The 144179-nt window shown below is 44.5% G+C and overlaps 2 long non-coding RNA genes across 5 annotated transcripts; one reads left to right on the forward strand and one right to left on the reverse strand.

Moving 5' to 3' along the window:
* The first annotated feature begins 7415 nt into the window (after positions 1-7415).
* On the forward strand, positions 7416-114723 carry LOC121290926. Of its 4 annotated transcripts, none has more exons than XR_005945900.1 (5): positions 7416-7535; positions 43051-43112; positions 99223-99414; positions 102022-102175; positions 113854-114723. It is a non-coding gene; the product is annotated as an uncharacterized LOC121290926 (long non-coding RNA). The 4 variants fall into 4 exon arrangements; XR_005945901.1 differs by lacking the exon at positions 7416-7535 and adding an exon at positions 9482-9612; XR_005945902.1 differs by lacking the exon at positions 7416-7535 and adding an exon at positions 39726-39854.
* LOC121290927 lies at positions 43640-76009 on the reverse strand. The gene is made up of 3 exons (XR_005945903.1): positions 75848-76009; positions 59185-59255; positions 43640-43891 (listed from the first exon to the last, which is right to left on the reverse strand). It is a non-coding gene; the product is annotated as an uncharacterized LOC121290927 (long non-coding RNA).
* Positions 114724-144179: the final 29456 nt, after the last annotated feature.

The following is a 144179-nucleotide window of genomic DNA, read 5'->3' on the forward strand; positions in this document are numbered from 1 at the left end:
CTGCTTGCAGAGTCTTTGTTGTGGTAAGCATCCAGCCTGTAATTGGAATATCAGCTCTCACTTTTATTGCTTTCCCCTGGGGAACAGGTCATTAAAAAAGCAATGCAAATGTCAGCACCAATAAGCCTGGGGCTGTATCTTTCTCTGGTGTTTGGTTAGTGTGCATGGTAATTCAGTTAATGGACACAGACTGACCCTGTCTAGCATGCCTTTTTAAAAAGGTCAAATGAGAGGATTGGTGTAAATCTAATAATGAGTTATTAAGATATCGACAGGAAAGTTATAGAAACATTTTCTTTGGTCATGAAATTTAACATTATACTCCCACACTCATAAAACCACCGAAGCTCACAGCTGATGTGTCGTAGCATCAGTCGTTATGAAGGTGCTTGAATGACCAAATGGATACATTATATATCATCAATAGTGCAATATTTCTATGAGTATACTTTATGTACTGGTAATCTGTTCCAGAAAACAACTTTTGAATACTTCAATAACAGTCATAAGATACCACATACCATTAATGCCTACATGCTTGTCACCTCCATTACTCTTTTTTTTGCATTCTGATACCTCCTACCTTATAGTAATACATGAAACGCAAATCCATAAAGCATTTGATATAAAGTAAACCAAGTTGAAAGTGCATTCATGGCAATATGCCAATCTCTGCAAAAATTGATAAAATACTTGCTTGACTTAATGGGTAAGAACTTGGGATCATTTGTGTTTGCATTTTACATCTTGCGGTTAGAGCTGCAAGATACCACCAGGAGCACGTGCATAGCCTGTTGGGACAAACTGAGCCAGGCACCATGAAGGCATTAGTGCATGCTCATTACTGATCACCAGAAGTATGCAGAGCATGATTTGCACACTGATTTGATGTCAGTGCTGCCATTTTGGAGCTCACTGCTCCAGCTAACACCCTCCCTGAACCTTGCACAGCCGAATGTCTGCTCAGCAGCCAGCAAGATCTTCCCAGCGGTGCTAGTTAAAGGGGTTATCAATTATAGTTCATTGCTGATTAATTTCTTCTGAATGGTTTTTCAAAGTTGCAAATATTAACAGCCCGTGGTATGGTAGGTGCTGCAGGACGTTTTGCTGATTGCAAGGCTTCTGAACAAACCTCCCTTGGATCACAGCATGATTTGGAAAATGAACAGAGGTCACACAGAGTAGGACAAGCTGCTGGAAGAGGAAGGGAGAGAAGCAGAAGGACCCTTAGTAGGAAGCCATATCCATCCAGGGTGACTAGGGAGCAATTCTCTTACCTGAATAAATGCCCACTTTAGGGCCTAACCCCCCAGCTGCTGGTATTCACCCAGCAGTGGGCAGCGGGAAACCCGAAAAGCAAACTGTCAGGGTTGCTCATGGGCTTCCGAAGGCGTGGCCCCTCGATGAAAGGCATTCAGTTCCTGATCGAGGGGCCCGACATTGGGAAGAGGGCGCTCTCTGAGAGTCACCCCCAGGCCCTTTCTGCAGAACCCCTCCTCCGCGACCTCTCAAACCATCACTCACCTGTGGCCAGTGTCCCTCAGAGATCCTGCACCATGGGTGGGTGCATTACTGGCAGCAACCACAGCCTCCCTGGTAGGCAGGCAATGAAGAGCTGCCAGCCTCTGATTAGCTAGCAGCTCTCAGCGGGCATGACTCCCCCCCGCCTCCCCGGGACCTTGACCTTGGTGAAGGCCCACCACAACCCAGTCAAGTGCCTGATTGGTACTTAATGCAGTGGCCCTTCCTGAAAAGAGGTGACGCGATGCTCTCACCAGCTCATGAGACCCTGGCCTCTCATGCTAAATTCCGCCCAGTATTGGCATTGTCTGCACTTCAGAAAGGATGTCTTTATTGAAATCCATCACCTGCAGCAGCCACAGCTCCAACCTCAGAGCAGAAGAAGAACGGCATTGCCAGTGGCTATGAGGATGACTGTGGTGATGAACGTTTATATACACCTGGCACCTTCGAGGATGGAGCTGGAGATACTAGCAACATCCCACAGTTTACCATCCACTGTTGTATAAGTGAGGTCTCTGAGTTTCTTAAAAAGCAAAATATTGAGAGTGCTGGAAATCTGCAAAAAAACCCAGAAAATGCTGGAAAAGCTCAGCAGCTCTGGCAGTGTCTGTGGAGAGAAAATCAGGGTTAACATTTTGAGTCGATATGACTCTCCTTCACAGCTCTTAAGAAGAGTCATAAGAGATCATAATATAATATATATATTATATATAATATAGATATCTTAAAAATAATATTATACATATATATAAGCACATATATATATACATACACATATACACACACACATATATATATATATATATATATATATATAAAGTCATATAAAAGCCATAAGGCTTTGCTAGGGTTGCAGCCTTCCCCATGGTACATGATGCCATTGACTCCATGCATATCAGTTTCTGGGCACTGCGTATCACTCCGCCCTATACTGGAACCGAAAGGGATTCCACTCCACTAGTGCCAGTTGGTGTGTGAATCATGCAGTTCAATGCCTAATATCCTGGCAGCAGTCATGATGCCTCCATTCTGTAGCATTCCGCTGGGCCAGCTGCATTTGAACCAATCATAGAGTTAACATTGGACAATTAGGGCTATTTATTGATGGCATGGCTGATAATTCCAGTGTGCAACCCACGTGCAAGCACACAACATGCATACAATGAAAGCCTTGTTGCCCACAAAATATAATTGAAACCCCTCCTGCATCACTTGAGGAGTCCTGCAGTACTTGGCAGAGCGGGTTTCGAGATTCATGGTGGTCTGCTGCATGCTGCACAATCTCACCATCATGAGGAGACAACCCTTGCCACTAGCGATACTGTGAGCAGCTCAGCAGTATCAAGATTAGGGAGAGGGGCATGAGGAGGAAGAAGATGAATAGGAAGGAAAGCAGCAATGTAAGCAGCTCTTTTCTGACAAGATCATCAGTGAAGAACTCATCTGACCACAATACCAGTAACCACAACCCCAATTCCCCAATCACCAACTGTGCTATATCTTATCCAGCCCCATGTTGTTGGCCATCACAGTGTCCATGAGGCCACAGTCCAAAAATAAAAGCCACCACAGAATAGATATTCCATACCAAATTTATAAATGAAATCATGCCTCATGCACACAAAAGTTAATAATCACCCTTGTGCATTCCCTTGTTGCCTCTCTTGCGAGTGCCTTTGCCTGACCCAGTGCTCTTACATAGTGTAACCCCAATGGCTGCAGCATGGCTGGTGGAAGGCTGCCAACTTTCAGTGGAGGAGATTGCAGATGGCCTTGAAGAACGACCTCGAGCAGCTCCAGGCCTAGAACACTTGGCTTCAGACTGCGCCACCTTACCACAGGTGGCAGTAGTCTGGGCTGGCTGGCTGACAGGCAACAAAAGGCCGAGTGGCTGAGGGAGGATGGCAGGTTCTCACTCCCTGGAGCCACTGCCTGGGGCAATCCCCTCAGCAATCCCAATGATCTGTTGGAGAACAGCTTGCTGGACTGCTGTAACAGCCTGCAAGCCCTTTTGCACACTGCAATCCACAGCCATGATGGCAGAAGTCTAAACTGGCATGACAGTGGCCTGAAATTACAGACTGCCTTAGGTGTCTGCTGCTTGTGCTGCAATAGAAGCTGCGACATCAGATACTACATCATATTTGGGTCCACATACCAATGGAGTTGGCCACAAGCTTTCCGCCTTAGAATGGATGGACTCCAAGCTCTGCACAAGGTCTGTGCCAAGCTGATACTGGGCTCCTTCGTGCTCCTTGATGTTGACTGAAGGCTTCCCAATGCACTAAGCATTTCCGGGTGCATATCGATCAGCACCCTTCAGTCGGCTGCCCCATCAAAGTCATCATCTGAAATCACTGCAGCAGATCTCATGCTGATGTTCTGGTGAAATTTCTGATGAAAGGCCATGGACCTGAAACGCTGACTCTGTTTCTCTCCGCTGACGCTGCCTGATCCGCTGAGTGTTTCCAGCATTTTCTGTTCTTATTTCAGGTTTCTGGCCTTCGCAGCATTTTGCTTTTGGACAAGTAAACATCATGTGGACATCACAACCCAGAACGTAACATGGGCAGAATTTTTCACTCAGCTTGCGGGCGTGTGCTCGACACGCTCGAGCATAAACCAGCCTGGGGTGGCATTGGGCGAGCGTCCCGATGTCGTTGCGTACTTGCGCGATATTTCAGTTGGTAGGCACACGCTAAACTCGGAAGTGCACCCGCTGACAATTAAGAGAGCTATTAATCCCACGAGCAGCGGAATTAACTGGGATTTTTCACTGCCCGTCTAACGTTACAGCCGGCGGGCAGGGCAAATCGGATAGGCAGTCTTTGCGTTTTTCAGGAAACCTCACCCAAGGACGTGATGATATTTCCCATATTAATTTTAAAGAAAAATGTTTGGACAGAATTTTCATTCTCCATTTGTTCCAGTGACTGATTCTGATGCGTGGGCACTTTTCCCCCCAGTTTTTAGTATCTTTATTTTTTGTATTTAAATTCTTTAGCCCCATGAGGCAGCTCTCTGCCTTCAGGGAGCTTTCATTCCACGCACCCCCCAACCCCTGTGCACCCGCATTAACTTCAGCGCTCGCCCTCCTCCCACTCCCAACCCAGGCAGCGCTGATCGTATCAGCAATTGCTTCATGTTGGCTGGCCGTTAATTGGCTAGTCAGCATGAAATCGCGGTTAGGGGCTGATCGCGATCGGTGGTCCGTCTCCCGATTACCCCCGGGCACCTGCCTGCCAAGCTGAGAATTCGGGCCATGTTACCCTGCTGATCCTTGGAGCCACAAAAAGCCTGACAGTGACTGCAGATTATATCTTGATGCCCCCACTGAACAAACAACTATCAGGATCTTGTGTCCACTAAGTTAACTGAGTTAACAGCTCCATTAAAATTGCAAAAAGAGGAATTAAATTATAAATACTTCTTACCATAGCTCTTTCATTAGCATTTTGGCCTGTTTAAATTTGTGATTCACTATGAGGACTACACTGGGCTGCACCTTATTTCTGCTGATGGTAAGTGCAGATTAAAATGGGCACTTGATATTATCCTATTTCATTTCCCCTGAAGGCAAGATTGGATTAATATCCAGAAACTTTGTTTGTGCTTGCAGATTTCTGGCCATATGACCGGCAAGCAATGCCTCAGTGCTGCATGGATTTTCTGACTGCTGCAGGTCTTTTATAAGTTGGTATATGCCACTTGGAGAATTTCTGTGTGACCTTTAGCTGGTGTCACAGCAATCCAGATAGGTTCCTTTTTATTTTTACTGTCTTTGCTCATTAAGATGAGGGATGTTTAAGCCAGCAACACAATGCCTTTGCTCTTTTTGTTTGCTGTCCTATTTCAGCATTACTAGCCCCATGTCAATAGATAGACACAGTGTAAATTCCCATTCAACAAAAGGTCTCACTGTTCCCTGAGAATAACACCTTTCACTACACCAGTGTATCTTTTTGCTTTTCAAACTTCCTTGTAGTCTGAGACTAACAATTTGACGCTTGTTATGACCATGCAGTTGGTACGGCTGAGTTATTTAAAAATCCCAGAGGAAACTTTAGACAACAGTCATAACCTATAATTTTAAGGGTCATGTTTGAGATGCAACTCTAAATTCAGGAATCAGATCACCAGTTCTCGAGAACATTTTATTAAGTTACAACACATTAAACACATACACATGGCTACAAATTTCTACTATCATAACTGTTAACAAATTCCCAAACTAATCTCCATTAAGGCAACAGCAACCCATAGGCCTGAATTTTTCCCTTGTTGGGTGGGCTTGGTGGGAGTGGTCAGGAGCCGACTGCTGCCCGCAATTGGCTCCACACTGCGATTTCACGCAGGCGGGCCAATTAAGGCCTTCCCTGCGTGGATTGCGAGTGGTAGCACTGAGCGCTACTGTGCGGGCGGGGGGGAGGAGGGACAGTGGGCCTAGTATGAAAGAGTGCTTCAATCTCCTGAGGCACAGAGTTGTGTCACATGAGATGTGACATGTTTTTATCTTCAAAGTAAAGTTTTTATTTAATTTGTATTAGCTTTAGGGGACCTCATTCCACATGTGGGTGAGGTTTCCTAAGAAAGGTAAAGGCCGCTTGGCCTTTTCGCCTGCCTGCTAACCGTTAGGTTGGATGGGCAATGTAAATTTCAGCTAATTAGTTCGTTAATGGCCTTAATAGGCCTTTCAATTATTGGCGGGTGTGCAACCAACTCTGGCGCGCGCCCGCCGAACAAAATGTCGTGCGAGTGCGTGATGACATCAGGACGCACGCCCGACATCATCGCGCATCATATTATCATATTACATTCAGGCGTGTTGGGCGCGTGCCCGCACACCGAAGGTAAAATCCTGGCCATAGCTTCAACCAGACACCAGGCAAAGCATTTTCACCTTACAAATTCAAAATGAAGTTCTTTTCACTTTGGTTCCTGTGGATACAGTTGGAGGCCTGCAGCTGCTTCTGATGTCACGTTGCCTCTGCTCTACACACACAAAACTGCTGAAGGTATACCTACCACAGCCCATTGAATGTAAATTCTTATTGTGTCACCAGCCTCTTTGAACTCCATCTTTTAACAATGAAACCCCTTTCATAGTACCAATTTTATTAGTAATATAAACATATGGCTTAGTATCTGCTAGCTAGGTGGTAGTTTTCACCCTACTTCTTGAATGCTTTATTCAAAATATGCAAATGTATGCTATCTGTCCAACATATCAAAACTGGTACACATCAAAGCACCCAGACTAGCTGGCTTTAATCCAATTAAGACACACCCACTAGACTAAACCTCTATTTTAAAAGAAAAATATTTTCCAATAATATTACATGAATAGCTTCATGACAATGCCTATTGAAATGAAAGCGAAGAAGAGATAGGATAATTCCATCAGATAAATTTCGAACTGATTACAAGCCATGGATTAACACACAGAATTTTAATCCACCATTGCGTAAATAACAAGGGAACTGAGTGAAGATAAAACTACTGAAACTCTAAGCAAACAGGCAAATATCTCAAACTCTTCAAACATTGCAATGCTTTGTTTGGATCTTTGCTAATTTTTAAACATTTCCTCCTGGCTATTCTGTTCTATAACAAAAGTAATAGCTCATTGCATAGTGTCTATAGGAATGGTGCATTTATTTTTTTTAAAAAAGCACAACACATTTGCTTCTCCTTTTCCATTTTACACAAGAAAGCATTCATACATAAGGTACTGAAAATACTGGTGACAAAATTAAACTTTGTGTCTCTTTTGCATGTAAGATGCACAATAATCTGCTGAAGAAAATTTATCTCAGTTAACACAAGTGACACGGCCATTCTTTATACACTTGGTTTGGCCACATGGAGGATCTGGTACAGTTGATAAGGACCAACTTGATGTCACACCGAAGTCACACACACCAAGGAATACAAGGGTTCAGTCAAGTTATTTTACCAGGCTGTTTTCAAACCAGTTAACAGTCGACATATTTGGTAAATAGCTGTCGAAGGTTAGATGTCTCTGCCATTCCTATTTTGAATTTCAGAAATTTCATGTATTGATTGAAATTTAAAAGTTACATTTTGAAGTTCAAACTTAGAATTTAACTGTTTATTTCATAGCAAGTTAAGGAATGTTACATCCTTATAGGCAGAGGTTTTATATAATATTCCACAATTTATGATTTAGATTATTAGTTAACTTTAGCACTTTTGCTCTGCTTTCTTTAATGAGCATTGTTTTTCAGGAGATTTGTGTAAATAAGTCCTTTCAGTGTTATATGTGATGTGAATTTGCTAATGTTAATGAAGGAAAATTCTTAAGATTGGCTTCCAAAGCACAGTTAGATATTGGTCAGCAGTGCATGACATCAAGAGGTGCTGAATAAGTGTTTAACGCACAGTACCATTGTATTTACAGTACCGAATCAGGCCATTCACTCCAACAGTCCTGTGCTGGTATTTCTATGCTCCATACAAGATTTCTTTCACCTTACTTCATCTTAGCACATCAATTATCCTACTATTCCTTTCACCCTCACGTACTTATCTAGTTTTACATTAATGCATCTATGCTATTTGTATCACACAGCTATGCTGTGTGGTAGTGAGTTCCAGATTCTCACCGGTCTGTAGGTAAAGGAGTTTTTCTTCTGAATTCTTTATTGGATATATATGTGACTATCCTATATTTATAATGTGACTTAGAAGAACATGTGGCATTCGAAGGCTATGCACCTATTATGTGCTAGGCTCATTTCAGGATCAAATTTATCACAAATTAGGGGATGGAACTAGTTGTCAGTTTTGGCTCATTGGTCGTGCTTTTGCCTTGAAGGCTGTGAGTTTGAATCCTGCTCTGGAAACTTAAGCACATAATCTCATTCAACAGAGTGTTCTGTATTGTGAGAGGTGCTGTATTATGGATGAATATTAAAGCAAGTTTCTGTCTTTTGGACAGCAAAGATCCCATGGCTCTAAATGAAGGAGAGCAGTGGAGTTCTAGCCAAAAGTTATCTCTCAACCAACCTAACTAAAACAACTTAAGTGGCTGTATAAATGCAAACTCTTCTTTTATTATAATGTGTTTACAGTACCTAAATCACCCTTCTGGTGCTCAGCACCTGCCTACGATATGGGATACTGAGCTTTCTGAAGAGGGGCCTCAATGTAATATGATGCATCCTGCTCTCGTCGTCGCGCACTTGCATGACATTTTGTTCCGCGGGCGCAGGCCAGAGTTGGCTGCATGCCCACCAATAATTGAAAGGCCTGTTAAGGCCATTAACGAACTAATTAGCTGAAATTTACATTGCCCATCCAACCTAACAGTTAGGAGGCAGGCAAAAAGGCCAATTCTGAAAGAATAAATTGCTGGAAGCAGCTGCTGAATTGTTTGCATTTGCTTCAGTGTTATTTTTGCTGTTTAGTTCCTTGCCTGACAACTTGCTTTATAGCAAAGGAATTGACTGAAAACATTTGAAGGGAGATGTCCGTCAGTTATCTGTGCCTGTCCTCCCAGGGATATTTCACACTATGATTTCTTTAGTAACTATACGTAATTTTCTGGCCATCTCTTTGTAGTTGTACGTTAGGAGGACAGGGGGATGAATGTTTGTAGCTTAAGCAATCATTCAAGATCTGCCATTGTCACTTGTGTTAATGGGCCATAGTAAGTGAGCACCTCTGAAACTTGCATCTAGAGATTTTGATTTCCAGGAGACTACCATAGAATTGTGTACAATTTTGCAGAACTTTTCAAAGACAGAGTTTTGTCGATTATGAAATTAGCTATTTATCAGGAATGTGAGCACAAGCACATACAACCTCAGTCAGTAGATCACCAGCTGCAGCTTTGGGTAACTCTGCCTTCCTTGGGAATGCTTGGCTTCTTGTCTGGAGATAGCTGTGGCATGTGGTCATCAATGATCATTGTCTTCTCTCTTTAGCCATCTGACTCTCAGCCTGGTGACAGTAATTTGCAGTTATGGTACCTCGCTACATCAGGCTTGTCCAGGCCTTTCTCCTGTGGGGCCACATTTCAATTTTCCTCACACTAATGGGGGCTGATGTGCAAATTTCAGAAAGGTAAGGTTTGGCGCAACATTAAAAGTGAGTTTTTTAATAAAGCCAATGTATGATAAGAAACAACTTGTTGAGCAAAAAGATCACAATAAGTTGATAATTAAAATATGAGTAATAAATAAAGTTGACCATTCGAGTGTGAAAGGGTGAGAGCGTGTGTGTTGGGCTCACTCCCAGCTTCAGGATGCTCACTCACTCACCCTCACCCACTGTGAGAGTGCCTGTTGGTGAATGGGGTGAGGGTGAATGAAAACCCTGAGACTGGGAGTGAGACATACGCATACTCTCCCCTCCCTCTCAGCTCCATCTCACACACACACGCACACACACACACACACCATTCACAGATGTGGACTTGCACGCATATGCACACCCTCTCCCCCTCGCATGTGAGTGCACACACACTCGCCGTCATCCACCCTCACACTCACTCACTCACCCTCACACTCAATTCCTCAGATTCATACTCACTCACCCACAGACACTCACTCACCCTCACACTCACTCACCCACTCTCACACTCACTTACTCACCCACCTTCACACTCACTCACCCTCACACTCACTCACCCACTCTCACACTCACTCACTCACCCACCCACCCTCACACTCATTCACCCACCCTCACACTCATTCACTTACCCTCACACTCATTCACTTACCCTCACCACTCACTCTCCCACTCACTTACTCATCCACCCTTACACTCATTCACTCACCCTCGTATTCACTCACCCAATCTCACACTCTCACCCACCCACCCTCACACTCATTCACTCACGCTCACACTCACTCACCCACTCTCACACTCACTCACCCACCCACCCCCACACTCATTCACCCACCCTCACACTCACTCACTCATTCTCACACTCACTTACTCACCCACCCTCACACTCACTCACTCACCCTCACACTCATTCACTCACCCTCACTACTCACTCACCCATTCTCACACTCACTTACTCACCCACCCTCACACTCATTCACTCACTCTCACACTCACTCACCCACCCACCCTCACACTCATTCACTCATCCTCACCACTCACTCACCCACTCTCACCCTCACACTCATTCACCCACACTCACACTCACTTACCCACCCACCCTCACACACACTCACCCACCCACCCTCACACTCATTCACTCACCCTCACACTCACTCACCCACCCTCACACTCATTCAGCCACCGTCACACTCAGTTACTCACCATTATTCACAAAATCAAATTGGGGGTGGGGTGCAATAAGAGCTGGAGTGAGGCCTGAGGCCTAGCGGCGCCCGAACATGGGTGTCCGTCAAGGGGATGGCCCAGAGACAGGTGAATGTGGGGGAGAGCCAGGGGAATGCAGCCAAGCACCGGCCGGGCAGGGGAGAATGGCCACCAGCGGTCCTGAGCACCAGCAGCCAAGGGAAAGTGGCCTCAGCCAGGCCAGAGCACCAGTAGCAGAGGGAAAGCATAGTTAATGTGCACTCCAGAGTCTCTCTATCTTCAATTACTCGCATTTGCCAGTGTTTGTTTCTCCACCAATCACAGCCTGTTTCTCTCCCATGTTTGATGCTTGTAGGCTCAAGAATGAGCCAATCAGCAGCAAACACAGGAAAATAACAGGCTGTGATTGGAGGAGCAGGCCCCTGAAGGAATCTTTAAGACTCAAGGAGCTGTCTTACTGGCATTTTCAACAATCGTTCTGGGGCCCACATGGAGGGGCAGCCCATGGGCTGCGGGTTGGACAAGTCTTCTCTACATGTTATACTGTTTCTTTACCCTGAGTCCAAGGACTTAGGCTATTAACTAACATTTGTGATCTAACTTACAATTTTTCCTTCTGTTTAATTAAACAGTTAAGGATAGTTATCATCTTAAATTGACTGTTTGTGTAATTCTTAGCACACTTGGGATGGTTCAGCAATTGCTATCCAATCATAAAATCGCATCTAATGTTAGATATTGTATTCTGAGTTTTGTAAGCACAGGTTGCCTGAGTATAGTCAATATTCTGACTATTGTGAACAGCTGAAGGAATGTGCTGTTTGATATGATCCGGCAGTCTTTGGGATGAATGTCCTTCATACCTGACATCACACGGGCACTGAAATTCGTATACTACATTACTCATTCAGGCTCACAATGTGGCTCACTTTTGCTTGCTAGATGCTACATACATTCATACATAGGGACCTGTCTTCTCCCAGCAAAAGGCACACATCCAGAAATTGTGCCTTTTTGAATTAAACAAACAGACATTGCTTGCCAACCAATCAGCCCCCTTTTCTCATGCAGTATCAATTGTTGCTCGCTTTAAAAATTGGCATTCTTGCATCTGTCCTGATGAATGCAAGAACAGAAGCTTTGCAAGCATGTCTCTTTTTTCTGAATCCATCGCTTAATGGATGATCCTCCTCACTCTTATTTCTATTGCAGATAGTGAGAAATGTTCGGTTTCAGTGAAGTAACTAATGAAGAGTAATGGGGAGTTAGCCTTTCCAGGTCAAAACTATGCAGCTCTGCATAAGAACGTGACTTATAGACAGGCGTTGCAGAGTTCTAACCCCTTCTCTCTGTCCGTTGTTCATGTCAAACAAGGCTCTGCACTGGGATCAAAGACGCCGCAATTTTACCCTTTATATTCAGTACCACACAATGGGAATCCTCAAAGAGTTGAATATTTCAAAATATTAAAAATTTTGTATTGATAAACAGGAATTGCATTTGCCAAGGAAGTGGGTTTTGTCAAAGCCAGGGGGCAGAATATTGCACTCATAGAGTGAGAGGGCGCCCTACCCGAATGAGTGTAAAATGATGCGTGATGATGTCTGGCAAGCGTCCTGATGTCATCATGCACTTGCGCGATATTTCAGGCAGCGTGGAGGAGTGTGGGAGTCAGCAGCGCACCCGTCGACAATCAACAGGCCTATTAAGGCCATTAAAGATCTAATTAAATGAAATGGCCAAGCGGCCATTTGGATTTCTTTGTGAAACCTCATCCACGGGTGGGATGAGGTTTCGAGCAGTCATCAAAAAAAAAATTAAACATTTTCCAAACTAATTTCTAACATGTCCCTGCTCATGTGACAGATTCACATGAGAGGACATGTTTTTAACATTTTTTAAAATCTTCCTTTCTTATTTCCAAAAATCTTAACACAGAGCTGCCTCAGGGAGCTTTTCCTGCACTCACTCAAGTGCATGTGCGAACTTCCACTCTCGCCCTCCTCTGCCCCTGCCATAGACAACGCTTGAGTACGAGTTTCACACTGGGCGGGACTTACTTGGCCCACAGCGTGAAATCGCAGTCAGGCCCCGATCACGGGCGACAGTCACTGTCATGGGTGCTCCCAGACCTGCCCAACAAGGACAAGATTCTGCCCATAGTAAAGGAAGAGGTTACCTGGTTATAGCACGAGATAAAAAATGAACTGGAAGCATTAGAAAGATTGTATTTTCAGCATTTTCTGTTTTTATTATTTTATTTGACTGCTTTTGGCTGAGGTGATTGTGTCAAGGCCTCTTAAAATTTGATTTAAAAAACTAACACTACCGGCTAAAATAAAAACCATTTGGCTGAAAGTTGCAATTTATTTGTGTTGATTTCTTGAAACGAGTTCTAACCCTGAATCCAATACATCGAAGCATCTTGTATACATGATCACAATTCAGTAGTTGAATTGTACATTCAGTGAATATCTTGAAAGCTTAATTTTAAAAGCTGTAGGAAGTTGCATGCAGATCATTATTGTACTGCAGCTAATTATATGGTGTTCTGATTGTGCCATTATGGTAAATTGAAGGCATTCAGGGCTGAATGCTTTTGCGAAGAGCAGAATACTGCAGATGCTGGAAATCTGGAATAAAAATCAGAAAATGCTGGAAATGCTCAGCTGGTCAGGGAGCATCTGAGGAGAGAAAGAAACAGAATTTACCTTTCAGGTCCATGAGCTTTCATCATAACTGGGGCAAGTTAGAGATGTAATAGGTCTTAAGGAAGGGGTGGGCGGGACACCTGTGATAGGGTGGAAGACAGGAGAGGTTGAAGGACTGAAGAGTTAATCTCACAGGGCCAAAGGAGTTGGTTATCGAGCATGAAAATAAACAAAAGATGTGCCTAGAGCAAGTGTGTTGCTGTCTGAAAGTGAAAATAAGAGCAAAACCAAAACATACAAAGAAAAGGAAACAAAATGGGGGCACCTTGCCTTCTGGACTCAACATTGAGTTCATCAATTTCAGACAGCAAAGTCTGCCCTCATACTTTGTTCCCTTTCCTTTACTAACAAGAAATGCCTGTTTGAGTGAATGGATTTAACACTCAATTTTCTGGAGCATTTATGATTATCATGACCTAAAGGTGCCTGCAGGAACTGAGGCTGACAGCTGCAGGCTTCATATTCAAGGGATGATTGGGTGCAATTTTCCTCGAGCTATATCGGAGGCCTGCACTTGCCCACTTCCATTGAAGGTTTGGAGTGGGCTGGCTGGGAGAGAAGCCAACATGGAAGGATGGGTCTGGCACGGACTGAAAGAATGCAAAATATTGGATAAGACACTGGAGACCCTAGTGAGGGAGGTCCAGAGGAGGAGGGGTGGTCTGTAAGCTAAGGGTCTTGCCCTCTTGTCCCTCTGTCCTGCAGCTGCTCAACATGGCCTCATGTCTTCCCCCTATTCCTCCCTGTGACTCCTATCAGGTGTCCGCTAAGGTGGGATAGCACAGCGCTAACTCTTATCCGATGCTGTTCTCAGAGAATTTTCAGAACAAATGTTGCTAGAGTGTTGGTGAAATCTTGCTAAATTGTTCCCGTGTGTTTCAAATGTTCTTCAATCCTCCAGCAGCCTGTGAACAGTGAAAAGTGAGCAAAGCTCTTAAATTTTGCTTGAAATGCTTTGCAACCTCGAGCTTATTCTCACTTCGTTGGTCACTGTTAGAGGGTGTCAAGTCAAGTCTAGACACTAAAATCCTGTGTAGCCTTCATAATGAGCATGAGCCAGGCAATTTAAGTAGCAATCGAATGTTTAATGATTCTCCAGGTGGCTGTTCCTAGTGCAAGCTTTAAGTCCATTTCCAAGATAATGTCCTGCATTAATTATGAGCTAAACCAGCGTTTCAGCTTTAGATAAAAGCAAAATACCATGGATGCTGGAAATCTGAAATAAAAACAGAAAAGGCAGGAAAAACTCAGCAGGCCTGACAACATCAGTGGAGAGAGAAACAGAGCTAACACCTAGAGAAGGATCATACGGACTCGAAACATTAACTCTGTTTCTCTCTGCACGGAGGCTGTTAGACCTGCTGAGTTTTTCCAGTATTTTCTGTTATTGTTTCAGCTTTAGATCCCCTTGTGGCCTCTTTGAAGACTCTTTAGCGCCTACAGTCATATCACCCCCATAGTCATTTACAGAGAACCACAGCCCATCCATGAGTCGTTTGAAAATAAACTTTATAAAACTGTGATAAGGCTAGGGACTATCTGCAATAGATGAGGATTGTTTTTTTTGGTTCCCATCATACATATTAAAGAACTAGATCATCTCCGCAAGTTTGGCTGTCATTTCTTCCTCAGTTTACAATTTGTTTCTGTTTAATGAACAATGCACCCTGAAAACAATGGGCTAGAAATTCTTGTGCCCCAGTTTTTGGACGGGTGAGGGCAGGGGCGGAATGCAGTTCACGGCCTGTACACGCCTGTTCTGATTGAGGTGGGCGACACATAAATTTGGTGCACCCGCCTCATCTGTTTAATTGCAGTGAGTGGCTGAGCGGGACTCACACTGTTTCCTCTTTCTTTGCACGGTGGGCAGGTTCTGCACTCAGAAATGGGCCAGACCGGGTTTCCATCATGTGGTGCAGCCAATGTGCTCTTCTTAAAGGCAAGCGGTCCCCCTTAAAGGGGAGCTGCACCGAATAATATTGGTGGATGTTGAATGTTGGAAAATTGAACACCAGGGCATAGAGACTGCTCCATGGTGACGGATGTGGTTCTGAAGGCCTTAGTAGTGAAGCTTGGCCAGAGGAAAGATGCTGCAATTCTGCAGGGGGCCAGAAGGCCCTTAAGCACAACCCTTAGAAGGGATTGGGCAGCTGGCTGTGGTGTGAGGGGTTAATTAAACTGGGTGATATGCTAATGAGATACAGTATACATCGTCACAGGACGTGATGTAATGGCCGGGATTTTCCGTGCCCAGCGCATCGGGTGTGCTTGATGGCGTGAGCGGACAATATGGCGCGATTGGTTTTCCGACGGTGTGAAACCAGTCCGCGTTTGCCCGCTCAGCCTGCCAAAGGCTTCCGCGCTTTGCATCATTGAATGTCGGGAACCTCATTGAAAGCGCGCCGATGTGGTTCACACAGCATATGGAAGGCGTGCACTTGGCGGCCTGCACTTTGAGGGGAACCCGGAGGTGATTACGCAGTAAAGTTGTACGGGACTCACCAGGGTTGCCTGTTGGAGTTCAAGGGGCGTTGGCGGTGAGGGGGGCTAAGGTCAGCCCTGCCATTGAGGTGACTTGTGGGGGGTGGGTGTGCAAGGGCTGCCCTGCCTTTCAATATAACGAACAAGCATTTGGGTTGGTTCGAAGGGTGGGGCGAGGGAAGTGGCCACGCATTCGGGAAACCTGTAAGAAGTGACCATTCCTCTGCAACAGAGACAGTTCATGCTCAGCCACATTGATACGGATGGAGTCGGGCTTCTAGCTTACCTGCCCATTCAAACAATGCAGAGGCATCAAAGTACCACCCAGTGCTCCATAGCTTTTCACATCCTCCCTGGCACAGACTGCAAAGTCATAAGTGTTTTAGTGAGCTGTAGAACAGTTGGCCGACTGTACACATTGTACTATCTCCTCACTAAATCTGGCCATGGAGCAGTCACTGGTGGAGGTGCTCACAGCCCCTTGCAATATCATCATCCCAGTTTGGTATAGTCTCCCCCATGGTTCAAGCTAACAGTGCAGCTTTGCAGTGCGGGTTAGGAGAATGCCTGTGCCTGAGCTGAGAGCACAGCATGCAGTCCAATAGGCAAAGCTGCTGCCCATCAGTCAGGTGGAGTGGGGCAGAGGTGGGTGGAGATTCAGGCAGCCATGCAGTGCACTAAACTCTAGCCATCCAAGTGGTGGCCAACACTCTCCACAATGCATTAAGGGGCCTTCAGACTTAACCACTTTCATCCTGCAGGAGGAATACATCAGAATCATGGAGCTTGGTGAACTAACTGGTGGCCTACGGAGAGCGAAGAAGATAGAGGAGAGACAGGAGCAGCACCCTCAGGAAGAAGGGGCGGCTGGGGTTCCCACACACACCGCCCAGGAGCCACAGTGAGCCATCGCCCATCAACACCCAGTGTCTATAGATTCTGCCTTTCATTCCTGCAGATGACCAAGAACCAGTGTTGCTGAAGACTGAGTGTGTCTAGGGAACTGGTCGGTTACATCTGCCAGCTACTGCAGAATTTGACTCCACGGGGACATGGAGGGCATGAACTGCCAGTGGCCGTGAAAGTGACCATGGTGCTCAATTTTTATGCCAGTGGCTCCTTTCAGGGCTCCACAGGTGACCTCTGTGGGATTTCACGAGCCCCCAACCCACAAACGCATCCATGAGGTCACGGATGCCATCTTCACGAGGGCACACAAATTTGTGCATTTCACCCAGGGCCAGGAGAGCCACGATGCAAGAGCGATTGGATTCACCCAGACTTCGGGCTGCCCACAGGTGCAGGGTGTGATCGACTGCACTCATGTAGCACTCCGATCTCCATCCCAACACAGTGAACTACATCAACAGCAAGGGGTTCACTTGCTGAATGTGCAGCTGGTGTGCGACCACCAGAAACACATCCTGCAGGTATGCGCACAGTTTCCAGGGACCGTGCACGATGCCTACATCCTGAGTCACTCACAGATCCCTGCAGTCTTCCAGGGTCCACAGAGGCTGCAGTGTTGGCTCCTTGGGGACAAGGGTTACCCACAGAGGCCGTAGCTGATGACACCCGTGTGTCAGCGTCAGACTGCAGCAGAGCGACGCTATAATGAGGCTCCTGCAGCAGCTCACAACCTGGTGGAGCAGACCATCGGGATGGTGAAGATGTGGTTCCAGTGCCTGGACCGGTCTGGTGGAGCCCTGCAATATAGTCCACAGAGGGTGTCACACATCATCATCATCTGCTACACCCTTTACAACCTGGCGCTGCAATGGGGAGAGGAGCTGGCTGAGGGGGAGATGGAGGAGCTGCATGTCTCCTCTGATGAGGAGGATACCAATGGGGATGAGGGTAAGTAGGTCCTCGAAGGCGACGATGACGAGCTAGAGTGTGTCCTCTCTCTCTCGTTGTGTGCCAATTTGTCCTGCATGGATAGACATGGGGAGAGTGAGTTTATTAGTTACTAAATGTGAGGAAAAATAATAAAAACGCAACACACATACACATAGATTAGGAATGAGAAATTGAGTCTGAAAATAAAAGTTAAAAACGATATACGAATCCGTCCTTGGCTGGTCCGTGCAGAGTAGATGATGAAACGTTGTGTCTGTTAAGTTGGATGATTATGGTGGAGCTGATGTTGAGCAGTTGGTTTGGAGATTCCTGGTTCTGCAGATTAGCTGAAAGGAATTGTCCTGTTTCTTTTCAACTGTGGCTATGCTGATTTATGACTTTCTTCCAGCGACCAGAGAGAGTTTTTTTTAACCTGTAAGTGCAAGGATGCCCAGTTGGTGTTCTTCAGCTGTGACATTCACAGCACACACACCAGAACAGAACACCAGACTAGCACATAGAACTAGGGTTGCAGCTGACTTTTTTAAAACCCTTTTCCCTGTGTATTGACAGAAGGGAAAAAACAAACATATCTGTTTTCCTTTCAAACCTAGTTCATATTCACAGTCTGGGGTATAACTCAACAGGAGGTTGAGATAGTAATCATTTTCCATTATCTCCACAACCGCAAGAGATTACATTTCGATTTGCATTTCTTTTTTGCATTTCATATCTTTTCATTTGAAGTGCCTTGATCTGATGTAGTCTGGTGTCTCACACCCTTAAGGTTCTCTGTGAACTAGTTGGTCAAGTAATCCACATAGAAATTTCCAAGCAATTGGTTACCTTACAATCTCGGCCAGCTTTTGCTTGTATGTCCTTTTTAAAAAAAAACACGTCTTACTTAAAAGTTCAATATGTCTGTAAATAATTCAGGGCTAGGATCAGAGGTCATGATACTTCGCCACATGATGAAGGAAACGAGATTCATTCTCATTTCATTACAAAAGGAGAAGAAAATTAAATATAAAACAACAAAGAAACACACACACATACACACATTCATTCTTCTGGCCTGAGTCAATATTATCTCTTCAGTTCTAATCAGGTCACTTTAAGTTCTGGACAGGGCGTCTGCAATCACATTTCATTTCCTGGCAGTGTGGGTAATTTTTGGGTGGTACAGTTGGAGAAGCAAACTCCAACAGAATAACCTGGCATTCTGTATCTTAAATATTTCCACAAGGGTTAACCTTCATTTACAGATTAGCTTGGTGTCAAGGTTTCAAAGTTGCTTGATCTTATAATCATCTCTGGCAGTAGCCCTGTGTTCATCGCTTGCTGGGAGGCTGGGTTAAGTGTCATCATTGGGGTTTGCGTGTTTTACTGACTGTTAGCACCATAGCTGAGCTGCTCATACTGTGCTTTTCCCTTGCCCCAGGCCATCTTCTACACAGGCTGCTGTGCTGAGCTGTTCTTATCAGGTTTAACTCTTTGCCTACCTCTGTAACTTTTATGTCTTGGGTAAATGAGTTCATTGGCCAACCGAAGTCTAACTGCACACCTTCCTATGTACTCATCAATTGCTGCTTGCCATCAGTAACAGGGACCGACTGATGTAAGAATAAACAATGATGGTTTGAGACATAGGGCAGAACACCAGATCATATGTGCTCACTCAGAAACCTCCAGAACTAGACTTACAGTTCCCAGTTGCCCGTGCTGTATGGTGATTTGTCAGTGCTGTCACATGATCAGTTCGCTTGCATTCTCTTAAGGGTACAGGGTACCTCACTTTACCATGAATTTACTGCCACTTTTACCGGTCTAATTGTCAGGAGGTTAGGGCGCTGTGCTGTGACTTCCAACCCCTGGAGGGATTCTGGTTCCAGTACCTTACGTTTAGTGAATTTTTCATCAAGACCCTTCTGGCTGAGGTCTAAAGCTTGTTTGGTTTTGTCTGCTTTACCAGGGCTAACCCCTGCATGGGTTTCCCTATCCTCCTTGCGATCTTCACAAGTTTAGGGTAGACTCTCTTCCTTTTTTGCTTTAGGAAGGGGTCTTCCCTAACCTGTCCCACACACTCGGGGACACTACTGTCCTCAGGTGAAGGTTCAGCTCTTGCTGCACTGTCCTGCAGCTTGTCGGCAAGGAGGGGCATCCCTCCCACCATCTGCATGTCTACTTGGGGCCTTCCCTGTTCTCTCTTTCAAGTTGTAAAAACAAAGTGGGCTCACCAGACTTCCTGTCATCCCACAGGGGTGCAGGCTTTTTTTTATTTAATAACACTCTGCCTGGTTTGGGACCTTTTTGTGTCCCTGTTGGTATATTTGGGAATAACTTTGTTCACAGGGGTTGGGCTAGCTTAGGCTGCTACACCCTGCAGCTCTTCAGCTAAGTGGGGCATCACCTTCACTCTCCCCTGGCCTATTTGGGAATTTGGTGCTCCCTATTTACATTTGCCACAAAGCTGTCATCAAGCTGAACATTGGTTCAATCGCACCCTCAGTGGTCTTGGGGATTTGCGTCCCTTAACCTGTTCCACATCTCCTGGAACTTTACTGCCTCCAAGTGGATGTTCGGCTCCTGCCGTTCTCTCTTGTGGCTTTTCAACCAGGTGAGGCATCTTCCTCACTATCAGCCTTTGTGTTCAGGAACTCCCCTCATCCCCGTTTGAATCTGCCATGAAGCTGTTTGCCAAACAGACTCAAGAAAGACATTTTTGCTGTTGTTAAAATTGGTTTCAAAGGCACAATTTGCTTTCTCCACTCTAATTTGTTTGTCTCATCTGTGGGAACAATTTCAGCCCCAAGCTCCCAATTTGTCAAAATCCCGGACAAGATCCCCAATTTGTTAGGACTGGCCCTCGGGCGAGGTCCTCCAATTTGTTATGATCCCAGTTGAGGTCCCCAAATTTGTTATGATCCCGGCTGAGGAGGGATGAACTGGCTCCCTTTCTTTATTCAAACCCCTCAGTTGGTCACAACAGTTTAAAAGGGATGTCTTCCCTTGTGAATACCCTTCCCCAGATTAGTTTCAATTTCAAAGAGATAGTAGGATATTACACCTTACCAGAGAAGCTAGGCCAAGCAGTGTGTTTATTTTTCCCAAAGGTTACTGATAATTTTAGCACCATGAAAAGGTTTATATTATGAGAAAGGTAAAGTTCCAAAGACATATGGGAACAATGGACTTTACATTAAAAGGGAGACACATGTATAATGGAGAATGAGGCTATGGGTTAGGGAAGGCATTATAAGATCTAACAGAAGTGTGAGAAGCCTCCAGTATTTGTGCATTAAAGCTGCTGTCTACAGAAATCGAAGCTGGGAAAAGCCACTTTGAATTCTACTGTCCAGGATAATGTGTTGACTTGCTTGGATGATCTTCGGTAAGAGTTGCAATATCTGGTGCATTGGCAGTTTGACTCTCAACACTTGGTTCTCCCAAATGTATCATGGAAGGTTCCCTTTGAGGAATGAGGAAAAGATTTCTCTGATCCTTTTTATCATGCCCCCTGGGGTACGTATTACCATTGTTGATTGTTGTCCCATAGGACGATGATGCCTTCTCTGCCTTGATCTCTTATCCAAACCTTGTCTCCTTTGTTCATCCTGGCAGGTTTCTGGTATGGTACCTCCTATTATAAGTGGAGGCTTGTTGTTTTCTCTAGGACTGCTAACCCAGGGATTCATTTCTTGGGTAGGAGGGAAAATTAAGTACGAACCTTTCTGCCCATCAGTAACTCAGATGGTGCCAATCCACATTCCAGTGCAGTAGACCTGTATGCTAAAAGTGCCACTGGAAAATCATCCTTCTACTTCACGAGGGTTTTGATTGTGTGGACGCCCCTTTCTGCCTCGCTGTTGGATTGGGGGTGCCCCAGGGAACTGGTGAGGTGTAAGAATCCAAGGCTCTCAGCGAAATGGGTGAAGTAGTCACTATGAATTGCAGGTCATTGTTGGACACTGCCTGGCCCAGGATGTCATGTGTTAAAAAAACTTCTTTCAGTGACCTAATGACTGACTCTGCGGTCATAGTGTGTAAATACTTTACCTTGATTTACCTGGAGAAGTAGTCGACAATGATAAGGAAGGATTTCCCATTGTACATGAGTAGATTTACTCCCAAATATTGCCACAGTCTGTGGAGGTAAGGGGCTCCCTTTGGTCTGATTTGTGCACTGCACATGCCTGGCAACGTGAAATCATCTCTCCTATTGCTCCTGATATTGCCAGTTGTCATACAGCAGATCGGGCTCGTGGTCCACAATCTGTGATGCCGACTTGGCCCTGGTGGGTTCATTGTCGAATCTCTGGTTGGAGTGAGACAGGAATTACCAACTGCTCATCGTACACCAGCGGGTCATCAATTACGGTGGTGCTTCTGTCGTTCAAAGTATATTTTCATGACTGTTCCACCGGGATGCTGCTGTGGCCAATCTTGCGTGCAGCATTGATGGATGCAGATGTGGTCCTCATCCTGCAGCGGCTCTTGACGTATTTGTCATAGCTCCTTGGAGATCACTAGCAATGGGCTTTATTTTGCTGATGGACCTCTGATTGTCTGACTAACTGAATTGCCTTATCCAAAGTTAAGAATTTTTTGGGCCCTCACACATACTGGGAGATTGAATTGCTTTGCACAATTAAGGGGCTATGGAAGGGCAGGTAGCCCTCCTCTAGGAAAATCTCCTAGAGGCAGGAACACATCAGGGCTCGGACCCAATGTACCTCACTTACAGCCTCAACCCCTGCCCAAAGCCACCTCCCTGTTGGTGGGGGTGGGGGTGGGGGACGGGTTTGCAGCCATAGGCTGGAATTTTCTGGCTGCGTTGGCATCGGGCGTCATGGTGGGCAGGAGGGCAACACAGCGAGAAGGCTAAATATAGTTTTCACGCTGGCACGAAAGCACAGAGGCATCATTTGATGGTGCCCGCCATGGCAGAACACCAGCCCCGCTGGAGGCCAGCATGAACCCGCTTTGCATCCTGCTAATGGGATGCAAAGTAAGGCCTGACCAGAATCGCGCCCCCCTCCCCTCCCATGCCAGGTTTACCATTACGCCAGCAGGAAAGCACACTGGCCCAGAACACGTTCGGGCAAGTGGGACCTGCAGATTTCGGGACTTACGGCCAGGGCCTTGCTTAGATCGTGGACGTCCGAGGAGCAGAAGATGCTGGAGCCCTATAGCTACCGGACCCTGGAGGAACGTCCATGACATGCTGGGTGGATTCTCATGGACATGGCTCCAATGCGAAGCAGCTCACGGAAGGTGGGAGGTCTCTGTTGATGTTTCGGATTTGCTTCGGAACATGGTAGTCTTGGCCATGGGCTGCTATGGATGATTGGCGAAGGGCAGGGAGAACAAGATCCCACTGTGAATGGGAGATGAAGGTCTAAATTTGACTGGGAGAGCAAGGTGTACTGGCAGGTTGGGGGGGATGTGGGGGGCGTGGGGGTGAGGTTGGAGGGGCAGGATGAAGGTGTGTTGAGGGGAGTAAGGTTGTGGGGTGGCATGAAGGTCTCAGGGGGTGAGAGGTTGGGAGGGGCAGGAGGAGAGAGTACAGAGGGAGGAGGGTGTAATGGGAGAGAATGCGACAAGTGGGGTGATAGATGAAAGGGGGGAGGAAGGTGTAAGGGAGGGTGTTTGGAGGGGAAAGGAGTTCAGAGGGGGAAGGAGTCCAGGGCAGGAAGGAGTTTAGAGTGGGGTAGGAGTCCAAGGGGAGGAAAGAGTCTGGGGGTAAGGAGTAAGTGTGGAGGAGGGAGTAAGTGTGGAGGAAGGAGTAAGTGGGGGATGGTGGTGAATGCCCAGTTGAACATGCAAGGGAGGGGTCTGGGGAGTCAATGACTGTCTCTTGGGGAGTGAACTGGAGGTGGGTGTGGTAGGAGGGTATGGTGAGTATGAGAGGGGACAGAATGAGCCAGAAGGGTGGGAGGGTGAGGGTGTGTCAGTAGCGGTGGAAGAGACAGCGAGGGTGGCTGGTGGGGACTTGGAGGCAGACACGGACCCTGGGGGTGTGAAGGAAGAGGTCAGGGAGGTTAATGTGGATGGGGATAGGATTCTCAGGAAGGCAGGGAATGTGCACGTTCACCTGGAAATCCTGGAACGACAAGGGTTCTAGGTGATGGTGGAAAGGTGGAAGGTGAAGCTGGGGGTGGGAGAATGTGTACACAAGGATCCAAAAGGCCCTACCACACGCACACTTCTGCCTCCAGAGTCACTCGTGGTCCAGCTGTGTGCAGCTGAACTGCTAGTGGTCGGGGATGGAGGGGGAGGACCCACAAAGCCTGTAAATGAAGCTGAAAGACACCATTACACATTATTCAGTGAAAGTGGATATATTTTCAGGTTATAAAGTGACTAAATGTATTCACCTGTGCAACCACTTGTGATCAGAATTTCTTAACTTTTCGAGTCCTAGGTGCTACCCTGACATCTGCAGCAGGGGTGGAGTCAGCCTGTGCAATGGTTGGCCCTGTTGCCTCTGATGACTTCAGCATGTGCCCTCTCAAGGCCGAGGCCTTGAGGGCCCTGCTTTGCTTTGGCTGTCCTCCAGTGGGCCAGCTGCTCCCTCTGTGGTGACAGAGGATGAGGTTGAAGGGGTCACAGGCAAAGAGGACTTGAGGGAGAGGACAGCCTCTGAAATACCTAAGTGGATGACCCTGGGGTGTCCAGCTGCCGCTCCTCCTCCCTTTCGGTGCCCGAGGGCCCCGGCCTGAATCCTTGATGAGAAGGAGCACCTGGAGGGAGGTCGAGGTGTTCCATTTCCCTCTGGTGTTGCCATTGCAGGAACTCACCCATGGTGCTGCGATGCAGTGTAAGTCTGCTTGCATCTCCTCATTCTGCTGGACCAGGGTCTCCTTGGCGTCCTCCATCCTTCCCATGGGGACTTCCATACGCGCACATGTGGGCACCACTTCATCAGAGAGCAGCTGGTCTCACTCCTCCGACTCTCATGCCACTCTGTTGAGGGCTTCCAACAGCTCTGTGTGTTCTTCCCTCCCCTTCTGCTGACTCTCCATGATGAGCTAGAAGGCTGAATTCAGAGGCCCTTCATCTGACTTTAACTTCCCAGATGCCTCTTCCCGAGCAGCCCCCCATGTGCCAGGGAGCTCGGCTGAACCTGCCTCCTCCTGCTGCAGACACATGTCCATATGGTGACTACCAGACTGTGACCCCGAGCCTGCTTGAAATCTAGGTCCCATTGGGGTGTGTGTTTCTGCACTGGTGGAGGGTGTGGATAAGCGCTGTGACAGGTCTCCCAGGCTGCTTATTTCCAGCTCTTCAATGGAGGAGGTGTCCTCTTGGCTGGAGGTGAAGACCTGGATGGAGCTGAGGGACCGGCTGAGGGTGTCGGTTGCTTGGCAGAGCTCCCTGTGAACCAAAGCAGAGATAATTAGTGCATGGCAGCAGAGTCAAAAGCAGGAGAGAGAGAGCTCACAGTTGTGCTGAGAGAGAGATGATGTGGTGCAGGATCCTCACGTGGGTGTTTGACCCTGGCCTCACTGTCACCACAGTCACAATCCACATCCTCACCAGTCAGCACAATGGCACTCTCCTCAAAGTGAGTGAGGGGCCAAATGTGAGCCACTCCACCCTCGGTCTGGGACCCTGTCCTGCTGTTGTGAACTAGTTTCTCCTGCATGAAAACAGATGGAGAGCGTGTGAGCAGGATGCATAGCACTGCGGGGAATGTTCGTGTGGTGAGCAGAGGCACGGACATGATAAAGACACAGGCTCCAGATGATAAGAGCCTGATGGAGATATGAAGATGTGCCTGAGAGCTAGTGGTGTTAGAAGTGTGAGGTCCCTGTGGTTGTGTGATAGGTTTGTGAGTGTGTGAGTTGAGAGTGATGAGGTGGTTGACTTACCCTGCACTGGATGGCTGACCTTATCTATGCTCCGGTGGTGCTGACCATCACTGCCACCACCTCTCAGGCCGGATTGGTGATTCTGTTGGACCTCCTGCAGCCAGAGCGGGGGTAGAGGACTTCGGGACGGCCTTCCACTGTGTCCAGCAGGCACCCCAGAGAAGCCTCACTAAACTCGGGAAATGCCGTCTTCTTTGGTTTTGAGGCCTTCTGTTGCCTGGAGCTCTCCTGAACTGAGGACATGAAGTAGGCACGCGCTATGGCGCAATTTAAATATCATGCCCAGAGCGGGGAAGCGCTGAGGTCACGGCCTGCGGGCAAATCCAAGCCTGCCCGCCAGTGATCCGGCGTGTTTCCCATGAATGCGTTAGTAATGAGGTGGGACGCGCCGGGAATGGGACAACCCAATGCAAAAAAGCCGCTATTGCGGCCAACGGATGAAACATCCTTCTTTCCGCCCGCTATTGCATTTTGTGCAACTCTGGCACGATTCTGCCCATAATCTCTATTGTCTGACAAGAGTCGCTGCTTAAGGAAAAAATAACTATCAGGACTATTTGTGCTTTGAGGATCACATCATTCATTGGAAGTGGTTTGTGAAAACTTGGGCATGTGAATCCTTTCACAAGTCAACGGTTGTGTGCCTGGAAATGGAATGGCCCTGAGGTAAGCTTGGATTTTCTCCATCTTTGTTGTGACTTCTTTCATAAATATTGTTTGACCCCTGATGTCCAGCTGCCCCCCTTCTACCCAGTGTTTGACCTCTGATGCCTGCCTCCCCTCCCCAACCCCCTCCACCCCATCTCTGATTCACCTCTACTCCCTGGCTACCTCCTGCCCAACAGACAGACAGCCTCTCAATCTGGCTGGCTGTGGCCAGGAAACTGATTGGAAGAATTTAAATCGAGGCCTACTGTTAAGTTTCTCAGGGCCTTCAGGAATCCTAAAATTCTAGGCTTCCCACGAAGCCTAACCTGTCAAACTCCCTTCCCACATCACAATTATTATTGGGGCCAAACTGTCCCCTGTTTGGCATTAAATTGGAATCATGGCTACGTGGGCAATGGAAACATGTCATATTGTGTACTGTACTCATAGGGCTGGATTAGTGAAGTTTCCCACCATCGTATCTGTGAAATGCTACTGTTGCATCTTTATTGGCTAACATTTCTTTCCCCCCCACCAAGTAGCAAAATCACATTTCCAGGAAGCACACCAAAATGAAGCAGGACACGCTTTTTTCCTATTATCTTTCAAAACAGAAGAAAATGTACTCCAACAGAGGTCCCAGCGCTGACTGGTTAAACTTAGAGTAAGGCTTTCCCCCGCTGCACCAATATGACATGTTTTCTGGAAGATACACTTGTTCCATCCAGCGATTCTGGCCTCCCTTCAGCTGTTGGTTTCTCTGTAAAACTGTGCTGGAGTCATAAACATGTTAATTGATGCTATAAGTACCCGCCCTCCTGTATTGCTAAAGGTCCTCACTGCAGCCTGTAGATTACTTGTAAACACCCAACTGTACCTTCATTCAACCTACTGGAGCCAGGTTGTGATCCAAAAATCAATTGTTTTAAAGACATTTCAATCCACAAACTTCCTGTTCACAAGGAGTTGAAATCTGTCCCCTGCACCTACCGCCCCCACCCCCCAGACTTAGCCATCACACAAAGGAGACTTCTGTCCAATCAAATTTAACTGGGCTTCAATGCAGAGTTGACATGCTTATGTTTATAATAGAGGATTTTAACTATTGGGAAACAAACCAATTGAATGGGTGGACAGACTGATGCTTGGAGGAATAAACAGCCAGTTTGCCTGTTCAATTGGCTTGTTTCCCAATAGTTAACATGCTCCCTTCTAACCACAGGCATATAGCAGTACAGAATTAAAGCGCAGTATGCATAATAAATATTCTCAATCACTGGTTCAGCCTTAGCTGGAGTATTATGGATAGTTCTGGGCGCTGCACTTCAGGAAAGATGTAAAGGCATTAGAAAAGTTGCAGAGGGGATTTACCAGGATCTTCCCAAGGATGAGGACGTTGAGTTATGAGATGTCGGAAAAATTTGGATTGTTCTTCCTTGGAACAGAGAAGGTTAAGAGGTGACTTCATGGAGATTTTCAAGGTGCAATGTTTTGTTAGAGGAAATAGAGATAAATTATTCCCTCAGAAAAGCGAGTCAATAATTAAAGGTGATAGATTTAAAATCAAGGTGGCCCAGCGGTTTGTGCTGCTCCCTCACAGCTCCAGGGACTGATCCCGACCTCGGGTATCTGTCTGTGTGCAGTTTGCACGTTCTCCCCGTGTCGGCGTGGGTTTCCGGTGGGTGCTCTGGTTTCCTCCCACTGTCCAAGGATGTGCTGGTTAGCTGGATAGGCTACGGTAAATTATTCCTCAGTGTGTGTGTGTGTGTGTGTGTGTGTGAGCGTGTGCCCTGTGATGGGCTGGCGTCCTATTCTGGGTGCACCCTGCCTAGTTCCCATTGCCTGTTGGGATAGGCGCTGACTCCCTGCGACCCTGAATTGGATGATGTGGTTCTGGAAAAGTGACTGAGGTTAAAAATCATAGGGAAATGTTTTCACTCAGAGAATTGTCAGGATTTGGAAACATGAAAACATAGTGGCAGAATAAATGATTTTAAAAGGGAGCATGTACTTGAGCATGATGAGTTATGAGTAAAATATTGGATATGTGGGACTAAGCACAACTGTTCTTTCATCCATTGCTGGCACAGACACAATGGGCCAAAAGGCCTCCTTCTGTACCTTAGGTTTCTAGCATTTGATGTACCAGGAAAAGCACTGCTCACCCTTTCTTTAAAAACTTCATCTGTTGTGAAGTAACAGGGCATTTTGCTTTTGCCAAACAAATCTTGTAGGGTTGATCAACAATTTCCATTCAAATGGCCCTCCTCAAGTTCTGTCGAAGGGTCATGAGGACTCGAAACGTCAACTCTTTTCTTCTCCGCTGATGCTGCCAGACCTGCTGAGTTTTTCCAGGTAATTCTGTTTTTGTTTTTGTTTTGGATTTCCAGCATCCACAGTTTTTTTGTTTTTATCTCCTCAACCCTGAATGGCTCACCAGGAGGGCACCCTTACACAATGCATTTCTAATTCATATGGAAGTTTCTGAATCTTTCCTTTTCCGATCTTTTGCTATTTCCAAGTTTTGTTCAATTGGCTCAGTTACTCACCATATCAATGGGTTAGCAATTTGGTTAAAGTGGCCACATTAGTGTTTGCTTTCTAGTACATGAAAATAGTGTCTGCTGGAATTTTCTTATGTACAAATTTCAGTAAGGTCCCTTCTTTAGATTTGGATCAGGTCTAAAGCTAGGAGAGAGTTAGGGGAGCTCCACAAAGCAATGCCTGAGCTGGATATAAAGAAATCATTCTCCAGCACTTCTAATCATGAAGAACGCCAAATCTCCAAAGAAGAAAAACACATCAAATGAGGTTCTTAAGTCGATTGCTTTATGTATAAGTAAAGAGCTTTATGCTCATAAATGTGATGGATGTTAATGTTGGGCAATGAGGGTTTCTCCAATCCCCGGTACCAGCGCTCAACATCGAGCACTCCCAGGTCTGGTGTCACTCAAATACAGAGTAAAGCTCTCCCGACATTGCAATAATGATATGTGTCAGTCCCGACATATGAAAAACTCGTCAGTTTTACATCTTCTATCTGCTACAATGCTTCTCCAAGTGATAATGCCAATCTTGTGGCAGTGTCCAATTCTTGTGAAGTTTCTTTCTGTTGTAGACACACCCACACTCAGAACTGGTTAAGAAACCTAAAACACAATGGCTGTCGGATTTACAGCCAGAAGATGGGGAGTTTCTGCAGGCTATCTCTCACTCATTCAGCCACACTGACGAAACCCCGAAAAATGGCAAAATGGCCATTTGTATCATTTTTCCCAGGGTTTCCGGGGATCTTTGGCTGAAGTTACAGATGACTAGTGGAGCATAACCCCCACGGAAATCCACCTCATCCCTTCAGCCTGAGTGGAATTTGGAGAATTTTTAGTATTTAGACCTGCAAAGCTGCGCTAAATTGTATTAATTTAAATTAACATGCAGAACTACAAAACCTACTTTAAAACTTTTAGCACTCATTTTGTTGTTATTAGATGGTGTAAAGGGCATTTCAATTCTTTCAGCCTCCAGACATTACCGCTAATTTCCTCCACACTTGAAATAACAATTAGTGGTGGTAATAAAAGGATAAACTGATTTGGAATAGCCTCAGGCCCTTCCCAATGATGGAACTAGTATACGTTGCCTCTGATGGAGTTGAAATCACACTTTAATATTAGTGGTGAGGATGTTAAATGTTCAAATGAAATCCTTTTGAAGAGCATTTAAATAGCAATCGTAGGAAGATGGCCAATATCAATTCAACTGATTAGAAATCTTATTCATCAGCAGCTTTTTATTTAAAATGTGCTTATCAGTGCTATCTCAGCACTCTGAAGTGTACAGATTGATGCTTTAGATCCATTGCAGAGAAATTAACACTTTTAAATCCTTATATTCTTATGAATAAATAATTCAACCAGCAGTTCTCCTCAGCATACTATTTGAAAGTCACACAGATCGCAAAAGTTATATTAATTCGTCAGGAGAGCAAAGGAGTCGTGAGTCATTCTTTGCTCATGATCTCTCAGTCAGTATTTGTCACTTCCAAACAAATCAAAGTTTCCTTTCCTTGTGAAGCTAACCACTAAAACATTCTGAGGATGAGATTTTAACCCATTCAAAACCTCTCCACCTACACAGAGGAAAAACTCAGCAGGTCTGGCAGCATCGGTGGAGAAGAGCACAGTTGATGTTTCGAGTCCTCATGACCCTTCAACAGAACTAAGTAAAAATAGGAAAGGGGTGAAATATAAGCTGGTTTAAGGGGAGGTGGTTGTTGGGACAAGTAGCCAGTAATAGGAGATAACCAAAAGAAGTCACAGACAAAAGGACAAAGAGGTGTTGAAGTTGGTGATATTATTTAAAGGAATGTGCTAATTAACAGTGGAAAGCAGGACAGATAAGGTACAGATAGCTCTATTGGGGTTGGAGGAATACTAAAAGTGCTAAAAGGTAGAGATAAACAATGAGTGGAAATACATTTAAAAATAATGGAAATAGGTGGGAAAAGAAAAACAGTTCCTCTGACATGTCCTCCTTCTTCCTTAACCGAGGTTTTCCACCCACGGTCGTTGACAGGGCCCTCAACCGTGTCTGGCCCATCTCCCACGCATCCACCCTCACGCATTCTCCTCCCTCCCAGAAACATGATAGGGTCCCCCTTGTCCTCACTTATCACCCCACCAGCCTCCGCATTCAAAGGATCATCCTCCGCCATTTCCGCCAACTCCAGCATGATGCCACCACCAAACACATCTTCCCTTCACCCCCTGTGGCGGCATTCCATAGGCATTGTTCCCTCCGTGACACCCTGGTCCACTCCTCCGTCACCCCCTACTCCTCAACCCCCTCCCACGGCACCTTCCCATGCAACCGCAGAAGATGCAACACTTACCATTTCACTTCCTCTCTCCTCACTGTCCAAGGGTCCAAACACTTATTTCAAGTGAAGCAGCATTTCACTTGCATCTCCCTCAATTTAGTCTACTGCATTTGTTGCTCCCAATGCGGTTTCCTCTACATTGGTGAGACCAAATGCAGACTGGGTGACCGCTTTGCAGAACACCTTCCATCTGTCGGCAAGCATTACCCAGACCTCCCTGTCGCTTGCCATTTCAACAGTCCACCCTGCTCTCTTGCCCACATGTCCATCCTTGACCTGCTGCATTGTTCCAGTGAAGCTCAACGCAAACTGGAGGAACAGCACCTCATCTTCCAACTAGGCACTTTACAGCCTTCCGGACTGAATATTGAATTCAACAATATTAGATCGTGAACTCTCTCCTCCATCCCTACCCCCTTTCCATTTCTTCTCCCTCCTTTTTGTTTTTTCCAATAATTTATATAGATTTTTCTTTTCCCACCTATTTCCATTATTTTTAAATGTACTTCCACCCATTGTTTATCTCTACCTTTTAGCACTTTTATTATCCCCCCCACCCCCACTAGAGCTACCTGTACCTTATCTGTCCTGCTTTCCACTGTTAATTAGCACATTCCTTTAGATAATATCACCACCTTCAACACCTCTTTGTCCTTTTGTCTGTGACATCTTTTGGTTATCTCCACCTATTATTGGCTCATTGTCCCAACAAACCCCGCCCCCCCACCACTCTTAAACCAGCTTATATTTCACCCCTTTCCTATTTTTACTTAGTTCTGTTGAAGGGTCATGAGGACTCAAAACGTCAACTGTGCTCTTCTCCACCGATGCTGCCAGACCTGCTGAGTTTTTCCATGTATTTCTGTTTCTGTTTTTGTTTTGGATTTCCAGCATCCGCAGTTTTTTTGCTTTTAAAATCAGGCCTCATTGGCTCGAAGGTATGATTGGCTCATTATCATTGGTGTCAAGTCAATCTCTGACTGTTCCAAATTGTTCTGCTGATGTTATGTCTTGGAAAGAAATTTGCAAGAAAAAAAGTGAAATCGCCAGAGGCTCTGGCTCTTCAAATTCAATCATTGTAGCTCATGCAAGTAACCAACTGAACCAGCATAGTGCAGTGTTTGGTTATGCAGGAGATGGCTTACAGCAATATCAAACTCAGGCATTAAGGGCAACATTGGATTCTATAAAGTCCAATTTTTGGACTTTGAGGCCTCTTAATCATCAAAAATGGCACCTGTGCTGCATGCGCACACTTACTGACATGAAGTATGCTGGATGCCATCTTCATAAAGGTGCTTGCACACGGAGCTGACAAGTGCCAACAGCACGTAGAGCAGGCAGGGCATAACGTCAATAAATTTGACATCAATGCTGCCATGCTCCAGACTATGCCCTCCAGATGCAAGGCTCCTTAGACAGCACCTTCCAAACCCATGACCACTACCATCTAGAAGGACAAGGGCAGCAGATAGGTGGGAACACCATCACCTGGAAGATCCCCTCCAAGCCACTCACCATCCTGACTTAGAAATATACTGCCATTCCTTCACTGTTGCTGGGTCAAAATCCTGGAACTCCCTTCCTAATAGCACTGTGGGTGCACCAACAGCAGGGGTTCAAGGAGGCAGCTCACCACCACCTTCTGAAGGGTAAATGAGGGATGGGCAATAAATGCTGGCCCAGTCAGTGGAGCCCACATCCTGTGAATGAATAAAAAAAATCTCAACCTCTCAGAGATTGTTATGAAGAAGCCTCATTAGCATTATTTAATGGAATCATGAACTACATACAGATTAGAAGTTGGTTTATTCCATCTGGCTGTTGTTGCAATTCTGCATGGCTTAATTGCGTTCTATAATTGGGTTAAAGTTTCAAAATCCTGCAGGGAACGTGTGGGAAATGCCAAAGTACTTCTTATTTGCTGATTTAAGCCTTCTGTACAAACTAATGCTTCCACACATGGGTGGACTAGTAGGACTTCCATTTAGCATTGGGCATGGCTGGGAGAGTGTGCAGAGGGCATGAAGAGCAGGATAAGCTGCTGGTAGAGGGAGGAGGAGGAAAGGAAGAGAGGTATCAGCAGAAGGCCATCTCCAGAGGGCTGATTAAGGAGAAAATCTCATGCTTGAAATTCAGATCCAAAAAATGCTTGAGATGTCAGAGCTTCACTATCGAGGCTGTCACTGAACTCTGCCAATTGCTGCTACCACAACTCTAACCTCAGAGCAGGACAAGCCTTGCACTGAATGTGGCTGTCAAGGTGACTCTGGCTTTGAACTTCTATGTGCCTGGCTCTTTCCAAGCTAATTTTGGAGATAGAAGCAATGTCTCTCAGTTGGCAGTGCACAGAAACACTCCATGCAAAGAGAGATAACTTCGCCTCATTCATTTTTGCCAGAGAGAAGCAGGTGGAGTGAGAATGAGTGTTTACAAGGGTTACAAGGATTGCAGCATGCATAGTGCCAGGGTACTCACATATTGCCTTGCAGGCTCCTCTTGTCAGCTTTGCTATGTACCTGGACTGAAAGGGGTTTCACTCCCTCAATGTGCAGCTGGTGTGTGACCACAGTCAGCAGATCATCAACTCAGTGTCTGATATTCTGGCAGCAATCACACTGTGTTCATTCTGCCACACTCCTCTGTGCCAGTTGTATTTTAACTACCATGGTAAACCAAAGGATGACAAGGGTCATCCAGCGTCAACATGTTTGATAACTCCAGCTCACAGGCTATGCGCACATAACGAGAGCCATGCTGCCTTGGAAATCTAATAAAGCAGACCATTGGCATGCTGAAGCAATGATTTCACTGAGATAAAAACAAAAAAACTGCGGATGCTGGAAATCCAAAACAAAAACAGAATTACCTGGAAAAACTCAGCAGGTCTGGCAGCATTGGCGGAGAAGAAAAGAGTTGACGTTTCGAGTCCTCATGACCCTTCGACAGAACAGTTCTGTCGAAGGGTCATGAGGACTCGAAACGTCAACTCTTTTCTTCTCCGCCGATGCTGCCAGACCTGCTGAGTTTTTCCAGGTAATTCTGTTTTTGTTTTCAATGATTTCACTGCCTGGTCCACTCTGGAGGAATCCTACAGCACTGATCAAACTATGATTTTCTAAGTGCATTGTTAACGCTTTCTTAATAATAGATTCCAACATTTTATCAATGACTGACGTCAGACTAACTGGACTAACATAGGAACATAAGAATTAGGAGCAGAAGTAGGCCATTTGGCCCCTCGAGCCTGCTCTGCCATGCAATAAGATCATAGCTGATCACATTGTGGCCTCAATGCCACTTACGTGCCTATTAGTGCCCTATTTTCTCTCTCCCTCCTTTCTTGAATAGAGGTGTTACATTTGCTAGCTTCCAATCCACTGGGACTGTTTTAGAATCTAGGGAATTTTAGAAAATCATAATCACTGCATCTGCTATCTCTGCAGCTGCCACTTTAAAAACACTAGGATGTAGGCAGATCCTGCGGATTTATTGGCTTTTAGCCCCTTAAGTTTTTCTGATACTTTTTCTCTGCTGGTATCATTTACTTTAAGTTCCATTACCATAATGATTACCATTTACTTCTAGTGTGTAATTTGTATCCTTTACTGTGAAGACAGATGCAGAACATTTCTTCAATGTCTGCCATTCCCCAGGATATTTTCTCCTGTCTCTGCCTCTAAGGAGCCAATGTAGCTACTTCAGATGCTCTTTTTATATACTTGTAAAAGCTCTCATAATCTGTTTTTTTATATTGCTGGCTAGTTTACTCATTCTATTTTTCTCCTTTTGATCAACTTTTTAGACGCCCTTTGCTGGCTTCCAAAATTCTCCCAATCCTCAGGCTAACTATCTTTTCAGCATCATAAACCTATCCTTTTAATCTAATACTATCCTCACTTCCTTCGTAAGCCATGGATGGATCTTTCTCGCTGAGCTTTTGTGTTGTAATGGAATGCATCTCTACTGAACATTTTGAATTGTTTCTTTAAATGTTTCCTGCTGTTTCTTTGCTGCCAGACCTTTGAGTCAATTTATGCAACCCACTTTAGCCAGCTCTCTCCCCTCATATCTATGTAATAGAATTTGTTTAAGATTTTTGTTTCAGATTCAAGTATATCGCTCTCAAACTTAATTTAGAATTCAAATGTATTATGGCCACTTTTCCCAGAAGTACTATAACTCTGCCTCATTATACAATGTTGGATCTAAAATAGCTTTGCCCCTAGTTGATTCCACAGTGCATTATTTGAGGGAACTATCACCAAAGCATCCTACATACTCATTTTCCACGGGCTGAGTTTTATACTAATCGGGCGCCTGACCCAATCGGGCGTGAAATCGCACGAGATGATGTTGGGTGAGCATCCCGATGTCATCCTGCGCTTGTGCGATATTTCGATCAGCCGAGCGTGCGCAAAATCCGGAAGAGCGCCCGCCGACATTTAAGAGGGAATTAAGCCCATTAACAGCGCAATTGCCTGACATTTTACATAGCCCATCCAACCTTACAGTTGGCAGACCGGGGAATCGGCCAGGCGGACTTTGCATTTTCCATGAAACCTCATCCAAGGGTGGGATGGGGGTTTCCATTATTAAATAAAAATAAAAATCTGTGGACGGCATTTTTGCCATCTATATGTTCAGGTGCCTGATTATGATGGTTGGACATGTTTTTCCTCATGGTTTTTGGGTCTGTAGCTCTCTGAGGCGGCTCTCTGTCTTCAGGGAGCTTTCTCTCAGTGCTCCCCCGCGCCCGTGCCTGTGTTATCGCCCGCCCTCCTCCTGTCCCCACCCCAGCAGCACTGAGCCTTTCAGCACATGTTTCATGCTGGTGGCTCTGCTAATTGGCCAGCCCAGCGTGAAATCGCGGTCAGAGGCTGATTGCAGTCAGCGGTCCGTTTCCTGACTGCTCCCAGCCCCACAAATAGCACCCACCTGCCGAGCTGAAAACTCTGGGCCATGTTACCTTTGCCAATTTTGTTTGTCCAGTCTATATGAAGATTAAAGACCCCACAATTGTGACATTGCATTTGTTACAAACTCCAGTTATTTCTTGCTCAGTGCTCTGTCCAATGGTATAACCACTGTAGGGGGTCTATAAACTATTCCCCCCAGCCTTTCTCGAAAAGAAGATGATGTGGTGGTCAGTGACAGAGGAAAGGCAAAGATTGTATGATGAATGAGGCTGAGGTTACCTATCTTGCTAATTAATTATTTTATGTAGAGCTTTGGCAGAAAGGACCAGTCTTGTTAGCAGTCCCCTTTCCCCTTCATCCTCTGCTGCCTCCTCTTCTCCCTCTGCCTCCTTTTCCTCTGCTTCCTCCTTCTCATGGCCCTGCTCATCTGCTCTCTCATCTGATAAGTGCTGGCAAGAGTACAAGAGGGAGATTGCCTGAGTGTGAGTGCTGACTGCTCAGACAGGGAGGTGAGGTATCTGCAGGGAGAGGAATGAGCTGAGTTGCAATGTGTGTTGACCTGAGTCATGCCTTTCAGGAGAATACTGGGCATGTCAGAGTGTGAGGCTCTGCACCTGGAAGTTTTGCACCACTCACCTGTCATGTCCTCTTAAAGTCCTTGATGCTCTTGGTGCACCGTCTCCAGGTCAGAGTGACCACACTTCTGCTCATGACTTGCTCGGACACCTTAACCCAGAGCTGTCTGGCTGGAGGGTTTGTCCATCCTCTTCCTCTCGTCCTTTGTAGAGCTCACCTTATTTCAGCCTCCCAGATCTTTCAACAGGCCCTCCAGGTAAGAGTGAGAGACCCGGAGAGCAGCCTTCTCAGCTCTCCTCTCCAATCCTGTGGTTACTGCAGCCTCACAATTCCAGGTACTGGTGAGTTTTTCTTTCTCTAGCCATGCTCCTTTCAATTAGAAATGTTTCTTTCAACAGAATGGATGCATCATCCCTCCTGCCCTCCCTGATTGGTTGCAAAGGCTAAAGGTGGGATGACAATTGGTCAAGAGCGGCTGCCAGGCACACCAATCAGAGGTTTAGGTTGCAGACTTGAAAATAGCCCCGCTGTTCTGCAGGCACTAAGGTGGTAAGATTTAACGCATAGGGCAGAATTTTGCCCTTGTCGGGTGGGCTTGGTGGGAGTGGGCGGGGGTGGTCAAGAAGCCGACCGTCATCCGCGATCGGCATGGCACCGCGATTTCACGCTGATGGGCCAATTAAGGTCCTCCCAGAGTGAAAGGTGGCTGGGGAAGGTCTGAGAAGGGGCGGGGGGCATGATGTCCACCAGGTCCAATGGCAACCCAGTGGCCGATTCAGAAGCGGCCCAGGCAGCCTCTGGAAGGCTGCTATGGAAGGACACTGAAGTGAAGATGGGTTCCAGTCTGATTCAACATGGCAGGTGGGAGGGCAGGTCAGTGGGTCCATTGGCTCCGCGTTTCCCTGATGAGTGCCTCGCTACCCTCCTGGAGGAGGTGGCAACCAGGACGGAAACCCTTGTCCTCAGAGCCAGGAGGAGGAGGCCCCCGCTCCTCACCAAAAAGGCCTGGGAGGAGGTGGCACCCAGGGTGCGCAGCCACGATGCGGTGAGGTGCCCACGGGTGCAGTGCCGGAAGCACTTCAATGATTTCCTGCGATGGGGCAGAGTGAGTACCGTGTTGGCATGGGTCAGTGTGCAGAACAGTTAACAACCGGCCACCCCCTCCCCTCCACCGTGGACCTGAGGGGTGTCAGGGTGTGAGTGGCAACTGTCAATGACGCTGGAGCTGGCCAAGAAGGTGAGCCCTGGCTGCTTGGACTGGGTCCTTTGTGGCTCAAGGGCCACGGATTGGCTGAGCCCTGCCAGGTGCTCCTCAGCTGGGGTTGGCCAGGCTACAATGGCCGTGCAGTTATAGAGTGGACTAATCAATGCTCCCCTATCCTTTCAGGGAAGACATCCTATAACAACATTGAGAGGTCACAGACTGGCGGGAGACTCCCACAGCTCCCAATCTTGACGCGCTATGAACAGGAGGCACTGGAGCTCGAGAGGCGCCATGCACCTCGGTCACCCAGTCACGCTGAGGCTGGGGTGCCAGAAGAAGGTAAGAGTGCAACGCACTGAGGTGAGAATGTTGGCTGTTTAAACCATTGTAGTTTTATCTCTATATTAATGTGAGCCTTGAAACTGGAGTCACCATTGATAGTGGAAAGACAAGGGCACTATAATGCAGACATTTATTGTCTCACCAGAGTGCCTGACATGCACAATGACAGTGTCACGACTTAAGCTAATGACATGTCCTTCTTCTTCCTTTTAGGCTCACCAGCAGGCGCTCACCATGAGGACCCTGAGACCCACCCCTGACCCCGGAGGACCACCATGCTCAACACGCACCTGCGGCACACCCTCTCTGTCAAGCAGGCGCAGATACTAGCACCTCGGTAGGCATAAGATCGTCGTCTAGTATCTCGATGCACATTGGTGAGGGCATTTCACACTCGCTTAAGGTCCAGGCAGAGGCAGAGAGTTCCCAGGGCACCGGCAGTCTGAGGACTGCTGGAGACCAGGACGATGCTCAGTCAAAGGCTGATGATGAGCCTCTGGAGTCGTCCATTAGGCAGCAGATGCTGGAAGTCCAGCAGGGTGTGCGGGAGGATCTGATGGAGATACCTGAGGGAATGTGTGCCATGGTTCCAGTGATGGAGGAGTCCCTGTGGAGCATGACCACTGTGTTGACCCTTATGGTCGAGCACAATGCCTCCTCCATGGAGAGAGTGGTGACTCTCATGGGGAGGCTACTCCAGGGACACAATCAGGGGTCTCTGGGGATGCACTGGGACCTGCAAGCCCTCACAGGCAATGGCCTCAGCTGGTCAGTTTCTGCTTGGGAGATGGATTGGGCACCCAGTAACCTGGTTAGTTGCCCATCCATCAGTTGTGAGCAGGGAGGTCCAGAGCAACCTCATGTTGGCGCATGAGCTGCCTGTCATCTCTGTGGGCTCCACTCAGCCCACAGCTCCGGATGACACCAGTAGCTCCTCTGCCCCTCTGCCAGTGACTGTTGCATCTGTTGAGGCTGCGATGAATGGGGAGGTGCCAGCTGTGGTGCTGGCCACTCCCTCCCAGGCGGGGTCAGCACAGGCTCCATGGGCCAGAGGATGACCACCAAGGTCATCAAAGACAACGAGACAGCGGAGTGAGCAGCTGTCTCCAATGTCGGTGCCAGTGAGGCAGGAGCACCCGTGAATGTAAATGTAAAGCACCTTAAGCACAAAACGGCCTTATCACGGATGATATTTTGTTCCCCCGCTTGGTTTTATCTCATTTAATGGTGTGATTAAGGACACCAGTTTATGTTCATTTCAGCTCTGCTTCATATGCACAATTAAATGAGATTTTATTTTGTGCTATTGGCCTCTGTTTGCTTCATTTGTTCTGTAGGTGCAGGGTTAGCCATTATGTAATGATGAACGTGTGTCTCCTGAACCTTTATTGCACAGGCACAGGGTGTATGTTGGTGTCCAAGGAAATGGTCCTCTCTGGGATCGAGTATGGAGCCTGCAGCTCTCTCATGTGGTGGTGGTTCTTATTTGGCAGCCTAGCTGAAGGAGCATTGGATCAAAGCGTCCCGTATGTCCCTGTCTTCCTGGAGGTTACACAGGTCAGTGTCCATGCCCCCAGCGTTCTCCTCACCGTGCTTATCCTCGGACTCACTACTGGACTCATCGTCTGTTACCTGCACAGCTGCATCAACATCCTCTTCCTCCACTGCGTCACCCCTTGCCCAGATTGTGGAGAGTGCAGCATGCAACCACCATCAGTGACACGCGCTCTGGGGGGTGTTGCAGTGCACCTCCTGAATGGGCCAGGCATTAAAAGCGCATCTTGAGAAGATCTATGGTTCTCTCCAACACAGCCCTTGTGGAGACGTGGTTCCTATTGTACTGCTGCTCAGCTTCTGTTCTTGGATGGCGGAGAAGGGTCATGAGCCACCTTCTGAGGGGATAGCCCTTGTCACCCAGCAGCCAACCATCCAGCCGGGCTGGAGCACTGAAGAGCCCCGGCACCTGGGAGTGTCTTAGGATGTAGGAGCCGTAGGAGCTGCCTGGGTACCTTGCACAGACTTGTAGAATCAGCATCCTGTGGTCACACACTATCTGCACGTTCATGGAGTGGAAGCCCTTCCTGTTGATGAAGGCACCGGGCTCACCTGCTGGCGCCTTGATGGCCACATGTGTACAGTCTATAGCACCCTGGACACGGGGGAAGCCAGCAATCACTGCAAAGCCTCTGGCTCACTCTGCCTGGCTCTACTCGTCTGTACAGTAATGAATGAAAGTCAATGCACACCTGAACAGAACTTCTGTCACCAGCTTGACACAAGTGTGGACAGCTGGTTGGGACACCCCACACTCCCACTGAGCCCTGGAAAGAGCCAGGGGCATAGAGGTTGAGGGTCACTGTGACCTTCGGACCCACTGGCATGGGGTGTCCACCCACCCTGATCTCAGGGCCCATCCACTGACAAATGGAGGTCACTGTCTCCCGTGAGAGGCGGAGCCTCCTTTGGGATTGCACCTTGGATGTATTGAGGTAGCTGCATCGCCACCTGTAAACCCTGGCAGCAGGATAGTACCATCTTGTGTGGCCCCTTCCACCTTGGACTGCCAGCTGGCCCTGCCCCCCCACTTTGTGCCTGTGCCTCTCTTCCCACAGGTCACTCCCCAGGAAGCTGCACAGGGACGCATGGCCTCCTCTCCCTTCTGCCCCTCTCCTCCTCCTCAGAGGAGAAGGTGCCACCAGCGGAGACCACAATCCCCATTCCCAGGGTAAGGGAAGGCTGTCAGATACCTGAAAGGGCCCACATCACTGAATCCTTCAGGGGCCTGGAAGACACCAATGAGACCTGAAATAAAGCCTTGAAATGCTCAGAATGCAGCTCTGAAGCAAGATGAAGCTGTCCAGTTCAAATAAACAACAAGCAGCCCACAATCTCCAAAACTCCTCATTACTCACACTGACAATGCTGCTGACCTTTCTTATCCAGCTCATGGACGAGCTTTTGCAAATTGTGGCCTGCCCGTCTGCCTGTTTTGTTCGTGCAATGGCCGAAAATTCGCACAGACTATGTAAACACGGAGACAATTGGTGCGTCCAGGACCTTAACTGGCCTCTTAGTTAATGGCAGGCGCGCCTCTGTCTCCCTTGCACACCTGCCTAGCGAAATATCACAAGAGTGTGCGTTGACATTGACGCGCTCGGCTGATGTCAACACGTGTCATTTCACATTCGGGCGGGTCAGGGGTGTGCCCGCCTACTGAACGAAAAATCCTGCCCATACTGTCAGCATGTGAGATGGTGGCTGCAATTGTGAAATTGAGTGACGGTGTTCCTACATCTTTATTGTCTTTTTGCACTGCCTAGGCAGGTTGCACATTTTTGCTACCTGAATGGAAACAGGGACAATGGGAGAATTGTTGTAAGGGGAGGGAAGAAAGTAAGAAATGTAATTTCATACCAACAGAAACTTCTCAGTCAGAAGAGATTGTGGGATGGAGGAGAGAAGGATTAGGTATGTGGGAACCTCCATCCTTCATTTCTTCAGCCCACGAGGTACCCTCAGCAATGGCTGTCTCTTCCATGCTGTCTCCTTCATGGGGGTTCAAATGTGCAGGTTGGTCTCTCCCCCTCTGCTTAGCTCTTGCTGCCTCCAGTTGAGCACCACCTTGCCCTGCAAGAGAGAGAGAAGGGTGTGAGTGAGTGTGGGTGTTGTGGCTCTCATGGTTGAGTAGTTGCCTTTATGTGTAAGCTGTGAAATGTGGGTGTGAGGCTTGCAGCAGTGCTAAGTGTTTGAGGACCGGGTGAAGCAATGAATATTAGGTTACATCCTGAATAATAGAGTTCGTTGGTCGGTGAGTAATGTGGATGTGGTGCATTGACCAGTGGCTGTGGCTGGTGGTGCAGATGGTGGGATATCCCATTTAAAGATGCATTCATGGGCCTTGACCACTTGTGTGAGGTCATTAAGCTTGTCTGTACACTGCATCAATGTTCTTGGAGCTAGACCCCTGGCACTGTCCTCCACCACTGTCTCTTGCCATTGACATCTGAGCAAATGCCTGGAGTTCCTCCTTCGCCTTGAGGGTACAGGACACTGTCCTCCATTCCACCTCTTCAACGAAGATCTCCAGTGCATGGCCAGCCATTGTTGATCACTGGACAGTATACTCTTCCCAAAGTTCTCAACACCCCCGGCATCCAAAATGCAACTCCCCTTTAACAGGTGCAGGCTCGCATTAAATAGTGCTAGGCGCTCATGATATTGGGCCCCATGGTGATGTGTCCAGCCAAAGAACAGTGAGGGGTGCACCGACTGCACACAGAAATCATGATAACATGCAGCCAATATAAAATTGGCATCCTGCCTGCATTTCAATTAACTGGTGTGGGTTAATTGTGCATTATGACCCTGGCATCCATTTTTAAGGGTTATATTATTTAACCCCCATTTTCTAATCAAACAGTAATACAAAGTAAATAACTATAAACAACAGAGCAAAGCAAATAATTCATTTTCCAAATTTCAAAGACGACCTGTCTTGCAGCAACTGAAGTATAATAAATATTGCCTGCAGGGTAAATCTCTGTTTGCTGCATATGGTGAGATTGTGACCACATTCTCTGCAGCTGTCTTCGCATTATTTACTACACTTCATTAACAGCTAGGCAGGATATATTTGTTTTTAGGAAAATTAATCATTTTATTTTACACTGCTGTATACAACTGTTTACAAAGTGTCATGTTATACATTCCAGAAGCTGTCTGGAGGTAACTTGCTTATTTTTTTTTACCAAAGAGCTTCACAAAATTGCAGAAGTCCTGAAGTTCATCAATCTGTCGATGACACACTTGCTGAAGGTGAGACAAAAGTGTTATGTGCCAGGAAAACAATGGTTTTGTGTGTGTGTTTGTATATGTATGTAACAGCTGAAAGAATGACATGTCAAGTTTTCATATTTTAAATGTTTACAGTTGTTGTGTGATGTTGCATGTGCCTGCATGCCATTGTGATGTAAAGGTACTCGGCAGAGCAAGGGTTAACTTGTGACTGCCCACTGTATGATGTATAGAGTTACATGGTATTAGGCTCAGAAAGAACATTTTAGAAGCAGCTGGTGACAGTTGGTAGGAGCACCATGCATGCCATTAACTGGGATCTGTACATAGTTAAAGCTTAACAATAGGTGGTTCATGTTAAAACATGCAAGTCTCAAGATCTCATCATTGAGACATCAAACAAACCCATAATACAACAACTGTTGCAAGAGACTAAAAAAACACTATTGACTAAACACTGTTTTCTTTTTGAAGACAACTTATAATTTAAAGTATGGAAAAGAAATTCCCCAATTAACTTTTAGCATGACTGAAAATCTCCTGCTATGTTAATATGTTACACCGTCCCTTAAGTGGACACTTCATCCTCCAGGAAACAGTCTAAAATTACTCTCAGCTCCCGATGGCTTGCTTCCCTTTTACTTTCCAGAACAGATAAATAATAATCCAAGAACTGCCTCTCCCTGTGAGGGTCACACTGTAGATCCATTCTTCTAGCTCCAAGCTAGGTGAATCTTCCAGCTTCCTTTAAATCCTCATGAACTCAGTCTTCAGTCTGAGCGTGAGCTCCCATTCATATTCTGTGTGGTGAAGGATAGAGTCAACATTTTCTCTGCTTAAGTTGCAGTTCTAGCTGTTTCTACCTCTTGCTCTATACCTCTCAGATAACTGCAGAAAACACTAAACAAAGCTGCTTTCCATCTGTGATATTCATGGATATATAGGGAAGCCTGTAACCTAATCTCAAAGTGGCTTTCTCTACCCTTTTCCCCATGGCAATGGGAAACACATTAACCTTCTATACATGTAAAAATACTAATTGTTATCGTTGATCCAACTTCCTTTCATCTTTGAAGCAAATTGATAGTTTACAGCATAAGTGTTTACAACTTGATACCTGTAGCACATTCCTTGGACTCTGGGAGACACAGGGTCAACTCATGGTATACTCAGGGACTGCAGCCATTGTCTCCAACTGTAAGTATCATGTACCTTCTTCTCAGTGAAACAATCTGAGCTTCCTTTGATCTCTAACAAGCAAACCACAAAGGCTTACTGTCAGGCAGACTCCAGAACAGGTAATATGCCCCCGCTCCTTCATTTACCCTAAATCTAAAACCATGGTCCCAAAGTATAACAATGTTATAAACCTCAGATTTGTAGCAAAAGTAATACAAAAAAATAGAAAATTGAAAATCTGACATTTTTTAAAAACTCTAACAACAATTCACAACCTAAAGAAATGAAGGTACTTCTTTTTAATTCTTCACTTTCTAGACAATAGAGGTTAGTTGGCAGTCACTAACAATTGTTATTTCATTAAAAGAGTACTTACGCTGTTAATTGCTCGACAACTTTCTGTGGTGAGTTGAACAGGCAATTTATATTCAAATGCAGCAAATTCTTGATAATCTGGAGGACGAGGCTCCACAAATATCCCCATTCTCAATGATGGAGGAGCCCAGCATGTCAGTGCAAAAGATAAGGCTAAAGCATTTGCAACAATCTTCAGCCAGAAGTGCCGAGTGGATGATCCATTTCGGTCTCCTCCAGAGGTTCCCATATTCACGGATGCCAGTCTTCAGCCAATTGGATTTACTCCTCGTGGTATCAAGAAACGGCTGAATGCCTGGATACTGTAAAGACTATGGGCCTTGACAGTATTCCGGCAATAGTACTGAAGATTTGTGCTCCAGAACTTACTGTACCCCTAACAAAGCTGTTCCAGTAGAGCTACAACACTGGCATCTACCCGGCTATGTGGAAAATTGTCCAGATACATCCTGCACACAAAAAGCAGGACAAATCCAACCCAGCCATTTACCGTCCCATCAGACAACTCTCGATCATCAGTGAAGTAATGGAAGGGGTCATCAATAGGAGTTCCTCAGGGTAGTGTCCTCGGCCCAACCATCTTCAGCTGTTTCATCAATGGCCTTCCTTCCATCACAAGGTCAGAAGTGGGGATGTTTGCTGATGATTGCACAATGTTCAGCACCATTCGCGACCCCTCAGATACTGAAGCAGTCCATGTCCAAATGCAACAAGACCTAGACACTATCCAGGCTTGGGCTGACAAGTGGCAAGTAACATTCACATCACACAAGTGCCAGGCAATGACCATCTCCAACAAGAGAGAATCTAACCATCTCCCCTTGACATTCAATGGCATTACCATTGCTGAATCCCCCACTATCATTATCCTGGGGGTTACCAATGACCAGAAACTGAACCAGATTAGCTACATAAATACTGTGGCTACAAGAGCAGGTCGGGTGCTAGGAATCCTGTGGCGAGTAACTCACCTCCAGACTCCCCAAAGCCTGTTCACCATCTACAAGGCAGAAGTCAGGAGTGTGATGGAATACTCTCCACTTGCCTGGATGAGTACCACTCCAACAACACTCAATAAGCTTCACACCATGCAGGACAAAACAGCCCACTTGATTGGCACCCCATCCACAAACATTAACTCCCTCCACCACTGACACACAGTGGCAGCAGTGTGTACCATCTACAAAATGCACTGCAGGTACTCACCAATCCTCCTTAGATAATACCTTCCAAACCCACAACTGCTATCATCTCGCAGGTCAAGGGCAGCAGACACATGGGAACACCACCACCTGGATGTTCCCCTTCATGCCACTTACCATCCTGATTTGGTAATATATTGGTGTTCTTTCACTGTTGCTAGGTGAAAATCCTGAAACTCCCTCCCTTACAGCACTGTGGGTGTACCTACACCACATGGCTGCAGTGGTTCAAGAAGGCAGCTCACCACCACCTTCTCAAGGGCAACTTAGGATGGGCAATAAATGATGGCCTAGCTACTGATGCCTGCATCCCATGAATGAATAAAAACAAAAATCACTGTGAAATTTAAGGGAGAGATGCCATTTTCATGAAGCACAAATTGGCCAATAACTTCTACCAAGAGCAGAGGAGTGAGACTAATTGGATAGCTTTCCCACAGAGTTTGTAGAAGCATGATGAGCCAAATGGCCTCCTTCTGTGCTGGATGATTCTATGATTCTATCTGCTAATGACAGGAAACAACTGCTTCAGCATGCAGCTAGACAGGAAATATTTCTATTCACAGGGATAGCTGCAGCCAACTTATAAAATAAAAGGAACCGCCAATGGTTGCCAAGGTCATCACTGAAGTGTTATATCTCTGGTTCATCGCCAGCTACCACTACAATATTGGTAAATAAGCTCCTTACCTAAATATCAAATAACTGGTGCATTTGTCAGCATGCCCAACACCTTCTTACCCTTTTGCTCTGAGTAGCATGACATGGTGTCTTAATGTAACTGCAGTGGTAGATTTCCCAAAGTACAGATGCTACTTATCCAAGCTGAAGCTCACTCTAGGTGTTATTAAATGGCTAGGTTTGTGTTATGGTGGTTTGATGTATAAAGCTGCAGGAAATGTGACTGTGGCAAGGCTTTTAAATGTCAGCTGCAGATTGCATTTGTACTCTTTTGAAATATGGATTTGTATGAGGTACAAGAAAAGGCAGTAAGGCTGTTTTAATGTATTAGGTTAATAGCACATGTTGAATGGGTTTACTGGCAATATGTTGTGGCATATAATTTTGTGCCAGCTACTTGATAGTCTTTACCTTGCCAGGTTTTAATAGCCTGCCGCCTGCTCAGGTTCGGAAAGCACTGTCAACAACATCAAGCCGGGCTGCAATTTCTGCCAGGCTTAACTCACTGCTATCTTCCAGGAAGGGTGGTCTGGGATACCAAACAGGGAAAACCCTCCTCTCACCCACATCGTACAGGAGCACATGCATTTCTAAAGCCATCAAGCAGCGGGTTTGGTGCCACTCTGCCCCATGGCCATGCATTCCATTTAACTTCATTACAATGGATTTGCTTTCTATTATGTGCAGCCTTTCCAAAGGTTAGAAGAGTTCTTGCCCCTCTTGTAGCTATTTACATTTAAATGGCTGGTTCCCTATAAATCTAAGATTGTACGTAATTGATTCTCAAAGGAAATGGAATAAGGTCGTTCAGGGCATTGGGCTTAGTAGTGCCAAACTTCCAGGGAATCTCACATACTTGGTGGGACTGGAGTGGAATCATTGGCTTCAGGAAAATCTAACTTTGCGTACTCATAAGACGGAATAAATGTGAATGTCTAAGTTTATCCCTCTCTCTCCTACACATTGTTGACTATTTAATGATCCATTTAGTTAAACTGCATCTCTTGTTTATTTTCCAGGGATTTAAGGTGACACACAATAACAAGTGAATTTTCTGGGCAGAATTTTGCCCCTGTCGGGCCGGCAGGGCAGGGGGCAGGCGGGGGTGGTCGGGAAGCCGATCGCCTCCCGTGATCGGGGCCAGAAGGCAATTCATGCTGGCGGGCCGATTAAGGCATGAAGCGTGCGCAGCAGCGCTCAGTGGGTTGGGGGGGGGGGGGGGGGGGGGGGGGGGGGGGAGGAGGGCGAGAGGGGTAAGCACAGACTTCATGCGAGTCTGTCCTTCATAAACTCCCTGAGGTGCAGAGCCTGCCTTTGGGAGATGAAGAGTTACATTAAAAAGAATAGTTTTTATTTTATTTTTATTTGCTTTGGAAACCTCATCGCGCCCGTGGGTGAGGTTTCCAAGTGCAAAGGCCGTTTGACCTTTCCGCCTCTCCGCCAGCCGTAAGGTTGGACAAGCAGCGAAAAATTCAACTTAATTGCTAATTTAATGGCCTTAACAGGCCGTTTTACTGTTGGTGGGCGCATTACCATCTCTGCCACGCGCTCGCTGAACGAAATATTGCCTGACTGCGCGTTGACATTGAAATGCTCCCCCGATGTCAATGCACGTTATTTTAGACCCAAGAGGGTGGGGCGCACTCCCACCTGCTGAGCTAAATACTTAGCCCTATGTATCTTCCCCAAGTTTACTCTTCGCTCCTTTTATCCAATCAGTTTTCTTGCTTAAAATAGAAACTGAGTGGCACCTCAAAATCAGGTTTGCAAAGCAGCAATCAAAACTGATTTACAAATCACTAATAATGGTGAATTACTGTATCAGTATGACCAACAGTTAGTCTATAATGGGGCACATGTACGAATGTGAACAGTTATACCCAAAATATTCATATCACATATCAGAGAACTGAAATCCTGTGTGGGAGAGGCCACAGAGCTTCTGTGGAGGCTCTATACTGTTGCCATGGGGGATAGCAAGTCTGGTGGGACAGAATAGGTGGCAGGTTCATAGGGTCACAACCAGAGGCTGTCTACTTAATCCCAACAGTGTTATGCTCATCCATTTGTAGTTTATGTTCTCCTTACCTACTGGGACAGAAACTGAGGGAAGAAAATATTTTCTGGTGAATTATGATAACGATGACAATGAGGATGATGATTTTGAGAAGGATTTTTTAAGGATAAGGTCATAGAGCAGCCCCTACAGTTTGGCAAAACTAGAATGTGGTAAACAGTTGAGAATGATTAATTAATTAATTAATTAATGGGATTAATTAATGATCTCATAGTAAAGGATCCTCTAGGGAAGAGTGATCATAGCATGATAGAATTTCAAGTTCAGCTTGAGAGCAAGAAACTTGAATCCCACACTAGTGTTCTGAAGTTAAACAAAGGTAACTACATAGGCATGAGGGCAGATTTGGCCCTAGTGGACTGGGCAGGAAGACTACAAGGTAGGACAGTTGATGAACAGTGGCAGATATTTAAGGAGATATTCAATTCCTCCCAAGTAAAATATATTCCAAAGAGAAAGAAAGATGATAAGAGGGGGGAAAAGCATCCTTGCCTAAGCAAGGAAGTTAAAAATAACATAAAGGCAAAAACTAAGGCATACCAAATTGCATAGGTCAGTGGCAGGCTTGAAGATTGGGAAACTTTTAAAGATCAACAAAGGGTTACTAAAAAAAAATAAAAACAGCAAAGGTAAATTATGAAAGAAAACTAGCGCAAAACATAAAAACTAATAGCAAAAACTTCTACAAGTATAGAAAAGGAAAGAGAGTAGCTAAAATGAATGTTTCATCCCTTGAAGAATGAGACTGGGGAGTTAATAGTGGGGAATGCAGAAATGGCAGAGACGCTTAATCAATATTTTGCCTCAGTTTTCACGGTGGATGACACTAGTACTACCCCAATATTAACAGGTAGTGCAGAGGGTATAGAGAAGGAGGAACTTAGAACAATCACCATCACTAGAGAAAAAGTACTGAGCAAAATATTGGGGTTAAAGGGTGACAAGTCCCCAGGACCTGATGGCCTACGTCCCAGGGTCTTAAAGGAAGTGGCAGTGGAGATAGTGGATGCATTGGCCATAATATTCCAAAATTCCCTGGATTCTGGAAAGGTTCCAATGGATTGGAAAAATGCTAATATAACGTCCTTATTCAAAAAAGGGGGGAGGCAGAAAGTAGGAAACTATAGACCAGTTAGTTTAACGTCTGTCATTGGGAAATTGTTGGAATCCATTATTAAGGAAGTAGTAATGGGGCATTTGGAAAGTCAAAATGCAATCCATCAGAGTCAGCATGATTTTATGAAGAGTAAATCGTGTTTGACTAATTTGCTAAAGTTCTTTGAAGATGTGACAAACAAAGTGGATAATGGGGATCCTGTAGATGTAGTATATCTGGACTTCCAGAAGGCCTTTGATAAGGTGCCACATAAAAGATTAATACGCAAGATAAGATCACACGGAGTTAGGGATAATATGTTAACTTGGATAGAGGATTGGCTAACCAACAGAAAGCAGAGAATCGAGATAAATGGGTCTTTTTCTGGATGGCAAGCTGTAACTAGTGGGGTGCCACAGGGTTCGGTCCTTGGGCCCCAACTGTTTACAATCTATATCAATGACTTGGATTCAGGGATAGAGGGTGCTATAGCTAAATCTGCAGATGACACCAAAATAGGTGGGAAAGTAAGTTGCAATGAAGAAATAAGAAATTTACAAGTGGATATGGACAGGTTAGGTGTATGGGCCAAAATTTGGCAGATGGATTTTAACATGGATAAGTGTGAGGTTATCCATTTTGGTCAGAAGAATAAAAAGGCGACTTATTATTTAAATGAGAGAAACTTCAGAATGCTTCAGTGCAGTGGGATCTGGGTGTCCTTGTGCATGAATCGCTGAAAGCTAGTATACAGTTACAACAGGGAATAAGGAAGGCAAATGGAATTTTGGCATTTATTGCTAAAGGAATAGAGTATAAACATAGGGAAGTGTTGTTGCAACTGTACAAGGCATTGGTGAGACTGCACCTGGAGTACTGTGCACAGTTTTGGTTCCCTTTCTTGAGGAAGGATGTAGTTGCATTGGAGACGGTTCAGAGGAGGTTCACTAGATTAATTCCAGAGATGCGGGGCTTGTCTTATGAGGAGAGATTGAACAGTTTAGGCCTATACTTGCTGTAGTTTAGAAGGATGAGAGGAGATCTAATTGAGATATATAAGATGTTAAAGGGGATAGACAAAGTAGACGGGGAGCGGATGTTTCCCCTTGTGGGGCATTCTAGAATGAGAGGGCATAGTTTTAGGCTAAGGGGAGGTAGATTTAAATCAGAGATGAGGAGGAATTACTTTTCTCAAAGGGTTGTGAATCTGTGGAATTCACTATCTCAGAGTGCAGTGGATGCCGGGACGCTGAATAAATTTAAGGAGGAGATGGACAGATTTTTAATTAGCAACAGGTTGAAAGGTTATGGGGAGAGGGCGAGAAATTGGAGTTGAGGCCGAAATGAGGTCAGCCATGATTGTAATGAATGGCAGGGCAGGCTCGAGGGGCTGAGTTGTCTACTCCTGCTCCTAGTTCTTATGTTCTTATGATCCATTGGTAAATCAAAATTAGATGATCTTTGCAGTCATGACTGAAGAGCCCACTAAGTGACATGTTTGTCTGTCTACAAGGCAGCTCGGGCCATCTCCTCAGTAAACTCCATGTTCAGGCATTTTTTGAGCGCTAATGTTGTGTTGGCTACAGGAACCTACAGCTACATAGGACAGATAACCTAGAGAATAGAGAATATTACAAAGTTCAATTAACTCCCAATTGATCGAGACAGTGAAAGTGCCACTTCAGGCTCAAGATTGAGCACTCAATGATCAATTTGTACTACAGTTAACATTTCACAAATTTACTTTATATGATAAAATAGATAAAACTGAACAATGTATTTAAAATTGTCGTTATGTGGAACCATATAACTAATGCAACATTAAGATTTAAGTAAAGCTATGAGGTTGGAGGAATGTAATGTTAACTTTTTTTCATGCTACCATGTTCAGAATTTGCAACAATCTGGCTGTTAAGATTTGAGAAAGTCCAGGTGATCTTCTACCAGGTAACCGATAAACTATAGTGGACTGTTCCACCCAGTATGCCTAGTCGGCATTCTGATGGATGAAACCAGATAGCACAGTGCCATAGTCATTTTTATTGGTTTGATAGTTCAGCCATTTCTCTCATCCAGTGTGTTTGGCCTACATAATGAATAGCCAGCACCTGTCCACTGTCGTTAATGGAGTTTCCTTATATCTTTTGTGATAGATTGGTCAATTTGTTTGGAATGTATTGATCTGTCCTTGGATCAGATTTGAAGCCCCTCCATAAGTTTGGGCATGATGGGGGCTAAACTTGATAGCCCCAAAAATAGTGTTGGCATTAATATGCAGGATTAACCCTTGACTGTATATTGTGGTGCAAGCAGCACACCAACCTAATGGCATCTACTGATTTCAATGATTGCAACCTCTAGCCAGCTTTAACTGCACTGTTGATTGACTAGACTCATCAGCAAGAGGTTGATATCATGTGTGGCTAGAAACACATAGACTGAACTGTTTAAATCTGGCCTGCAGCTCTTCAAGGGGAAGTGCATTATGGCTGGAGCAGATGCTGGCAGCCATGCAGGATGTGAATCTGGCCTGGGAAACGTTGAATGATGGCAGCACATGGGAGGGAGCAGGATTCAAGGTTTATGGGTGCTATACAAGAGGCCTTTTTTTATTCATTCAAAGGATGTGGGCTTCGCTGGCTGGGCCAGCATTTATTGCCCATCCCTAATTGCCCTTCAGAAGGTGGTGATGCGCTGCCTTCTTGAACTGCTGCAGTCCCTGTGGTGTAGGTACACCTACAATGCTGTTAGGGAGGGAATTCCAGGATTTTGACCCAGCGACAGTGAAGGAATGGAGATATATTTCCAAGGCAGAATGGTGACTGACTTGGAGGGGAACATCCAGGTGATGGTGTTCCCATCTATCTGCTGCCCTTGTCCTTCTAGATAGTAGTGGTCGTGGGTTTGGAAGGTGCTGTCTAAGGAGCCTTGGTGAATTCCTGCAGTGCATCTTGTAGATGGTACACACTGCTGCTACTGTGCGTTGGTGGTGGAGGGAGTGAATGTTTGTGGATGTGGTAGAGGAGATTGGAAGGGAGGGCAATGGGTGGATTTTACTTGTGGAAAATGGGACTGCTGCCATCCCACGCATGCATAAAATCCAGTGTGATGGCATTGAGTTGCCAACCTGACATTAACAGGCTGGTTTCCCATAATGCAGAAGTCAGGTGGGCACCAAAATTGGCTGCTCACCCCCATTTAAAAAAAAAATCATTTAAGGGCAATTGAGCTTGTTAATAAGCTGACTGAAACAAATAATATGCTGCTCGTGCTGTGATACAGTTGGTGATTGAAGGCGGACGAGAGTAGGCAGGCTGCTTTTTCATCAATTCTGGTGAACAAGCAGGATGGAAGAGAGTGTGGGGCACTCTGTGTGGATCAGGGGCACCCCTCCCAAGATGTTACCTGCCCCATTTTGTGCCTCCTCCCTCCACCCGCAAGCCTCCAAAACCCAACCCGCCATCCCCCTCCCAACCCTACCTTAGGATGCCTGATCCCTCCCCTCCCAAAAATCCTCGGCTTCCCTGAGTATGGAATGCCTGCTGTCTTCTTTGTGGGATTGCGTGATGTCCCAAGAGCACCCATCAGTGAATTCTGGCTTGCTTGGATTGCAAGACCTGCCGGCCAATCAGATTGTCCAGCAGCTCTTGAGGGTGGGACTTTCTTCCAGTGATGGGTGGAAGTCCCAGTCTCTGCTTGGCAAAGCCACTCTTAGCATAATATCACTACGGGCAGCCTTTATTAAAGTCGGTGAGTTTGCGACTGACTTTTCTAATGGGGATCAAGCAATATGTGTTCCCCCCACCAATAAAATTCACCCCATGTCCTCTCTCAACAAGGGGCCCTTCAGACACAAGCTCAGAAGGCAGTGGGAGCAGATGAGGCTAGTTACAAGAGCTGAGCCCTTAGGACCTGGATGCAGTGCCACAAAAAATTCAATGACCTCAAACAAGTGGTCAAGGGTCAATGAATGCATCTTCAAATGCCATCTCCTACCAGCTGCATCATTAACCTCAGGCTCTCCTCAATGTGCCACACCCTCATCACTCACTTACAAATAATGTCTATCAATCAGGACTCATACATAACATTCATATGCTTTACCCCACCTTGGGACTGCAGCAAACCTCACACCCACAACTCCAGTCACATAAAGTTATATAAAATTGCTGGGAAAACGTAGCAAGCCCAAGGATCGGGAGCAGTTTAGAATTCAGCAAAGGAGGACCAAGAGATTGATTAAGATGGGAAAAATATAGTATGAGAGTAAACTTGCAAGGAACATAAAAGCGGGCTGTAAAAGCTTCTATAAATGTGTAAGAAGAAAAAGATTATTGAAGGCAAATGTCGGACACTTATAGTCCAAAACAAGAGAATTTATAATAGAAAACAAGGAGATGGCAGAGCAATTAAACAACTACTTTAATTCTGTCTTCACGGAAGATGACACAAATAACTTCCCAGAAATGCTAGGGAACCAAGCATCTAGTGAGAAGGAGGAGTCGAAGGAAATTAGCACTAGCAAAAAAGGAGTGCTGGAGAAATTATTGGGACTGAAAACCAATAAATCCCCTGGGCCTGATAATCTACATCCCAGGGTACTAAAGGAGGTGGCCATTGAAATAATGGATGCATTTGTTGTCATCTTCCAAAAGTCCATAAATTCTCGAACAGTTCCAGCAGATTGGAGGGTGCAATCCCACTATTTAAAAAAGGAGGAAGGGAAAAAACAAAGAATTATATACCAGTTAGCCTAACATCATTAATAGAGAAAACGCTAGAGTCTATTGTAAAGGATGTGATAACAGGACACTTAGAAAATATCAGTGGGATTAGACAAAGTCAGCATGGATTTATGGAAGGGACATCATGTTTGTCTGGAGTTTTTTAAGGATGTAACTAGCAGAATAGATAAGGGAGATCCAGTGGATGTGGTGTATTTGGATTTTCAAAAGCTTTTGATAAAGTTCCACATAAGAGGTTAGTGTGTAAAATTAAAGCACATGGGATTGGGGGTAATATATTGGCATGGACTGAGAATTGGTTAGCATTGGTTAACTTGGGCCCCAGCTATTCACAATATATGTCAATGATTTAGATGAGAGAACCAAGTGTAATATTTCGAAGTTTGCTGAAGACATAAAACTAGGTAGGAATGTGAGTGGTGAGGAGGATGTTAAAAAGCTTCAAGGTGATTTAGACAAGTTGAGTGAGTGGGCAAATACATAGCAGATGCAGTATAACATGGATAAAAGTGAAGTTATCCACTTTGGTAGGAAAAGCAGAATTGCGGAGTATTATTTAAATGGCGATAGACTGGGAAATGTTGATGCACAAATGGACTGTTGTCTACCAGTCATTGAAAGCAAGCAAGCAGGTGCAGCGAGCAGTTAGGAAGGCAAATGGTATGTTGGCCTTCATTGCAAAAGGGCTTGAATATAGGAGCAAGGATGTCTTACTACAGCTATGCAGGACCATGGTGAAACCATACTTGGAGTGTTATGTGCAGTTTTGGTCTCCTTACCTAAGAAAGGATATACTTGCCACAGAGAGAGTGCAGCGAAGTTTCACCAGGCTGATTCCTGGGGTGGCAGGATTGACATATAAGGAGAGATTGGGCCGACTAGGCCTGTATTCACTGGAGTTTAGAAGAATGAGAGGGGATCTCATTGAAACATATAAAATTCTGACAGGGCGGGTCGACTGGATGCAGGGATGATGTTTCCAATGGCTGGGGCATCTAGAACAAGGGGTCACAGTCTGAGGATACAGGGTAGACCATTCTAGGCTGAGATGAGGAGAAATTTCTTCACTCAGACGTTGGTGAACCTATGGAATTCTCTACCACAGGACACTGTGGAGGCCAAGTCACTGAATATATTTAAGAACGAAATAGGTAGGTTTCAAGACACTAAAGGCATCAAGGGGTATGGGGAGAGAGCAGGAGTATGGTGTCGAGATAGAGGATCAGCCATGATCATATTGAATAGTTGAGCAGGCTCGAAGGGCCAAATGACACACTCCTACTCCTATTTTCTATATTTCCAGCTAGTGAACCATGGCAGACACATCAACCAACATAGATACATGACATCTGCAGTTCCGCTGTAGAAGATTCAGATGAGCACTTACAAATGGTGGTTAACTCCATTGCCACACATTTGTGACTGACCCATGATGTAGCATCTGATGACTGATAGGTTCACTGATGATTGCACAATGTTCAGCACCATTTTCGATTCCTCAGATACTGGAGCAGTCTGTGCCCAAATGCAGCAACATCTGGACAATATCCAGGCTTGGGCTGACAAGTGACAAGTAGCATTTGCACCACATAAGTGTCAGGCAAAGACCATCTCCAACAAAAGAGAATCCAACCATCGCCCCTTGATGTTCAATGGCATTACCCTCACTGAATCCCCCACTATCAACATTCTGAGGGTTACAAATGACCAGAAACTGAACCAGACTAGCCACATAAATACTGTGGCTACAACAGCAGGCTACAAGTGACCAGGAATCCTGTGGCTCACCTCCTCATTCCCCAAAGGGCCTGTCCACTATCTACAAGACTCAAGTCAGGAGAGTGATGGAATACTCCCCAGTTGCCTGGATGAGTGCAGCTCCAACAACACTCAAGAAATTTCACACCATCCAGGACAAAGCAGCCCACTTGATTGACTCTCCTTCCACAAACATTCACTCCCTCCACCATCAATGCACAGTAGCAGCAGTGTGTACCATCTACAAGATGCAATACAGGCACTCAACAAGTCTCCTTAGACAGCACCTTCCAAATCCACCATCTAGAAGGACAAGGGCAGCAGACACACGGGAACACCACGAACTGGAAGTTCCCCTCCAAGTCACTCACCATCCTGACTTGGAAATATATTCACTGTCGTTGGGTCAAAATCCTGGAACTCCCTTCCTAATAGCGTACTTACACCACATGGACTGCAGCGGTTCAGGAAGGCAGCTCATCACCACTTCTCAAGGGCAATTAGGGACGGGCAATAAATGCTGGCCCAGCCAGCGAAGCCCACATCCCATCAATAAATTTAAAAAATCTCGGCTTGTATTGCAACAAATGAGTAGCCATCCAATGTTTAAATAAGATAGTGGGAGCTCAGACTAAAGTCATACAAGGCCATCTTGCTGCGATGTAAACTCACACTACCACCAACATTGCTCTGGGTTACAGCATGCAAAGAGGTTTGCAAAGTATCATAACAGTCCAACAATTTGCCCCAGAACAGATTGCTAGGAATGCTGAGATGCCACCTTGGGGAAGTGGCAGTATCTGTTAATCCCTTCATAGGATGTGGATGTCGTTGGCGAGGCCAGCATTTGCTTCCCACTCCTAATTGCCCTTGAGAAGGTGGTGATGAGCCACCTACTTGAATTACTGCCATCTGTGTGGTGTTGGCGCTCCCACAGTCGTGTCAGGAAGGGAGTTTGTGGATGTTGACCCAGTGATAATGAAGGAATGGCGATTCCAAGTCAGGATGTTGTCTGACTTAAAGCAGAACTTGCAGGTGGCAGTGTTCCCATGCACCTGTTGTCCTCATTCTGCTTGGTGGTAGAAGTCACTGGTTTGGAATGTGCATTCAAAAGCTTTGGCAACTTGCTGCAATGCATCTTTTAGTTGGCGCACACTGTAGCCACTGTGCACCGGTGATGGAGGGAGTGAACGTTTAAGGTGGTGGATGGGGTGCCAATCAAGCGGGCTTATGTGGCTGGTCCAATTAAATTTCTGGTTAATGACAACTGCCAAGATGTTTGTGGTGGGGTATTCAGCATTGCTATTACCGTTAAATGTGAAGGGAAGATGGTTTGACTCTCTTTTGTTAGAAATGGTTATTGTCTGGCAGTTTTGTGGCATGAATGTTACTTGCCTCTTAATAGTTTGGATGCTGTCCAGGTTTTTCTGCCTGGGAGCATGGAGTGCTTCATTATTTGTTGAGTTTCGAATGATACTGAATACTGTACAACCAATCAGCAAACATTCATACTTCTAAGTATATGATGGAGGAAAGGCCATTGATGAGATTTCTGATGATGGTTGGGCAGAGGCTCAGAAATTCAGTATTCATCCTCCCACCCCTGCCACTCCATTGGTGCCATTGCTATTGCTTGTCAGCCAGCCAGCCCAGACTGCTACCCTGCACACTAAGGTGCTGCAGTTCATAGTGCGGCCTTCTAGTCCCAGAGCTGCTCCAGGTCACTCTCAAAGTTCATCTGCACTCCCCTCCATTGAAAGTCAGGAGTCTTTCATTAGCCATGATGCAATCATGAGCATAGTTCTGAGTAGGAGCACTATGCCAGGCAAAGCAAATGGAAGACAGGCACTAAGGGAACACATGAGGGTGATTATTAACTTTTGTATGCAATATTTTACGGTGACTCAAATGCTGATGGTACAGCAGACTGCGCAGAATGAAGGCATCAGGACTGCTGCTTGGTTACTGGGAACCTAGAACTCAGGAGTATAGCTTCAGAATAAGGAGCCTCCGATTCAAGACGAAAGTGAGGGGGAATTTCTCTTCTCAGGGGGTTTTGAATCTTTGGAATTCCTTACCCCAGGGACCCGTGGAGGCTGTGTCATTGAACATGATCAAGGCTGCATTAGACAGATTCTTCAAACATAAAGGAAGCTGAAAGGTTATGGGGAACAGGCAGGAAAGTGGTGTTGAAGCCAAGGTCAGATCAGCTATTATCTTAGTGAATGGCAGAGCAGGCTTGAGGGAGTTACATGTCTATTGCTGCTCCTATTTCTTATGTTTGTATGTATTTATTGACCTGCCTGATGCAGCCTATGGTCACACACCAGCTGGATGTTGAAGGAGTGGAATTCCTTTCAGCTTTGGCTTTTCTCTGGCAAGAGAGAATGAAATGTAGTTAGCTCTCATTCCGTTGACCTCAGTGACCTCTCTTACTCAACAGTGGATGGCAAACTGCAAGATGTTGAAAATATCTCCATCCCCAGCCTGGAAGCAACCGGATACACAAAAGTTCATCTCCATGGTCACCTTCACACCCACTGGCAACATGGCCTTTGCCCTGCTCAGACGTTGTAGTTATGGCTGCAGCAGGTGACAGGTTTCGGTGAGGATATCCTTACTGAAGCACAGACATCTCACACATTGTACTTCACAGAGATTCGGGTAGAGGAACTGCTGCCTGAACACTCTAGGTGGATCTGGGCTCTGGCTGAGAGTCCTTACCCCTTTACGGGCAGCTTTTCCCGCTTTGTGTGCTCCCTGTTCAATCTCTAAATCATGCTGTATTCCAAGATGAATGCCCAATAATGTCATCATGCCTGAGGGCAACTGATTTATGCAGAAGCCTTGAAGTCAGGAGAAACTCCTGCAGCACCTACCACACCACTCCCTGTAGATTTTTGCACCTTGAAACAGCAATAGAACATCAAACACTTGTAAAATCAATGCAACAGCCAGAAGAAATCAAACAGCAACTAACCTGTAGGTAATTAATGATCCCTTTAAATGGCACAGGTGAGAGGTCCTTTCCCCTGCTGAACTCTTGTGCATCTGTGCAAGGTTAAGAAAGGGTGTTATCTGAAGCATTGAGCTCCACAATGCAGCCACATATTGACATCATGATTTGCATCCTGTGCAGACATTGCATGTGGGTTAATACCCTCAGCCACATGGCATCTAATGCCACCTTAGAGCTGGACAGGCACTCGTTGTATCAAAAATGGGCCTCAGTTATCCCAGTTTCTCAGCTGGGATCCCCTAACTTGAGGAGTTGCAGCCTCTTCCCACATCACCTTCTTTATCTTTACCCACTTCTTCTAAATTGGTGCGCTGTTCTTGGAGCACCTCCAATGATACAAAATACTGTACACATTAATCGGCATGAGATCTAAGTATTTATGATATTTCAGAAGGCAGAAAAACAATAATAAATTCTGGGACTTCAAGCATTGATAGCTACTGTGAATTTTGGATGGTATACTCATATGATTTATTAGAATTCATTAAATAGTTGGCAAGCTGATTCCAGAAAATGTTATTAAAATTGCTATGATTTGATTTATTATTCACAGGCAAATCTAACAAATCATTTAACATTTACCAGCACTGGACAACTCTGAGAGTCTACTGTTAGGTAGTTGAATAGTATTGCAAATGATATCTTTCTGAGGTTGTGGCTGTGTGCCAATTTTTGTGCATGTGAATTCTACATTTTCAATCAGTGTGGGTTGTATGGTCATCTGGCCAATATGTTCAGTGAAAAGATGCACATAAGGGAGAAAATTCATACACCCACCAGAAAGCATCTACCACCAGAAAGAAAGAAATGGAATAGCAGCAAAAAAAAGCAAATAAAAAGTTGTCTTTATTTATTAGCACTATTAGCAACAAGCTTAGAGAGCACTCCACAGCTGCATGGTCCACTGTAAATATCTAGTGAAGATTTTGATGTAAATCACGGTAATGCTGTATTTATTTTTTAAAGGCAGTATGGTGTAGAAACAATTGGAAATCATTCGAACAGAAGGAGGTGAGGGTGGCCTTGGAAAGCAGAAGTAGGCTCATGACTGCGAGCAGTTAGCACACCCGACAGGCTGCTTGGACATGGTTGAGGAACAGTACCTGAGGAAATAAAAACAGAAAATGCTGGAAAAACTCAGCAGGCCTGACAGCATCTGTGGAGAGAGAAACAGACTTAACTTTTCAAGTCTGTATGACCCTTCTTCATACAGACTCAAAACGTTAATTCCGTTTCTCTCTCCACAGATGCTGTCAGGCCTGCTGAGTTTTTCCAGCATTTTCTGTTTTTATTTCATGTTTCCCACAGCTGCTGTATTTTGCTTTTATCTTAGTGTTTGAGGAAACACAGGCTTATTATGACTGAGATAAAAACAAAAAAACTGCGGATGCTGGAAATCCAAAACAAAAACAGAATTACCTGGAAAAACTCAGCAGGTCTGGCAGCATCGGCGGAGAAGAAAAGAGTTGACGTTTCGAGTCCTCATGACCCTTCGACAGAACTTGAGTTCGAGTCCAGGAAAGAGCTGAAATATAAGCTGGTTTAAGGTGTGTGTGTGGGGGTCGGAGAGATAGAGAGACAGAGAGGTGGAGGGGGTTGGTGTGGTTGTAGGGACAAACAAGCAGTGATAGAAGCAGATCATCAAAAGATGTCAACGACAATAGTACAATAGAACACATAGGTGTTAAAGTTAAAGTTGGTGATATTATCTAAACGAATGTGCTAGTTAAGAATGGATGGTAGGGCACTCAAGGTATAGCTCTAGTGGGTTTTTTTTAATAATGGAAATAGGTGGGAAAAGGAAAATCTTTATAATTTATTGGAAAAAAAAAGAAGGGGGAAACAGAAAGGGGGTGGGGATGGGGGAGGGAGCTCACGACCTTCCGGACTGAATATTGAATTCAACAACTTTAGGCCGATGCTGCCAGACCTGCTGAGTTTTTGTTTCTTATTATGACTGAGGTGAGTCACCTAGTTACAAAGATCAATTCGTACAACCAGCCATTGTTAGTGCACTGACAGTTTGGTGAATGTCACCACTATCATTAACTTCAACATCAGAGGAGCACTCCTGGCACAACATGGTTATTTCAAGCTTCAGCAATTTTGTTTGCCTTTTGCAGAATCAACCATCTGTTTTTTTCACAATGGCAGAATCACATAACCAGAAGACTAGTGAATTGTTTTCATTCAATTTTTTAGTACTCATACTATGTGTGTCTAAATGTTTTGCCTGTATGCTATGAACTTCTTCATGCTGGCTGTGCATTTGTCTGACCATTGAATGCTTTCCCAGTTGAAGGAGCAGCATTGATGGATAGTTACCTCGCCAATTTGCACATTGCTGGACATGCAGGAAGTTTGCTGCCTACACATGTGACTGACTCTGATGCATGTACCCTAGAGACACAGACATTCATTGTTGGGCATGCTGTGTGCTCATCGCTTTCAGAGGCAAGGAAAAAAGAGCCACCTTTATCCATAAATCCTGGGATGAGAATTAAGTCTGGGTAGTTGTAATAAATGATCCCATTCATCGGGGGCAAAAAAAATTAAAATATTAACTGCAAGGAAGTGAAGGAAATATAATAACATAATCAAATTCTTTTGAGTGTCATATATATATTGAGATCCTGGTAAAAATTAGAGTCAATTGTGCAATTTAGTATTGCTCCAATCCTCATGATTCCTTACTATCTATTAATGAGTGATAGCAGTTCAGTTTTTCAGCCAGAGATATGAGTTACGTTAGCCATGGACTTGATAGAATGGGGAATGTTCCTAAACCAAGGGACATACTGTCCAGCGTGTAAAGCAAGCTGAAACATTCAAAGGCTAATTTCTGCTGCGCTTGAAGTTGCACTTTGCCAGAAAAAAAGTTGTCATAAAAATAAAATGATATAACGATTAGACTTCTGCAAGAGATTGCACGGTGAATACTAAATTACAATTCCAGTTCATGAAATCACCGTCCACTGCAAATTAGTAGCGCATAATAACTGCTCCTTTCTCCAGTTGAAAAATGTCATAGTTGAACTCAACCAAAATACTATACGCCCTTCGGAAGATATGAGCCCTTCGATGGGGCCTCAATTTGGGCATGTGGTGGGTGCTGCTGTGCACTGAGCCGATGTCTACTTCTGGGCTCAGCCTAAATTGTGTGGTGTGGGCAAGCTCTAACCATCAGCAAAGCCTTTCTTTGTAAGTTTAGCCGTTAGGCAGAAAAATAGTTCAAAGGCCTATTGTTGTTTCTGGGTGCAAAGGCCAAACACAAAGGTATCCAGATATGCTAGGACTGATAGGGCTTACAGCATGTAACCTTCTAGACTCCCTGATGAATCTTAGCCAGGTTAAAGCAAGACCCTGGGGAGGATTTTCCCTTCGGCGGAAGGACTCGGCTGGGGCAGGTGGGAGCGTTTGGGAAACTGACCACCGGCCGCGATTGGGGCCGGACCGGGATTTCACTCAGTGCTGCCTGGGTGTGCAGGGGGTTGGGTAGTAGGGCGAGAGCACAATTTCGCACACGTGCGCTGGTGCATGTGGAAAAGCTCCCGGAGGCAGCTCTGTCCCTCAGGGAGATGAAGAGTCTCAAACGTTAAAAATAAAGATTTTAAAAATGTTATAAAACATGCCTCCTCATTGTGGCTCTGTGTCACATGAGCAGGGACATGTTATTAATGAAATGTTAACATTTCTTATTTTATTTTTATTTGCTTTTGGAAACCTCATCCCACCCGTGGATGAGGTTCCCTAAAAAATGCAAAGGCTGCTTGGCATTTTGCCTGCCCGCCAACTGTAAGTTTGGACGGACAGCAAAAAAATTCTCTCAATTATAACTTTAGTGTCTTTAAGAGGCCTTTTATTTGTCGGTGGGTGCGCTGCTGACTCCTGCGCATGTCTCCCAACCGAAATATTGCGTGAGTGCACAATGACGCAGGGACGCTCACCTGTCATCATCACGCATCATTTTACGCTAGTTCAGGCTGGGTGTGTGCCCGCCCGACGAGGGTTATATTCTGGCCTATGTTACAGTTACATAAAGCTCTAGGTAAATCCCAATTTGGAACTCAATCAATTTAATTGCTCAATTTTGTCTACAAAGACTCTAAAACTGTATACATGGAAACTTTGAGGCAGGTTGAACAGACGGACATCTGGCTGAACCGGATGACTAACCTCTTTGATTTATAGTTCAGCCATCTATTCAGATTGCTTCAAAGGTTTCAATGTATTCAGTTTTAAAGACTTTGTTGACATGGCTGTGCAATGGAATCCCATAATGAATCCTTGGTTGAACTCCAAACTCAATCATGGATTCAGCTCAGAGGGGGTTGCTTAAACAAGGGAAAGCTTTTTTTATTGGTTTTTTTTAAACTTTTAGTGAGTTTATCTTTCTCTGAAGTGGTGTTTCAATGCCTGTATGTTTATTTGGACAAGGCTAAGAGGTGTTAAGAACGTTAAAGCTTTATTCAATGGAAGTATGAATGTCTGTATTTAACAGTTTTATGGGCTTGTAAGAGGGGCTTTTTATTCAAATGGCATTTTTAAAGGCTGATTGTTTTCTTTCATTTCATCAGTATTTCAAAGAATTGTCAGCGTTATTATAGGGCTCATTGGTTCTGTGGCTATTATATACTGGAAGAGCGGGCATGAAGGATGGATGGAGAGTTTGGAAGGGTCATAGAGGTTTGGAGGGGTATGGAGTGTATGGAGGATGCATGAGGTTTATGGAAGGGGCATGGTGTGTGGATCAGTATGAGGGATAGTGTGCCTAACAACCATGTTGGGAACTGAGCCAATGTGGCAGCAGACAGAGGCAGGCCTTCTAACCTGTCTGCCTCTGCATTTGTTTGCTTCCATGGCCATGTCTAGCCTGCTTGGGAAGGCAGCAGGCCCAATCTGTGCCCACCTCCTTGGGATCAAAATACAGTGGGCAGGCACTGCCGGGATGGGGATGGGATTGCAGTGTCAAGAAAATTCCAGATTCCCAATACCCACCTCGATTGCAAAAATCTGGCCCTTGATGTGAATGCCAAGATTTTTGATAACTGTCAGGTTCTCGCCATACTTAAAGTAGCGAATACCAGTGTCAACTTCTCTGTAGACACCATCGTTGATCACAGAATGCAACACAACAGGCCTCCTCTTAGTTCCCTGCATGACTCCAGCAAGCACGCGCATCCATTTACTTACTACACTGTTTGTGTTTTGAAGTGAAGTCGCTTATCCAAGGAACAAGGGATGAATTAGCTTCCCATTTGTATGAGTTTTGAGATGGCATTTTGTGTGAACAGGCCAAAAACTAGGTTTTCTTTCAGAGGATTTGACCAAGGTGTTTAAGATAATGACAGGAATTGATTAGATAGATAGATAGATAGAAAGGAAGAATTTCCTTTGGTTGGACGGAGTCTGGAACAAGGGCCAGGATTTTTCCCAAGGATTGGGCGGGGGCAGGTGGGGGTAGGCACAGTGCCAGTCACCGCCCGCAATCGGCTCCGTGCCACCATTTTATGTGGGCGAGCCAATTAAGGGCCACCCAGCATAATGTGCGGCTGCACCACCTGTGCAGGCGGGCGGGAAGAGGAGGAGGGAGATTTGGCGCCAGCGCTCTTTTGCACATGCGAAGGCCACTTGGGCTTTCTGCCAGCTGCCAACCTTCAGGTTGGACGGGTAGCGTTCACAAGTGGCTCAGTTGATTTCCTAATGCCCTTAATAGGCCGTTTACATTTCGGCGGGCGTGCTGCCGACTCTGGCGTGGCACCTGTCAATCGAAATATTGCGATGGCGCACGATGACGTAGGGACACACGCCCCCACACACCGAGGGCAAATAATCCTAAAACTAGATGCAGGCTGTTCAAGGTGGATGACAAGAAAAACATCTCACGCAAAAAATATGAAAATTCTGGAACTGTTCCCTTAAAAAGCTGCTGAAGCTGGTCAAGTGAAAATTTCAAAACCGAGATTGATAGATTTTTTGCTAGTTTTATCGTATTAAAAGTTACAGAACCAATAGCAGCTAGATGGAGTTGAGGTATAGATCAGCCAAGTCTCATTGAACAGCAGTGAAACAAGTTGGAGTGCAGTTGCTCCATTACTCTCCCCATCAAGGAACCCCCCAGGAAAGCCTGAATAACATAAAGGTGCCAGTAAAAGGCCTCCACCCTATCTAGCAGCCAGGAAATGAGCATTCCTTGGGTACCAGGAGAAATAGATCTCTTATCTCCTCAATCAAATTCATTAGCTCCTCACAAAAACTCAATGCTCATTTCTTTCTTCCTCTGTGAAGTGCCTGGGGATATTGTTCTTTAACAAGATTCTAAAGGGGCTTGGCGGGGTAGATGCTGAGGGGTAGTCTCCTCTGGTTGGGCAATCTAAAACATGGGGGCACGGACTCAGGATAAAGGTCAATCATTTAGGACAGAGATGCGGAAATAGTTCTTCACTCAGAACGTTGAGAGTCTTTGAAATGCTCGACCCAAGAGGGATGAGAATGCTGCATCATTGAGGATATTCAAGGCTGGGATAGACAGATTTTTGGGGCTGGATTTTCATAAGTCCTGCCCCCATTTCTGACAGATCCAGTTTTTCCTGATAAGGGAATAGGATGGGGTTGAGACGTGAATCACACAGCAGAAAAACCCAAAATCAGCAGGGCCATTTGAGGTCAAAGCAACCCCATTGTGACTGTTCTAAGGACCTTAATGCACAGAATAGAATGGAATAGATGTAAATGCTCTTGAAGGGCAGATAAGGCCTGTTTAACTGTCATCTGAAGTGTTTTAAATCCTCCGCTCTTTAAACTGTAAAAAATCTGGCTGTGGCTGCCAGTGATTGCGAAAAATCTTTCTGCTGAACTGTTTTGATTGATAGGTTAGCTGATGTGGCATCTGCTTAAGCAGTTTCAATAGAGTTACTTGTCAACATTTCCTGAATGCCCATCCATTATGAGTACTTGGCTGAGTTTCAAAATCTACAACTATCTCAGCAGATGGTTCTGAGTTCACAGTTTGACTGACAGCTTAAATGGGCTATTAAAGGTTTAGGCGTATGAACAGAAGTTTGTTTTGAGAAGAAATTTAAAAACTTTGATGCATTCATGAATGGGAGTTTATTTGACAATGACATCTGTATAGTGAAAGGTACATTAGAGTTTTAGAAATTTATGTTTTCTCATTTCCACTGGACTCCTGAAGACTACCCATAGTGGATACTAGGCGAGTTGGTGTGAAGGTTGAATGAGGGAGTGATGGGGCGTGAAGGCTGAGGGCTAGAGGACCTAAAAACTTTTAAAACAACTGGGACAATTTCCCAGAGAACCAAGCGGGCCTTCTAACCAACCCACCTTGGCATCCACCAGGCCCCCTGTCCTCTGAGCATCTGTTTCCAAGATTGGCAGGCTTGACTTCATCCCACATCTGGATTGAAAATTTCATGATTCAGGGTGGGCCTGCAAGTTGGGAAATTTCCCAACTGGAGCTACCGACCTTGGTAGCCAAAATCCAGCCCTTGATCTCTCAGGGAATCAAGTGATATGGGGAGTGGGCAGGAAAGTGGAGTTAAGGCAGAAGATTAACCATGATCATATTTAATGGTGGAACAGCTTTGACGGGCCACATGTTATATTACTGTTCCTATTTCTTATTTTCTTAAAGAAGCCACGTAACTGCAAAAAGCTATTATAAATAACAACAAAGATAGCAAATAGGTCTACGCTGTTTCTCTTCTTTGCCCCCTCTTCCAAAATTGCAGTACCTTTATTTTCAAATTCTCAATTATTTTTACAGGTTACAATACTGGTACAATAGACTTCATAGAGTGAAAGTACAGGAAACGGGCACTCCTACACCAATTGAATGAAGGTCTTTGTCTCTGCTGCAGGGAGGAGACAGTGCCCTTGGATGTGTGTGATTCAAAGACTGTGACCCTGTACAAGAACAAGGGGAACCTCAGCGATTGCAACAACTATCGAGACATCTCCCTGCTGAGAAGCACGGGAATAGTATTTACCCCATATTGTCCTTGTCAGATGGTAGATCCTGGCTGAAAACAGCTACCCTGAATCCCAGTGTGGTTTCAGAACTGGAAAATCTATGATTGACATGATCTTCTCAGTCTGGCAGCTGCAAGGGAAATGTCATGAACAAAGGGGACCTCTATGTATTACCTTCATCAGTCTCACCCAAGCATTCGACCATGTGAGCAGAGGTGGTCTATTTAAGCTGCTGGAGAAAATTGGCTGCCCTCTGATGCTGCTCAAAGTGACCTCTTCCCATAACAGCATGAGAGGTTAAATCAGCTATAACAGGGCAACATCGGAACCCAGTGCGGTCAAACAGGATCGTGTTCTGATACTGACACCCTTTGGCATATTCTCTTGCTGCTGTCATATCCCTTCAGGTCATCTATAGAGGGAGTCTACTTTTATAGCAGAACTGACAGAGAGCTGTGTTGGCGATGCCACGCTCATATTCCATAGCGACAAACGCTTTTAGCGACAAATTAACAGACTCCCTCTTGCCTATAAAGGGTTCAGACTGCCCATCAGCATCAGGAAGATAAATATCATGGCCCAGGATGTTGCCATAGCACTATCTATCAGTATTGACAATGCAATATTGGAGGTTGTTGATAGCTTCACATATCTAGGCTCCACAATCACCAGCAATCTGTCACTTGATGCTGAAATCAACACACACATTACAAAAGCTGCAGCAGTTATGTCCGAGCTGAGGGAGAGTGTGTGGAACAACAGCAAACTGACTGAGAACACCAAACTGCAAGTCTACCAAGCCTGCATCCCCAGCACACTCCTGAACAACATACACTAGGCAGGAGAAAAGGCTGAACAGTTTCCATCTTTGCTTTCTCAGACATGTCCCCAGCATCTCTTGGCAGGACAAGGTCACCAACTCAGAGGTCCTGGAGCTTCATAATTCTGTTAGGTTGCACTCATCATTAAGAAAAACGCCATCTGTGTTGGCTCGGCCACATTCATGTTAGATGATGGCTGCATACTTCAGATACTGAAGCAGTCCATGTTCAAATGCAGCAAGACTTGGACAATATCCAGGCTTTGGCTGACAAGTGGCAAGTAACATTTACGCCTCACAAGTGTCAGGCAATGACCCATCTCCAACAAGAGAGAATCTAACCATCGCACCCCCCCAACCCCCCCTTGACGTTCAATGGCATTACCATCACTGAATCGTTCACTATTATCATCCTGAGGGGTTACCATTGACCAGATACTGAACTGGACTAGCCATATAAATACTGTGACTACAAGAGCAGGTCAGAGGCTAGGAATCCTGCAACGAATAACTCACCCCCTGACTCCTCAAAGCCTGTCCACCATCTACAAGGCACATGTCAGGAATGTGATGGAACACTCCCCACTTGCCTGGATGAGTGCAGCTCCCACAACACTCAAGAAGCTTGACACCGTCCAGGACAAAGCAATTCACTTGATTGGCTCCCCATCCACAAACATTCACTCCCTTCACCACCGACACACAGTAGCAGCAGTGTGTACCATCTACAAGATGCACTGCAAGAATTCACCAAGGCTCCTTAGACAGCACCTTTCAAACCCATGATCACTCCCATCCAGAAGGACAAGGGCAGCAGATAGATGGGAACTCCACCACCTGGAAGTTCCCCTCCAAGTCACTCACCACCCTGACTTGGAAATATATTGCCGTTCCTTCATTGTCGCTGGGTCAAAATCCTGGAACTCCCTAACAGCACTGTGGGTGTACCTACACCACATGGACTGCAGCGGTTCAAGAAAGCAGCTCACCACCACCTTCTCAAGGGCAATTAGGGATGGGCAATAAATGCTGGCCCAGCCAGTGAAGCCCACATCCCGTGAATGAATAAAAAAAATACCGAAAGGCCTTCTGTATGGTGAACTGCCCACTGGGTCACAACCCCATGGGCATCTGTATCTTGCTTGCAGGTATCCTTGCATCAGAGCTATGAAGCAGGCAGATATTGACACTGACAGCTCTCTGGAAGCTAACTGTTTGGACGGGTATTGGAAGAGGCAAGCAGAAACAAAACGTTCAGCTGGCCGAGAAGAGGGCCCAGAGCAAACAGAAACCAGGAATTTGTGCACCTTCTCAGTCCACTGTCTTCCTCTGCAGCGAATGCAGCAGAGACTGGCATTGCAGAGCAGGGCTCATGAGCCAAACCAAACACTGCTTAACACAGGGTTGACCACGCTGCCAAACCACCATCTAACAAGGTGGAAGGCTGCCAAATATAGACTTAGTACTGGTTCAAAAAAGGTTGATTATGATCATTCCAAGTTGAAAAGCTGCATGACAAAGGCACCTTTAATTGACCCTCTTCCCATGCTCTACACCTGTGAGGCCTTAACTTAGTAGCTGTGTCAATGGGAGATCAAACAGTCACCCTGGCGCAGAGGCAAATATTCCCAGCTTTCCCATTTTCGAAAGGACCTCAGGCAAAACTAATATTTGAATTGAATGTTCTCTGTTTGAAAATTCTTCCAGATTCAGTCTCATATGAGAGGCTGGAACAGCTGCTCCAATCGTGTACCATTTTTTGGTAAATCAGATTAAAACTGTTGTTATGCAGATGCTATTTTAGTTTGACTTCTGGGACACTCATTCGTTAACTGCAGCAGATCCTTCCTTAGTTGGTCATGAACCTACCAGTGCCCTAAGATTTCACAGTGTAAACACCCTGACCCAGCTTATAGCTACTAGTGCCCCCGGATCGGAACTGAAACAGTAGCAACATGAAAGCAGATAGAGACTGACTTGTTTTCTTCAAAGCTGACTTTAAATATTAAATATTATAGACCCAAGAGTCAAAAACTTTGAACGGGGGCAGTTATTTGAAGATATTTTGTTTTCAACTCAGCCAGCTGCATTTGCTGACTTGCTTGTTGTTTTTAGAAGTTTCATGAACGTTATATAAATGAGCCAGTATTTTGTTTCACAAAGCAAGCATAACAAACTATGCCCTGTAGGGCAAATTTGCCTCATTAATGCTTTTGTTAAATCTCCTGTGGATTTGCAAGCTGACAATTTGTGCCACAATCCTGACATTTTATTGGAGTTGATATGAAACTAACTCAGAATTGATGATTTTTTTTCAGTATAGTTTATAATGTAATCTCAGCCAGGGTCACAGCTGGGTGCTCCAATAGTCCTCATTTCCCCTTGTCAGAGACAGGAATATAGGGTCACTCCCTAATGATCGGGTGGGAAGCGTTCATTTAGCGACATTGGCTAGAGCATTGGATCCTTCTGTGCAGTAAGCGCCTATAAGTCTATCTTCAAGGAGGATATGGGAGAAAATGACTAAGAAGGAAATTACTTTTAATACTGACATACAAGGCAGATATTTGATGTCTTTGGCATCAAATAAATAGTGAGGAGAATAGCCGTAAACTGTAGGAGGATGTCAATGAACTGGTCAAGTGGGCAGAACAGTGGCAAATGGAATTTAACCCAGAAAAGTGTGAGGTAATGCACTTGGGGAGGGCTAACAATGCAGGAGATTACACTATGAATGGTAGGACCCTGGCAAATACAAGATCAGAAGGACCTTGGTGTACATGTCCACAGATCCCTGAAGGTAGCAGGGCAGGTAGATAAGGTGGTTAAGAAAGCATATGTGATACTTGCCTTTATTAGCCAAGGCATAGAATACAAGAGCAGGGAGGTTATGCTGGTTAGACCACAACTGGAGTACTGCATGCAGTTCTGGTCATCACATTGTAGGAAGGATGTGATTGCACTGGAGAGGGTGCAGGGGCGATTTACCAGGATGTTGCCTGGCTGGAGGGTCTGAGCTATGAGGAAAAGTTGGATAGCTTTAGAGCAGCGAAGATTGAGAGGGGACCTGATAGAGGTGTATAAGATTATGAGGGGCATAGATAGGGTAGATAAGGCACTTTTTAGTAGAGGGGGGTCAATAACCAGGGGGCATAGATTTAAGGTAAGAGAAAGAAGGCTAAGGGGGGAGTTGAGGAGAAAATTTTTCAGCCAGAGGGTAATGGGAGTCTGCAACTCACTGCCTGAAAGGGTGGTTGAGTCAGAAACTCTTGTAACATTTAAGAAGTATTTAGATATTCACTTGCATTGCCATAGTCTGCAGGGCTATGGACCAAGTGCTGGAAAATGGGACTAGTGTAGTCAGGTCTTTGTTGACTGGCATGGACATGATGGGCCGAATGGCCTCCTTCTGTGCAGTAAGCGCCTATAAGTCTATCTTCAAGGAGGATATGGGAGAAAATGACTAAGAAGGAAATTACTTTTAATACTGACATACAAGGCAGATATTTGATGTTTTCAGCTGTGTAAAGTTTTATTGATAATGATATTTGGGCACTGTGAGAGAGAGGTCCAGCATTAACTTCTATATTATTGTTTTTCTGCAATATTTCTAGATGTGTAATATTTTGCTATTCACTACTACAACTTCACTGGAAAAATGACAGTGAAACTGTAGCCACAAACTGTAAAAGTGAGTTTACTGTACAGCTACACATCACAAGACAATAGACTGTTTGTTAAAACCAAGTTATCACCTCTAAATCAGGGCTAGAAAGATGTCTGCTGACTAAAAAATGTTTTGGTGACAGCTAAGTGGTCAGTGGATTCCTTATTGAAACACTGATGTCTTAGACATAATTCCTCACTGAGGTTTAGGCAGAAGAAGTGCTCCTTGAACAACCTAACAACATAAGAAATAAGAGCAGGAGATTTTATTTTATTCATTCATGGGATGTGGGCTTCACTGGCTGGGCCAGCATTTATTGCCCATTCCTAGTTGCCCTTGAGAAGGTGGTGGTGAGCTGCCTTCTTGAGCCGCTGCAGTCCATGTGGTGTGGGTACACCTACAGTGCTGTTAGCAAGGGAGTTCCAGGATTTTGACCTAGCAACAGTGAAGAAGTGGCAATATATTTCCAAGTCAGGATAATGAGTGGCTTGGAGGGGAACTTCCAGGTGGTGATGTTCCCTTTTATCTGCTGCCCATGTCCTTCTAGATGGTAATGACTGTGGGTTTGGAAGGTGTTGTCCAGGGAGCCTTGGTGAATTCCTGCAGTACATCTTGTAGATGGTACACACTGCTGCTACTGTGCATCGGGGTGGAGGGAGTGAATGTTTGTGGATGTGGTGCCAATCAAATGGGCTGCTTTGTCCTGGATGGTGTCCAGCTTCTTGAGTGTAATGGGAGCCATTCGGCCCCTCAAGCCTGTCCCTCCATTCAATAAGATCATCTCTGATCTGCCCCAGGTCTAAAATCCTTTTTCATGTCAGCTCCTCATAGCCCTCAACGCCCCCATATTTCAAAAATCTATTGACCTCCTCTTTAAATACTTTCAGTGATCTAGCCTCCACAACTCTCTTTGGTAGAGAATTCTAGACATTCGCTACCCTCGGAGAAGGGAAATTCCTTCTCATCTCAGTTTTAAATGAATGTCCCCTTATTTTGTAACTATGTCCCCTAGTTCAAGATTCCCCATTAGTGAAAACATTTTTTTAACATCTACCCTGTCAAGCCCCCTCAGAATCTTGTACGTTTCAATAAGATCACCCCCCATTCTTCTAAACTCTAATGAAACTCTAACAGGCCTAACCTGTTTAGCTGTTCTTGATAAGTCAACACCTTCATCCCAGGAATTGGCCTAGTGAATCTCTTTTGAACTGCCTCCAATGCCAGTATACCTTTTCTTAAATACGGGGACCAAAACTGTACACAGTACTCTAACTGCGGCCTCACCAACACCCTGTACATTTCTAACAACGCTTCCCTATTTTTAAACTCCAACCCTCTAGAAATATAATTTCATTTGCCTTCTTAATTACTTGCTGTACCTGCATGCTAACTTTTTGTGTTTCATGCACAAGAACACCCAGATCCCTCTGTGCTGCACTTTTTTGGAGACTCTCTCCATTTATATAATAGCTGCCTTTTGATTCTTCCTACCAAAATGCATGACCTCACACTTGGCTACATTAAACACCAACTGCCATGTTTTTGCCCACTCACTCAACCTGTCTATATCCCTTTGCAGATTCTTTATGTCCTCATCACAACATGGCCTCCCACCTATTTTTGTATCGTCAGCAAATTTGGATACATTACACTCTGCCCCCTCCTCCAAGTCATTAATATAGATAGTAAATAATTGAGAGCCTAGGACTAATCCTTGTGGCACTCTACTAGTTACATCTTTCCAACCTGAAAAAGACCCATTAATCCTGACTCCCTGTCTTCTGTGTGTTAACCAATCCTCAATCCATGCTAATACATTACCCCCAATGCCGTGAACTCCTATCTTGTGCAATAAACTTATATGTGGCACCTTACTGAATACCTTCTGGAAATCCAAATACACCACATCCACAAGTTCCCCTTTATCAACTCTGCTTGTTATATCCTCAAAGAACTCTAGCAAATTTGTCAAATTGATTTCCCTTTCACAAAACTATGTTGACTCTATTTAATAGCATTAAGATTTTCTAAATGTCCTTCCATTTCTTCCTTAATAATAGACTCCAGCATTTTCCCAGTGACAGATGTTAGGCTGACTGGCCTATAGTTTCCTGCATTTTGTCTCCCTCCCTTTTTGAACATTGGTGTCACATTCACAGTTTTCCAATCCACTGGGGCCCTCCCGGAATCCAGTGAGTTCTGGAATATTTCGATCAATGCCTCCACTATCTCTGCAGCTGCTTCCTTTAAAACCCTTGGATGCAGGCCATCAGGTTCTGGCAGCTTGTCTGCCTTTAGTCCCATTAGTTTGTCAAATACTTTGTCCCTCATAATAGAGACTGTTACAAGATCTTTCCTCCCATTAGCTCCTTGCTTACCTGATATATTTGGGATGTTTATAGAGTCATCCACCATGAAGACTGGAGCGAAATATTAGTCTAAATGATCTGAAATTTTCCTGTTCCCCATTATCAATTCCCCAGTCACATCCTCCAAGGGTCCCACACTCACTTTAGCTACTCTCTTTCTTTTTAAATACTTTCTTTTATATGAAGCTCTTGCTGTTTGTTTTTATATTTCTTAACAATTCACTTTCATTATCAATCTTCTCTCTCTTTATTAGCTTTTTGGTCATCTGCTTCTGGTTCCTAAAAAGTTCCCAATCCTCTGGCCTATCACTAGTTTTTGCTGCTTTGTATGGATTAGGTAGCAATTGGATACTCTCCTTGACCACCTTTGTTAACCACGGGTTGTTCATCCTTCTCATCAAGTCCTTTTTGACCATGATAAATTTTTGCTGAGCGTTATGAAATATCTTCTTAAATGTCTGCCACTGCTCATCCACTGACCTTTCCCTTAGTCCCAGCCCACTTTTGACAGCTCTTTCTTCATATCTCTGTAACTGCCTTTATTTAAGCTGAGGACACTGGTTTGAGACCCGAGTTGCTCGGCCCCAAACTGAATTTGAAATTCTACACTGTTGTGATCGCTAGTCCCTAGAGGATCCTTAACTATGATATTTCTTATTAATCCCATCTCATTACACATTGCTTGACTTATAATAGCCTGTTCACGGGTAGGTTCTGCAATGTTTCGTTCTAAGAAACTGATGCACTCTACAAATTTGTCTTCCACGTTACCCTTGCCAATCTGATTTGTCCAGTCAATATGCAGATTAAAATTACCCATGACAATTGTAGCGCCCTCCTTACACACCTCCATTATTTCCTGACTTATACTTTGTCCTACAGTGAGGCAACTCTTCAGGGGCTTATAGATGACTCCCATCTGTGATTTCTTCCCCTTGTTATTCCTTTCTTGCATCCAAACTGATTCTACATCATGATCTATTGCACCTATATCACTATTCACCACTGCACTGATAATCTTCTTTTATTAACAAAGCTACCCCACCTCCTTTTCCTTTTTGCCTATTTTTCTGGAATGTTGAATACCCTTGAATATTGAGTTCCCAGTCTTGGTCCCCTTGCAACCACGTCTCTGTAATAGCTATCAAGTCATATTCATTTATTTCTATTTGTGCCTTAAACTCATCTATCTTGTTACAAATACTGCATGCATTCAGATAAAGAGTCTTAAGCTTTGACTTATTACCATTATTAGTCATTCTGGTTCTAATTTCTGCTGCACTCTTCTGCTTATATTTTCTGCCCCTTCCTGTCACTTTGAATATTATTTGCCTCTTCACTCAGGACACTGGTCCCAGCATGGTTCAAAGGAAGCCCATCCCAACAGAACAGCCCTCTCCTTCCCCAGTACTGCTGCCAGTGCCCCATGGATCAGAACCCATTTCTCCCATACCAATCTTTGAGCCACACATTTACCTCTTTAATCTTAATTACCCTACGCCAATTTGCACATGGCTCAGGTAATAATCCGGAGATTATTACCTTTGTGGTTCTGCATTTTAATTTAGCCCCGAGCTGCTCATAGTCCCTCAGCAGAACCTCTTTCCTAGCCTTACCTACGTCATTGGTGCCTACATGGACCACGACAACTGGATCCCTCCCCTCCCACTCCAAGTATTTTAAAAGCGATTTTCTTAACTGTACTCATCAGCTGTAGTAATGTCCCCTGATTTAAACCTCTTGGCCAATCAAAAGAGACACGGAAGAGATACCCACCAATCAGCTACCTGTTTTTCTTTGATGTCACACTTCAGATCTGACAGGTAGAAACAGGTTGAAGGGGCTCTCTGCCATCAGTTTTTATCTCCTGCTGCCACCTCCCTTCTCACCCAGGTCTGCTCTCCTTGTGCTGCGCCTTTTTAAATTGAAGTATCTCCTGCTCTCTGTGTCCTAGTTAAACTAAAGTCTCCCCGCTCTCTGCGCCATTTTTAAACTGAAGTATCTCCCACTCACTGCATTCTTTTTAAATTGAAGTATCTCCCACTCACTGCATTCTTTTTAAATTGAAGTATCTCCCACTCACTGCATCCTTTTTAAATTGAAATCTCTCTGCTCATTTTGTCCTTTTTAAACTGAAGTATCTCCCACTCTCTGTGTCCTTTTTAAATTGAAGTATCTCCTGCTCACTGCGTCCTATTTAAACTTAAGTCTCCCCGCTCTCTGCGCCATTTTTAAACTGAAGTATCTCCCACTCACTGCATTCTTTTTAAATTGAAGTATCTCCCACTCACTGCATCCTTTTTAAATTGAAGTATCTCCCACTCACTGCATCCTTTTTAAATTGAAGTATCTCCTGCTCACTGCATTCTTTTTAAATTGAAGTATCTCCCACTCACTGCATCCTTTTTAAATTGAAGTATCTCCCACTCACTGCGTCCTTTTTAAATTGGAATCTCTCTGCTCATTTTGTCCTTTTTAAACTGAAGTATCTCCCGCTCTCTGTGTCCTTTTTAAATTGAAGTATCTCCTGCTCACTGCGTCCTTTTTAAATTGAAGTATCTCCCACTCACTGCATCCTTTTTAAATTGAAGTATCTCCCACTCACTGCGCCCTTTTTAAACTGAAGTCTCTCTGATCATTGCGTCCTTTTTAAACTGAATTCTCTCCCGCTCTGTGCCCTTTTTAAACTGAAGTCTCTCCCGCTCGCTGCCTCCTTTTTAAACTGAAGTCTCTCCCACTCCCTGCATCCTTTTTAAATTGAAGTCTCTCCGCTTACTGCATCCTTTTAAAATAGGGTAAAGTAAGAGGGTCGGTTTATTTTACACACACACAAAATGCGGGGCAGTGGTTTTGCAATGTCTGCCCTTTTGCAGTCATACGACAAAAGAGGGATAGGGAAAGAAAAGGATAAAGGGCAAGACCACAATAAAAATAAGAATTATGGTTTCACCTGAGTCCAGAGTCCAGAATCAAAAGTTCAGTGGCATATTCCTTCAGAGGTTAGCAGGCTGAACCCCTTGCAGGGTGATCTGTCTTTCCAGAAGTGAGGACTTCCCTGATGGAAGAAGGCACGTAGAGATAAATTAATCTTATAGGCTCAGATACAGGTGTTCCAATGTTCCAGTAGTTCACAGTGTAGATTAGGACCAAGCAATTTATCTGGACAGAACTCTTTCTGCTACTCCTTGTTGGGTGGTAAAATTGTAGGCTGGAAATGGCCTCCTGCTGAGAGCTTCTCTGGCTCCTGCTCCTCTCTCTTCCAACAGTTTGTCCTGCTCTGCATGACCTCCAATCATTCTCCCATTCATGCTGTATTCCAAAAGGAAGGCCAATTATAGCACTCATGTCTAGCAGGAACTCATTTGTGCAGCAGCTTTGAAGTGAGAACAAAGTATGTCAGCACCTAGCACACTCTCCCTGTAGACTTATAGCTTCAAGCAACTATGGATAGCACCAAAAACCTGAGGAATTGCAGCAACCATCAGAAGAAATCAATCAGCAGTTAACCTGCAAGTAGTCGAAGGTCCCTTTTAATAGTGGGACTGTGTGGTCTTTCCTGCTGTTCAGTTGTATGAGCATAAGAGAGTACACCAACTGTATATCTGTATATCTGATTGTTCTTCATACTCTGGCAGACGTTCCACCATGAGGTAAATCCTACATATTTAATGAGGAGCCAGGCAACAACATTGTGATCCTGATTCTGACTCTGGCTCCTCTTGAGTATGGCTTTTTGCTGGGCACCCGAGGGACCATTGAAATTACCCTTGCATATTTTTCAAGAATTACTTTACTGGCATATCTCTGCAAACATCAGCGTATCACAATATTAACTTGTGCGAAAACAATTCAAATGCTCTCCAAACTTGAGAAGCAGTTTCTCCTCATCATAGTTCCCATTTTGTTTCCAGCAAGCTTTTTTATCCACTGATGAATATGAAATAGTTTTGACAAGGTGAAATGGTTTCTCTACTTCCTCAGCATATTTGTTTTGTGGTTCATAGATTTTTATTTTGTTCAATGTGCAACATTTTTGAGACGGCAACCATTCTTTATGCAATAAGAATAAAGATTGAAAAATAACATCTCCTAAAGTGACTTAGCCTCAAATAAGGGTCTAAATTGAATTCCAGATCACTTATCCCACTTTGTTTTGAAATTGTTCTTTAAAACCTACAAATCGAGAGCTGTGAGAGTGAAAAACAAAAACAGAATTACCTGGAAAAACTCAGCAGGTCTGGCAGCATCGGCGGGAAGAAAAGAGTTGACGTTTCGAATCCTCATGACCCTTCCACAGAACTGGGTTTTACAATTCTCAGTGAAAAGATCAAGAGAAGGTAAGAATCCAGAGGGAGAGGTCCAGGTGGAGGGAGAATATTGGAGGTGGGTAAAAGGATCTGTTGAACGGGGAGAGGACTCCTGCCCAAAGAAGTGAGCACGGAGACGAAGACGGCGGAAGAAGAGTTCAGCATCGTGCCGAGCCCAAAATTCATTGAGATGAGGGAGTAAGGGTATGAAACTAAGTCCTTTGCTGAGCACTAAATGTTCAGCGTCGGAGAGGGGAAGATCAGGGGGTATAGTGAATACACGGCTGGGGCTGGGATTGGAAGATGGGGCTGTGAGAGTGAGACTGTTTTTGAGGAATGTTCTGTGTTATGATGTGCACGTTGACACTAAATGCTCTTAAGGCACGGTTTAAAAAACCCTGGTGTGCCTACTGTTAGCACATCCTAAGAGAGTGATATTTGTCAGGTAGCTTTACACTTGCAGTAGAGTTGAAATAACACAAATGGGGCAGAATTTCAGCAGGTATCCTGATGTGTCACTATAGCATCAGCCAAAATGCCTCGGAGAAACATCATGACAGGAGATCAGGAAAACCTCCATGCAAGTTAGAACCATAGAACCATAGAACACTACAGCACAGAAAACAGGCCATTCGGCCCTTCTAGTCTGTGCTGAAATATTATTCCGCTAGTCCCATTGACCTGCACCCAGTCCATAACCCTCCAGACCTCTCCCATCCACGTATCTATCTAATTTATTCTTAAAACTTAAGAGTGAGCCTGCATTTACCACGTCAGATGGTAGCTCGTTCCACACTCTCACTACTCTCTGAGTGAAGAAGTTCCCCCTAATGTTCCCCCTAAACCTTTCCCCTTTCACCCTAAAGCCATGTCCTCTGGTGCTTATTTCTCCTAATCTAAGTGGAAAGAGCCTACTCACATTTACTCTGTCTATACCCCTCATAATTTTGTAAACTTCTTTCATAGCTCCCCTCATTCTTCTACGCTCAAGGAATAAAGTCCTGACCTGTTTAATCTTTCCCTATAACTCAACTCCTTAAGACCCGGCAACATCCTAGTAAATCTTCTCTGCACTCTCTCAATCTTACTGATATCCTTCCTGTAGTTAGGTGACCAGAACTGCACACAATACTCCAAAGTTGGCCTCACCAATGTCTTATACAACCTTACCGTAACATCCCAACTCCTATACTCAATACTTTGATTTATGAAGGCCAGTATGCCAAAAGCTTTCTTTACAACCCTGTCTACCTGTGACGCCACTTTCAGGGAATTATGTATCTGAACTCCCAGATCCCTTTGTTCCTCCGCACTCCTCAGTGCCCTACCATTTACTGTGTATGTCCTATCTTGGTTTGACCTTCCAAAATGTAACACCTCACACTCTTCCGCATTAAATTCCATCTGCCATTTTCTGGCCCATTTTTCCAATTGGTCCAGATCCCTCTGCAGGCTTTGAAAGCCTTCCTCGCTGTCCACAACACCTCCAATCTTAGTGTCATCAGCAAACTTGCTGATCCAATTTACCAATTTATTGGTACCAAGTTATTGGTGAGGACCTTCTTCCTCGAAAGTTAAAAAGCTCAAAATAAGCTTGCATTGCTATTTAATCTTTAAACCTCAGCTGGCTCTTGAAGAGCTTAAGAGAAAGTAATAAAATCCAATCAACCTTACGCTGTCGGAGGCGTTGACAAACTGGACCTCCGCACCTTTTTAACTGGCCTTGCATGGGAATGAGCACTGCTCAGAGGCAAAGGTCAGTAAAACCCAGATTTTTTGGGAAAAAAACCTGTTAACTGGGTGACCAGCAACTTTTAAACACGTTGACCAGCTGCATATTTCCTTGGCTCATGCCAGCTCTGCATACTCCGGACCGCAGATGGGATCTCAGTTTATCCTGGAAAAACTGGATGACTCGCATTAGGGCTATTATAATGTTTGTGTCATGGTAAAGCTCTGTGTTCTTTGATTGACCATGAGGTTTGCCATAGGAGGTCCACTGTTTGAGTTGTATAAATAGATCATGAGTGTGACAGTGGACAGATAGAGAAAAACTAGTCCCTCAGGTGACTGGGTAAATAACCAGGAGTCATAGATTCAGAATCATTAGCAAAAGATCTTGAGGGGAGATGAGGAGAATTTTTTCACACAAAGTGATAGCTAGATACCTGAAAAGATGGTGGAAGCAGATTTCAAAAATAATTATAAAATGGAGTTGGATAGGCACTGGAGGATGAGGAACTTCTAGAATTGTGAACATAAAGCGGGGCTGTGGACTAAGCACGATTGCTCTTTCCGAGAGGCAGCATTGGCACGTCAGGCCAAATGACATCCTTCTGTGCTGCAAGTTTCTATAATTCTATAATTCTATGACTGTTGGCAGTAGGTAGTGTATGCTCATGCCTGTGGAGCTGGACCGTACCTTAATCTCCCTCAGGAGGTTGGTTGGAGACTGATGCAATAAATATTGTCTGTCTCCAGTAGTTCTCACTGGCTTTGACAGATGCTGCTCCCCAGATCTTGGGCCACTTTCACGGTCCGAAGACATAATCAAAGTGAATGAGACAGAATCACAGAATCACAGAATTTCAATGGCACAGAAGGCCATTCAGCCCATCGTGTCTCCACCAGCTCTCCAAATGAGCACTATGACCTAGTGCCATTGTCCTGCCTTTTCTCCAACCCCTGCACCTTGTTTCTATTCAAATAATCATCTGTTACCCTCTTGAATGTCTTGATTGAACCTGCCTCTACCAAACTTCCAGGCTGTGCATTCCAGACCTGAACCACTCATTGTGTGAAAAAGTTTTTTCTCACGTCACATTTACCTCTTTTGCAAATCACTTTAAATCTCTCATTCTTGATCCTTTTATGAGCATGAACAGCTTCTCCCTATCTACTCTGTCCAGCCCCCTCATGATTTTGAACATCTCTATCAAATCTCCTCTTAGCCTTCTTCTCTCCAAGGAGAACAGTCTCAACCTCTCCAATCTATCCTCATAGCTGAAGTTTCTCATCCCTGGAACCATTCTTGTAACCCCTTCTGCACTCTCTCCAATGTGTTCACATCCTTCCTATAGTGTGGCACCCAGAACTGTGCACAATACTCCAGCTGAGGTCTAATAAGTGTCTTATATAAATTCAGCATAACCTCCCTGCTCTTTGTACTCAAAGCTCATATCAATAAAGCCCAGGATACTATATGCTTTAACTGCTCTCTCCACCTGTCCTGCCACCTTCAATGATCTATGCACACATACACCCTGGTCTTTCTGCTCCTGCACCCACTTCAAAATGTTACTCCTTTTTTCATATTGTCTGTTCATGTTCTTCCTACCAAGATGCACCTATCTGCCCACTCCACCAACTTATCTCTGTCTGTTTGAAATTCCACACCGTCTTCCTCACAGTTAACAACACTCCCAAGCTTTGTATCATCCACAAACTTTGAAATTGTCCCCTGCCCGCCAAGATCTAGATCATTAATACACATTAGGAAAAGCAAGGGTCCCAATACTGACCCCTGGGGAACTCCACTACAACCCTTCCTCCAGCCTGAAAAATATCCATTGACCATTACTTTCTGCTTCCTATTTTTCAGCTACAGAAGACTTTGGGATTCCTCTTTAAATTGGCTGCCAGTCTTTTCTCATAATCCCTCTTCGCTCCTCTAATATGTTTTTTCACCTTCCCTCTGAACCTTCTGCAATCCTCTTGGTTCTCAATTGTATTTTCTATCCAACACCTGTCATAAGCACATTTTATTTTCTTTATCTTAATTTCTATCTCCTTTTTCATCCAGGGACCTTGGGATTTGTTTGCCTTACCTTTCCCTTTCGATGGAATATATCTTGTGTCTTAACCAATTCTTTTTTGGAGGTAGCTCATTATTCAGCTGCAGTTTTCCTGCCAATCTTTCATTCCAGCCTATCTGGCTCAGTTCTGGTCTTGCCCCATTGAAGTCGGCTCTTGTCCAGTTAATTATTCTCACTTTGGATTGTCGATCGACCTTTTCTATCATCATCCTAAAGAGTACAATACAATGATCACTGTCTCCTAAATGTTCCCCCACTGATGCTTGGGGCTGAACATTACCCCCCATTGGGGGTGTTATGTGGGGGCAGGCAGGAGCGAATGCGAACCCGATCGGCGCCCCCAATCGGCGCCCCCAATTGGGTGCGCGCCGCCATTTTACATGGGCAGGCCAATTAAGGCCTGCCCAGCGTGACGCACACCCGGAAGCGCTGTGTGCTCCCTGTGCGGGCGGTGGGGGTGGAGAGATTGGTTCGACTGGGCCTGTATGCGCTAAAGTTTAGAAGAATGAAAGGGGGTCTGATTGAAACGTATAAAATTCTAACAGGGTTGGATGCAGAGAGGATGTTTCCCCTGGTTGGGGAGTCCAGAACCAGGGGCCATGGTCTCAAGATATGGGGCAGGTCATTAAAGACTGAGACGAGGGAAAATTTTTTCTCTCAGAGGGTGGTCAACCTGTGGAATTCTCGAAAGCTGTGGAGGCTGGGTCACTGAGTATTTTCAAGAAAGAAATTGATAATTTTTTGGATTTTAGGGGTATAAAGGGGTATGGAGAGAAAGTGGGAATATGGCGTTGAGATAGAAGATCGACCATGATCTTAATGAATGGCGGAGTAAGTTCGAAGAGCTGAATGGCCTACTCCTGCTCTTAGTTTCTATGTTTCTATGACTTGTGTTCGAATCCCGCCAAGGCAAATAGTGGAATTTGAATTCAATAAAAATCTGAAATTAAAAGTTTGATGATGACCATAAAACCATTGTTGATTGTCCTTTAGGGAAGGAAATCTGCCATCCTCACCTGGTCTGGCCTATATGTGACTCCAGGCTCACAGCAATGCGGTTGGCTCTTAAATACCCTCTGCACAACGGTAATTAGGGATGGGCAATAAATGCTGGCCTAGCCAGTGATGCCCACATCCCATGAATGAATATAGGAAAAAGCTGCTCTTTGACATCCTTGACCCTGGCACCAGGGAGGCAACACACTATCTATAGCCACAGAAACTCCCCTAACCAATGAATCCCTTATCACTACTGCTCTTCCTTTCTTCTTCCTCCCCTCTTGTGCAGCTGAGCCACTAGTGGTGCCACAAACCTGACTCTGACTGCACTCCTCTGAGGAACTAATGCCCTCACCAGCTTCCAAAATAGAAAACTGATTTGTGACAGGACCCGTGGGGACTCCTGTCTTCTTCTCTTCAACTGCCTTGTGGTCACCCATTCCCTCTCTGTCTCCAGGCCCTTAAGCTGCGGTGTGACCACCTCCTTGAACGTGCTGTCCATGTAGCTCTCAGCCTCGCGGATGTGCCACAGTGACTCCAGCTGCCGCTCGAGCTGTGAAACCCGGAGCTCAAGTTTCTGCAGCTGGCAGCACTTCCTGCACATGTGGTTAACCAGGGCACCAGTAGCATCCATGACTTCACACATATTACAGGACACGCATTCCACTCGACTGGGCTGCCCTGCCATGTCTTAGCTCCACTTCCCTTATGTTAACTTCATTCTACTTTGGATTATTTATATTACGTTATTATTTTGGCCCTAAATTTCACTTATTCCTTGCACTTTTAAGTTAAATCCAAGTATAGCTCCTTGTTTAAAAATATTACACTTTTCTAATTTACTCACCTCCTACTTACCAAAACCACCACTCTTCTTTCTGAGGAAAGGTAGAAAAGCAAAGGAGCACCTCCTCCCTCCTCACTGAACTGCCTCAGTCACCAAACTCCAATTCAAGCACTCTACTGCAGCCCAAAACAGCACTCCAGTGCAGGCAAAATAGAAAAGTAATTTATGTGCTGTCTGAAATATGAGGTCAGGAGAGCAATCTTGTTATGGGGCATCAGAGCTCATAGATTGGAAGTTTATCTCTATATCGTTCATAATTTGTTGTCCTCCTTTTAAAGGGCCAGGTGCATCCTCAGCTGATATGGAGCCAAGTTTCTGATTTTTCCCAAAAAATTTAAACTGAAATAATTGAAGAACTAACTACCAGCCCGAGAGTGTGTGGGAACATATCCTTGTCGTAAGCTTTGCTATTTGCCATAATAGTTCAAGTCAGCAAAATTTTCAGAAAGCTATTTAAACGGAGGTAAGTTGTTTTATCACAGTCATTAATCTCTGTGTTTTAAGTAGATTAATATCTAAGCTCAGATAAGAAACAGAGGAACTCAAGAATCACTGCATTATCATAGTCTCAAAATGAGTATGCTTCATAAGTAGCCAGTAGGCATTGATCAGTATTAACATTGGAAGCATGAAATAGAATTATCTTGCATGGATGAGGAAGAAACATTTTTTGAGACAGAGGTCAGGATTCAATGGTCTGGCCCAATAGTTCACTATCAAATATTCACTTTAGACCCTAGAGAAAACAGCACAATCCAACATTCATTTTCCAGTGGCTATTTATCATGCTGGACAAATCAGGGTTAGCTTATAAATTTGCACTTCTCAGTATTGGATATGACATTAAACCTTTGCCCCAGGGGTGCAAAAGTAACCAATGAAATGCTATTATGAATAAAGTGCCAAATTTCTAGAAGACCTTACAATGGACATTCAATGTTATCACCCTGAGCTAGTTTTGTCTTATGATGCACTTATAGCTGAAATTATCCATGAAATATTACTGCCGGCAAGTAAAGGTAGCAGCTATAACACTGAGAGCTTCATCATAAAACAGAGATGCAGATGGGAATAGCCATCGAAGATTAGTCTCTCAAATGAGCAATATTATGGTAATTCACAAGCAGCGCAAGCCAGAAACTATTAAGCAGCTTATTATTTATTCTTTCCATACTACTGAGCATGGTGTAGAATATAACTGAAATAAAGTTTTATTAAAATATGATATCACTATTTATGTTAGCCCTGTTCTTTGTAAGTTTAGTCAATTCCTGAAATCATGCTCTTCTCACTCCAGATTTAACTATCCCAATGTCCTCCTTGCTAGTCTCCCATACTCCATGAACTTTAACTGGTTCAAAATGCTGTCGCACATATCCGGTCACACACAAAGCTCTAATTCTCCGTCACCTTCTTCTTCACTGATCTGCATTGGTCGCCTGCTCCTCCAGAAATTCCATCTCATCTATAAATTTTTCCAATGTCTCACGCCACTCTATCTCCATGATCTCCTCTAACAAGACTTGGACAAGGGATCATAGGGATTCATTTTGATACTTGGCATGGTACCATGCCATTTTTCAAAGATAGAAAATGCACAGGAGCCATAGCTGCTACTAAGCTGTAAAACAAGAAGTTCTTCCCACTGGTTTGCTTAACTGCCACATGAAAATGACTCGAATTGTTTCTCCCCGACTTCCCTCCAGTGCCTCTGCTGCTTACAGCTCCAACAACTATTGCCTGATCACAATGACAAACTGAAGGTCCTTCCTCTACCCTGGGGTCCGAAATGCATGCTATCCAATTCATTGGGTTGAGCCCCCTCCCACTGGCAGAATCTTCTGGTCCCGCCAAAGGCAATGGACATTTGAATGGCTCGTGGCAGCTGCCGTGGGAGAATCCCCTGTGATGGGGACGGAACGTTCCGGCCTATGAATCACAAGGCAGTGGCAAAGGCACTGCATACTGCTCACTGGTGGACTTAACACTCGTACTGTTATGACTTCTCTTTTCAAATCATGATTACGATTTTAACTGCCATATATGGCTTGTCTAAGCACTAAGAATTCTAACGCCCAGAAACATGTGGGTCAGGTTCGGTCAGATGTTAAAATTTATAAAATCTGAAACTCGGCTTCAACCCATCTCTAACCCGTCCACTTCCATGTTTATTCGAGGCAGGGCCAGGAACCAGTGGTCAACCTGTTCGCAGAAGGTGGATTGGCAATTTAAACAATTCAATGCTTTGCAGGTTTTACACTGGCCGACTGTGTTTCTCAGGCCTTGGAAAACCGAGCAGCTGAAAGGAGTCGAGGACAGATTTGGGGAAAAGCTAAATGCCCTTACCAAACAGCAAGTAGGCCACCAGGAGCAAGAGTACTTACTCCCATGGCACCAAACTTTGCATGTCTCAGACTCCCCTTCCCATACAACTCCCCTCCACCAGGATTAGGGATCAGATCTCCCCTGGGATCTTACACCCCTTCCTCTCTAATGACCTGAGATTGTGGATCAGGCCTACCTAGTCCTGTGGCCTGCTCTGGAGTGTTCTGGGCTGGAACTTGTCAAGGACAAAAGATGCACACTGTCGAGTTAAAATTCCACTTCATGTGAGGAAACCCGGACTTCTCGGTTTCCCACCTGAAGCTTTGCCCTCCTGTCTACATAACCCACAGTGTTAATATCCAGGCCTTTGTTCCTCTGGGCCCAGCCTCCTGTGTATTTCTACTTCCCTCCATCCACCAGCAGTGGTTGAGTTTTCAGCTGCCTTCGATTGAAATTTCTCTCCAACACCCTCATCATTTCCAAAAGGATCCTCAAAACTGATCACTTCAGCAAAGGAGTCAAGTATCCTACTTGTCTCTTCCTTCTGGCTTGCCATCCATTTCCTTATATCTATTTTAAATAGGTGGCCCTAGATCCATGGTGGGGCTTGGATGAAAGAGTTAAATATGGGGAACGCAAACCCCAAAACGTAAGCATCCACACTTGCCCATTGCTGATTGTGTGGTGGTGGATATTGGGGTATTTGCCCACTGCTCCCCTCCCTCTTCACGCAACCAAATCAAAGTAGCAAAATGGCACCCAGGATGAGTTGTACGCTTATAGAGGCTGTATGATATGAAACGTGTGCAAAAAAAAAAGCAATCTCCACGACAACCTCTGCTGTGGAAACCAAAAGAACACAATAACAAACAGAACTCTACGTTCTAAGTACTTGCAGCTGTGCTCCATCCTCTTCCCCAGCCCACTGCCTCCGCACCTTAAATGTCGTTGCCAAGGGCGATTTGGAAACCAATCCCAATCAGTCTTACTCAACTGGTTTAACGCTGGGCAGGCTCTTTGCTTCTGCACCTTAATATTGCTCCGAATGACTTCACAGAACCCCAAGTTGTACGTGTTTATGAAGCTACTGGCTATTCTGATGGGCAGCTTGGGCACCAAAATTAATGTGGTCAAGATGGCAGTTGGCAGGAGTCAAATGAGAATGGTGCAGTGCATCCCCTGTGCGATTTTCACGCACTGCTACTTGCATCTGACTGCATAGGTGGTTAAAATACCCTACATGCTCACTGAGGACAGTGAAAGATAAAGAAGGGCTGAGTAATTGGGAGAAACACCTCATTTAGTTCAATTAGTTAACAAAACACACCAATCAAGGAGTTTACAAGCAATGTGTCTTTAACCTTGCCTATCCAAAGTGGGATCATGGGCAGCCAGAATCCCCTCAGGGACATATAAGACACAACAGGAAAAAAATGCGGTGAGAAAATAAAATGTTAAGGCTTTGCAACAGCCCCAGCTGTCTACCGATATATTCCGTTTATTGGCTGGGAAACCTGAAATCAGGTGTTAATGAAATGGTGGCATTAAAAAGCCGCTGATGGATGTGCTGCATTATTTCCAGGTTTCCAACATGTCATTATGGCCTGCTGAGAGCTGCACCTATCTGCTGCTTCACTCCCTTGTATGGAATCAGACTATTGCTCATTCTGGTGCTGGTTATCTTGACCCTCAGTTGAAATCTAGTATAAGACAGCGTAAGTGCTGATCTGGCAGATCAAAAATCCAAAGTGCAGATCAGAGGTTTAAACCTCCAACATGTAGATGACACACCAAGTGTTGAAGAGACATTCAAATTGTGGAAATTAACCTCTTAGTCCAAGTACTGTGAATAAACCCTAACCCACAAGCAGCTAAGGAAGCTGCTCTGAGTGTTGAGCAATTGGTGCCATTTTTCCCTCCCATCAATTACTACTGTGTTCCCACCTTGCTTGCTTGCATGCAGCCTGACACGCTGTATTGAAATGCAATGGATTGGAGCCAGCTTCTCAATATGTTGTTAATTTTGCCTGTTGTAACCCCACAAATCCTCTTCCAGCTCCACACACTCCAAAGCAGATTCAAATTCAATCCAATGTTTGTGCTGCCCTGACATTCTGCAATATGTTGACATTCAGCTCGCAAATTACATTATGTTACAAGATGTCAAAATGTCCCCAGTACTACTCCAGAGATAGTGATGCTGCTTTAGGATTCATGAGCAAATGACTATCTCTGTTGATAACACACAGGCTGTCATGCTCAGTTATTCTTCACCAGGTCAATAGTCTAAACAAAAAAAAAAATAAATCAATTTGCAGCCAAAAAGGAATGTTAACATTAATTGGAATTTTAAAATTTTCACCAAAGAGATAGCATTAATGAGCTTTTCCTTTTAAGAGGGGAATGGAATGCATTTTCAGAATGCATTTTCAGATATTCAGAGTAGAAAATTAACCGCATATTAATCAGACGCTCTGTGTTCTGGTACAGTAATTTGGCTTCAGTTATGTGAGATGCACAAAAAGATGCTCTATATGAACTTCTAGAGAGAGGAGTCATGAGGGAAACACATTGCATCTTCCAGAAAAGAAAGGGGATACTTTCCCCTAGATATTTAAGATAATAAAGAATCTCCGCAGTGGCTCCTTTGCTGAAAAGCTGGTTTAGCACACATTTCACATAAGGTGCCATAAAGAGTTGCAGCCTAGGCCAGGAACAACCACCAGAAGGATTGTTAAAGGGCTGATTGCCCATTAAATTGCCTGCTAGCACTCATTAAGAAGCCTTGCTCTAAGTGGGATCAGCTGCTTGGAAGTAAAAAGTCATTGCAAAGGATTAAGAGCACTGCTTAAATTTGTCAAACATGATTTCCTTTAAAAACCATGCTGAATCTGCTTGTTTATATTACAATTTTCTAAAAAGCGGAAGAAGATGTGCTTAATCCTGGTATCGGGCAGGCAACACAGCCTTCAGCACTCATGCTCTTGGCTGCAGAGAACAGATGTCCATGTCATCATTATCAAATCTCACCTGAGCTCCCACCTATCCCTGACCTTCCATTTTGCCTCACCTGCTCCACCTCCTCTCTTCAACAGTATAAAACCCATCACATTTCTACCTCTCTTCAGCTCTGAAGAAGAGTCATACACACTCAAAAGTTTAACTCTATTCCTCTCTCCACAGATGCTGCCAGACCTACTGAGTTTTTCCAGGTTTTTCTGTTTTTATTTCCAATTTCCAACAGCCACAGCATTTTGCTTTTATTTAAGGAAGGGTACTTACATTAGTCAGTACTGCAAAGGTTCACTGGATTGATCCCTAGGATAAGAGGGTTATCCTGGGATGAGAGGCTGAGTGATATGGATCTATGTTCTACAGAAATGATCTCGTTGAAACATTCAAGACAATGAAGGATACTGACAGGGTAAATAGAAGTTTTTTTGTCCCTGTCTGGGGAATCTAAGACATGGGAACACAGTCTCAGGATAAGGGGCTAATCATTTAGAACTGAGATGAGGAGAAATTTCTTCAAAGGGTTGTGAAGCTTTGTACTTGCCTACCTCAGTGGGTTGTGGATGTTCCACATTGAATATATTTAAGGCTGAGATAGGTTGTTGGCCTTTCAAGTGACATAGAGGGTGGGTGGGAAAGTGGAGTTGAAGCCAAAGATCACCCATGGTCATATTGAATGGCAGAGCAAACTTGACTTCTGCCCCTATTTCTTATTTTGTTATGGCTTTAGAATTGGTGCGGCCTAAGACTGAGAAAAGTCATCAATGGCTAAGGTTCTGCTTGGAGACCAGTTACCAGTGCTGTGTGTCATGGATAATAAACATATTTTGTTATTGTTCACCAAAATATCTCCTGTGATGGTGTTTACTCATGGACAAAAAGAAAATTTGATCTTTTTTTTTCTTTATCTCTTTCTCTCTTTGCTTGTGCTCTATACTCTAATACTTTATGTTTATTGCTGATATTTCTTCTGTGTTTTGTTGAGCAGATACTATAACTTTCACAGAAAGTCTTTGGAAACCATCGGTGGCAGCTGATGAGAAGAAAATTTGTGACTCTAACTCTGCCTTCAACTCTTATCTCCTCACTTGCTGTTTTCTCTACCTCTGTCTCTGAGTGTTCCAGTACTGTCATCCACTCTGTGTATGTCAGTTTATGTCACTGACTTTATCTATTTCTAATACTTTCTTTGCACTGTAATTGATAATTGTATACACACTTCCAGTTTTCTGTCTCATCCTGCCTGCTTGTTCAATAGACAAGTAACACTGTTGGGATTAGTTAGTAGAGTTGAACTGCACTGAACATCCATGAGAAGTGGAAAGGATTGTATCCATGCATGCACATGTCGCTACTGGACACAATAAAAGCTGTAATGAACTATCAGGGTAAAATAAAGTTAATGGTAGGAACGTATTGCAACCATGTATGCCTATAAAGAAGGGGACTTCGCTCTCGGTCACCCAAGTACAGGACGATATCAATGTCTTGGGCTTAGGGAATGGTGCAGAAGGTGAGATATAATAATGGATATAAATTTGATGTATTGGAGGTTAGAGAGCCGAGGTAGCTCAACAAGGATTGGGATGATGGACGCGCATGTGGGAAATGATAGGATAGCTGGATTTCAGAAATGTCGGAGTTTATGATGAGTAGAGAGTGGGTACCAACAAGGAGGACTTTTTAAAATCATTTCTGGGATGTGGGTGTTGCTGACTAGGCCGGCATTTATTGCCCATCTCTAATTGCCCTTGAGAATGTGCTGATGTGTTGATTTCTTGCACCGCAGCAGCCCATGTAGCGTAAACACAATGCTTTTAGGGAGGGAGTTCCAGGATTCTGACCCAGCGACAGTGAAGGAACGGCGATACCTTTCCAAGTCAGGATGGTGAGTAACTTGGAGGGGAACCTGCAGGTGGTGGTGTTCTCATGTGTCTGCTAAAAATGTGATAACATGTGAGAAATCAAGGTGAACAACATATGGATAAAAAGTTGCAACAGCAATGGGACTGAAGTAAGGGCAGAGGTGGGAGTCTATATTGCAGCAGTGGAACTAAGTGCTTTGGGTGTTGGATAGGATGTTAAATTTGAGGGGGAACTCTGGATTGAACATGATATCACGGTTAATATACATGTATTGATGTCCTTCATTGATGCGTAATTATATTGATAATTAATCTGTAGCATATTGAGAGTATATTTTATGACATACTCAGCCTTATTTTGTTCCATTCATCGGACTGGATTTACTGGAGGGGCAGGGACTCTTGCTGATCAGTTGGAGAGCCAGTGGAAGCCCCGAGTTGATTCTTTTATGGAACATCTTCCAAATTAAGTGCCGCTCAAGCACTTAACTAGAAAGCTAGACTCCCCTCAGTTCAAGAACTCCAGGGGAAGAAATCCTGCCAGCAAAGGAGATGTTGGCCAATCAGAGGCTGGCAGCTCCATTGAACAGCCATGCCATTGGGTAGGTGATGGCTGCTGCTGGTACAACATCCAGCCAAGGCCTATGCTCATTGCTGGATCCCAGGCCACAAGTGAGTGATAGCAGGCGTGAGGTTACGGGGTGGAGACTGCAGAGGAGGGAAGAGGGTCGGCAGAAAGGACAGGGGTATGGCTCCCAGCAGGCTCCCTCCTTCCCCATGCAAGGTCCCTTGATCAAGTGCCCAAGTCGTGCTCACTGCATGGAGAGTTCCCCACTTGCCACTGGGTTCTGTGGTGGGATAAGGCCCTTGGGTGGGCAATTAATTGGTGGCAGGGCAGAAAGGCCATCCATGGGCGTTCCCATCATAGGCTTAATCAGGGTGGAGGCAGGAAGATGACAGGGTCTCCACCTGTCTATTTCTGCTCAATTAAATGCTCCCCCGCCACCAAACTCACAAGGGAACAAGATTCCACCAGCTGTATGCAATTGCAGACAATTGTCATGGACATCATCTCTTGCACATATTCATGTTTGACCTGGACTTCCCACCTTTACAGCTAGACCTACCCAGACTGACCAGTTTTGCACCTGCAACAAAAATAAGTCACCAAAGATCCAACTTATAAAATTTTGATTTCGAGGCTGTGGGTGGAATCATCCCAGATTTGCACAAGGTGTGGTAGTGGGCCAGAAAAAGCCGGCCACAATGGTGGATCTTCATGCTGTATCGTCCCATTCCCTGCCTCATTCCTAATGCATTCCAGGGAAACATGCCAGATCACTGCCGGGATGAACTCTGATTCACCCGCCCCACCATTGCCTCAGGCTGTCAGTAATGCAGGCGCCATATCTAAAGGGTGTCCCTGTACAGAGTTAGCACCCTCTAAGGGATCGGAAGCTGCTGCAAAGTCATGGCTGCCAAAGGGAAGAAAGATGTTGCCCGAAAATTTAGTGACACCTCCCTCAGGCACCTACTGGATGCAGCGGAGGCCCGCTGTGAAGTCCTCTACCGCCGGTCTAGGTGAAAACCAGCAAACAAGCTGACAAATCCAGCATGGGAGGTGGTGGCAGCAGTGGTCACCGCCAATGCCCTGCAAAAGAGGACAGCTTCCCAGCACCAAAAGAGGATGAATGATCTCCTTTCCACAAGAGTAAGTCACCCTTCTCATCACTGTCAACTCACACACTCACAAATCCATCACACATCCACAGGGATCTCACTCACTGCCAGGTCAAAGGGCATTAACATTCACTCTCTCACACACACCATCTGTCCTGCAGATCGTGTCCTCGTCCCATCCATGGCACCATTCACCACCCACACATGCCAGGCATCCTTCTCATCTGGCCTGGCAGGCATCCTGCTTACACTCTCTCCATCGGTCTTCATACAGGATAAGCTGTCACGCAACAACAGGGAGAGGTCGCAGACCAGTGGAGGAATGTCTGACTTCAAGGTCCTCGCAGACTTTGAAAATAAGTCATCCAGCTGGCCGGCAAGGATCTGGACTGTTCCTGTGCTGTCAGTGAGGTCAGCAGTGCCCAACCAAGTGAGGGTGCAGCATTGCAACACCCATCAGACAACCATGCTCCACGCTGTGAGTGAGTTCCCCTATTCCGCAGTCTCCTGCCGTGCACTAATTATCTCTCCTTGCTTTCGCAGGCACATCTGGGAAGCAGCCGAAGGGGTCCACAAGCCAGGTGCTCGACTCAAGCTCCGAAGACCCTTGGAAGAAGAATCTGATGACACCCTAATTGAAGGCCCCTCACAGTGCTCACCCACACCCTCCACCACATTTCAGCTGGTTTACATTTGGGTCACTTTGAGTACTTCCTTCTGATTGAGGGTATTATAGCTTAGTGGCTGTGTTACTGTGTTAGTAATCCACAGACATGGACCAATAATCCCAGGGCATGAGTTTAAACCCCATCACGGCAGCTAGGGAATTTAAATTCAGTTTTATCAGCAGGCTCAGACAGCGGGCAATTGAGGGGATAGTCCAGCCTGACTGCCTGCCCTTCTTCCGTAGCCGGGTGTCCATGGAGAAGGAGCACACGGTGTCCGCTGGCACGACCGAGGCCTCCTGAACCCAGTGGGGACCACGGGGACTGGGGCGTTTTATTGACCCCCTTTAATCAGGTTTTGGTTTGAGTTTTGTAAGTTTCCTTTGAGATTTTGTCTTTCCTTTTGCAGTTATCCCTTTAAGTGGCTGTCTTTAAATTTGTCCCTTGATTTATGAATTTTGGTTATTTGGTTTCATCAAAATAGCATATATGGATAGAACTGTAACACTGCAGTGTGGAAGGGGCTGGGAGAGTCTGCTACACTGAAGAACTGTCTTAGGAATAAACCAGCTTGAGGTAAAGGACTAGCTTTGGACTCATTCTTCCAAGACAAGCACTTATTGTGAGTAACATGGTAGCAGAGGATGAACTTTAAGCTTTGGTGATTGATTGCTGTAAATGATGATTTTTGATTCAGCCCTGTGAGGGAAAAGAAGCACGCTCTCCACCAGCGCAGAGACATGCACCTTGGTGGGACCTAGTTCTAGAGTAGCCTCGGGGTCACAATCGGGTGACTACATCGTACTGTTTGATCCACAGCAGGCAGCGGCAGGGACTTCCCAGGTTTCAGGCACTCGGAGGACTGCTGGAGGCCAGAAATCTGCTGAGTCCAAGTCAGATGAGGAGCCTCTGGACTCGGTCAGACCTCAGTTGCTGGAGCTGCAAAGGCAAGCTCAGAAACATCAGGAAGGGATGTCCGTTGTTCTCCTCAGAGTGCAAGGTACGATGGAGGAGTCTGTCGGCCTTCAATCTGAGGTGATAGCATCAGCATGCTAATGCATCAAGTTAACACACTGGTAGGATGGCAGCTGCCATGGAGACCTTGGTCCAGGACTTCACTCCTGCACTGCTGTGTGGGCTCAACTCCATTGCTGATGCCATAGTTGGCCTCCAACAGTGTCAATGTGAGAGGAGTGTGGGGTAGCTTGATCTCACTCCAGCTTCCCCTTCTCTTCAAGGAGTCAGCCACTGGCCCTTGGGCACCCAGAGGGAGGAAGGTCAGCAGGTGCACACCCTGGGCCATCCACCCAGATGACACCAGCAGTGTCCGGCTCATCCAAATCCCATCTTCCTGTGACCCCAGCAGCTCCTGCTCCACAGGCCGAGGAGGGTGCCACTGCCACACAGCAGTGCCCCGAAAGCAGGTCGGGGCCCTCCAGGTCTCGGTCCTCTAGAGGATGCCCGCCAAGGTCATCACAGATAGGGCTTATCAGTCAGCAGGCTGCCTCCATCTCTGCTGTGGATGTCAGGGGAGCACCAAGACATAGTGGCAGAGTTAGGAAGATGTAACTCTTTCGAGTACAATCACGTTTCCATCTGTTCCTATTCAGATGAAGTTACATTGTTTCATAGTTTTGCCATTGTGAGATTTGAACTCTTGATAATCTTTTAAATCAATACTCAGCAGGTCTGGCAGCATCTGTAACTCTTTCGAGTACAAACCCGTTTCCATCTGTTTCAGATGAAGTTACATTGTTTCATAGTTTGCCATTGTGAGATTTGAACTCTTGATCTTGGGGTTACAAACCCAGTACCAGGCTATTTAGGCAGCCTGGGCACAGGTGTTAATCATTTGTACTTAATGTTCACTATTGTAAATAAACTTCCAACTTGCCTATGGCTCCTTGTTCTGGTGGGCAGTGTTCGTGTCACTCCAATGTGAAACCTTGGTTCCTGCATAAGATGAAGGCAGGTGTCTCAGTCCAGGGCCTCTTCCCTGTGCAGTGTGGAACCTTCAGAGCAAAGTGATGGTCTGACCTCACACTCACTGGACACATTAGTGATGCCTGCCCCTCGATGGTGCTTGTCATTGCTGCCAGAATGTCATGGGCAGGTGTCTCACAGTTCCCTCATTCTCTCTGTGTGCTCTCAGCACCTTTGTGGTGGGGCTGGCCCCCATCTCTTCAGCATCTGTGACCAGATGTTGGTCCTGAAGGGGTCAGGGGGCGAAGGCTGACAGAGGATCAGGTGCGATTAAAGTTTTGCGACCGTGCCTCCATGATATGACCCTGATCACAGAGCGTGAGTGAGCTTCCCTCAGCCAGACAGACATTCTCAGAGGCAGTGTGAAGATCCATGGGGTGTCCTCACTGCATCTCGTCATCATCCTCCATGAAGCTTGTGGCTATGTGAGCCAACATGCCTCGTCTGGCCAGTGCGAGGGCCTCTTCACCGTCATCCGTTTCGACATCCTCCTCATTGGAGGAGACGTATAGGTCTTCCATCTCTTCCTCAGCCAGGTCCTCCCCTCGTTGCAGCACCAGGTTGTGTAGCGCACAGCAAGCGATGATGATGAGTGACACCCTCTGGGGACTGTATTGAAGTCAAAGCACTGGAACCTCATTTTCAAGATGCCTATCATTTGCTCCACCAATGCCCGGGTTGCAGCATGAACCTCATTATGGCGTCGCTCTGCTGCAGTCTGAGGCCACTGAACGAGTGTCATCAGCCACGTCCTCTGCAGGTAGCTCTTGTCCCAGAGAAGCCAACCCTGCAGCGTCTGTGGACCTTGGAAGATGTCAGGGATCCGAGAGCTGCTGAGAGTGCAGATGTCGTGAACGGTCCCTGGAAACTGTGCGCAGGCCTGTAGGATGTATTTGTGGTGGTCGCACACCAGCTTCACATTCCCTTGTGGTTGACATAGGTGACTGCTTGTTGCTATGGTGACCACGTGAGTGCAGTTGATGGCACCCTGCGCCTGTGCAATTCCCAGCGCTCTTGCTTCCTGGCGTTCCTGATCCCTGGTCGAAATGCACAAAGTTCTGTGCCTTCACAAAGATGCCATCATGACCTTCTGGATACACTTGTGCATGGAGGCTTGTGAGATCCTGCACAGGTCACCTGTGAACCCGTGGAAGGCACCACTGGTTCCCTACTGGTTCCCTAGACATTTGCAGTCTTCAGCGACACTGGTTCCCAGTCATCTGCAGGAATGACCACTTGGATGGTCATTGTCTAGTGCGCTTATTGGCTGTCTCAAACTCCGCCCCACTCCACTTGACTGACTGGCGACAGCTTCGGCCACTGGACTGCATGCTGTGCTCTCAGCTCAGGCAGAGACATTCTCCTAACCCACACTGCAAGGCTGCACTGTTGGCTTGAACCAGGATGGTACTGGTCCAAACTTTAATAAAAACATTGCAAGGGGCTGTGAGCACCTCCACCAGTGACTACACCACGGCCAGCTTTCATAGGAGGATTCTACAACTTGCTCAGTCATCCAATTGCTGTGCTGCCCCCTAAACACACATTAATTTGCAGCCTGCGCCCGAGGGGTGAAAAGTTCTGGAGCGTTTGGTGACACTTCCATGTTTTTGCGTTGCTTGAATGGACAGAAAAGCTTCAGAAGTCTGACTCCAAACATGTCAATGGAGTTGCAGCTGAGTGGTCTCAGCTGCGGAAGAATGCCCACTTTTGACAAGCTTTTCCAAGTGTGTGGCCACTACCCTCACCCCTTCCTCCCCTTCAGTAACATTGTTTACCTGGGAACATGTCTTAGTCCCCTTTGTGTCAATCCAAGGGAAGTTAATCCATTTATCATATTAACTCTGGAAGAGACCAGTTAACACGTGTCATAGATTGTTGCTCACAGAAATAAATCAATTTAATCCAGTGTCTCAGAGAATCACGCCAACAATGAAGCATTTGAATGTGTATTTGAATTTCAGGCATTTGTTCAAATGTTTTCATCAGAAAATTAACGAACCATGGAATTATTATTTGACATTGCTTAATTTCACCCATTGTTAGGTGTGTAATGCAGAGTCAGATTGTTGGCAGAATTTCCATCCTTTGTTTTGAATTTTGTTTAATAAGAATTAATTATCCAGCTAGTGCATTTAAAAAAAATACCAGCTAGTAAACTAAATGCAAAGGAAGTGTTATTGTTGGGGTCAGGAGAGTTGGTCTGAATCACTTTCTTACACCTGCACATGAATAGATTTGGTGAGGTGTGGTCTGGGCGTTTTCTTCAGCAATTTTTGTCCTTTGTCTTCCAAAGACATCAACATCTACTTGCGGTATTGTGACATGATAGTCCAGACCTTAACATTGCTACTACCCTAGCTGGGATCCTCGAACTCAGCACAGACCTGCAGTTGATGCTGTGACCTTCAGGTTTGTATGTCAAGCTAATAGCACCAACAGGCGACCTGCATACCTCTTTGTATGATTGGAAATACTTAACAAAATGAGTTAAACTTGTGGTGCTGATTAACCATAATTGGGTGCAGGTTTAATCTGATTCATCTGTTTGAATTGGGGTTCAAGATTGGGATTGGGGTCGGTTCAGGTCAAATTAAATAGAGCTAGCTTTTTTTCCTAACACCTTCAAATATTCAGTGTGGGTGCACTTTTTAATTCTCAAATGAAGAAAACCAGCCTTTAAATGTTACATTTAAAGTTTGGGTAGTAATTGTTTTGGCTGCTTATTTCACCTGTAAAAGAATTCTTAAGCTTTTCTTTCTGTGATTGCTTCCTTCTCATTATCTTTATCCCTATTCTCTGTTGCTATTCAAAGGGGTTTAAAGTTTATTTAGAGTTGCCTTTGCACCTTTTTTTTACATATTCCTGTTTATATTTCGTTATGTTTTAACTATGGGTCACATTGCTTGTTAACCAGTTGCATGCGTATCTGTCGGGGGGCAGTCGATTACTATATACAGCAGACGCAGAGACCGATACGAAATGAAGCACATACTATTTATTTACACAAACAAAAGAGCATTAACATGACATGTGCTTCTCCAGCCAGCCCCTCCTCGAGACTAACATTTACATGGTAGCCCATGCTACACATCCATTGGGTCTTACTGTTCAATATGCTCACAGTTTCTTAAAGGTGTATTACACCTCAGATTACCACATATTTGCAGAGAGCTAATTAAAATACTGAGTGCCAGGTGAATGTTTGAATTATTTTGGGGTGACCTGACTTTAGGCTGGAACCTATCAAGTACATAGAAAATAATTGCTCTACAAATTCAGTTTATATGAAAGATTCAGTTTCTTAAAAGTTTCTTCATCTTATTAGCTGAAGTGACAATAAGAATGAACTCTGTTAAGGGCAAGGGGGAGATGATAAGTATGGTTCCTTTTTTTACCTCTCCTTTGACCGATAAGGTTGCCAACCCTCTGTGATTGGAGTGTCCAGGAATTGAAGATCAATCTTCAGGACACATCTCTGCGCAACCCTGGAGAAATATCATACGGACATTAAAAAGGAATTGTGCTTTTTTGTCATTTTCTTTGATCATTTCTCTTTACCTGATACAAATACATTGAAAATGGAAGGAAAAAGGCCATTTGGCTACAGCCAAGAATCATCCAATTGAGTAATGAATCTTTTTGCTTTTCAGTTGGTGTAGGAAGGCAGAGCGTCACAAGAATGGATATGTTGGCCAACGAATGGCAAAAGCGCGGGGGCAAGTGATGTGATGAAAGCTCCAGGAAAACATCTAATTGCAGTTGGCAACCCTAGGCAGACAGCTGAAATGTTTTAACCCCTGAAGGCTGCAATGGTCAGGAACAAATAAATGACAGGTTTTCCCGTATGTTTTAAAAGAAAGTTAAATGCTTATTATTCAACACTTGAATGTATACGTGACTACAGCCACTCTCACACTGCGTCAGATACACAAACACTCAAGAAAAGATTGTGGTCACAGAATTAGCATGCATTTAGGTCTTAAGAGTTTAAGAATTATCTGTCACATTTGCTGGGTGAAGGCTTAAAATGATCCAGGCCTGCAATCCTTTTTGTCCACTGAATAAGTGTTAGGAGGATGGATTCGCTGTTATTTTATTTTCGTAGCCGTAATGTGAAACCAGCTTTTTTTAAAAATTAGTTGGGGAAGTGGAGCCATTAATCACAGGAAGGGTCATTTGCATTTTAATGACTTCTCAAGGATATGTCCAGAAAGGTTGTTTGCACTTTAATGACATTGTCAAAATGTGACCAGACATGAAGATTGGCTAAGGGATTATGTAATTCCATGTGTATTAACTGGAAATAAAAGATCCCCTGGCCTCTCAACACCATTTTGTTTTGACAGGAAAGTGTGCATTTTGGGTATAAGTTCATATTTAGCTCAAATTCATATGGTCTAAGAGTGACATCACACACATATAAGATGATAGTGACAAGCAATAGTGAGAATACATGGAGATTCCAGTGTCTCTTCAAATGATTTTCCATAACTAATAGTTTTTTCTTACTTAATGTCTTTGGAGCCAGGCTATACTCACCTCTGCCAAGACTCTCCTCAATTTGCATCCACCCTGCCTAGTATCAATATCAGCAAAGCCAAAGTCATAATTTCTATTCCTTGTGATGACAGCAGTAATGCAATTTGCCTCCTTGCCCTCTACAACCTTACCTGGGTGTTCACTCTATGTTCCTCTCCTCTGTGGCCCGCTTAGCTGATTTTTTTCACATGCACTTTTATTCCAATGTCACCAACACACCTCCAGCAATTGTCCATCCTTTTACCCTGAGTCACCTCCACCGTACCCTAAGGTAATATTCGTAGCCACCCCTTTTTCTTGTCAGATGCTGTATCTAATTTGCAGTTATTTGTTCAGGTTCCATAGATAGTGATTAGCCCCAGCTTTATCTGCCCATCGCCACTTTCAGCCCATGACCATGTCTGCCTTATCAAACTGCCTATTCACATCAAAGTGTGGATGAGTCAGAACTTCTCCAGGCCAAAAATTGGGGAAATTAAATCCATTTTACTTGACTTCAAAAGCCTATCCCATTCCCCTGACTCCATTCCATCTTGTGGATGTTTGTTCCAACTGAACCAGACACTGCAGAATCTGTCTGCCCAGTATGACCTCGAGCTGAGCTTTGAATACTATAACTTATTAATTGCCAAGACTGTTTACTTAAGCATCTCTTTGCATCCCTACTTCACTCCTACCTGCAATGAAACCCTTATGGACACACCTCAATCCCCACTGCAAATGCCGCCTTCATCAGCTTCCAGTGGTACCAATACTATCTGTAACTCATCCAAAACACCACTGTCTACACTAAATCCCACACAGCCATTCTTTCTTATGTGAAGAACTTTAGATTCTTTCCGTTCTTAAAATTGGATATAAGTGCATATGGTTTTCTGCTGCATATGCCTTATAGTATTCATGGAGGAAGCCTCTGGAGCCATCTAGGGGTGGGGGCAGCATTGGAGTTGGAGGCTCCATGCCCCAAAGAGGGGTCCGCAAGCAGGGAAGGCCAACCCTATTTCCTGATGAACCATCCAGAGAGGCCTGTCCGAGGATGCTTCTGTGTTGAGTTGACCTGCCTAAGCTGTGTCAGTCTTTCTCAGTGGGGCTACTGAGAAAGCCTCCAGAGCTATTGGCTCAGCATCAGTATTTACATTTTGCCTTAATTGGATAGTGAGCCCAGAGGCGGCCAATTAGCAAACCGCCCCTGGGAAAGTTGCTGACAGGTACAGGCTGGGGTCCTCCCATTTGGTGCTGATGTCAGGTTCCCAAAGGTCATGTTAAAATTCTGCCCAATGTTGCAGGTCAATGACCTTTCATCAGAGCTGATGATGCATCTTTCTTGCTTAAAATTTGCTAGCAAGCCCATTGGGCCGATCATATCAGGAATACCCAGTAGGATGCTTAGATCCCTTGATTTTGTTTCTCACATGTACTGATTTTCAGTACATTTATGGGATAAAGTACAGAATTTCAGTACAGAATTATGGGATAAAGCGATATCAGGGACCGTGGAACTTGACTATAACAAGTGTTAAAAGGAGACAATAAAATTGGTCAATAGTCCTTCCCTCTGAATTTATTATCTTCATCAATTGGCCCCATTATCCTTGAAAATTAGAAATATTTAACAACTCTAATTTGGCTCATACGTTTTGAGTGATTTAAAAAAAAAAACGTGTAATTATAACAATTAGGGAGAAAAGCTTTCATTGCATCATTAAGTAGACTGTTAATGAAAATTAGAGGAAAGACAAATTGCTTGACAGGAAGCAAGAAGTGAATTTCAAACTTACAGAGATGTTAGCAATAGCAGAAACATGCAGCTTAATTTTAATATGTAAGAATTCATTTTTTATTCTAACTTTTATGAAGCTGGATGTATTTAATGTTTTGTTACCTTTATTTCCACCTGATTTCTTATCTAGAACATATCAATTCATGGTGAAGATGTTATTAAAGGTGACAGGTCCACCTTCTTATATCCAAAAGACTTTGCGTGATTTAGAAAATGGCCTAGCGATTCCTCAGTGGTGATCCTGAGATCTGACAGAATTAATGTTTTACTTCAGATATTACCAGGTATGTTATCCAGGTATTTATTTTACCATCACACTACAGCAAACAGTACAGAAAACGTGAAATTAAATTTCAGGTTTCAACAACTTGATGGAAGTTTACTGTCTTTTTGGTTGTGTTAAAGACTAAAGAAGGTGCTGATAGTAGCATAAAGGTAAGAAAGCAGAATGGGTTAATAGTGTTATGATCCCAGGTGATGTTACTACTGGACAAGCCTGATCCCACGGTGGAATCCAGCTTGATAGATCCTAACTTTTATTTGTTTGTTTAGATATGTGGAGTCTAGCTACTGAACAGACTCACAGGAGTCAGCTGATGAACTTTTAACAAAAGAATTACACATTTATTTAAAAAGAAAAGATGAACTACATTAGAATAGGCCTTCACCCACAACTATACCTGTACAAATATATACAGATTGGTAAGGATAACACAAGTTACAAAAACTATCTTATACTTTAATGAGCATGGTAAATACACAGTCCATGTAAACCAGTAGGCATCCTGTGGTCAGACATACAACACTCTGACACCAAGTGACAGATGCTACCTCAAACAGATGCAATGGATCTCTCTTCAACTCCCCCCTAGACACTTGTCACACTGTGAGCCAACCAGTCTCACTGAACTGCACTCTGTCTTTCACACAAGGGTTTCCAATTTCCATTCTCCAAGACCTCACCTTGGAATCTTCTCCCAAACTGATGTTTTCTCTCAGATGTCTTCCACAAGGGTTCACCTCCATGGTTTTGAATTCTCCTTCCGATGTTCCTCTCCCCTAGGTCACCACACACATTCAAGCTGTCTTCCATGCATTCTCTATCACCGACTGAGCATTAACAGTAAACCACTGTGTCACATGCCCATAGCAAAGAGTTACAGGCCTTAAGTTGTCTCTTTTGACCTTCTTGCCTCGTGCAAGCTGTTCTTGCTTTAAGCATACTTTCTGCAGCTTTTGTCTCTTTAAATCTGAAGCTTGGAGCTTTTCTCTCTGCCCCTCACTCTTAACTTTTCCAGGTTCCTGTCATTCCTTTGACTAGAAGGTCTGCTTGGGACATTCTCTTGTTCCATTCCCCTGGATTTTTGGGGTTTTTCTTTAGCTTGGGATTTGTTATCTGTTTCCTTTGCTCCAGTCTCTCCGAGCAGCTACTTTCAACCCACCTTAGCTTGGAACTGACTATCTGTCCCTTCTAGGCTGCTTCTCTGGCAGCTATCTTCAACACCAGCTGAATTCCAACAGCTTCCAATAAAAACTGCTGTTTCTAGCTCTTCTGGGTGTATCTGTGGGAGGGACCTGCCTCTCTGGACACCTGTTGCTAGGCAGCAGCACTGTTTTTCTACTCTTGTGTTTGCTTAACTTCTTAAGTCATAAACTCTCATTAGAAAGGCAAGCAGCTTTTAAAAATGAAACTAAAACTCCATTTGACCATTAGTAACACACACATACAGAAACACAAATGAAACTTAAACATTAAAGCTAAAACTCATTGCTAACACTCACAAGTAAAAATATAACTCACCTAAACAGCCTCTGTTTCCGAACATTAGCACAACTGAAAAAAAAATTACACTGTCCTTTAAGTAGGCACTCAAAATGATTCTTAGCTCCTGAGGGTTTACTTCTGTTCTTCTCTTAGCCAGTTAACTTCTAAACCCAGAATGTCACAGTGCAAGTACTACAGGAGATCCTCCCTCTAATGCAAGCTGGGTGAATCTCCCAACTTCATTTTAACATCAATGAATTTGGTCTTTACAATCTTCATTTAAGGAATTTGTAAATACATTGGAGGCAGTTCAGAGGAGGTTTACTAGATTGATACCTGGAATGAGTGGGTTGTCTTACGAGGAAAGGTTAGACAGACTGGGATAAAAACAAAAAACTGTGTATGCTGGAAATCCAAAACAAAAACAGAATTACCTGGAAAAACTCAGCAGGTCTGGCAGCATCGGCGGAGAAGAAAAGAGTTGACGTTTCGAGTACTCATGACCCTTCCACAGAACTGGGCTTGTTTCTGCTGGAGTTTAGAAGAGTGAGGGGTGACTTGATTGAAGCATATAAGATCCTGAACGGTATAGACAAGGTGGACATTGAAAAGATTTTTCCTCCTGTGGGTGAGTCCAGGACTAGGGGGCATTGTTTAAAAATTAGGGGTCGCCCTTTTAGGATGGAGATGAGGGGAATTTTTTTCTCTCAGAGGGCTGTGCGACTTTGGAATTCTCTGCCTCGGAAGCCCGTGGAGGTGGGGTCATTGAATATTTTTAAGGAGAAGGTAGATGGAATCTTGTTAGGCAAGGGAATCAAAGGTTATCAGGCGTGCATGCAAATGTGGAATTCGAAACACAAACAGGTCAGCCATGATCTTATTGTATAACTGAACAGGCTCGAGGGGTCGAATGGTCTACTTTTGCTCCTATTTCATATGTTCATATGAATGCAAAAATCCAGCTGCATTCTGGTGTGAACCACAGAGACTGTTGTCTTTCTATCTCCTCCTCTCTCTTCCTCTCTCTCTCCCCCCCAGCTCTCTCCCTGCACTCACTCCCCCACAGTCTCTCCCCGTGCTCTCTCCCCACCATGCTCTCTCTCCCCCACACTCTTTTCCCCCCATACACTCTCACCCCACTCTCTCCCCCGTGCTCTCTCCCCTGCACACTCTCCCCCTGCATTTTCCCCCTGGGTTCTCCCCCCTCTTCCCCTCTCTTTGTCTGTCTCTCTCTCTCTCTCTCTCTGCCTTTCTCTCTCTGTCTGTCTCTTGCTGACTGTGTCTCTCTCTCTCTCTCTCCCTCTCTCTCTCTGTCTGTCTCTGTATGGGAGGAATCATCCCAGATTTGCACGAAGTATGGTAGTGAGTGGGGATAAAAGATGTTTTACCTGCCGGCTGCAATGGCGATTTTTCATGCTGTATCATCCACTTCCCACCTCATTAATTATGCAGTCACAGGGAACACCCTGTCTCACTGGCGGGCAGCTTCTGAACCGTAAGGCAACCATCTCCTCGCTCTAAACTCACACACTCACAAAGCCATCACACATTCACTGGCATCTCACTCAAAAGCTCAAGGGACATCACCACTCATTCTCTCACACACACCCTCACATGTCCATCTGGCCTCATCTCCACTGGAGACTCCCTTCTCAGCCCTCACCCTCTTGAGGCCACTTGCACAGATCAACATGTGCTCTCACACACACCTTGCAATATCCCTCTTCCCCAATACATCTCTCGCCCTGCAGCCTCTTCCCTTGCCTGAGGCCACTTCTCCCCCTTCCCCAAGCAAGCCCTTGCCCTGCAGCCATGGCTGGTCTGGTAGGTAGAGATTTGCCTGTGAGCCCCCTAAAAGTGATGTGGTGCTGCCTGTGAAGCCTGGTGCTGATGACTGCGAGTGCTGTCCAAAGCAAAGTAGGCAAACAAACCTCGAAGTCTCGAGTGAAGTGCAGTTGGCTGGGTGCACATCGCTTATGTACAGTTATGAAACATTTCGGTGTGCGAGAAATGTGGCCTGTCATTGCTGGGCAAAGTGGACAATCGCAAATTGGTTTCAAGATGGGGTGAACCTGATTTTTGGCCTTCCTGCCATTTTATCCACTCACGCCCTCCATGACTCCCAGTGCCAACGGGGATGGAAAACTCCCCCCTGGATCTCCCTCTGCCTCTCTCCCTCTCTGTCTCTGTCTGTTTGTCTCTCTATCTGTCTCGCTGTCTGTGCGGAATTTTCCCTGCTCGCTGGCATCGGGTGTCAAGGTGGGCACGAGCGGACACTATGGTGGGAAGGCCAAAAATCAGCTTCGCGACGTCGTGAAACCAGTTTGCAATCGTCTGCTTCGCCCGTCAGTGGTGGGCTGTGTTTCCCATCACCGCAAGTTGCCAACCTCATTGTAATCCATCTGCATATCGTTCTGAGCCCAGTTCACCGGAATCATCCCCCTGCATCAAACTTACCAGCCGGAAAAACACGCCAGTGCGGAACGTGTCTTGAAAAGTGTGACATAAAAGTCAGAAATTACTGTCAGGGTCTCGCTCACATTGCAGACATCTGAGGAGCAGAAAATATTGGAGCCTCACAGCAACTAGACCCTGGAACAACACAGGCATCACATGCTGGGTAGATTCTGATAGACATGGCTCCATCAGCGAAGCAACTCACAGGAGGTGGAGGGTCTGCTTCGGGACATCAGCGTCTCGGCCGTGGGTCAACTACAGATGATCGTCCAAGGGTGGAGAGGAAGGTGTAGGTTTGACTGGGAGAAGAAGGTGTGTCAGGGTGTGGTGAAGTTGGGAGCAGGGAGTGTAAGTGTCAAGGTGAGGTTGAGGTTGGGAGGGGGGTGGGAATGAATGTTTCGGGGGGTCGAGGTTGTGGGGGGAGGGAGTACGAGGGCAGGAGGGTGTAACAGGGGAGAATACAGCAACTGGGGAAGTAGATGTAGGAGGGGAGGAAGGTGTAAGGGAAGGAGTTCTGACAGGGGCAGGATCTCTGGTGGAGGAAGGAGTTCCAAGGAGTGCAGGACCTCTGGGGGAATAAGCCTCTGAGATTACTGAGTGGATGAGCCAGGGATGTCCAGCTGCCACTCCTTCTCCCAGTGGGTGCCCGAGGGCCCCGGTCTGACTCCTTGAGGGGAAGAAGCATCTGGAGGGATGCCGGGGTGCCCCGCTTTCTTCTTGCATTACCTCTGCAGGAACCGTGATGGAGTGCAGGTCTGCATGTACCTCTGTGTTCTGCTGGACTAGAGTTTTCATGGTGTCTGTTATCCTCCCCATGGCTAAATCCAGAGGCTTGTCATCTGACCCAGACCCTCACAGATGCCTCTTCCCCAGCAGCCCTCCGAGTGCTGGGGAGCTTGGCTGAACCTGCCTCCTCCTGCTGCGGACATGTGTCCGTGTGGTGACCACCAGTTTGTGAACCCGAGCCTGATCTAGATCTAGGTCCCACCGAGGTGTGTGTCTCTGCACTGGTGGAGGGTGTGGGTAAGCGCTGTGACGGGTCTTCCAGGCTGCTTATTTCCAGCTCTTCAATGGAGTAGGTGTCCTCTTGGCTGGAGGTGAAGACCTGGATGAAGCTGAGGGACTGGCTGGTTGAGGGCATTGGTCACTTGGCAGAGCTCCTTGTAAACCAGAGTAGAGATAATTAGTCCATGGAAGCAGAGTCAAAAGCAGGAGAGAGAACACTCACAGTAACAGTGAGAGAGGGATGATATGGTGCAGGATCCTCACGTGGGTGTTCACTGCCAACCTCACTGTCACCACAGACATGGTCCATGTCCTCACCACTCAGCACAATGGCACACTCCTCAAAGTGAGTGAGGGGCTAATGTGGGCCACTCCACCCCCAGTCTGGGATCTCTCCCTGCTCTTGTGAGCCAGCTTCCCCTGCATGGGAACAGATGGAGAGAGTGTGAGCAGGTCGCATGGCACTGGGTGGAATGTTTGTGTGGTGAGCGGAGCCATGGATGGGATGAGGACATGATTTTGAGTGGGTATGAGCCTGATGGAGATGTGAGGGTGTGTGTGAGTTAGTGGTGTTGTCTCTTGAGGTGTGAGATCCCTGTGGGTGTGTGATGGGTTTGTGAGTGTGTGAGTTGAGAGTGATGAGAAGAGTGTGTTACCCTGGCGGAACAGATGAGACCATTCATCCTGTAGTGGCACTGGGTGGCTTCCTCTTTTGGAGGGCATTAGCGCTGACCACCGCTGCCAACGCCTCCCATGCTGGATTTGTCACCTTGTTTGCTGGCCTCTGCCCAGAGCAGGGGTAGATGCCCGCCATGATGTCCTCCACAGTGTCCAAAAGGTCTTCCAGGGACATGTCACTGAATGGGAGGGCTGCAGTCTTCTTGCCTTCCAGGGCCACTTCTTCTGTGCAGCAGCCCCAGGCTGGAAGCACTGAGAGCTGTACACGTGGCTGCACTTCAAATAGGGTGCCCGGCGTGAGCAAGTGGCAAAGTGCCGGCGTGGCAGGTGAACCGGAGGCTGTCCGTCAATGAAATGGCGTGTATCCAGAGAATGCGTGATTAATGAGGCAGGATTGGGATGATACAGCGTGAAAAGCCACCACTGCAGTTGGTGGATAAAACGTTTTTTTTCCCGCTCGCTAACGCTTAGTGTAAATCTGGGACGATTCCACCCTCTCTCTCGCTCTGTGTCTCTCTCTCTCTCTCTCTCTCTCTCTCTCTCTCGCTCTGTGTCTCCCTCTGTCTCTCCTGATGTTTTCAACACTTTACTGGGACTTGGAGACTCTCATTCTGTCCAATGGCCTCACAGCTGTCTTCGCCATTATATCAAAGTGTAAACACCTTGCATCTTTTCCAGTCAAACAAACTGGGCCCCCTTTCATTTCTACAAACCACCCAGGCTTGCTATCAGGCAGATGTTAGCATAGGTCACATGACCCCCTTCATTTTACCCTAAATTTAAAGGCACAGTCCCAAAACCTAACAATCTTATAAACTTCATAATTATAACCATTAGTTCTATCAAATATGGCTCACCCCCTTTCATTTTCTGCTGAGCGGCTTTCCATATGTCAGGCAGATTATTACCCCAGTGACACATGGAGTGAAGGTACTAGTAGACAGACTGCCAGTCCCAGAATTGGCTTACTGACCTGTGCTGAGTTAGCAGAATAGGACTCGAATAGTGGGCGGAAAAGTTAATCACAGCTCCAGCTTCTGATTACAAGTCAGGGCACCAATCATTCCCACTGGAAAGGAAGCATGTGTGTGATTCCAAGAGAAGCAGGATCAGCTATGCCCCCTGCTATAGAATAGACTGCTGATGCCCATTGTTTGGGCTCTCAGATGAAGGTCCACCACTCACGGGAGGTACCAGAAGAATACTGCCACATAGCAAATTGTTTCCCAGTAGAATTCAAGAGAGGGAGGGGAAAAATAGAATGATGTATGGAATCCATTTTTCAAGCTACAATACTATACTCCTGGTAAGTGAATCATTTAATACACCTATTGTATGAAACACATTCATTGCTTCAAAATCCTTTAATGAATTCATTGTCAGTAAGGGTTTAAACATGAAGCTCTTTAAGTCACAACATTTTAATATAAAATTGATGTTGGAATATTTGGTTATGTATTCCTCACACTGAACAGAGCTATTAACCATAATGGCACCAGGGATGACAGAGCTGTCAACACTGCAGGCAAGATTACTTGTTCTCCAGCACCCTTCCTGTTTGATGATGGAAAAAACTGTCAATATTGCCTCACTCACATCTATGATGCGATCATGGTTAGTCTTCAGAGTTTGGACACTTGGATGATTGAGAAACTGGCCTTCGTATTGGTTTCCAGCCAACCGTTCATCAGTAACTTTTCAATTATGTGTGTCACCGCCAAAACAGATGTTAATGACTGAAGCACAGGAAGTAAGATCAGACAAGTGTTCTTTATTTAAACAGAACAGTTATAATGGGGTCTATGAGTAGATGGATTAGATAAATATAAATTCAAAATCATAAAGAGAATGGAGTGAAAGAGAAAAGGAAGCAAAGATGAAATGATGAGTAAAAATCTTTCAAATTATTTTTATTTCAAAAAAAAGTTAATTTTAATGTAGAAGGTTAATATTAAAGCAATGAAGCCTTATTGATGTAAATGTTATGAAAACTTTGGTTGATTGCCCCAGGGAGCCTAAAGTTTAATAGATCTACCATCTATTAAGAACGTTCTATCTCAAATGTGCCATGCTGTGCCCGAAAGATTAGCTTATTTTATTGGAGCCATCTTTTAATAATTTGCTTAACAACAGCCTGCTGTGAGTATTACTACATTTTATCTGTGCATATTGAAAATTGGGGTAATTATACCAAAAAAGAGAGTTAACACTAAAATCGTCCTTCAATCTATAATGGATGCTGGCAATTAATAATTCCCATGTTGTTTTTTAAGGGCAATAAATCTGTGGCATTGTCATATAAGGCAAAGTACTGTATGTTTGCATCTTAGTCAGAACAATTGTAAGGAAATATTTTGTGGCACTTTGGCTTGGAATTTCACCATGACAGAGAGCTTCTCCATTGTGGTGAAAATGGTGGATGCACCAGGGCAGGCCTTCTGCCCAGCTTATCTCTGCACTCGGCATCCTCTGCACATCCCTCAGAAGTCCCACCCCCAAACATGGCACCTATCATTTTTGCAGGTCGGGGGGTGGGGGTGGGGGTGGGGGTGGGGATGCGCAGAATGAACCTGGGTCAGTATTTGCGCACATGAGTTTCGTGGAGACAGCTGCCCATAGAAATCTGCCTGCACTCATGCGATTTTGGTGTGAGATTATACCTGGCATCAGCAGGCCTGAATTTTGTGGATATTTTTGGACAGCCAGGGTACCTTTAGGAGAGGTATGGTGCCCCTTTGTGTATGGTCCTGGGACACATCTGGGGAATGTCTGGTGCCCTTTAGGAGAGGTCAGTTTCCCTTTGCATGAATGTGCACAATTAATGCATAAACTCAATGGAACTGTGAAGCTGATCGAAATTATGAAAAACAACTGTCAAAAGTGTTGGGATGCACAGTCAAAGGGAGCAATCAAGGTATTTTAAACTCCTGCACTTAACTGTTTGAAAAACTTGTCTGGAGTGTTTTTTTTAAATGATTTTTTGCAATTGCACTCTGTCTGTTGACATAAGTTTTCATTACTGGATTAGTGCTGCTTGACCTATTTCACAACCATACATTATCACAGTAGGGTGCCTGCCATTTCATAGTTTGATAGCTCCAAGTACTTATGGACTCTTTAAAGCGGGACTATGAATTTGAATGCTTGTTTTTAAAGGATTATGCAATTGAATGAAATACTTGTTGAAAGGCATAATGTAGATGAAGGAAAGTAAATGTAGCAAATAGGTTTTATGCACAAGAGTGTTTTTTTTAATACAGTCTGCAATTTACACTTGGAATTTTATTTTTAATCTCAGCATAGGTCTAGAGGCCTGCCCATGGTGGATACAGGGTGAGTTGGCATGGCAGGTGTAAGGGAAAAGGCTGGTGGGTGAGGGGCATGGGGCAACATGAATGGCACTAAGTTGGAATAGAGGCTACAAAAGGCCATGGGGGTGGGTGGGAGTCATAGGTTAGCATGGAGGGTGTGAAGGGCCATGAGGAGATGGGTGAGAGGCATGAGGTGGCATGGATTGGCATGGATGGGGCATGGAGAGTGTGTGTGTGGGAGGGGGGGATGAGGGCTGGAGGGGTGTTTTGTTTCTCTGTTCTGCTAAAAACTTTGATGCAGTGCCGGTACCCCAAGGCAGGCCTTCCGCCCAGCTTATCTCCGCACCCAGCATCCTCTGCACATATTCCAGGGTTGCCCGGCCCGACTCCAAGGGAACCCTGCCACTCTTGAACGAAAATCCAACCTTCCAGGTTACTTTCTCCCGGGTTGGGTTTGCAGGGCCGGAAAATCTCCCAACTCCGCTCAGGAGCGAAAATCCAGGCCTTTGAGGTTGTCTTTCAGTAACAGGAAATTAAGCAAATGCAGGAGTGTTTCGAGGGTGGAACTCACTACCGCAAAGGGTGGTTGAGGTGACTAGGATAAATGCATTTAAAGGGAAGCTAGTTAAACACAAGAGGGAGAAAGGAATAACCTTAGGTTGATAAATTTAGATGAAAAGTGGTGGGAGAAGGTTTACAAGGAAAATAAACATTGCAGAGATAAGTTAAGATAAATGACATCTTTCATTGCTATACATTCAACTGGAGAAATGTTTAAAACAGACGTTAAACGCCTCAAGTACGTAAATTAGGGGACCTAACATCCTATGAAGCAACTCATCCAAAAATTAGTCAGCAATGAGTGTTCAGATGTTGGGTCTCTCTTTTCAGCATTCTCCAGAAGCCCTGTGGTTGTCACTCCGGGTAAATCATTAAAATGTTTGCCCATGTGAAAACCCATCCAGGGGAACCAGAAGTAATAGAGCACCCCTTTGACTCTATAAGATTCATGTTCCGATCCCCCGGCTCACTGTAGCCCACTCTAAATCCACTCTTCACCAGGACTTACCGGCGGACTGTTTGGCAAGATAGGCACCCTGATCTTGATTTCTTGACCTGGGGGAGCTGCCTGGGGGAGGTGTGATCAGCACTGACCGTTCAAGTCAAGTATGTTGAGGAGGCCCAGAGGCCAATTCCCATCGACCCTTTTGGTTTGGAAGCATAATGGTTGCCAAAAACAGGCTCCGAACTAATTTCTGGGCCACTAAGTGTTAACGGTGGGCTTAGCAATGAATCCATTACCCCACAGTAAAACCTTTGTCTGAGTTTCCCATATTTCAGGTGCAGTTTCCCAAGTACGAGCTGGCAACTGAGACCCTTTCCCACCACTATCGTGTTTATTGGAAAATCACTGGCACCTTCCCATGATTTTCTGATGCTGTGCAAGGTTACGGTTGACTGAGGTGTGGCAGAGATAATTTGAGGCAAGATTATTCTCAGTGTTCTATTCATTAAAACAATGACAGTAAATAAATTGGAAATTCCTCATGTTAAACATGCCATGCTTCAGCTATAATGAAATTTGAGATGCAGATCGTGGGAGCCAAGTCTCAACACACTGAGATTTTATTAATGCCGTTTTAATGTCAAAAATCTCAAATGGTTGCCATGAATAATATTTTTTTATCTTCTGGATAAGTTCTTTGTATTGTATTTGTAGGGTGACATACACAGTCTGACTTTAGTGAATAATTGCTATTCAGCCTAAAATAGAGTTGAGATGAAAACATGGCCTTATTGACCTGCATTAGTAGTTTAACAGATTCGTGGATTTGTACTCCCAGATTCCTCTGCTCTGCTAACCCATTCAGATCCTTATTGCCCAAGCTATATGTTGCCTCCTTATTTTTTTTTTACCAAAATGTAATGCCTCACACTTGTCTATTTTGAAATGTATTTGCCATTTATAGGTTTATCCTTCAAGTTTATTTATGTTGCATTTCTTTCAGGTGTTGACTAACCCTCCCAATTTGGTGTCTACTTTAGATTTAAAAATTGTGGTTTCATTCCATATCTAGACCTGGTCAGTTTTAAGTTGTGAACAAAGTAAGAGTTATACTAGTTAGTACAAATAAAAAAAAAGCTTGTTAAGTAAGGAAAATTTAAGTAAGTGAAAGGGGCTAGGCCAAGTTTCACTATCAAGTGGCTCATACTCACCTATAACCTACACAGTTTGGGTTCTGCTAGAACCACTCAGCTCACCACATTACAGCCTTGGTCCAACATGGACAAAACAACTGAATTCCAGAGATGAAATGAGAGTGACCGCCCTTGACTTCAAGGAACAATTTGATTGAGTATGGCATCAAGGTGCCCTAGCACAACTGGAATCAATAGGAATCATGGGGAAAACTCTCCACTGGTTGGAGTCATGCTTAGAACAAAGTTGTGGTTGTCTCAACCCCTGCTGAAGGAGCTCCTCAGGGTAGTGTCCTAAGCCTAATAATCTTCAGCTGCTTCATCAGTGACTTTCCCTCCTAAGATGAGAAGTGGGGATGTTTGCAGTGTTCAGTTCCAGTTACAATTCCTCAGATACTGAAACAGTTCAATCCTTCATGCAACAAAACTTGGGTGTCTTTCAGGCTTTGCTTGATAAGTGGCAGAAAACATCTGAAACCCACAAGTGCTAGGCAATGAGTATTGTCAATAAGAGAGAATTTAACCATTTCCCCTTAATGTTCAATAGGACTACCATTGGTGAACACTGCACCAGCAACATTCTAGGGGGTCCCATAGATCAAAAGCCTAACTGGACCAGCCAAATAAATGCTGTGGCCAAAAGAACATATCAGAGGTGCAACAAGCAACTCAACTGCTGACTCCTCAAAGGCTTTCCACCACCTACAATCCACTAAATGTCTTTTACATTTAGCGATAGAGATTACCTTCAGAACAATACCACCCCTCCACTTGCCTGGATGAGTGCAGCTCTAACAACACTCAAGAAGATCAACACCATCCAGGACAAAGCAGCCCACTTGATCAGCACCCTAACGCCACCTTAAATGTTTACACCCTCCACTGGTGTACTGTGGTAGCAGTGTCTACCACAAGTCACAGTGCAGCAAATTGCCAAGGCTTCTTTGACAATAGCACAGGCTCCATCTAGAAGAACAAGGGCAGCAGGCCTATGGGAACACCACTATCTGCAAATTTCTCTCCAAGTCACTCACTTGGGAAAGTATTGCTGCCGGATCAAAGTCCTGGAGCAGTGTAGCTAACAGCTTCGTGCGTGCATCTCCACCACCAGTTCTGCAGCCGTTCAAGGGCAATTGGGAATGTGCAATAAATGCTGTCTCCAATATCAAACTGAAGGAATAAGACAATCACGCAATGCAGAAATGTATGGAATGTCATATAGAAGGAGTGAAACAAACTTAGAAAAACTAACAGATTGCAATGAATATTTGGATTCATAATGGTTTAAAATATTGAGTTCATGTAACATGTTTGGATCCACAATCAATCTATGAGAGTAGTTGTAAATGTGATCCTTTTACGTGTATGTTTAAGGAGTATTACATGTACTATATACTAATAAACTTGTGACACCTGACTTCAATGTTTAAGAGCCTTATTGATTTGAGGAGGAATATAACTAAGACTGTTCCTCCGCTATGTTGAAATATGAAATGAAGTTGTTGCACTGAATAGTATTGATGGATATGAATAATTTTGGTGATGGACAATACTATTTTAAAATTCAGAATGAGTTATATGGCTTAGGTTAATTCGATTTCTTCCCTCACACTGCCTGATAAGAGGCTTAATTGGTGTTTAAAACATTTACTGCTGTGCTAACGTAAATGAAAACTGGCATCACTACAACAAAAGCAGCCATTTAGCTGTGTTTGCTTCTTAGTGCACAGCATCAAAATTAACAACAGTCTGATAATAACTCCTGGAGTTACTTTTACCCGTTCGCAGCTTCTGTCTCAAACATTAATTAATGTCCGTAAAATTCAAATTAATTCAAATCCAGCTCTTATTCAGGGAAACAAAAACAAAAATAGCTGGAAAAACTCAGCAGGTCTGACAGCATCTGCGGAGAGGAACACAGTTAACGTTTCACAGCCGACTCAGTTGTGCGCCCGCCAAGCTGTCAAAGGCCTGTCAAGGCCATTATTGAACTAATTAAGCCTATTGTGCAAGCTGCCCATCCAACCTTAAGGTTGGCGGGGGGTGGGGGGGGCAAGTGAAGAGCCAAGGCGGCCTTCGCATTTTTCATGGAACCTCATCCACGGGCGGGATGAGGTTTCATGTAGGGTTTATAAATTAAATACATTTTTTCATTAAAGTTCGTTGACATGTCCCAGCTCATGTGACACTCACATGAGGGGGGGCATACCTTGAGTTTTTTTTTTCTCTTTATTAAAATTTTTGACCATCAAACTAATTTCCCTGAGGCAGTTCTGTGCCTCAGGGAGATTTCTGCACTCTTTTGCGCACATGCATGAAAAGGCGCTGGCCCTGACTCGGGGGAATACCACCACCCCCACCCCGCCCCCCCCACCCCGCCCGCCCACACAGGGAGCGCTCAGTGCTTCCTGGCGTGGGTCACGCTGGGCAGGCCTTAATTGGCCCACCCATGTAAAATGGCGGCATAGACCCGATCGGGGTGCCGATTGAGTCAGTGCCTGCCCCCGCACAACCCCCCCAATGGCGGGGGGGTGGGGGGGGGGATTTCTACCCTATGTATCAGTGTTGCAATGTAGAAAATGTGGCAACCAATTTGCATTTAGTAAGTTCTCACAAACAGTAATGTGACAATGTCCATATAAACTATTTAGTGACGTTGGTTGAGGGATAGATATTGGCTTGGACACTGGAAGCAACTTGTAATCTTCATTGAAATAATTCTGTTATGTCAGATTTTGTTGAATAACCTTCCTGTGAAACACCTTGAGACCTTTTGCTATGTTAAAGGCATTATGTACATTCAGGATGGTGTTATTGTTGCCATGGGATCTTCTATGTCCACTTGACTGAGTGAATGGGTCCCCATTTATCATCTCATCCAAAACACAGTACCTCCGACAGTGCAGCACTCCCTCAGTACTCCACTGGAGTGTTAACTGAGATTATGGCCTGGATCTTCCGAGGAGCAGCAATCATTGTCAGGTCACTGTTCCGCTCAAATTTTCCCCCTGTCTCAACGCTCTACTACATTTGTTGCCAGGTCTCCCCAGCTAGGCTTTACCATAAATGCAGAGCATAGCATCCTTCCAAGAGCTCCATCATAGCACTGTAGAGTCAGAGAGAAGACAGGACACTTGCCCATTTTAAGGCACTAGCTGGCTGCAGTAAATGGCAGGTGGTTGAAGTGGTTTGGGGCTAGTCAGGATGGATTGGGGGTTTAGTCAAGTCTTGTCGAAGAGGAGTTGGGTGGTTGGGAACTGTAGGTTAGGTTGGTGGGGAGGGAGGAGGAGTCAAAGGGTCAGTTTGAGCGATGGAGTGAGTTTGGCAGGGGCGGGGGTGTCAGTTGTGTAGTTACCCAGGGGTTAGATTAGAGTTTTTCCTGTCTAACATTCCTCGGTAACTATTCATACATGACCATGGAACTGTGCAAAGTCTCTAACTCTAGCTCAGAATTGAAGACATTCACGGAAGGACCCAGGGAGCAGGGGAATTGTCTATCAGAAGTTGGACCTTCTCGGGTAATTCCAATGGAGGTGCGCGCATCAGCACTTCCAAAGGGTCTTCAGTCTTACATCCAGATTCCCAATGATCCAGAGACTGGAAGATTTGAGCCTATGTGATCAGTCTCTGGAGTGAGAATTGAACCCATGACCTTCTGAATTAGAAGTGAGAGTGCGCTTACTGAGACATGGTTGACACATAATCTGCCTTAACAATCTTTGCCTCTTCAAGAGACTTTCGTTATCTTTTATGTTCTCAAGATTACTCCAGACCTCCAGACAAAATTGATGAAGTAGATGATAATCTAGCAGGAAATCTGACACCATGGGATTTCAAGCTATTTCTTAAAATAGCTATGAATAATATTTGTTTTGTTCCAGAGTTTCAGAGAAGATCCAGGCCTTGGTGACAAATGGTTTGCAGCAAGTTATATAGTTTCTCAAGGAAAATTCAACACTGCTATGCATACTGTTACAGTTGTATATTTTAATGAAGCATTTATACAAGCATATTTTAATATAATGAGCCTTACACATCATGACCAAAGGGAAAGAATCTAGGAATCCAACTGTTTTATTAGAGTTTTTATATGATTACATTATTGGTCTTTCTGTATACAAATTGAACTCTGTTGACTGGAAAGTATTTGAGCATTTCTCATGTCAGAGACTAGACAAAAACAAGTCATAAATGTCAGCTTTTTTTGAGGAAAACCACGTAACAAACTTTCTTGAGAAGCTAATAAAAATGCCTGTCAGGAATGTAGTGTTACAACTGAATGCTCACCCTTTGAAAACTGCATGGTGTAAGGATGTGAACAGAAGGCTCAAATACAGTCATCTTTGGTGTGACATTAAGTAGAATTACATTGAATTGCAGAACATGCACAACACAGAAAACAAGCCATTTGGCACAACTGTTCAGTGATGATGGTTATGACCTAAATGAGTCCCCTCCTTCCCTTCTTCATCAAACCCTATCGGCATAACCATCTAGTTCTTCCTCCATCGTGTGTGTACCCAGCTCCCTCTTAAATGCATGTTGATCTTGGGTGACAGTAGAATCAGTTGTGATGTGCTGCTAGAGTTGACTCTGCGATCCCATGTTGTAAGACAGACACTGTGTGGGGAATCTGGGCTAAGATGTTTTGGCCCTATCTCTGACCCATGCTCCTTCTGTAGCAGTTTCCCTGGTGAAGTGCAGGATTTTGGAGTCACCTCTAAAGAATAGCCACAGAAGTGCACCGGCAACTGTGGAATTGGATCAGGAAGAGTTATCTGCAGATAAGATGGGCAGAATAGAGGAGAATATTAGAAAACAACAGGAAAAGTAAGAAAATGTTTTTCATGAGGGGCATGGACAGGGTGGATAGGGAGCAGCTGTTCCCCTCAGTTGAAGGGTCAGTCACAAGGGGGCATAAGTTCAATGTGAGGGGCAGGAGGTTTAGGGGGGGATGTGAGGAAAAACTTTTTTACCCAGAAGGTGGTGATGGTCTGGAATGCGCTGCCTGGGAGGGTGGTAGATGTGGGTTGCCTCACATCCTTTAAAAAGTACCTGGATGAGCACTTGGCACATCATAACATTCAAGGCTATTGGCCAAGTGCTGGTAAATGGGATTAGGTAGGTAGGTCAGGTCTTTCCAGCCTTTCTGTCTGGTATAATATAGTTCACTTTGCTTATTTTAATGAACATTTTATTCTCTGTAATAAAAGGTCCTCAGCATTTTATTGAGTCATACAACTGATTATTCAGTTAACTACTGTCCCAATGGCCTTGTTGTTTTTCTTCTCCTTAGAGAGCTTAAAATTCCTGTCTTCTCTCTCTGACAGACACTGAACTCTCCCCTCTCAACTCCTGTCAGTGCAGACTCGATGGGCTGAAGGGCCTCTTCTGCACTCTGTGATTTTGATTGTGTGACGTGCCTTAATGATTCACTCCACAAAAATGTGCTAGGGCTAAAAAAGTAAAATTATGAAGGCAGGTTGTGTCGACTTGGCTTGTGCTTCTTTGAGTATAGGGGTGATTACATTGAGGCATTGAAGATTACTTAAAGATTTGATAAAGTAGATAGAAACTATTCCCTCTCATGGTGGGAGAGTCTAGAACAAGGGTCATGATGCTAAAATTAGAGCTGGGCTGTTCAGAGGTGATAACACTTCACACACAAAGGGCAGTGTGTTACATTCCCAGTTGCTGTTAATACTGGACAAGTCAGATCCCAGAGTGAAACCTGGCTTGATATATCCTAACTTTGTTTTTACTTAGAAACCGTGGATGAAAGTTATTGAACAAATTCACAGGAGTCTGCTGAGGACCTTTTAATAGAAAGAATAAAATGTTCATTAAAATAAGAAAAGTGAACTATGTTATATCAGACAAAAAGGTTGGAAAGATCTCAATACAAACACAAAAAGACAATCCAAATTTCTATTATTCCTTTACCCTAGCAATATCTTTACAAGCACATAAACCGGTGAAGAATTACTGCTAGTTTGACACAAAGGCTTCTCGCTTGGGGGACTGGCAAAGTTGCAAACGTTTTTCTTCTGGTGAATTCCTGAGCATTCACTTAATGCTTCTCACCCAACTTGTATCTCTTCTCCAAGACACCCAAAGACCACACTGTAAACTCGCTGTTTCTTCAACTTCAGAGCAACCAAATAACTGCCCTAAACTCGGTCTTCCAGTTGTGCTCTGCTAAACTGATCACTTTATTGAGTCATACAACTGATTATTCAGTTAACTACTGTCCCAATGGCCTTGTAGTTTTTTTTCTCCTTTGAGAGCTTAAAATTCCTGTCTTCACTCTCTGACAGACACTGAACTCTCCCCTCTCAACTCCTGTCTTTTTCTGTGTCTGTCACTGGATCACTGAGGCTAGGCAACAGAAATGTTTTTCTATTTTGTGTTTTTTTTCCCCAAGAACCACTGAACTTGCAATCCTTTTTAACACCTCAGGGATTGTAAAACCTCATTAAAAATGTATATATACAAACAAACTCAAAAGACCTGAAACCCTTTAGTCACAATTCAGACTCCCAGGCACCAAGGTTCATAAATAAAACCTAAGTGAAACTGAAACTTTTTTTTACCCTTCTTAACATATATATATATATATATATATATACATATTCAGTTTAAAATTGTACATTGTACAGTTTGGAACTGACTACCATCACCATCCTTCCCCAAAAGTTGTTAAGGCTGGGTCACTTAAAAATGTCAAGACTAAGACTGATTGACTTCTGTGAGCTAATGTAGCAAGGGATATGGAGTTAAGGCAGGTACTAGAGCAGGCTTGAGGACTTAAGTAGCTCACTCCTGTTCCTATTGGTGGAATTTAATGCCCCTATTTTGGCGAGCTTGTTGGGGGGCATTTAATCAGGTGGGAGGATGGTGGGTAGGAATCCCACCTCCTTTCTACCTCCCCTCAATTAAGTTCATGGTGGGAAGGCCTGGGGACAACTTTCCCACCCCACTGTCAATTGAGGCCCTCAAGTGGGAAATTAGTGTCCACTTAAGTGCTGGGAATTCGCTATGCAGGAAGCCTGAAGACTAAAACTAACCCCTGTCGGGGTTGCTTTTGGGCTTCTGTGGGGGGAGAGGTCCCTTATTCCTGATTAAAGGACCTGACGCCGGGAAGTGGGGGGTGGTGGAGTGGCTGAGATTCACCCCTTCACTCCTCCAGTCCTTGCTGTTCTCCAGCTAGCGGGCAAACCCGCTCACCACCCTCCCCCCACCCACTCATGTTTCTTCCATTAAATTATGTTTCAAACCAAGAGTAGCATTAGTGATTAATAATATCCTTTAGTGTTACATCTCTACAGACCACTGGCTCTACAAAAGATTAGTTCATTGTAGTCTGAAATATTTCAGCACTTTTTATCATGTTAGAGTGCATGGTATTTGCAACACAAAAACAGATTATTCAGCCCAAATGGTCCATACCTGTGTATATGCTCCACACAAGTCTCCTCCCATCCTTCTTTATCTAATGCCATCAACATATCTCATTAATGGTATCTCTGCTTTTTAGCTCATCTACTTCTTGTATTAGTGAGTTCCACATTCCAATCACAGTCTGGGTAAAAATGTTTCTCTTGAAATCCCTCTTAGATTTATCAATGATCATTTTATATTCCTGGCCTCTGGATCTAATCTTGTAAGGAACCAGGAACACTGCCTTAACATCTACCCTATCAAACCCTTTCAAAATCTTAAATACTTCCTATGTCTACTATCTATGTAGTGCATGCCTTTAATTTTAAATTCAATGTACATTTTTAAAAATTTATTAATGGTGTGGCATTTCTGGCTTGTTTATTCTTGCTTTTTTTGTGGAACATATTCCTCCTGGACTCTATTGGGCACCATTTTAAACCTTTCCCACCACTGCTCTATTCCTTTGTTTGTAATTTTTTCCAGTTTAATTACACTAGTTTCATTCTCATCCCCATAAAATTATTTATTTTCCAAGTTATTACTTTAGTTTTTGTATTACTTATGTCCTCCTCAGTCTTTATTTTAAACCTGATTAAGTTGTGATCGCTATTGCCTAGATGCTTCCCTGCATTTACTTCTCTTATTAGTTATGTGTAATTTCCCAATTACTAGATCCAGCAGTGGTCCCTCTCTGGTTGGGCCTTTTACATACTGGGCAAGAAAGTAATCTTGTGCACTTTGTAGAAATTACATTTCAAATATTTACTTTTGCTGCCTCTTCCTTCCAGTCTATTTGGGATAGTTAAAATATCCATGATTATTATTCTACGTTTTTTATCCATTTCACATACTTGTTTACATGTCTATTCATCCACCTCCTTTTCACTATTAGTTGGTAGAATCCCCCTATTTATGTAATTAATCCCTCATCTTTTATTTCAATCTATAAGCATTCTCTTTTGACCTGCTATGTCCCTTTCCCCTACTGCTGTTACTTTATGTCTAATTTGTACAGCTACCCCACCCACTTCTTCCTTCTCTATCCTTCGATCATATTATAACTTGCGATATGTAATTGCTGGTTCTGTTCTTTATGTAGGCAGGTTTCAGTTATTCCTACTGCATCTGGCTGCTCACTAGGGATTATCACCAGCAATTCCCCTGTTTTATTTGGGATGTTATATACATTGCTGCACAGCCTGTTTAATTTGTCTTTAGTAATTGTTCTTTAATGTTACTTTTAAAGTCTTTTTATATTCCTGTTTCATAACTACATTTGTCCTCTAGGTGATCACGTCACGTTAATTTATTCCTTACCTTGGTCTGACCATGATACTCATCTACTATTTCTTTTGACTTCAGGCTTGCACTATTTTCACCAGATCCTTTCCCTCCACCCGCCCATCTTATTAGTATGATGTCCTATTGACAGCCATGAAAATAAAATTCACACAGGGCACATTACAGGTGCCGTGATAAGGTATGAACAAATTCCAGGACAGTGGAATTGATCCTGAGACTTCAGTGAATTTGGCCCATATTCCATTCTGATTTCAGCTGACATCAGTTATTTAAAAGGCTCCCTTTTGCCACTAGCAACCTTGGCTCTTCACTTTAAAACTGAGATTAGCACGACAGCTTTTCTTCCAAGTTAGTATTCACACCTTCGCCATTACCATCTGACCAAGGAGTTTATAAGATTACTCTATGGTCTGTATTTCTTCATTGTTTCCCCAGCTGTTGGAGCTGATTTCATTGATTAAGTGAGCACAACGACAACTGATGCAAATCCACACATTTCATCACAGCTACAAAAAGATTTTAAAAAATGGAGCCCACAAGGATGCTTTAGTGTGCAGGATAATTTAAAGAAGTTACCACCAGTTCTCTTGGACTACATCCCAAACTAGGAGAACCAAACTTCTTACAACCTTTAAAATGTTTCCCTTCACAAATAATTCCTGTAACTGGCAGTGTACAACTCATTTTGATTACATAGAATGTACAGTACAAAAACAGTTCATCCAGCCCAAGTTATCGATACTGATATTTATTCTTCACAGGAGTCTCCTCTATCTAATCCCGAACATATTCTTTTTGTCCTTCAGCCCTCTTGTACTTAACTAGCTTCCCCTTAAATGTATTGATGCTATTCAGTTCAACCACTGTTCACTGTGAGCTGTCCATGACGCAGTGGTGCAGCATCCCAGTAGGTACTGCACAGGGTGCTCGCAAGTCATCCCTTTTAAGATACTCCACATGCATTGCAGGGCAAAAGCATTAAAGATACTGTGTATTCAAATAAACAGGCTGTACATAATGTAAAGAAATGAGAGGAGACATAATCTTCAACCACTTCACATGGTAGCAAATGGCTTGGCAGGAGGTGGTGGTGCAGTGGTAATGTCATTGAACCAGTAATTCAGAGGCCTAGGCTCAAGCTCTGAAAACCTGAGTTCAAATCCCACCATGGCAGCTGGTGGAATTTAAATTCAATTAATAAACCTGGAATTGAAAGCTAGTCTCAGTAATAGTGGCCATGAAACCATCACTAATTGTAATAAAAACCCATCTGGTTCACTAATATGAAAGGAAATCTGCCCTCCTTACCTGGACTTGCCTACATGTGACTCCAGACCCAGAGGTGGACTCTTAACTGCCCTTTGAAATGGCCTAGTGAGCCACTCAATTCAAAGGCATTTAGGGATAGACATAGAAACATAGAGAATAGGAGTAGGATATTCAGCCATTCAATATGATCATGGCTGATCCTCTTTCTCAATGCTGTACTCTTGTGCACTCCCAATTTAGAATCCAGAAATCTATTTCCTTCTTAAATATATTTAGTGGCTTGGCCTCTACAGCCTTCTGTGGTAGAGAATTCCATAGGTTCATCACCCTCTGAGTGAAGGAATTTCTCCTCATTTCAGACCTAAATGGTCTTCCTTGTATCCTGAGACTGTGACTCCTTGTTCTAGACACGCCCCCCCAGCCAGAGCACATATCATCCTTGCATCCAGTCTGCGCATCCCTGTCAGAATTTTATATGTTTTAATGAGATCTCCTCTCGTTCTTCTAAACTCCAGTGAATACAGGCCTAGTCAGCCCAATCTCTCCTAATACGACACCCACATCCCACGAAAGAATACATGTTAAAAAATGTTACATGTTCTAACCACTCTCTGAGTAAAGATGATTTTCCTGAATTCATTAAAGGTATTTTTTGCAACTATTTTATTTCATGGCCTCTAGATTTGGACTCCCCAACAAGGAAAAAAATCTCCCTGCACTATCCTATCAAAGGCATACACAGGTGGAATAGCCGGCCGATCCGCTGTTATACATTTTGCACCTGGCTGAAGGAGAAATCTCTGGTTTTCTGAGTGGACCCTGGTCCACTTCTCCATCACCCCCTACACTTCAACCCCCTCCCACGGCACCTTCCCATGCAACCGCAGAAGGTGCAACACCTGCCCCTTGACTTCCCCTCTCCTCACCGTCCAAGGGCCCAAACACTCTTTTCAAGTGAAGCAGCATTTCACTTGCACTTCCCTCAATTTGGTCTACTGCATTCTCTGCTCCCAATGCGGTTTCCTCTACATTGGAGAGACCAAACGCAGACAGAGTGACCGCTTTGTGGAACACCTTCGGTCTGTCCGTAAGCATGACCCAGACCTCCCTGTCGCTTGCCATTTCAACACTCCACCCTGCTCTCATGCCCACATGTCCGTCCTTGGCCTGCTGCATTGTTCCAGTGAAGCTCAACACAAACTGGAGGAACAGCACCTCATCTTCCGACTAGGCACTTTACAGTCTTCCGGACTTAACACTGAGTTTAACAACTTCAGATCATGAACTCTCTCCTCCATCCCCACCCCCTTATTCCAATAATTTATATATATTTTTCTTTTCCCATCTATTTCTATTATTTTTAAATGTATTTCCATCCATTGTTTTATCTCTACCTTTTAGCCTATTTCAATCCCTTCCCCCCACCCCACCCCCACTAGGGCTATCTGTCCCTTGCTCGTCCTGCTTTCTACCCTTAATGTCACCACTAGCATATTTCTTAGCTAATATCACCACCATCAACACCTCTTTGTCCTTTTGTCTGTGACATCTTTTGGCTATCTCCACCTATCACTGGCCCTCTATCCAGCTCTATCTGTCCCACCCCCCCTTAAACCTTAAACCTCTTTTCTATTTTTCCTTAGTTCTGGTGAAGAATCATACAGACTCGAAACGTTAACTGTGTCCCTCTCTGCAGATGCTGCCAGACCTGCTGAGTTTTTCCAGGTATTTTCCAGGTATTTTCCAGGTTTTTGTTTTGGATTTCCAGCATCGGCAGTTTTTTGCTTTTATCTCTGGTTTCCTCGTTGGTTTTACTGCTCGTTTGAATTTTCAATTCAGGATCCAATGCATATTGTGTCATTCATAATTAAAGTTGCTTTATTCTATATATTACTATTTTCTGTTCCAAAGCATGAAACAGTGCAGGAAAATATTACAAAACAGGTAGTGGAAAGTGGATGTCAGGCCCTAGTAATTTCCCAGACCGGTAGTGATATAAAGATGAGTCTTTACATTGATGTGGCTCCTCACTAATGGATTCCATCAGCCCATAGTCTTGGGCACTGTAATTTTTCTCATTTTTGTTCTTTATAACACAGGATTGTATTGAACTAGAGGTAAGCCAAACGTTCAGATTTAATATTGAATTAACCTTCAAATATCATGCTCCTGTTACAAAATAAACAGGGCATTTTTAATTATACAGCTGGTCATCAGTTCTTAAAAGTTACACAATTGTCACAACCACATCCTGAGAGTGGTCCATGATCTAAGAATTTGTGTGTGCATATGTATATAGCCCCCTTTTATTTTGTGAACGATTCAATTAAAAAATAACCAGCAGAAAAACTTTAGTTTTAAACAATATAAAGGTTCATTTATTACAAAACTGCTGCTCTAAGTTACTTGAGTCAATTAATAAATCTAATAACTGAATACACACAAAGATTAAATGCAAATAAGGGTAAAAGGCACTTATAAAGATGAAATTCACTTCACTCCTTTAAGGTGGTGTTGCAGGCCCATACCTTGCAGTTGAAGTGGAGTGAAGGGTTCAAGTTGAAGAGTTGTGTTCATCAGCTGCGATGGCTTCTATGGTCAATTAATCAGTGTTTGCCTTTTGGTGGACTCAGCAAGTTGAAGGTTTTAGGAGAGAGCAGTTTCTTGTTCTTCACTAGTTCTATGGTTACAACACTTGAAGATTGCTTGGATTCTTTTCCAATAAAACAACAATTGATTTCTGGATACCTTCCTCTTTCTTCTCCCTTGGTCAAGAACCCTCTCTGATGATGTTTCTGAGAGTTCCTCCTGGGGTTGTGAGGGGATAGGGGGAGGGGGTTCTGCACCAGGCTTTTGTAGCCTGTATTTATCACAACCAAAGCAAAATGGCCACTATGTTAACTTCAAATAAGCCATAGTTCTACTAGGCAACAAAGTTAATTATGTTGCGGTCCTCTCTCCAGTTCTCTCAGAAATTAAGTAGTCTTCATACTTTTAGAAGATTCAATGAGCAGCCCTGGAGGAGTCTTGCATTTTAATGGCCATCATCAGTTCTGGAGATATCAGGGTTTGACAGGTCTGAACAAACACAGAAAGGTGCCAAGATGTGTGTCCATATCTCCAGTTTGAAAAGGATGTTTAAACTCAATTCAAAGGTTTGACAGCAAAAATGTTAATTTAAAACAGTTGCCCTTAAAAATCTATAATTTCATAAGTGTTGGAGATTTTGACCTAAAAACCAGATGGCACATTTCTCTGGCACTAAGTGAATGTTTAAGCATCCAGTATGGCTCACAGCAACATTACAAGCCGGAAGTATGGCACAACTGCTAGGCTCTTTACTAATTCAAACAGGAGGCCTAAACTCAGTTTAAGACACCCCCCTCTGCCAGATTGGCTTACTGCAGCTATTGTTGCAAAACCAATTTTACTTTCACCTTAATAGAAGCTCCTTAAAAGGATCACATGGTTGCAACCAACAAGGGAAGCGTTTGTTTGAGTGTTGCCGGTTTGACCCTCAGTGAGCGCAGGCTGAATAAGGGATATTTAAAAAGCTGTGCAGAGGTTTCTGGCAGGAACAATCTTACACTGGTACATTGGTAAACACCAACGCCTGGGTCAAAGGATTTGCAAATGAGCATACGTCGGAGATTCCCATGTCGTGCTCCCTAGAGGTGTCTCTACCAGAGAGTGATTCACTGCTGTTGGGCCTTCTTAAATGTACAAATCACATTGACTAAATTCCAGGCTATAGGAGTTTACAGAACAGAATGAGGTCATTTTCCCTCTTGCACCCCTGCCAACTTTGAACGAGCCCTTAGCCAATACCCTTCCAAATGATTTTCCACATTTCCCCCTTGAAATCTTGTATGTTTTTTTTTGCTTCCATGTGGTTCCTTCATCCTAAACTACTGCATAAAGAAACTTAGTCTAACCTTAGGTAATTTTAAATTTATGCCTTCCATTTATTGACTCCCTGAAGTGAAAGTAGCTTTATCTCAACTTACCTTGTGAAAACCTGTATAATTTTGAACACCTCCATGAGATTGCCTGTTAACCTTCTCTACTCAAATGCAAACTTCCACATTTCTCCAGGCTTTCTCGATGATTAAAGCCTTTCATCCGTGATATCATCCTAGTGAAAGGATTAGACTATGAAGAAAAAACACAATGCTGAGGTGAAACTCATGGAATATATTGCTATAAAACCTTACACTCCATGGTGACCATGAATGAAAGACTAATGAATATGAATACTCCAATATAAACCACTTCTTTACACCATGATGCTCAAACATTGTCCAGAAATGCTTTTCATTAAATGACTGTAAATTTATCTCTCTTCAAGAAAATAATAGTATAATAATATCACTGCAATCTCAGTTCAGCACAATTGCAAGTGTTTTTGAACTATGTGGCACTGCTGGAAAAAAATAGGCACCATTTCCTCACAATCTCACTTTTTCCTTTTGTCTTTAAAGTAACAGTTGAAACAGATGAGCTGGTCATGGTCACACTGCTGTGTGGAGGGAGCTTTCTCTGGTCCCTACATTGCAACAGTGACTATGAGTAAAGTTTTGTGCCCCCCCACCCCCCAAACCATGGTGAATTTGGAGGTGAGAGGGCGTTTAATCAGGTGGTAAGGCCCCACTGCTAATTGAGGCCCTTAAATAGGCAATTAATACCTAACTGAGGGCCTCATCCGATCGTCGTTGGTAATAACCCATGGGCATGTTGAGGACTCACCAAGCAACAGGCTAAACAAACAAACCCTGGCATACTTGCTTCTGGTGCAGGGAGTGGGGGGGAATCCCTCTTCACAGGAACTCTGTGCCTCATCAAATGACCCCACATCAGTAAGGTGGGGGGGGTGCACACCCCTGCCACTGCTGTGGACTTCCCCACAGTCAACCCGCAGCCTGTGAATGCTCTCCCACCATTAGTCATCTGTGACTTGGGTCCTGAGCCTCGGGTGGTTGCTGCCATTCAAAAGAGCTGCCGGCCTCTCTCAGCAGGTGGGACCTCTGTCTCCGGGGTCCTAATACTGGGGAAAAGAGCTGCTAGTGGCTTGTCATGTGCCTGAGTGGCACATATTACCAGCAGGCCTCCCTGGAAAGAGGGGGTGCCTGGCTCTCGCTGGTTTTACTGTCAGGGGCTGAGACCCGTGTCACCGGCTTAAGATCCTGCCCTATACTTCAGGAGTACTTCATTTGCTGTAAAGTGCTTTGGAATGCCCTGAAGTTGTGAAAAGCACTGCAACATGCAAGTTCTTCCTTTGCTTGTCCTTTTATAGCATTTAGAATTATGGGACAGTTCAGTACCAAGTACCTTTACTTAATTTTTACATCATTTTATTATAAATTGCATGTCGGGTCATTGCATGAAGACCCATGCCAAATTCTCTAACTGAGATCTTTTGACCATGATGAACAGTTCTCAAAATTCCCACATTTTTCATATCATCAACAAGGATATGACTTTTGGACTTTTACCTGAAACCAGACAATGAGAGGAGACAGAATACACATTCTTCCCTTTAAAACAATCAACACGAAAATAAAGCCCTTCGAAATCTTGCATAAATAATCACTACTAATTACTAAGGCAGGAAGACCACAATCAATGCAATTATGCGAACCCATCAATACTCCACACATACAATGGCTTTCAGTTCAAGACTAGTTATGGGGGCTGGAAGACAACGATAAACATCATGCAAGCTCATTAAAAACAACGGGACAACAATCACCTGGGGAAGCCCACCAAAATCAAAAAAAGAACTAACCTTGATTTGGATTGAGATAAGAAACTCGAAAAAAAACAGTACAACTGGGCCAGCAGATCTGATTGTGAGGAGGTTTTGAAAGCAGTTTTGGGCAGGGACACAGAAGGGTGAGCAGTTTTGAAAGCTGACACAGGGCAGTGAGCAGTTGGGAGCGGTCGAAGCTGAGTTTAAGCAGGGAGCTGAGCCAAGTGGAGGAAGGAGATCCGGAGGTTTGCAGGCCCACAGGCAACATCACGGTGAGGGGCATGGGGTGGCAGGCTCAACCGAAGACAACAAGGCCACGACCGCAGCCCTCCATGAAGATCGACCACCCACAACCGCGTCCTCCACCCAACTGAAGAACCTTCACCGATTCCACATACCAGGACCACGTGGGGACGACAGGCACCAGAGGACACAAAGAGCGTACCCCAAAACTGCAACTGGCTTACTTGGCTGGATTTCGAACTGTCAAGGAACTCTGGTTGGTGAGCATGATCCCTGACCTCTCCTAGTTCAATTTAGTTAGGTTTTGGGCGTGGGACAAGGGTAAGGGGATTAGTAGCGTGATTTTCCCTTGTTATGTCGTGTGTTCCCCATTCTTAACTAAGTGTACTTTGTAGGACTGTATAATCTCAGTGTAATCCTAATGTTATAAGTTCATTTGTGACTTCAACTATCTCAGTTTTTTTCTTGCACCACCAAAACCAATTGTCTGCTGCACTTTGTCACAACCCCCAAATAAGTCCAAGGTCTAGAACCCAGAGAGTGGGAGCGATTCGAACCGCTCAGAAGTCAGAGGTGGAGCTGACACACACACCACCACCCCCTACGATGAAGATAATTTTATGAATTAGCACTTTCTGTGTGCGGTGTTAGTAAAATATGCCTATGTGACACAATAACACGCACCAACAAGGAATATTAGACTATCACCACCACTGTCATTTCAAGAGTAATCCTCTCCCCACATTTTTGAATTGAATAGTAATTCACCCTATATCCCCTTTAAAAAAATGTAGCAAGTTCTTTCTGACTCACAATCTTAATAATCCTTTCTTACAAAAACAAAACCTAGAAATGAGAGGCCTAGAGGGGAAAACACCAACAGGAACATTTTGTACCAAATGTAGCTCTTTCATCCCCTGAACTTTCATGGAGAGCATGCCTTTAGTTCAGGGGCTTTGACCACACTGCACCATTTATTATAAAATATTGGGTGCTGTAGACATAATTTCAGAGAGACCTTGAAAATCATTCCTACCCATTTTTTTTTACCCAAATTGAAAACTTCACAGATTTTGATTTATTCCTGACTAGTTTGCTTCTGTGTCTCCGAGTGTTGGTTTTATATATAGGAAATACGTTGGAACAGAAATTTGCATGAGCAGGTGTTGCAAACATACCTGTGAATGATGTTTTGTGGTAAAGAACAATTTTATTAATTGTTAACCTAATAATATGCTTTCTTTTCTTGCATTGCAAAAAATTAAAGGGAAGGAAACTAGCTAGGACAAAAAAAAAAATGATTTCATGGAATTAACCCAACTGGAGTCAACCAACAGGTTTGCTTAGTATTGCTGAAAGAAAGAGACTTTTTTTTGTCAAAGCTTTTCATCTTGCACTCATCAGGACAATTCACAAGAAAATACCAATGTCGGGGAAACATATCTATACTGTATGCGAAGAAAGCGCTGATCGGTTGGCAAGTGGACTCTGATTGGTAGAGGTGTTGCCATGGAGAATGCACAGTTGATTGTGGCTGAAAGTTAACTGCCAAGCATTGTTTGAAATTTAAACCAGGTAACATGACTGGTTGGTCGAGTCATTGCCCTGGGGAATAAACTAGCAAATTACTGTCACTTATTTTGTTTAGCTGAAACAGGTGCAATGTGTGTACATGTTCTTTCTGTCTGCAAAGAACAGGGCCCTGTGTATTAATATATGTAGCTTCCAGTACACACAAATGTGCCACATTGTGAATCTGACTGATGATCTTAAATTGCTTGTCAGCGTAATTCTTAGCACACTGAGGATTATTTAGCAAATGCAGTCCAATTGTGGAATCATATCTAATATTGGACATTATGTTTTGACTTTTGCAAGCATGGGCTGGTTGGGTACGGTCTGTACCTTGCCCATTGCGAACAGTGGAAGGGACATGCTGTTTGATACGATCTGCCAATCTTTGGGATGTACAGCCTACATACTTGGCACCACATGGCACAAATTCATTTACCACATTTGTCATTTGTGTGATAGGCAGAATGTCTTTTTTGGCTTGAGAGCAGATTTCTGTTAGTGGCGAATACCACTCATGTTGCTACTGCATAGTAGCAGCGTGAAACAGCTACCTTCACCTGTTGCTCAAATGTTTGAGTGCCTTGCCCTTCCAGGGTAATCTGAGATAGACTGGGCACTTTTCAGGGCCAAAAATGATGGACTTAAGCCCATTCATGAGTTTGCACGACATACAGTGCAAAATGATCTGACCAGGGTAGTCATTATCTATAGGATGTCTTTGATGACCCCTATTTCAGAATCAAGCTTGTATGGTGAATAAATGGCTCAGGCCCTGTTTATGAGTTTGTCAATAAGGCCAATCTTATAGTGCATGGAACTAAAAGAGTCCCAAGGCATGTTTGACTAGTGAAGATAGGACCGTGGTAGAGGACCCCTGGCAGTTTTCTCAACTGTACATCAAGGAAAGGGAGTTCATTGACTGCTTCATTTCAAAAGTAAATTTGAGCACAGGATGAAACCCATTAAGACGTGCCAGGAAATTATTACATGCAGCTGTTGATTTAAATATAGCAAACATATCATCCACATATTGGAAATATGCGAGGGGTAGGAGGTTAGATGTCATTCCATCGAAGACACGTTTCTCATAGAAACAACAAAGGTGTTTGCGAGAGCTGGGCATAGACAGGATCCCATGGCAACACCATCTATTTGAGCATACATGGTGTCATTAAAACTGAACTCAACTGCGTGGGTTGTCGAATTCATAAGCTCAATGAATGTTGATTCATGCAATGGTGGTGGATCTAGATCACCATGATATAGTGCTGCAGCACAAATATCTATGGCTTCCTTAAGTGGAACATTGGTGAATAGACTAGCAATCTCAAATGAACACATGGACCTAGAATTGCTATTGATGTGCAAGTCCTGTATGGCCTTCGCAAATGTGAAGGAATCTTTCACTGTGTGTGTGGAAAACGTGCTCAAAACTGCTTGTAACAATTTATCCAACCATTTGGCCAATTCATGCTGTACAAAACTGGTCATAAATAAGATAGGCCATAAAGGGACATCACTTTTGTGTGTCTTGGGCAGCCTGTACATATGTGGATGTTCCCAACTGTTAGTGACAATTAGCTATGCATTCTCCATGGTAACGCCTCTACCAATCAGTGTCCACTTGCCAACTAATCAGCATTCTCTTCTCATACAGTATAAATGTGTTGTTTCCCCTGAGATTGGTAATTTCTTGCGAATTGTCCTGATGAGTGAAAGATAAAAAGGTTCGACAAAAATACCTCTTACTTCATAAATACTCAAGCTCTATGCTACCAAGCGACAATTAGATTTGCTGAGCTTAGGTTATGGTGCCAGAGCCCTGTTTAAAATTGCCCTTTCTCTAATTTCTTTATATTCTAAAATAAATTTAGTCTATTACATATAACATAATTGTAAACCAGCTAGTTAAAGCAAAGTCACTGCCCACCCTCCCCCTGCCCCCACCCCAGCAGCGCTGAGCATTTCAGTGCGCGTTTCACGCTAGCTGGCTGTTAATTGGTCAGTCAGCATGAAGTCACTGTCGGGAGCCAATCACGGTCAGTGGTCCATTTCCCAACTGCTCCCAGGCCCATTGATCAGGTGCACCCACTAAAGGTAAAATTCGGGCCAATATGTGTAGTAAACGTATCATAATTCCAAACCATTTCTCTCCAAATTGTGCATTTTTAAAGACAAGTACCTATGTACTGTATCAAGAATTAGGGATGCTGGACCAGGTGGCCTGCTTCTGTGCTGCAAAGACTATGTAATGTGATCGGCCTGAGGCATGTACTCCAGTGAGATTAATGCAATAGCAGTTACAAAACAGTGGGCAACTATCAGGTGATCAAACACCGCCCGACCAAACAGCACATGACCAGATATCACATGATTGAACCTCATGGAATACATCCTCCTAAATGATCCAAACTTCAGGAAATAACCTTGCTGCAAAGACTATCTGAATTCGGTCTCAATTTGGGGGCAGATGGACCGGGAGGGTTCATGTACATTGCCCTCTGAAGGAGGTAGGATATATTGAGAGAGTAGTTAGCAAAGCATATGGGATCTTGGACTTCATAAAGAAAAGTTTTGAGTACAAAAGCAGGAAAGTTATACTGAACCTTTATAAAGCTCCGTTTAGGCCACAACTAAGGCATTGCATCCAAGCTTCTGGTCATCACACTTTGGAAGGATCTGAGGCCCTTGACTGGGTGCAGAGGAGATTTAGTGTTTAAGGGATGAGGGAGTTTAGCTACAAGGTTAGGCTGGAGAAACTGGTGTTGTTCTCCTTTGAACAAAAAGGGATTGAGGGGAGATTTGATAGAGATGCACAAGATTATGATAAGTTTAAATAAGGTAGACAAAGAAAGGCTGTTCCCATCAGCTGATGTTACAAGGACTAAGGGACACAGATTAAAGTTTTAGGGCAGGAGATGAGGGGTTGGGGGGATTTGGTGGGGGGTTCAGGCGGTGTGGTGTGTGGAAGAACTTTACCACTCTATGTAAAAATGACTTGAAATTTGCTGCCTTCGAGGGTGAAGGAGCAGAAAGGATGACTGATTTTGATAGGAAATTGGATGGTCACTTGACAATAAGCTTACAGTACTACAGGATAGAGCAAAGGAATGGGATTGATTGAATGTTTCTATGGAGAGAGCCTACATGGATTCAATGGGCCAAATGGCCTCCTTTTCTGCTGTTATGACTCTATTGGATAGATTTTATGGACCCTATGGAGAGTTGGAAGATGGGCGGCCTCTGTAAGGACTGGGTGCCATGCCATGGACAACATGCCTGCCACCTACCTGCCCACACCTGCACCCACTACAATTTTACCAGCGGTGGGGGTGGTGTTGGCAGGTCTGCCTGCCCATGGACCAGTTGAGGCCCTTAAGTGGCCAATTAATCACCACTTAAACACCTCATTCTACATTCACTGGCATTGATGCCCACTCTAATTGTACAGCCCAGTGACTTTAGCCGTGTGGGCTTGTGGCTGGAAAATGGGGTAGCTCCTTAACCTATCTCCTGGACCTATTGGAATTCCCACCTTCAGGGTGTTCAGCCCCCACGTTTCCTCCCGCCTCTGCCCTGTCCACCCCAACCACCCACCCCTCTCACCCCTTTCACCAGGGCCTACTAGCCTGGACCTGGGGATATGCACCACCCACCCCTCTCCACCCCCCGACCCCCCTCACCACTTGCCATTAACTCCAGCTCCATGCCTCCTCGCCACTGGGGACTAGTGCAGTCTCAGCAGTAGCCACAAGATGGCACTGTTGGGACTCAAGACCTGATGGTCATTTGATTGGCCGGCTACTCTCAGAGGTGGGACTTCTCCTCAGATGTGGCTGGAAATCTCGCTTTATGCTAACTGATGGGCTGATAGCCATTAAACGGCTGTGGGGCAACCTGCCAGAGTGGGGGCAGGCTTTCCCTAGACCTCTTCACCAGGAGTGAGAGGGTGGTCTTGGGAACCTTGGTGCACTGTTAAATCCAGCCCCATAAGAAAACAGGTAGATCCTATGAGCTGCAGACAGTGAACTCATACACTGACTGAAAGTTGAAGCATTGATGCTTAGTCAATCTCGCTTCCAGAAATGAAATTGCGTATGCATTTATTCAACTCTATTACAGAACTAGAAATTGCTCTCTTATAACTGAGTCTTCAGCAGTTCTGCCCACATTGAGTTGTGCTCTGGATGAACAATTTGGATACTTCACATCAGACACTTTTGTTCCAAATTACTCCGGCAATTGTTTTCCTGTTCAATAATTAACGTCCACAATTCATGAAAATTTCCAACATTTAATCAATGTGGTGGTTCCTATTTTTTTGAACAAACCGATCTCTCCTCTTATGAATGGAGACAAGTCCAATGTGAGTTCTAGCCCCTGTTCCAACCTCTTGGGTCTTGATTTTCAATGCGGGGTCATGAACCCAATGTCCAGGTCATTTCCAGTTCCCAAACCCTGTGCTGCATCTGTGTTGTTCATGCAATTCTATTTTAAAATGTTGATTTCCCCTAATTGAGCCAATTAGTGGCAACGGGTGTTGCCAGGATGCAAGACCTGACTCCGGAGTACAATGCTCAAAGGCAGATGGAAGACATGGCTGGGCTTGCCATTGTCTTGCAGAATAAAGCAGGCAGGAGAGAGAGGCCTATCAGCATCATGGTGCAGACAAGTGGTCAAACAGTCAATGTAAGTGTACTAGTCCTGCTCTGTGTGAATAACCCTTTGTTTTAACCCAACTGTTTTACTTCAGTAGGAACATCACTTAATGGCTGCCTGTATTGCTTCCAACAGTTGTGCACTAATGTACACCAGACTTTACTTCTCCTGATCTGCGATTTAAAAGTCACCTCCTCCCCCTCCCAAGCCAATTAACAAGCTCTTCAAGGAGCTTAACAGGCCCTTGATTGGAAAATGAAACCCTTGAGCATTTAGGCTGACAGTCTAGGGCAGCACTGAGGGAGTTATGGCAATTTTGTAGGTGCCATATGAAAGCAAGGCCTCATCTGTCCGCTCAGGCAGGTGGACATATTCAACAAAGAGCATATCTCCAGTGATAAAAACAAAAAACTACGGATGCTGGAAATCCAAAACAAGAACAGAATTACCTTGAAAAACTCAGCAGGATTCACCTAGTTCTGTGGAAGGGTCATGAGGACTCGAAACGTCAACTCTTTTCTTTTCCGCCAATGCTGCCAGACCTGCTCAGTTTTTCCAGGTAATTCTGTTTTTGTTTAGCATATCTCCAGTGTCTGAGCCAGCACTTATCACTCAACCAGCACTGCTAAAACAAGTTAGTTGATCATTTATCTCATTGCTGCTTGTGGGATCTTGCTGTATTTAAATTGGTTGCCTCCTCGCCATACATTGCAACTGCCACTACATTTCAAAATTCAATAATTAGCTGTAAAATGCTTTGGCATGTTCTGAACTCATGAAAAATGCTGTATAAAAAGGTTCTTTCTCTAATGAATTGTACAGAAATATTGCCCCAAAATGGTTTCACAGTTTTCTGCAATCTTGGCTTCAAATGACCATATGAATATAAGCATGGGGACAGGACAAGGAGCACTGTGAATGAGGGCGGTGTGATCTCTGCATTCATCTGTCTGATTTGCTGTCTTCTCAAACAAAACTTTATGCCAGGAGTTCTGATCTGTAACATTTACCCTCTAGTCTGCACCTTTCTCCATGTGGTCATCTAAAGAATTCCATTTGGTTTTCCTGCTATCATGGTCTATTGCACAAATAATTGTAGTAGTGCCAGGGCTTCATTGAATCTGTTTTTAGCCTCTGTTATTGGATTCTGAAAAGGTGTCATTGAACAAGGCTGAGGATCCTGTTCTCTATCAGCCAGCCTGTCACATTGCTGTAGCTGAGTAGTAAAGGAGTCCTGGATTGCCTGAGAATAAACGCATCACCACAACTCCCCAAGTGGCACCCAACCACCTGCATAATGAAGTAGGTAGCATCACTCATATACAGATTGGAAGAATGAGGTCCCTTCCAGCTGATGAACTTTAGTACTAACTTATAGTAAAACTGTTAAACTGAGGCTTCCTCTTCCCTCTTAAATTGGAGGAGAGCACTGAAGAGCAGAAAGTCTACCAGCATTGGTCAATGTTGATCCCTAACCAGCACTACCTAAACCGATTGGCCATTCATCTTACATGTTGTTTATGGGGCAATTGCTGTGCAGAAAATAGTGACTGCAGTTGCCTAAAAACAATTGTAGTCAAATGTGGAAATTTATACCCCAATTAGTTGCATCTTAATGGGGAAGGGCACATGGGGAAGGGAGGGAATGCCTTCTGTTCAGGCACTCTGTCCCCAAACGAGGCCACTCCCCAAGGTACTCCCACCAGTGTGGGACCCCCCCAGCACTCATCATGGCCTACCAGCCTAGCCCCAGCAAATCCTTGGACTTACCTGGGTGCCTGGCTTCATGGCTCCACTTTATTGTCCACAGTCCCAGAAGTGACCACCACTCCTAGTTGCACTGCTGGGGCTAGAGAGCTACCAGCCACTGGATTGGCTGGAAGCTCTGGGAAGCATAACTTCCTCTCAACCAGGGATGTAAATTCCTTCCGGGGCCAATTAACAGACCGATGGCCGTTAAATCAGCTCAGAGCGACTTGGCCAAGTGGAAGTCAGCTTGTCCCTACCACCCCCAACCCCCTACTTCAAACAACCGATTGGCTGCAGCATATTGGGGTGTTCTGAAGATGTGAAAGGCTCTTTATAAATGCAAATTTCTTCTCTTCATTGTGCCACATTTATTATGGTCTCATTAATCAAAAATATGACAATAATTGCAATCAATTACACACTATCTCCATGAATCAATTAGTTTAAATAATCAGACATAATAATCAGACATAGAATGGATTAAACATCACAAACTTGGAGCATGCTTTCCATATTACATTACCTAGACATTTGGGTGAACAGTAGTAAATTTCAGAAACAAATCACAGTGAATTCATACGCTGCAGGACATTTATAACAGATTGGTGACTAATCATTTCAAAACAGGTGGGAATTATTAAAGCTTACTTAAATTTACTGTACATTGCATGTGCCAAGTCCACCATTAATTAATTGGTCAATTTAGTAACTGGTTCCTTGGATAGTAAAACAGTGATTGATTCACTAGAGAAAATGTGAGTTTATAAAAATGGAATGAATGACATAATAAGCTTTTAATTGTAACAGGTGCTTTCTATACTACAGATAGAATGACTACACTCCAGGTTTTTAATGTCCCTTCCATAGCTCAGTCACTATTGATCTCACCAGAGAGTCACTCAGCTTCTGTTTGCCATGGAATCCATCTGTGAATTGGTCTACAGAATGCCATCCTTTTCAGTCCTGAATAACGATTGGGTAAGTGTCTGAGGCACTAAGATTCACCTGCAGTTGTCTACACGGCACAACATATCTTCCAGCGCCAGGAATGCAGGAGCTAAATGTAAGCAGCATAACAAGAGTTCATACAGTGGTTAGGACACTTGCCTTTGAGTCAGGTTGTGGGTTCATGTCCCTGTCCAGAGACTTGAGCACATAATCCAGGTTGATACTCAAATGCAGAATGAAGGGAGTGCTGCTCTGTTATACAATTTTTGGTTTGACACATTAAACCAAGAAAGGTCCACCCATATCTCATATGAATGAAAAAAAGCTCATGCGCTATTTTAAGTGCGCAGAGTTCTCTGAGTTTTTGAGGATGTAACTTGTAGGGTTGATAATGACAATCATTTAGTTTGTGTTATTTTTAAAAAGTGACAGCTGTTCACCGATTCATTCCTCAAGGCAATGCTTTGACCAATCAGAGTCAAGCTGCCTGGTTTAAATTTCAAACAATGCTTGGCAGTTAACTCGCAGTCATAATTAACTGGTGCATTCTCCATGGCAATGCCTCTACCAATCAGAGTCAATTTGCCAACCAATCAGCAATCTCTTCTCATACAGTATAAAGTTGTTGCTTCTCCTGGCATTGGTATTTTGCGATTGTTCTGATGAGTGCAAGATGAAAAGTTTTGATAAAATGTCATTTTTCAGCAATACTCAAAATATAGACAGGTTAAGTGAATGGCCCAATAAGATGGCGCATGGAATATAATGTGGTGAAGTGTGAGGTTATTCACTTTGGTAAGAATAGAAAAGCAGGATATTTTTTAAAAGGCATAACACTTGTAAATGTTGATGTTTAGAGAGAGAGTGGATGTGTTCATACAAAGAATGCAGGTATCTAGCACACAGATACAGCAAAGTTGGCCTTTATTGCAACAGAATTGAAGTACTGGAATAAAGAAGCCTTGCTACCATAGTACTGAGCTTCGGTGAGAATACACCTCAAATACTATACAGTGTTGGTCTCTGCATTTAATAAAGGATATATTTGTATTGGAGACAGCAAAGGTTCACTAGATTGGTCCCTGGGATGAGAGAATTTGATGAGGGGCTGTGTAAATTGGGAATTTAGAAGAATTGAGCAGTGATCTCATTGCAACATACAAGATTATGAAGGTTCTTGACAGGGTAGTTACTGAGAGGTTGTTTTCACTGGCTGGGGAATCTAGAACACTGGGACCAGTCTCAGGATAAGGGGCCGATCATTTGAGATGAAGAGAAATTTCTTCACTCAATGGGTTGTGAATCTTGGGAATTCTCTACCCTAGAGGGTTGTGGATGCTGCATCATTGTCTAATTTTAAGTCAGAGATAGACATATTTTTGGGAATGAAGAGATATGGGGAGCAGGTGCGAATGTGGAGTTGAGCAGACATGATTGTATTAAATGGAGGAGCCGGCTTCTATCGCTTATGTTCTTGTGGTATTTATCCCTCCACTAACTTTAATAAAACAGATTATCTGGTCATGATCACATTACTGCTTGTGGGAGCTTGCTGTGCACAAATTGGCTGACATGTTTTTGTGACATTGTAGCAGTTTGTTACAACTGAGTGACTTGCTAGGCCATTTAAGAGTCAATCACAATGCTGTGGGGTGGGTCTGGAGTCATACATAGGCTAAACCAGGTAAGGATGACAAATTTCTTTGCCTAAAAGACATTAATGAACTAGGTGGGTTTTTTAACAACAATCAACAAAGGTTTCATGGTTATCATTAGGCTTTTAATTCCAGATTTTTATTGAATTCAAATTCCACCATCGTAGGACTTGAACCCAGGTCCCCAGAGCATTATTATCCTGGGTCTTTAGGTCACTAGTCCAGTGACAACACCACTACACCATTACCTCCTTCCTACCAGCACTGTAGGTGTGCTTACACCGCATGAATGCAGCAATTCAAGAAGGCAGCTCACCACCACCTCAAAGGCAACTAGGGATGGGTAATAAATGCTGGCCCAGCCAGTGAAGCCCACATCCCATGAATGAAGGAAAAAAAACATGTTTCCTACATCATAACGGGTAACAATTCAAAACTGCTTTGTTGTCTGTAATGAACTTTGGGATATCTTGAGGTTGAAAGAGTCTTTCTCATGAATCAATTGGTTTAAATAATCATACTTAGAATGGGTGAGACATCACCAATTTGGAGTATGCTTTCTATTCTAATTCCTGAAGATATTACTTCATAAGGTGCATTGGAGAGCATTTTGGCTTGGCAAGAGGGCTAAATTAACATCAGTAGCATTGTACAGTCATTCATTGAGGATGTTTTAACAATTATAGTGTATATGTCTTTTACTGTTAGACTAGGTGCTTTTGCAGAATAATTTCTCTGCTAATGTCTTTATCAATCATATTTTAATAAAAGCCAGCATAAATACGTAGAAATGCACAGAAAATAAAGCAAAGAAACAGGCCATTCAACACAACCAGTCCTTGCTGATGTTTCAGCTCCCCTCATCTATCCTCCTTCATTCTATTAGGTTGAACCTCTATTCCCTTCTCAGACCCTCCCCACAAGCTTATATAGTCTCCATTTAAATGCTTCCATACTATTTGCTTCAACCATTCCTATAGTCGTGAATTCACCATTCTGACCATTCCCTGGGTAAAGACTTTTTTCTGAATTCCCTATTTGATTTCTTGGTTACTGTCTTCAACTGTTGACTTCCACTTATGCAGAAAAACTTGTTAAATTAAGTATTGCTGAAAAAAGAGACATGTCTAAGCCTTTCATCTTGCACTCATCAGGACACTCGCAAGAATAGCAATATAAGGGGGAAAACAATAATTTATACTGTATGTGAAGAGAGTGCTGATTGGTTGGTTGACAAGTGGAATTGCCATGAAGAATGCACCACTGATGGTGACTGACAGTTAACTGCCAAGTATTGTTTGAAATTTAATCTAGGCAGTTTGAACCTGATTGGTCAAGGCATTGCCCTGAGGAATGAGTCAGCGAATGGCTGAAATAGGCGCAATGTATATACGTATTATCTCTGTCTGCAAAGAACAGGGCTCTGTGTATTAATATATGTAGCATGCAGTACATGCAAATGCACCACATTTCGAGCCTGACTGACCATCTTACATTGGTTGTCAGCGTAATTCTTAGCACACTGGACAACATTTGCTAAATAATCCTCATTCGTGGGATCACGTCTAATGTTGGACACTGATTTGAGTTTTGCAAGTGTAGGCTGGTTGGGCATGGTCTATACCCTGCCTGTTGTGAACAGCCACTGGGACATGCTGTTTGATACAATCTACTAGTATTTGGGACATGCAGCCTACATACCCTAGTATCTCACTAGCACTGGAATTCATATACCACATTATTCTTTTGTGTGAGATGTGGAACATCTTTTTGGCTTGGTGGCAGATTCCTGTTCGTGGCACATACCACTCATGTCTTGATGAGTTCAGGACAAAAAGCTTAGACAAGTCTCCTTTTTTTTTAAACTATTTATTTATTTCATGAGTTTAATGTAATTAAACATCCCAAGGCACTTCACTAGTGTTTATAAAGTAAAATTTGACACTGAGCCACACAAGGTGATATTAGAGCAGATGACCAAAAGTTTGATCACCGAGGTATGTTTAAAGGAGAGTCTTTTTAAGGAAAAGAAAGTGAGATAAAGAGGCAGAGAAATTTTGGGGAGAATTCCAGAGCTTGAGGAATCGGTAGTTGGAGGCATAACCACTGATGGTGAAGCAATTAAAATTGAAGATATTTAAGAGGCAGAATTGGAGGAGTGCAGATATCTCCTGGTCGAGTTTAGAGTAACAATGACATGGGTGGGGATTTCAACAGCATATGAGCTGAGGAGGTGTGGAATTAGGTGACTTTATGGAGGTGGCAGTCTTAGTGATGGTGCAGACATGTGGACGGAATCTCATCTGGAGTAAATGTGTCACCAAAATTGCAAACAGTCTAGCTCAGCCTCAGACAATTGTCAGGGAGATGGAGGAGTCAGTGGCTAGGGAACTGAGTTTCTGGCGAGGACCGAAGACAATAATTTCGAGATAGCTTTTTTTTCCCAATATTTAACTGGAGAAAATTTCTACTTATCCAGCACTGGATGTCGGACAAGCTGTCTGACAATTTGGAGAGGGTGGAGGGGTCAAGGAAATGTGGTGATGAGGTCAAACTGGGTATCATCAACATACATGAGAACACTCACTGTTTGTAGATGATGTTGCCGAGGAGCACACATAGATGAGAAATAGGGGGTGATTCAGTTGTCCTTGGGGGATACTAGACAAACAGGAAGGGAAGAAGGTGTACAGCAATGCTCTAGCAAACCTTTGACTGAAAAGAATGGAACCAGGCAAGCACATCACCACCAATGTTCCTGCTAAGCTGCTCAGCAGTGTAGCAACTTGAAGGTTCCTACACAGGCCATGCACATGTTGGTCCCTTTAAGTTACGGCACAAAAAAATTTTCAAGGGCTCAAGTCCTTAAACAAATTGGCCACACGCTACAAAATTAAATGGTTGAAATGCACCCAGCTGGATGATGTTGGAGAGGCAGTGGAGGAGGATGGTATTGTCAACTATGTCACTGGCTTCAGGCAGGTCGAGAACATGGATTGTTCTTCTTCAGAATGTTTTTGCAAGTCACATTGCAGGGCACAATCCAGATTGACACTTTACTACAACATTCAGAGAATTCTGCAGTGCTGGAGGTGTTGTCTAACTGATGAGCTGTTTAAATGAGGCCTTTGCGCCTGTCCACTGAATGTAAACAGTGTTTCTCATGGCTAACGTTCCACCTTCAACAAACACCAACAGACACAGTTGAATTTATTGTTCAGTGCGATGTGGGAGCTAGCTGTGCATAAACTGGCCCCTGCCTTTGTCTGCATCACAGCAGTGACTGTGCTTCAAAAAGTAATTAAATTGAAGTGAAGCCCTTCGATATGTCCCAGGAACACGACAAAATATTATTTGAATGCAATGTCTTGCTTCGTTTCTTTCCATCTGCTCTGTTCTACAATATCCTTCTCTTGCTGTTTTTGTATCTTTTAGCACTAATACATTTGTGCAACTGAGTGAATCTACAGGCAGAGTTCTGTGGAGATGACAGGGGCCTCGGCCATCACCTGGAGAGTCGCTGAGGGATCTGCATTGCCTCTTTTCCAGGAAGGCTTGCTGCATCTTGTTCCACTCACCTGACAGGCCAGCAGTGGGCCTTCCCTGGGATCAAGGGGACAGAGGTCCTGCCTGCCAAGGGCTGCCAGCCAGTCAGCTCTGTTGAATGGCAGCACCAGCGAGGAGGAGGTGGTGGTTGCTGCCAGTATAACACCCACCTGAGGCCCTGGATTGTTGCAGGGTCCCGGAGCAGAGGTGACTGATGACAGGAAAGGAGGTAACAGGGTGGGAGTTGTGGGGGGAAGGAGGTTGGCAGCAAGGGCAGGGAATGGCTCTCACTGCCCCACCCTCCTTCCATATGCCAAGTCCCTTGATTGGGCATTGAGTGCATTTGAACGAGGGACGCCTTCCCTCCACCCTCAAATGGCACTGCTTGTTGTACTCCCTGTGTGGTAAGCCACCTGCCCACCGCTGGGTGAATATCGCTCGCTTAAGTACCCCAGTTGGTGAGGGGGCAGGAAGGCTGTCCATGAGACTTCATACCATGAACTTAATCGAGGTGCAGACAGGAAGATGACAGGGTCCCCAATTGCCAACCCTCTGCCACCAAACCCACCTTGAAGCAGGGCACAATATTCTGCCCAGCATGTGCGTCGATCTCAGGCCTTTACCTTGACAAGTTTTTGTCAAGTGCACAGAGACAGGAGAATTCCTTTTAAAAATAACCTTTTTAAAATGGCTGCCCGCAGGTCAAATTTTCATTCCGGGGGATTGGCTGGATTT

Source organism: Carcharodon carcharias, chromosome 18, assembly GCF_017639515.1.
Source record: "Carcharodon carcharias isolate sCarCar2 chromosome 18, sCarCar2.pri, whole genome shotgun sequence".
Classification (NCBI taxonomy): domain Eukaryota; kingdom Metazoa; phylum Chordata; class Chondrichthyes; order Lamniformes; family Lamnidae; genus Carcharodon; species Carcharodon carcharias.